At 35.6% G+C, this 144179-nt stretch overlaps 2 protein-coding genes across 2 annotated transcripts; one reads left to right on the top strand and one right to left on the bottom strand.

Moving 5' to 3' along the window:
* Window positions 1-48135: 48135 nt before the first annotated feature.
* On the top strand, window positions 48136-95628 carry LOC126777683 (retinal homeobox protein Rx1-like). The gene is made up of 4 exons (XM_050500819.1): window positions 48136-48547; window positions 64063-64307; window positions 95103-95262; window positions 95459-95628. Exons 1-4 carry the CDS (start codon window positions 48136-48138, stop codon window positions 95626-95628), a joined length of 987 nt encoding a protein of 328 aa, XP_050356776.1.
* Window positions 95629-123001: 27373 nt separating this feature from the next.
* On the bottom strand, window positions 123002-124548 carry LOC126777679 (actin, muscle). The gene has a single exon (XM_050500809.1). The coding sequence runs from the start codon at window positions 124464-124466 to the stop codon at window positions 123336-123338; it is 1131 nt and encodes a 376-aa protein (XP_050356766.1). The 5' UTR covers window positions 124467-124548; the 3' UTR covers window positions 123002-123335.
* Window positions 124549-144179: the final 19631 nt, after the last annotated feature.

The following is a 144179-nucleotide window of genomic DNA, read 5'->3' on the forward strand; positions in this document are numbered from 1 at the left end:
TTTTCATTTAATGTATATATTTAATTTAATATCTTGTCTGCAATGTGTGCTGATTCAAATAAACTTTGTATTCTTTCTTATTGGTTAATACACATTTATTATTATTAATTACAGAGAAAATATAGTAATTATGAAAATACAGTATTATGGTACGGAACCAACGGTTTTACAGCTTTTCGGAGCACTAGCACGAGGGAATATACATATCACTAACATCCAACTTGGATGCTTGACGTTATGTATATTTGATTACTTAGTGCTACTGAGAAATGTTTGTCAAATTAAACTTTTAGCTGTTGCGACCAGAGAATATTTGAACACAGGATTGTCTAGGTCAACAAGCCGTTGTTATTATTATTTTTATCATGACATTTTATTATTATTATATTTAACTTTAAAAGTTTCTCTTCTTTCGAAGGGGTTAAAACCTAAAACGCGGGTTGCAGCCAAGCGTTAAGGAGTGTTGCTTATATTAAAAACGTGGATGATAAAGTGGATGATGATATAAACAAAAAGTAATAAGGATTATGGCTTTCTGAAGTATGTGGAGGACATATGTTGGCATTTGTAACGTGTTCAGAATTTGTGTCAAGGCACGATACCTGTGGATGATAGGACTATTGGGACTATGTGTACTGTTTGTGCTTTACATTGCGTTTTAATTTCTATGGCGAGATCTTGATATTTACTTAACTTTTCAGATATTGTGGTTTGTATGTTATGTGAATTAGGAACGCCTATATCGATAAGATAAACGATTCTATTGATTTTATCGTGAACGGTAATATCTGATCTATTATGATAGATAGTTTTGTCAGTTATTATTGTTCTAACCAAGTAGATTTTGTGATTTCTGTTGTCTAATACACTGTCCGGTTTATATTTGTAATATGGATTCATTTCTGCTATAAGTTTATATTTGTATGCTAAATGTTGGTGTATGATTGCAGCCAGCCAGAATTAAGGTGTGTCTTTAATACGAGATTTAATCGGTGCGAGAATTTTGTAAGCAGTTCTTGTTTTGTCGTAGTTTGTAGTACTTGCCTAGATTGTTTAAAACCAAGGTATTTATATGTGCTTTGTTCATCCATTGGTTCAATTTGTTCACCAGTTTCGAGTGTGTAGCTATTATTAAGGATTTTTCCTTTCGAGATTGACAAATTTTGCACTTGTCGACTCCGAATTTCATATGAATATCTTTTGAAAACTGTTCCGTAATGCTTGCTAACTCCAGCAGCGTGTTTTTGTCAGTGGAGTAAAGTTTTATATCGTCCATGTACATGAGGTGTGATAAGTTATATTGGGTTTTATTACCGTAGTATGAATCCTGTATTGGTTTTATTTTACAAGAGTGAAAGAGGATTTAAGGCCAAGCAAAACCAGAGGGGGCTCAGAGCGTCTCCTTGAAAAATTCCTCGTTGGATACGGATTGGTTCAGTAATTAGAGATTTCATGGACGATTGTTATATTTTTAATTATATTTTGATGATATTTTTAATACAGTTTGCCAGTTTTGCATCGAATTTTGAAGAAATGATATGAGGATTGGGTTTATTTTATACAATTTTAAGACATACAATAACCAGCTATGCGGGACTGAATCAAAGGATTTTTGAGAATCAATAAACATAGTATGGATATCTGTTTTTGATATTACCGCACTATTTAAAATTATTGCATCAAAAGTAAGCTTTGCTCCTTACAGTCTTAGCTATTTTTTCTACACTCCTTTTGCTCTTCGGCTAATATATTATGTTTAGTTAAATGTTTGTATATTTTTTCACTGATGCAAGCTGATAAAATTTTATATATTGTTTGTAAGCAAGTTATTGGTCGGTATTTATCTGGATTTTTCATTGTATCATGTTTATCTTTAGTTATTATTATTATTATTTTATATTATAGGACGAGCATATGGGCTACTTGGTCGTAAGTGGTCACCAACGCCCATATACATTGACATTGTAAGAAATGATAACCATCCCTTACATCGCCAATGCGCCACCAACCTTGGGAATTAAGATTTTATGTCCCATGTGTCTGTAATTACACTAGCTCACTCACTCTTCAAACCGGAACACAACAATACCAAGTACCCAGAGATTAATCATTAATCGATCAATAAACACATTCGCGTGTTTATTGATTCGCGTGTTTATGGCCTAGTGGTAAGAACGCGCGAATCTTAACCGATGATCGTGGGTTCAAACCCGGGCAAGCACCACTGAATTTTCATGTGCTTAATTTGTGTTTATAATTCATCTCGTGCTTAACGGTGAAGGAAAACATCGTGAGGAAACCTGCATGTGTCTAATTTCATTGAAATTCTGCCACATGTGTATTCTACCAACCCGCATTGGAGCAGCGTGGTGGAATAAGCTCCAAACCTTCTCCTCAAAAAGGAGAGGAGGCCTTAGCCCAGCAGTGGGACATTAACAGGCTGTTACTGTAAACACATTCGCACAACACAAAATCAACCTAAAAAAATGTAACATTTTCTTCATGTCATACATGCAAAGATCTAGTTTGAACGTTCGACTATATTTCTCATTTGCACCTCATAAACTTTTTATTTTCTCTGCGTTATACTCCCATGCGAGATTGGCCGATAGAAAATAATATTCGAAATTAACTTCGGAGGAATGTTCATGTAATAAAGGATTCCGGTTTTTGTCGAAACAATCTCACGTTACTAAATGAAGTATTGTGAACTCAAAGGTGACCTTTGACCATTTCCTGAGCTTTTTCGTGTTCCATCTCGCGCTCTCTTATGGGAATGACAATATTGTTGCAGAACCTATAGATAATTACATTATATTTTAATATCAAATTAAATTTTAATTTATATTATTTCATTTAATTTACATTAAAATTAAAAAAAAAAGTTAATACAAATTAGACAAAAATTTTATTTCATATGCATATGTGATTTACCTAGATTTTTTTATATATTTGCATTGGTAGTTTTATGTTCTTGCTATTATTTTTTTTAGTTAGGGAAATCCTGAACGTATCGGTTTGAACCCATTTTATGAGAATTGTGATCATGGTTAATAACTAATATTAATCGTAATGGCGGACGCAAACGAATTACTAGTACTGGTACAAAATCCTTGAAGATGATTTATCAATAATTAAAAACAATGCATCTCCGTATTATGCTAAGGAGCCAGTTCTCGTAGACACGGCTACGGTACATCCTCAATAAGCGCTTAGTTAGCGTTTGCCGTTTGATTCTGCTCCGCTACCGATACAGAGTAGCCGTGCGACAGATGTCAAGAAAATATTGTATCGGAATATACATATACCACTCCTACAGCTTGAAATGTGTAATAATTATTTAAGAATATGACGACGTAAATGTCTATTACCACTGAGATGTATAAAAATAATCTTATAATGGTAAGTACGTATTGAGATGTGAGTAACGTTACAGTATTCATTATTTTTTATAAATTGTGCGAACAATGTTTTATAGATATATATAATATTATAATAAAATGTTCGTTACATTGGCGTGTTTTGAAAAAATACATTTAAGTTTTATAACTTGTAATTCCATGACATGTTTATAACAAACACTCAACTCAAAGCTATTGAACTATCATATTATAAAATATACGAGAATTTAAACGTAAAACTATTACCATTTCGGAATGAAGATCCAACGAAGAAGTTGAGTTTCTATTTAAATTGATAAATTGACAAATATCATACATCTGTAAGATGCAGAATCGGAAACTTGGTGATGTCAACTTTAAATTTACTTATTCTACTTATACAATGCTTATAAAATTCTCTTTAATTTATTTTTAGAATCAAAGGAATCAAATGAATAAACTGACGGTAAGTCACGGGCGTGTAAAATCAGCAGTGCACCGTTTACATAAATTAATTGAACGTTTTGTAAAAATTGAACCGAGATGGTCTAGTGGTTAGAACGCGTGAATCTTAACCAATGATTTTGGGTTCAAACCCGGGCAAGCACCAGTGAATTTTCATGTGCTTAATTTGTGTTTATAATTTATCTCGTGCTTGACGGTAAAGGAAAACATCGTAAGGAAACCTGGATGTGTCTAATTTCATTGAAATTATGCCACATATGTATTCTACCAACCTGCATTGGAGCAGTTTGGTGAAATAAGCTCCAAAACCTTCTCCTCAAAAGAGAGAGCAGGCCATAGCCCAGCATTGGGATTAACAGGCCGTTAATCTCTACTCTACTTTCTTTGTACAAATTACTCACTTATCATTACATTACCAGTAAAAATCAAGTGGTGCTTATTGTTGAAGTAGAATAGCTGGTTGAGTAGTAAAACTTGTGTTTAGTTTATATAAAACATAATTAAAACCATCTACTAATTTTACTTTATACAACGTAGTTACATATTATTTTACAAAGTAATTAATAGGTTTTAAAGTGAACCAAGAAAATAGTACCAGTACTTTATAAAATATTATTTAATTCCTATAAGTACAGGAATATAAGAACTTAATATAAGAATTGACGGCAAACTGTTTTCGCGTTAAGTTGTGACCTCTGCATTTTCATTACACTGTGCCTACTTTCTCATTATTAGCGCAAAGAGTTGTTTTATTCCGACGTCGTCGAGTTAGCTCACAATTTCCCATTTAGTATACTCATCACTTGTTTCATGCCAATATGCACTCTAATCTCAAATGATAAGGCTTAAAACTCTTTAAAGGTTACTGACGGCAAAATCAGCATATCTTGTGAGACGTACGAATTATTATTCAGAACTTTATGACGTAAGAATTAAAGTTGAAGTTCACGTGAGAGATTATGTGTCGGAATGGAGGGTTTTTAAGCGGGCAATCGCTCAGAATTAAGGAAATAAGCGCGCTTAATTGGCAAGCGATTATTCGTAAGCGATTTCGCGAATGCCTCGTCGGAATTAGTTTTGTTTTGAGATTGCGATGTTTGTCGTTTAATTTCGCTTTAATTTACCTGCAATATTGTTTGTTTATGTTATACTACACAAAAGCTGACATAGTCCAATGGTTAAACTTAACTGACAATTGCAGGCACTAACTTTAAAAGCCTTATCGACTGTGAATATGTCTTATTTGAGTTTATTTATTTATTGTCTAAGGCACGCTAATAATTAATCGAATTATTTTGTGCTGTGTGAACAAATCACATACAGGTGTGCACAGCACTGCATATTGCAACGATTAAAAATGACTAAAGTAGAATCAAGAAATTATAATAATGTCTACTTAAGTTCTATACGGCGGCGAAGCAATTATTTATTAGCTTGAAAAACCTACATGTTTCGCCTTGTCAAAGTTAAAAATCTTTATTTAATACGGAAATGTTGCTTATCAACTCTTAAATGATACTACAAAAAGACTTGAAAGTTAGAGGAGACCTTCACTTCGTAGCGGAGAACTAAAAAGGTGTAAAACTGCAGTTTTGGGCTTCATCCCATTCCTTTAAAGTTTGTGCGCGAAGGTAATCAGGCATAGAAATTAAACATACTTTATTAATCTTATTTATATTAATTTTTTATTTTATATATATACGTATCATATGAAACTTCCTTGATGAAATCGGGGTATTACTTCTAGTTTAAACATGATACTGAAGTATTTTAGCCAATGCCTATACATCCTCCGTAGACCGCGGTAAGCTAAACTACCGCAAAAATAAATAATAATTTATTTAATATGAAGTGCTAAACTCACTATCCGATGATTGCACCACATTTATTATAAAAGCTATGTCTCGTTTAGTGTCTAGCAAATAAATCTGCAGATACCGAGGTCCCAGGTTCAAACCCGAAAGATTGTAAGTATTTATATACTTAATTAAAATACCTACATAAAGAGGCCTGTTATCGATAACACAGGATTATGTTGTCTTCCTTAAAAAAACGCATAATTCGAAAAGGAGAGCCTAATGCTCTCCTTCATGGTGAATACTTGTAGTAGAATTTCATTCTACATGTGCAGGTTACCCGATGTTTCCTTCTACCACAGATTACGAGAAATACTGAGTTTCGGTAAAAATCTACGTGTTTATCTTGACTTTTTTTTTCTTTTAAAAAAAAAAAACCACACTAAATCGTTAGGAAATGTTACCTACATTCATGATAGAATGAGATAATGTACCCCTTACAAATGTACCAAAATACACTTTTTACAAAGTTAATGCCGCCTCCTTCAACTAATCTCATGGCAAATAATATATCACTTTCTAGAGGCATTGTAACTCGAATCTTTGCACAATCCTAAACATCACTGAACATCTTAAATTTTTAATTAGTCAACTGAAGTTCTAACGAAATTAAACTTTACTGCCTTAAGATAACGTTCAGGCTGTATTTCAACATCCGAATAAAAATATTGTTAATTTGCGACAAATAAAACTATTGTCGAGAACCGTCAAAGCGTAAGACAACTTTAATGTTTGAAATGTTTCATAGTTATATCACTTTTATTTTAATTGCAATAAGGTTCAGATTCATTCAATAGAATACTTTTTCAACTGTATAAATAATATGGATTTCGGTCATTACTAGGTGTTAAGTTTGACAATTTTTTGTATGTTTGCGCAAATCTTAAGTTTTGTATTGAATTGTTTGAAAACATGTGTCTGGTTCTTGAGAAATAATCCGAAGATTAATACGTTTTGTGTTAGAAATACTGCCGCCTCGAGTAGGTACTTATAGCTAAGCGGATTTTAGACTCTTGTTTACAATTAGATTCTCTTAAATAAGATGTAATCTTATATGTAAAAATGGATCTTGGTTACGAGACGTTTTGTTGTGTTTGTAAACGAGCGTTGTCGTGAAGAAAAAGTGGACTAGAGCAAATTTTCGATATTTTTTATATCTCTAATTTGATATGTAATAGTCGGTGACCCGCAATTTTGGAAATATACCGGACTCGCTAATAATAAATAATTATCGTCTATATCTCTCTCTGTTTCCCTATTTCTCTCTTCATTTCTGGAGATCGAGGTCCTGATTGCATTTTTAGATGATGTATGATTATCGGTTCCTGGTGGTGCATCCTAACGAGAGTACAAAAATCAATATAAAAAAATTCCTGTAAGAGATCTGGTGTGTCTTCCCACTTTGTTTTTATAAATAATATTTGTAGAATATTTAACATATATTTGTATTACAAAAATGTACTGAATCAACTTATACATATATACTTACTGGATCGAGTCGGTTTCGACGGAGATATTAGTGCTGGCCCGATTGGAGTCGAGCGGGATGAACAACTTCTCGTTCTTCGATATTCTTCTTCCTTCTCGTTCTGTCGATATTCCCGTCTTCTTCAACGTCAACTTTCATCCAGCTGATGTAGTACTTAGATGCTACAGGTACCAAAGTTAGCCCCTGACTGAAGTATGTACTAAAATACTTATATAATGTATAATATCTAACCATTTAACTAGCACTATCTATTTCATTTTATACAACAATATTCCAATTATGTGACGTCACAACGGATCGCTCTGATGAAGATAAAGAATACAAAACCAACAGAACAACAGACAATGAAAGCAGAATCAAATGCAGTTTACAACATCGAGAATAAAGTATAGAAGTTCGTTACTCGTCTAATTGCGAGCGAAATGAAATAGAGAGAACAGCGGGAAATGGGAACTTAATGCGATTAACGACACTCGTTCATTGTGCTGTCGTATGGTGTGAGGCACAAGAGGAGGCGGAGCAGGAGCAGGGAGATCCTGGTCAGTGAAGTCGGACAAGATCTGTCCCTGCGAGCAGTCGTGTCGGCGATGCTGCGCAGGGAATTGGCGTGGAGGGTCGTAGCCTCCTTCTGTGAGATCGTCATGGTCCAGAAGGAGACGGCGGAACGGGAACGGTAAAGGGCCGATCTGGCTCGGCGGAGACGACGTCGGCGTTGTCTCGGCCCTCTCACAGCTCCAACGCCCAGGGCTTAAAAGATAGTTCGTAACGCTGGGGCCGTGGATGCGTGAGGTGGGGGCCTCGCGTGTCCTATTTCAGACGGCCCTGAGGAGGACGGCAGCCGGGATGGCCTCGCGCTGCCATACACAATAGCGAGGAGTGCGGGGAGGCGATTACCTTCGCCCCTGAGGAGAGCTTCGCCAAGCCACGAGCGGAGCACAGCACGGGAGAGGCCGCGGATGCGTTATAACAACGTGATCCCACTTCTCCGACCCGTGCCGAGGACAGCCACCGCTGTGGTTTCAGTGGGTTAGAATCCCACATAGCCCAGTTCCTCCCCCTCATGGGAGCTGAGTACTTTTCTGAAGGTTTCCAATGCGTGGAAAAAAAAAGAAAAAAAAGCGTGGTGAAATAAGGTCCAAACCTCACTTCTCCTCAAAAAAGGGATAGGAAGACTTAGCCAAGCAGTGGGACATTCACAGGCTATAATATATAAATGTCGTAAATGCCCCGATTGTCGAACAATCCGCCGCCGCTTATGTCATAAAAGTTAACAGAATAACATAGGATGCTGAATGCATTTTCTTTATTACTTCCTCAAATGCATTGCCTCGACTCATCGGGCTTTAATTTAAAGAGGATGCGAATTCATTTACTTTTTTTATATAGTTTAAAGTGAAAATGTTTCTAAATAGCTAAAAATCTTGCAACAATAATTTAAAAAAATGTAATGAATCTTAAAAATAAAAGATTTCTCTCTTTTCCTAGAACTTAATAAATTTTATATATATTGTTACATTCACAAGAATTATGACCAATATTCAATGATTACGCAATCAAAATGAATGATAATGGATAAGATCATCTCTGGAGGAGACCTTCAAATAAGAAGGGTTCGGGCTATCTAGATCTACGTACGAGATTAAATGAAATAATTAATAACAATAAAATGTTATTATTGATTAAGAGCCGAGATGGCCCAGTGGTAAGAACATGTGAATCTTAACCGATGATCGTGGGTTCAAACCCGGGCAAGCACCACTGAATTTTCATGTGCTTAATTTGTGTTTATAATTCATCTCGTGCTTTACGGTGAAGGAAAACATCGTGAGGAAACCTGCATGTGTCTAATTTCACTGAAATTCTGCCACATGTGTATTCCACCAACCCGCATTGGAGCAGCGTGGTGGAATAAGCTCCAAACCTTCTCTTCAAAAAGAGGAGAGGAGGCCTTTAGCCCAGCAGTAGGACATTCACAGGCTGTTACGTACGTTACATTACGTTATTATTGAATAAATTATTTGAATTGTAACTATTATAATACAACAATAATGGATCAAACTTATCGTTATATATTTTAAATATATCAGACAAAATTTAATGCATGAATTAATAACAAAATTAATAATATGATGAAAATATTTAATGAACTATCAAATATATAGTTATTTATGAACTTACCTACAATACATAAATGTCATTTACATTTATACATATAATTATAATTCAGTTTTTTTAACGTTTTTGCTACTGTCAGATTGATAATAGATGAGCAACATGTAAAGTTAGGTATGCTGCATTTTATCTTAGCAAGGCAGATTGAGCCTATTAAATATCTATGTAAGAAGTATAGCTTTTAACCACGATCTATAATGTGCACTATACATTTTTTTACTGGAACATAATAACGTGTTTCCCGCACATAAGGTAGGGGGAGGGGGGGTATATGGGATTCACCGGCGCTGAAGGCGTCGAAATATCCAATACAAAAAACCAGCGGTACCCATTCCTTCTTGTCGGGGGATGTCACGGGATCGCTTGCGTATACTACCATGCCGTCCCGACGTTTGGTCCGCCTATGCGGCCTCCAAATCCTAGAGGGTTCTCGGGGTATAGAGACCCCCTAGCCCCGGTGACACGGCTGGAGGAGAAGATGCATATAGCGCCGACGTCTTCTCCGCGGCCTTCTTCGGCGAAGCGGGTCACGGATCACTATGCCTAGAATGACACTGGCTCACTAATCATATGTTACTCAATATTATACTAAAATACTAACAAGTATTTTAGTTACTGTTAGGCTATCGAATAATTAGTAGGTTCTGCAGGCCTAATATATACCACATTAGGCCTGCAGAAACCATAGTAACGGGTTAAAACATTAAAAATATATATCAGTGGTGTCATTCACAGTTTATTCGTAATACATTCGAAATAAATGAATTGAATAATCTAAAATAAATAAAGGGAGTCCTTAACGATTTAAGGGTTATTATAATATTAGACTCTTTAGATAATAGCATACATCAAATGATTTAAAACTGTTCTTAAGAGAGAATTTGAATAAGGTATAATTGTTTTAATTTCTATAAAACAATCGAGTTCTTATTATGTTTGTATTTGAAACGAACTGGATTCGTTTGTTTCCTTCCCAAGGTGTGATAATTAAAATTCATTAGTTTTTCATTATTTAAAAATTCATTAGTTTAAGAATCAAATAATATAAAATATAATTGACGTCGATTTGAATTAGAGATTACTATGAAAAATAATAATAAGCGCTCTTCATCAAATGGTTGAAATATGTTAGTTACCAAAACGAATAAGTGATATTTGAAAAGAGATTGATCTAACTGTAGTTGCTTAATTAATATTCGAGAATGTCAGCCAGTCACTCTTATACTATTAAAAAATAAAATTTCGTTCAAAATTCAATAATGTTGCTAGCATTAATAATATCATTACACTTATTCAATAGGCTTACATATGATTCCGCGTAATCTCCTAAATAGCCACCTCGACCTCACGCTGTTATATTCCTTTAATAACCATTTCTATGAGGATTATAACAAATATTCACTATAATTTTTTTACATGAAGAATGTATTAAAGGATTTTAGTCTTTATTACATAATGTAAAGGCCTTTATTGGCTTATATGATAGTGATGTAATGAAGTGTTTGGTTGAATGTAATGGTTTTGTGCATTAATGCCTAATGGTCATAGATTATGAGTGAGACATTTCACGGTTTGATGCGCGTTGAGAATATGGAACGAATTTATATATACATGGTGTTTATATTTGTTCATATATTTATCGTTTTTAAAGTAAAATTTGTTGGATTTTACGTATGTTACGTGACATTTTGTAGTTATTGGTTTAATTTTTTCGACAATAAATCAATTATTTGTCTATCCATCTAATAAATCAATCCACGAGTCGTTCTCTGAATTAACGATTATATATCTAACGTTGTTTCGATAAAATAATTGACAGTATGAAAATTATTTATTATTTACAACTGTTATTACCGCTATGTATGCTTGTCATTGATGTACATATTTGTCGTATGTCACCGTTAATATAATAATAATGTGTATGTATATTGTGAGATTACCTATGAAATAAAAAATAAATATTATTTATTCTAAAACTCAACATTCTGTTTGAAGGATAAACGAGAATTTTCCTAGTAATGACCCTGTCATTACTAGGAAAACGGGATATTTCTCATTTCTTACAGTGCCGATATCTATTGGAGAGGTGATCCATTTGTAAATTTGGTCACCAGATTAGAAGAACATTTGCCTAAATAATAAATTTATGAACTTCTTCTAAAATAAAGTTCGTAATCATTGCGTGTTTTCATTATTATTTGTTAATTGTACTTTCGTCTTTTCATGTTATTAAAAATTACAAAGCTCGATTGGGTTTGTTTACAAAATATCTGATTATTCACAAGCTATAGTTCTATTTGTGACGCTTTGACAAATATTTTATTTGTATTACAAATTACATTATTGCAAATATACCTAAACTTAGACCGAGAGCTTTAATTAATTGTCTTGACACAATTGACGTTTGTTACTTTATACTTGTCTCAACTCTCAGACGTGTTCTAAGCTAACAGTTCCAACAGACGGAGCCAGTGTAAGCATCCAGCGTCCATTTACGCTTCATACGAACCTCGACAGTGTACATAATCAATTTAATCTTCCTAGCATTTATACTGCAGAGACAACTCTATTGGAATTCCAAAAGTTAACTGTCTATTGTCAGCGGCTATTAATTATTATTTATATATATTATATATGCATATTACGACATTTGATAATAGACAAACGGATTTTTAATTCATGGCTTTTTATCTACTTTTAAACAAAATGTAATATATAAACTATCTAAATACTGCTTTAAAAAATCCCTTCATCAGTTATTTCAATACCCATATATCATACCTAGGGTTATGATAAGGTTTTGTTCTACTGCCTGCCAGATCAACTACCGAAGATCAGGCCGGACTGATAAACTAGTTTACTGTATTATATTCTTGTTTCTACCAATACAGACATATTGTTATATATAGAATTCAGAACATGTAAAAATGTTTACAAATGAAAGGATACATTTTTATATTTTTTACCTCCTGTATATACGTATGTTCTCATGCTAAGCGTGTAATTGTCGCCCCTTGTAACGCATTAGCACCTCTGCGGAGCGGATCATCTGCGGACTATTGTTACTATTGGCGGGAGCGGCAAACACACAAAAAATAAGCAGAAAAAAAGTATCTCATTGAATTAATAACCTTATATGTTTAAAAAAATGAGATGAAAAGCCGAAGATCAAAAACAACAATAAGATAATATCCCAATTAATATTTATATAAAAATATCTATAAACTATTTCAGTACATTCGCAGGTTGCGAATGTATGTGTCGTTATTTAAACGACCCTAATTACAGAGGTGCTACGACACACTGGCTTTATGGAGTGGTTCACGCATTTGAGTGCGGAGCATACTTTCTTTATAAAACACGTATTTTTTTATCAATTGTTCCGACGATCTGTTTTACCTTTAATCCGGAACACTGCAATACAGTGTATTGCTGTTTAGGATTCAGTTGACATTGCACATGCATGTACCACCAATAAAATTTATCTCGCATACTTTTGTTTTAGTGATCAATTACTTAACTTTGTCGATCAATAATTTAAAAGAAATCAATCAATCAACCAATCAACAGCCAATCGTTGTCCACTGCTGAACATAGGCCTCTCCCAAGGTGCGCCAAAGCTCCCTGTCCTCCGCCTTCCGCATCCAGTTGGTGCCCGCCACCTTCTTAAGGTCAAAAGAAAATCGTTGATAAATAATAACGACTACTATAGATGATAAAGAAGCGTAAATTTGTGTATAGTTTAATAAATATATGTATTTTTTTAAATTAAAGTGCCTATCTATGTAATCTAATTGGTGGAAAAGAGTAACTACTGAGCTTCTGTCGATTCAACGCCGTAGAATCCACTTTCTGAACCGTTCCATACATTTAATTTATCCTTGTACGATTCAAAGTGCGTATATCTTACTCGAATCAAGCATATTTTGTTTTTGTTTTTGTAACATTTTAGAGACGACCCTTATTTACTCAATAATAACCACCCTTGCGCAAAAATATTATGAAATCCAAATTATAAATTTTATTGATACTTAAAGTATAAATAGATTAACATTATATAATAACTTAATTTTAAGCAAAATTTGTATTGTATTATATTATATTTAAAATAACTTTTAATTCGTTTGTATGTAACAGGATAACTGAGCTGATTTCTTTATACTCGCTAGCTCTAAGACGTCTTACAAGATTATATATATACTAATCTCCCCTCGACGCGCCATATTTACCTCCTAGCTCATAATGTTCACTGCACGTTACATGCACTCGACGCCAGGTGTCGGGTGGGGGGGCTGAATTCGATTCCCGGCTATTGAAAAGTTTCAAGAGGCGAAAAGCTTCGACAAACGACGCTAAGTGAATTTCGTGCTCTCGGAAAAACCAGACACGGACTTGGGAAAACGTTTATTATCAACAACGGGTACTTGTGATGTTATTAAAACAATGAATTCTTTATAAATATGAAGTATCACTATTTCATTTTTAAAGATTGTGTATGCCAAAGCTCTATTTGGCAAACTTTTCATTATCTTCATGATAAGTTTACTCACTACGTTAGTTAAGACTCAAAAACTTGAAATTTTGCATACGGCATCTTTCTGCATATTATTTTACATGAACAATGAAAAAGTAAAACACGAATTCATTTAATCCATGTTGAAAAACGAATTACGTTTATTATATTATAACTAGTGTATAACCAATACATATGTATATAGAGTGTACAGTAACCAGAAAGTCACAGGTAAGTTATTGTGGGTTAATTTTGCAACTGCATTTTGAACGAATTTCACCTCATTGATTGAGCGGAAAAATTGCACTCATTATTATAAAAAAGCGTGTATTTAAAAGATATTTTTATAATTAAACATAATTTTTAAGAACATCTAAAATATGTTTCTGCTTAGTCTAGAGTCGGTCCCTGGAGAGCGGCTTGGTTCCAATTTTTATCAATCCCATTTCATTTCCCCTTACGAAAGTTTTCCTCCAATTTCGCGCTCTCGTCCCGCCTCGCTAGTGATGGACGGTAAACAATGATTATATTTCTATCGATAATTTATTAAAGCAATGTAAACTAATCAAGATTATCAGTTGAACATACGTTTTTTAATATGGATAATTTTTATAGAAGTTGTAGACATATGTACTTAAAACTATTGTAAAATTAACTTGATAACTACGGATATAAAATAATTTATGTAACATAGTTTTGTTGGCCTATTTTAAATTAAGACATAAAAATACAATCAATCAATCAATCAACAGCCAATCGTTGTCCACTGCTGAACATAGGCCTCTCCCAAGGTGCGCCAAAGCTCCCTGTCCTCCGCCTTCCGCATCCAGTTGGTGCCCGCCACCTTCTTAAGGTCGTCGGTCCACCTGGCTGGAGGGCGCCCTACGCTGCGCTTGCCGATTCGCGGTCTCCACTCTAGGACTCGTCTGCTCCAACGGCCATCGGTCCTACGACATACGTGACCAGCCCACTGCCACTTCAGCCTGCTAATTTTGCAAGCTATGTCGGTGACTCCGGTTCTTTTCCGGATAATCTCATTTCTGATCTTATCCTTCAAAGATACTCCGAGCATAGCTCGCTCCATAGCACGCTGAGCGACTTTGAATTTGTGGACTAGTCCCGCAGTTAGTGTCCACGTTTCGGCACCGTATGTCATTGCAGGTAAGACGCATTGGTTGAAGACTTTCGTCTTCAAACATTGCGGTATAGACGACTTGAGGACTTGACGAAGGTTGCCAAATGCTGCCCATCCCAAGCGAATTCTTCGATCGGCTTCCTTCTCGAAGTTGTTCCTACCGACTTGTATTACCTGTCCTAGGTAGGTATATTCACTAACAACTTCGAGAGGTTTCCCCTCGACGTATATCGGTCCCGGCACGACATGCCTATTGAACATGACCTTGGTCTTGTCCAAGTTCATACCGAGACCGACACGCCGGGAAGACTCGCCTAGGCTACGCAGCATTTCGGTGAGTTGTTCCAGCGACTCTGCTATGATGACGATATCGTCGGCAAATCGAAGGTGTGAGATGTACTCGCCGTTTACATTGACTCCATACCTAGTCCAATCCAGCGTTTTGAAAACGTCTTCCAACGCGTTGGTGAACAGTTTCGGGGATATTACATCCCCCTGTCTCACCCCTCTGCGCAGTTGGATCGCCTTCGTCTTACAGTCCTGGATGTGGACAGTCATTGTAGCGGCGTTGTACAGACATCTCAGTACCTCGATATATCTCCAATCGATATGACATCTCTGCAATGAGTCGAGCACTGCCCAGGTTTCGATGGAGTCGAAGGCTTTCTCGTAGTCCACAAATGCCATACACAGCGGCTGATTGTACTCTTCGGTCTTCTGCACAATCTGCCGAACAGTATGGATGTGGTCCACGGTGCTGTAGCCTGATCGAAAGCCGGCTTGCTCTGGGGGCTGGAACTCGTCAAGTCGTCTGGCGAGACGGTTCGTGACGACTCTTGAGAACAGCTTATACACGTGACTCAGGAGGGAGATTGGTCTGTAGTTTTTCAAGAGGGTTTTATCACCTTTCTTGAAAAACAGTACCACCTCACTCCCGCTCCATGTTTCCGGGGTCTTGCCATGTTGGATGACGGAATTAAAGAGGCTTGCTAGCTCTTTCAGGACCGGAGTCCCGCCTGCCTTAAGCAACTCTGTTGTGATTCCGTCATCTCCCGGAGCTTTGTTGTTTTTAAGCTGTTCTAGAGCCGCCCTAATCTCTCCTTGGTCAACGACCGGGAGCTCCTCGGAGTAATGGCGCATAAGAGGGGCGCGCTGGTCATCAATACTGATTCCCACGGGTTTATCCGATCTTGAAGAGAACAACTGCCCATAAAACCTCTCTACTTCTCCGATAATCTCAGGCCTAGAGGTAACGACCCCACCATTTTCAGTTTTAAGTTTTGTCAGACGCGGCCTCCCAAACTTGCGAGCGAACACTTTCGATCCCCGATTTTGCTCAATCGCAGCCTTGATGGCACGGGTATTGGAGCGTCGGAGATCGCGTCGCGTCAGCGTTTTTATTGTTCGGTTTAAGGCCTTATCTGACAAAAACGATGGTAGTTCTCGTCGTTTTCTCATGAGCTCGAGTGTCTCAGCAGAGTTTTGGTGCGTTGTCTCTTCTCTGTGGCGGAAAACACTTGCGGGATGTGTTTTGCAGTATTTTGACCAGCGTGTCGGTTCTCTCATCAATGCTGCTTATGGTTTCCAACGCGGTGAATTGATTTTGAAGTTCCATTTGGAACTTTTCGGAGCCTTGAGCAGCTTGGAGCATGGTAGGTCGGAGAGTAGACCTCATCATTCTCGATCTTTCGGCTTTTAAGTTGATATTTAGAGTGCCTCGAACCAAGCGGTGATCACTTCCGGTATTAAACCTGTTGATCACTGAAACATCTCTAAATATGTGCCTTTTATTCGAGATGATAAAGTCTATCTCGTTCCTTGTCACGTTATCGGGGCTTCGCCAGGTCCACCTCCTCTGAGGCTTCTTTTGAAAGAAAGAATTCATCAAAAAAAGCCCCTGTGCTTCGAGAAAGTTTACCAGCATTTGCCCCCTGTGATTTCTGCAGCCCAAGCCGTAAGGTCCGACTTTCGATTCACCGCTATCTTGTACTCCCACTTTAGCATTAAAGTCTCCCATAACAACATTGTAGTGGGCCTTCGAGGTGTCGTTGAGGGCCTTTGCGATGTCCTCGTACATCGCTTCGACCACATCATCAGAGTATGTCGAAGTTGGCGCATATACCTGTACGACCTTCAGGGAGTACCTGTCGGAAAGTTTTAGGACAAGGTACGCTACCCGGTTCGACACACTACTGATTTCCACAATGCTGCTAATGAGATCCTTTTTGACTAGAAAACCGACACCACCCTGGGAGAGGTTATCACCTCCGCGGAAGTAGAGTAAGTTACCGGACTCTAGAGTTATCGTGTCCTCCCCCTGTCTTCGGACTTCAGATAACCCCAGTATATGCCAGTTTATATGACTTAACTCTACTTCTAATTCGGCGAGGTGATGGTCCAGCCTCATCGAGCGTCCATTATACGTTGCCATTTTCAGTCGTTTTATACGGTAGCCTGCCGTGAACCGGTGATTCTTAGCACCCCCTGCCCTGCCGATACCGCGACCGCTACCTTGGTCGGGCCTAGCGGGCTTGCCGGTAACTGGGGGCCTTTTTTTTGGGCGCATCTGCCATTAATGGAGGGGTTTGCCCATACTCGCCGCGCTGGGCAGGCGTGTTGGCGAGCGCAGTAGGGGGGGTAAGATGTTTATGGGAGGGACGCTGCTGCCCATCCCCCCTTTTCCCCGTCCCTCAGTCGCCTCTTACGACACCCACGGGATGAGATTGGGGGAGTACTATTCTAAGCCGGTACTCCACGGCAAAAAAATACGTACGTTTAAAAATAAATTTTGTGGTCGATGTTTGTACGATATTCGAATTGAATGTTTCTAAATATAAAGCTTCAAACAAAAAAAGTTCTGTTGAACGGTTGTTTTGAAGAAGGTAGCAAGACGCAACTGGATGCGCAAGAGGGAGAAGCGGGAGCTTTGGCGCACCTTCGAAGAGGCCTACCTTCGCCACCTTCTTAAGGTCGTCGGTCCACCTGGCTGGAGGGCGCCCTACGCTGCGCTTGCCGATTCGCGGTCTCCACTCTAGGACTCGTCTGCTCCAACGGCCATCGGTCCTACGACATACGTGACCAGCCCACTGCCACTTCAGCCTGCTAATTTTGTAAGCTATGTCGGTGACTCCGGTTCTTTTCCGGATAATCTGATTTCTGATCTTATCCTTTAAAGATACTCCGAGCATAGCTCGCTCCATAGCACGCTGAGCGACTTTGAATTTGTGGACTAGTCCCGCAGTTAGTTGTGGGTTTGTGGACTAGTCCACGTTTCGGCACCGTATGTCATAGCAGGTAAAACGCATTGGTTGAAGACTTTCGTCTTCAAACATTGCGGTATAGACGACTTGAGAACTTGACGAAGGTTGCCAAATGCTGCCCATCCCAAGCGAATTCTTCGATCGGCTTCCTTCTCGAAGTTGTTCCTACCGACTTGTATTATCTGTCCTAGGTAGGTATATTCACTAACAACTTCGAGGGGTTTCCCCTCGACGTATATCGGTCCCGGCACGACATGCCTATTGAACATGACCTTGGTCTTGTCCAAGTTTATACCGAGACCGACACACCGGGAAGACTCGCCTAGGCTACGCAGCATTTCGGTGAGTTGTTCCAGCGACTCTGCTATGATGACGATATCGTCGGCAAATCGAAGGTGTGAGATGTACTCGCCGTTTACATTGACTCCATACCTAGTCCAATCCAGCGTTTTGAAAACGTCTTCCAACGCGTTGGTGAACAGTTTCGGGGATATTACATCCCCCTGTCTCACCCATCTGCGCAGTTGGATCGCCTTCGTCTTACAGTCCTGGATGTGGACAGTCATTGTAGCGGCGTTGTACAGACATCTCAGTACCTCGATATATCTCCAGTCGATATGACATCTCTGCAATGAGTCGAGCACTGCCCAGGTTTCGATGGAGTCGAAGGCTTTCTCGTAGTCCACAAATACAATTTTTTTTTTTTTTTATATTCTCCGGGAGGGCAAATGACTCTACTCCACCTGTTGGTAAGTGGCAGTAGAGACCAAATGCGACGACGGCCAGTACAGACGGGAAAAACGTTCTGCACTAGCCGCCTTCGCCTTGCCGGCCCGCAAGATGCCTCTTCACGCCTCGTTTGAAGAAACCCGGGTTGTAAGAGGAGGGGAACACGTGAGCTGGTAAGGAATTCCATTTTTTGGAAGTGCGACAAAGAAAGGAGTTGCCAAATTTCTTTGTTCGCGATGGAATTGATGTCACAGTTAGGCGGTGACATCGAGAACCAGCTCGCGTGGACTTAAGAAGGAAGGGGGAAGCAGGAATTAGAGAGAATAATTCCTCAGAGCACTCGCCGTGATACAGTCGATAGAAAGCGCTCAGTGCTGCTATCTCACGACGCATGTGTAAAGGTTCAAGGGTGTTTGTGACCTTTACGTCGCCAATAATGCGTACGGCACGTCGCTGCAACCGGTCCAAGGCCTCAAGTAGGTACTTAGCGGAGCCATCCCAAAGGTGCGAGCAATATTCCACGCAAGACCGTACCTGTTTTGTACAGCAGGCACAGTTGTTGTGGCTGACAATCGAGGCTGACAACCAACGATTCTCCATGCTTGTCGATAGCTTCACCCCAGAGGTGCGTTACGTACGCTAGAAGATCACCTGTGAACCGTTTTGGTCGAAACCCGTATTGACGATCATTAATTAAAGAGTGATCTTCTAGGTAATGGATCAGTTGGTTGTTTAAAATCCGTTCCATCACCTTACAAAGTACTGAGGTGATAGCTATTGGCCGATAATTTGCCGGGTCAGACCGATCCCCTTTTTTGGGAACCGCTTGCACATTAGCTCTTCTCCAAGCCTCCGGCACACTTCCCGAAGAGAGAGAAAGTTGGAACAGGCGCGTTAACACAGGAGACAGCTCCGCTGCGCACTTCTTCAGCACTATGGCTGGTATTCCATCGGGACCGCTAGCTTTCCGTACATCAAGTGATTGCAGCTCCGCACGCACATCACGTTGCCTGATTTTAATGTCAGGCATCGTATGGCCACATGCAGGTATTGTAGGTGGCAGTGCACTACAATCATCGATGACGGAATTGTCGGCAAAGAGTTTAGCCAGGAGATCAGCTTGCTCTTGCGGACTGTGAGCTAGCGATCCGTCCGGATTTCTGAGCGGTGGCAGCGAAGGTTGGCAGAAATTGTTTTGCACAGACTTGGTCAGACGCCAGAAGCTACGGGAGCCCCTAGGATGCGAAACAAGGTCATGACCAATCTGTACAATGCGCTGTGCATCCGCTCTCGTGTATGCCTTTCTACAGGACTTGGAATTTTTATTATAGTTTGCTTTCAGTGAGTCAATGTTAGATGCCCCGCTAATGCAGCCGTTGATCCACTTGCGATATGCCGCCTGCTTAGCTGATACAGCATCGGCACATTCACGAGTGAACCAACGGTTACGCTTACTCCTACTGACGAGATCTGAGCTAGGAATGTAGTATTCCATTCCCAGCATGATCTCGCCAGCAACAGCAGCGGCACTAGCTGTCGGGTCATTCCCACTGAAGCAACGTTCCTTCCAAGGGACCGACGCATAGTAATCGCGCATACCGTCCCAATCCGCCGACTTATAGTGCCAAACGCGACGTTTGCATACCGCTAGTGGCGGCAGCTTGGCCTGTGGCACTCTGGTAGAAATAAGGCTGTGATCCGAAGAGCCAAGAGGAGCGTGAACCACAACCTGATATTCCACCGGGTGAGAAGTCAGCAGAAGGTCCAGTAGAGAAGGTGCTTGCCCATCAATATCTGGGACCCTGGTGGGCTGATCAACCAGTTGGGTCAAGTCATGTGTGAGAGCAAAAGCATGAGCAGTCCTTCCAGCATGGTCAGTTTTGAGGGATTTCAACCAGGATTCGTGGTGAGCATTAAAGTCCCCCAAAAACACCAATTCCGCGTTAGGAAATTGCTCTTGCGCAGCATCTGCCACCCGACTAAGATGGTCAAATAATCGGCTTGTCTCCAAGTCACCATTGTGGGATCTGTAGAGGCACACGTAGACTCGGCTCTGACGAACCAGGTCCACACGTACCACCAACATGGAGAAGGAGGGGTCCTCCAAGCAGCGCAGTCGGTGACAGCAAACATCCGTCCTGACGAACAAGCATACTCCAGCTTTCGCTTTGAAGGATTCTTCAAGCGTGTAGCCGGGATAATTAAGGTAGCTGGTATCGGCAGGACGGAGTATTTGTGTCTCCGTGAGAAACAACATTGCTGGCCGTGCTGTCTCGAGATGGTGGTGGACAGCGTTGAGGTTAGTGTGGAGTCCTCGGATGTTAGAGAACTCGACCTCAAACAGCGAGGGTATGGTGGGGGTGTGCACCGCTGTACGACCGTTATTTCTGTTTTGTTGCGCCATTTGGGAAAAATAGAATGGAAAAGAGACGTGAAGCGAGCGATGTATTGCCACGATAGGGATGGGCAAAGCGTGGAGACGTGTTTCCCCAAGTGGTTGCCAAAAGGGAAAATACACTGACCCGCCGGACGGAAGGGCCCCCGAACCCCCCCGGAAGTGGCCGCCGGGACCCCACCTACCGGTCACCAACCGGCACGACGGTCCACCCCGAGATTATGCGTGGCCTGGTGGGGCAGCCTCACGAGCTGGTTAGGCACGCTCGGGCCCCTGTACTATGCCACGGGCGGCCAGCGGAACAGCCGTTTCTTCGGGTCTCCCTGTCCGGCAGGTCAATACAGTTTCCCCCGGCATTGGTTCAACAGCCGTCTCCAATTGGACCAACACCCATCGCGGCAATACTCGCTCGGGCTCTGGCTGTACGCTGGCTGACCTCGAAACGCGGCTGCAAGCCACTTCACGAGTTTTTCACCATGCGTACGGTGGTAACAAGCCAGGCGGATGTTAGCATCCTACCACCAGATGAGCAGAAGGTCGCTCAGATATCCCTTAGTCGCCTCTTACGACACCCATGGGAAAGAAAGGGGCAGTGAAATGTATTCTTTCTCCGTCACTGCACGGATACACAGCGGCTGATTGTACTCTTCGGTCTTCTGCACAATCTGCCGAATAGTATGGATGTGGTCCACGGTGCTGTAGCCTGATCGAAAGCCAGCTTGCTCTGGGGGCTGGATCTCGTCAAGTCGTCTGGCGAGACGGTTCGTGACGACTCTTGAGAACAACTTATACTCGTAACTCAGGAGGGAGATTGGTCTGTAGTTTTTCCTTTCTTGAAAAACAGTACTACCTCATTCCCGCTCCACGTTTCCGGGGTCTTGCCATGTTGGCAAAACCTCTCTACTTCTCCGACAATCTCAGGTCTAGAGGTAACGACCCCACCATTTTCAGTTTTAAGTTTTGTCAGACGCGGCCTCCCAAACTTGCGAGCGAATACTTTCGATCCCCGATTTTGCTCAATCGCAGCCTTGATGGCACGGGTATTGGAGCGTCGGAGATCGCGTCGCGTCAGCGTTTTTATTGTTCGGTTTAAGGCTTAATCTGACAAAAACGATGCTAGTTCACGTCGTTTTCTCATGAGCTCGAGTGTCTCAGCAGAGAGTTTTGGTGCGTTGTCTCTTCTATGTGGCGGAAAACACTTGCGGGATGTGTTTTGCAGTATTTTGACCAGCGTGTCGGTTTTCTCATCAATGCTGCTTACGGTTTCCAACGCGGTGAATTGATTTTGAAGTTCCATTTGGAACTTTTTGGAGCCTTGAGCAGCTTGGAGCATGGTAGGTCGGAGAGAAGACCTCATCATTCTCGATCTTTCGGCTTTGAAGTCGATATTTAGAGTGCCTCGAACCAAGCGATGACCACTTCCGGTATTAAACCTGTTGATCACTGAAACATCTCTAAATATGTGCCTTTTATTCGAAATGATAAAGTCTATCTCGTTCCTTGTCACGTTATCGGGGCTTCGCCAGGTCCACTTCCTCTGAGGCTTCTTTTGAAAGAAAGAATTCATCAAAAAGAGCCCCTGCGCTTAGAGAAAGTTTACCAGCATTTGCCCCCTGTGATTTCTGCAGCCCAAGCCGTAAGGTCCGATTTTCGATTCACCGCTATCTTGTACTCCCATTTTAGCATTAAAGTTTCCCATAACAACATTGTAGTGGGCCTTCGAGGTGTCGTTGAAGACCTTTACGATGTCCTCGTACATCGCTTCGACCACATCATCAGAGTATGTCGAAGTTGGCGCATATAACTGTACGACCTTCAGGGAGTACCTGTCGAAAAGTTTTAGGACAAGGTACGCTACCCGGTTCGACACACTATTCATTTCCACAATGCTGATAATGAGATCCTTTTTGACTAGAAAATCTACACCACCCTGGGAGAGGTTATCACCTTCGCGGAAGTAGAGTAAGTTACCGGACTCTAGAGTTATCGTGTCCTCCCCCTGTCTTCGGACTTCAGATAACCCCAGTATATGCCAGTTTATATGACTTAACTCTACTTCTAATTCGGTGAGGATCGCCTAGCCGAATTAGGAGTAGAGTCCAGAGGTCCAGCCTCATCGAGCGCCCATTGTACGTTGCCATGTGAAGTCGTTTTATAAGGTAGCCTGCAGATCCGGTGATTATTAGCACCCCCTGCCCTGGCGATACCACGACCGCTACCTTGGTCGGGCCTAGCGTGCTTGCCGGTAACTGGGGGCCTTTTTTTGGGCGCATCTGCCATTAAAGAGGGTTTGCCCATACTCGCCGCGTTGGGCAGGCGTATTGGCGAGCGCAGTAGGGGGGTAAGATGTTTATGGGCGGGACGCTGCTGCCCATCCCCCCTTTTCCCCGTCCCTCTGTCACCTCTTACGACACCCACGGGATGAGGTTGGGGGAGTACTATTCTAAGCCGGTACTCGACGGCGAACTATCTTAGTAATTATAATGATAATATAATGCGACGACTTCTGTTGTAAAACAACATAAAATATTAACAAATATATATTAAAAATATAACAGAAAGTAAATTGAAATCATCGATATCAAAACACAATAGCGGTACATCACTAAAAGTTAAACATGGCAGTATTCCTCGCACGGCGGACGTATCACAATCATTCCCCGTCGACTTGATCCCGCGTCCTTCATCTCGCACACTGACCGAGACCAACTGGGATAACGTCTTGTTATCTACAATGTGTACCGATTGTAATACATATTATATACAGATTGCCATTTTACACTCTACCAAGAATAAATTTAGGCCGAGGTAGCTTTGAGAAAATCCAAATAGGAATCACCCATTCTAATGTTGTACCACCGCTCAATAGCTACGTAAAATACTTATTACCGCCCGCGGATTCGTTTACAATAATAACTCACTTTCGCGTATATATCTTTTTTTTATGGAATAGGTAGGCTATCATATGGGCCAGCTGATGGTAAGTGGTCACTAACACGATTAAACATTGGCATTGTAAGAAATGTTAACCATCGCTCGCCACCAACCTTGGGAACTAAGATGTTATGTCCCTGTAATTACACTGGCTCACTCACCTCAAATCGGAACACAACAATACCAAGTACTGTTGTTTTGCGGTAGAATATCTGATAAGTGAAAGGTACCTACTCAGACGAGCTTGCACAAAGCCCTACCACCAGTAAATTTTACATGTTATTTAGGATATTGTTCCACTTTGATGGGTTTGGTTTGATGGGCAATTACAGACACAAGAGACACACTCATACACACACACATCTTATGTCCAATGATCGGCTTGAAATTGTCATTCAAATTGTTAATACTGCTTACAGTGTCTAGAGTTAGTTGTGATATGAAGCGCATTTACCCATTTACGTACCTATATTAAGTAAAACAAAAGATTACTTTAAAAAACAACCCTTATTAACCAATCCTTAACATTAACCTTATTTAGAATTAGTTTCAACAGATTCTATTAGTGAGAAAGATAAACAATACTCTTCCATTCAATATACTGAAAGCTACGCGACACAGCAAGTAAGCGGCTAATTCATTACCCACTCGAGGCACAAAGCTCACCGCGGACGCCTCCAAACAAACCTAATTGTGTCGACGTTCAATAACCCAGAATAAATCCCTTCCAAAAACCGAACGAACCAATTTCACCACAAAATTCTCAGAACATTTTTTTTCACGAGTTTTTCGTCTACATTTTTCAATGGACGAAGTTTTAATTGTGTTTTTTTCAACGTTCACAACAATGTTGACCACTGAGCGCTTCGGGAACAAATGCCGCCGCAAATCTCAAGTTACGCGCTAAGTGTGATGTACAATGACTCGTGACAATAACGCTCATGAAATGACCATTACGCGGATTACCAGTTTGAAGTAGCGTATTGTTACACGTCTTTGTTGACGTTTGTAGTATTTAAAAGTTTATAGTGTTATTGAATTTATATAAAATATATCTATCCTATTATCAGTATGTTTTTGTAGCATGTGAGTTAGTATAAAGAAAATAATATCTTAGAATAACTTCGTGATGTTATCATTCAAAATTATTTATTATAATTGAAATTTTTTTTTCTATGAAATATACATTTGAGAAAATAATGTTTTTTTTTTTTATTAAATATATATAATTGCGAAGCATTATTGCTGTAATAATCAAATGTAACTCAAGACTATCGTACAATCGGAGTCGTAGACAAAATCGCGGGCCGCTCTGACACACAGTCGTACTCGTAACCGCGATCGTAAACAAAGATTGCGTCAACTTACAATAATCGTAATATGACCATTGTAATCACCGCTCCTTTGTGACACCGAAACGTCTGTTCCAAAGTAATGCAATACTTTCCGAGAAAATTGTACATTTTGTCCAAAAAGTATCCCTGTACGACCATTGTGTGATGCAATTTATTTATTACATATAAGCTGTTTTTTAGGGTTTCACTTGACTGGAATGTATTCTACTATGCTCTGTTTAAAATAGTAAAGCTTAAAATGAGGAATGTGTAGGGCATCTTTTGCTGGTGGAACTTAGTGCAGGTCAATGTGGAAAAGTATCACCTTAGGAAGCTGCTGGAATGGACTAGAGCTGCCCTAGGTACAATCTTCTTATATTCTCCCCATTCGACTAGTTCCACCGAACTAACAATCACGGTATGGGATGCAAGCAGCGGATGCGTGTGAAAAGACCAGCCATCGCCGGGGTTTAGTTGATGAAAATCCCACATTACCTCATAAACGCTCTGAGGTCTAGGTATTTAATCAAACAGTTGAATTAATACGTATATTAATAATATAAGTTAACGATTGCTTTCGGCCCGACTGAGTGATACAATCTCTTATATCATGATTTCCGGAAAATCGACATTCATCATCATCATATCAGCCGAAAAACGTCCACTGCTGCACAAAGGCCTCCCCCAAGGATTTCCACGTTGGCCGATTTTGCGCTGCCCGCATCCAACGGTTTCCCGAGACTCGTTCTAAGTCGTCGGTGCACCTTGTAGGGGGCCTTCCCCACGCTGCGTCTTCCGGTTCGTGGTCGCCACTCGAGAAACTTTCTGCCCCAGCGGCCGTCGGCTCTGCGAGCAATGTGCACCGCCCACTGCCACTTCAATTTAGCAATTCTTCGGGCTATGTCGGTTACTTTGGTTTGCCTGCGGATTTGACCATTTCTGATTCGATCACGCACAGAAACTCCGCGCATAGCTCTCTCCATTGCCTTTTGAGTGACCTTGAGCCTTCTTATGAGGCCCATTGTGAGCGACCACGTCTCTGATCCATAAGTCATCACTGGCAACACACACTGGTCGAAGACTTTCGACTTGAGACACTGCGGTATTTGGGATGAGAAGATAGCTTCCCGGACGCTGCCCAGCCGAATTGAATTCGACGATTGACCTCTTTCTCGAAGTAAAACGTACCTAGTTGGATGGTCTGACCTAGGTAGATATAGTTGTCTACAACTTCGAGTGCAGAATTTCCAACCTTGTCTTGAGTAAGTGCAACATGGATGTTCGACATGATTTTCGTCTTGTCCATGTTCATTTTTAGACCCACTTGTTGGGAAACCCTGCTGTTGATGACCTCAGCAGGGTTTCCCAACAAGTGGGTTTTACTATGCTCGATGGAGCATAGTGCCGAGGTCTTCCAAGGTCTCAGCCATAATTACAATGTCATCGGCAAATCGAAGATGAGTGATGTACTCGCCGTTGATATTGATGCCAAGTCCGTTCCAGTCCAGAAGCTTGAAAACATCTTCCAATGCAGCGGTAAACAGTTTCGGAGATATCACGTCTCCCTGTCTTACACCTCTCTGCAGTTGGATAGGTTTTGACTTCTGATCCTGGAGTCGGATCGACATGATGGCGTTCTCGTACAAGCACTTTAACACTGATATACCGATAATCAATTTGGCACCTTTGAAGAGAATTCAGCACGGCCCAGGTTTCGATCGAATCAAAGGCTTTCTCATAGTCCACAAACGCTAAGCAAAGTGACTGATTATACTCCTCAGTCTTCTGTATAACTTGCCGCAGCGTATGTATGTGGTCTATGGTGCTATAGCCTTTTCGAAATCCGGCTTGTTCGGGTGGCTGGAAGTCGTCAAGCCTTTGCTCGAGACGATTCGTAATGACACTCGAAAACAACTTGTAAGCATGACTCAGCAGTAAGATGTGCCTGTAATTCTTCAGAAAGGTTTTATCACCCTTCTTAAAGAAAAGTACCACCACACTTCTGTGCCATGCCTTTGGCGTTTGACCTTTGGCTATGACGGAGTTAAAAAGTCTCTGAAGAGCCCTGAGGGTCGGTGTACCACCCGCCTTCAGAAGCTCGGCTGTAACACCATCATCACCAGGTGCCTTGTTGTTTTTGAGTTGTTCGAGAGCCATTCTAATCTCGAAAAGACTGACGTCCTGAAAATCTTCATTGTAGTGTCGGGTTAGTCTTGCTCTGGGATCTGCAGCATGACTACTGACAGGTGATTGAGCTGTCGTGTACAGCTGACCGTAGAACTTCTCAACCTCTTCCAACAGCTCAGATCTTGACGTGACTATTCTGCCATCCTCAGTTTTCAGCCTTGTCAGTTGACTCTTTTTGATTTGGGCAGAGGCAAATCGACATTGTATTAAATTAATTTAAATTTATTTTTAAAAAGTAACAGCCTGTTAATGTCCCAGTGCTAGGCTAAGGCCTTCTCTTTCTTTTGAGGAGAAGGTTTGGAGCTTATTCCACCACACTGCTCCAATGCTGGTTGGTAGAATACACATGTGGCATAATTTCATTGAAATTAGACACGTGCAGGTTTCATCACGATGTTTTCCGTCACCGATAAGCACGAGATGAATTATAAACACAAATTAAGCACATGAAATTTCAGTGGTGCTTGCCCGCGTTTGAATCCACGTCATTACATCGTGTGAGATTCACGCGTTCTAACCACTAGGGCATCTCGGCTTTAAATTTATATTTATTTTATTTTATAGCACTTGTCACAGTCAGCTGGTTATTTACTTTAAAAATAATAAACAAAAAATTTCAACGCCTTCAAATATAAAAACAATACTGAACTAGATTTTTGAACTATTTTCAAGTATTTAGTTCATTTTTGCTTCGTTTGTTTGGACGGGGAATCTAATTATTTTTGAGCTTGACTTTCATCGCATTGCTGGTACTTAGACTGTACCCCAGAAAATATTCATTAATCTCATTTTAACGACATTAGTGACACAAAATATCTCCATTAAAAACCAAATGAGAGTATTCAAGCGAGGCGACCCTCGCACCAATTAAAAATAGAAAAATTCAATTTTATTTCAAGGCGCCATATTGGGTCACCGCCTCGTGCAAATGCCGCGCTTTTTAGGGACCAACAGCATTATTAATTATTACGAACAATCTATTTTGAACTCTATATAAATGAGATAAGATTCACAGCGAGTGAAAAGATAAAATTGTCGTAATGTCAATGTAATTCTTTTTGTTGATTTTGTTTTTTATTGTGTTACAACGTTTATCAATCGCTAACGACCCAGCGGGGAGCGTGGGAAAGAGACGAAATCTAGTTAGAAAGAGAGAGGAATAAATAATATGTTGTGTTGCGTTCGTGATGTGGTTTCTATTGTTGCTTTTTCTCATTGTTCCAAATTTTCTGTAAGCTTTTGTGTACGAAATCTATGCATGTATGAATAATTATAACAAAGTATTAGGCAACTTATTTCATACTCACTATATTACTTTTAAATATTAATAATGTTGCTTTTAAAATATCACCGAATTAAATGAACATTTTTGACATTTTTTTATTAACACTAAAGCAGTACACGATTACGGGTGTAGTGTCCAGTTATATATTATTTTCATGACGACATGTCTTATTAGTCAGGTTAGTTAGTAAAACATTATCAAAATCGGTTTAACCTATCGACGTTGATAATGCACACATGTAAACAGGAAACATGCAGAATTTTTTATAGCACACCTTTCGGAAACAAAGTTTTAAAAAATATATTTTAAATGTACGTGAGGGTAAAAAATAACAAGCAAATTACAATCCCCGTATCTAATTCTGATATCACAACTGCAGTTTGTCCAAACATGTCATTAGTTGAGCGAGCAACGCCGCGGGATACCGCGGTACTGTTACGAATAATTCCTTTGTACGTCTAGGTATCCCTGAGATATTAACTAAAACCTTTAAACTTTTGTAGGCGATATAACATAGAGTATTTATAAATAAGGCATATTCTGTCTATAGATATAAATGGAATTATTACTCGTTAATGTTATTACAGTGTACGTAAAACTAATTATATATGATTATTTACAAATATGACAGATAAAAAGTCTAATTACTGAGCTTCTTGTTCGTTTTTATGGAAAGTACCTAGTAAGTCATCGTAAGAAATTATTAACAACCCGGATCGGTATCAATTAATTATATAATAGAATTTTAATTTTTTATTTTGTGTACAGAACCATGAGAATTGTTTTCAGTTCGTATTTGTTGGGAACAGCGGGTGATTCAAATAGAGCTCTGATACAGTTAGTGTAATCGAATCCTGATAACCAACACACAATTACAAAGAACTGAACTATTGGGGGTTGAGAGTTACTTTAACATTACTCGAATTAAAAATGTATTTACACATAAAGATACATATAAAGATTAAGCACAACTGCGAAATATTAAAGTCTGGATTTAAATGTAAAGCATTTTTACTTGCCTTTTCCCACAGCTGGACAAAGGTCTTCTTTCTGCTTCGAGTTTGAAGTCTTAATTTCATCAGTTCATCACTTGCAGGCTATCACACGATGTTTTGCTTCACGGCTAAACACGAGATTAAGTATAAATATAACTTTCAAGCATTAAACATACAGCGGATTTGAAAATTCGGCAACATTGTGTTATTAGTTCTTTTCAGAGTTACAAAAAGTCACGGTAGCATGCGAAAGCGGTCCCGTGGCGCTCTACGTTAAGACGGAAAGGGCACCGTTGGTATTCCGATGTTCGGGGCGCACTCGGCACCTTGGACACCGGCGAGCCACACATACCCCCCCCCCACACACTGTTCCCGTGGGGGAAACGCGTGACGCGTTTTTCCAGCGTTAAAAAAAGGCTATAAAATGTATTAGTGTATGACAATTTTTTTTAGTTAAAATCGGTAGGTAGACTTACAAATGAGCCAACTGATGATTAGTGGTCATCATAGACATGGCACTGTATGAAATATTAACCTTCGCGTGCATCCAATGCGCCGCTAGCCTTGGTAACTAAGATTTCATGTATCTTATGCCTGTATAAATATTAATATTTGGCGGTAAAATAAACCACCCAGTAAAGCCTTCTGCAAGCATTCTGTAATGTCTTGAGCCACCCGAGAGATGTCTATAATTTTATCTCATTAACTTGTCGAAATCCTTTGAAGTGTTCCGGAAAATTAATAATATTTGTTAATTATTATTAATTTTCGACTCAGTCGAACGACTCATTCAAAATCTAAATATACTTTATATAGTAGGCTCTGTTATACGTGCTATTTAATATTCATAGCCAAAGGATTGGTAGTAGTAGTACATTAATGTACTGAGAATAACTGGAAACAAACTCAGTAGTTACGCAAACGAAATATATAGTCAATTATATACAAATAGTTTCCGCGCAGCTTCGCCCGCGTGTAAGGAGGGAGAGGCAGGTGCTGAGTAAAGTATGTCCTTTTCTACCCCTGACAACATGAATACAAAACGGCATGATGATAAGTTGAGTAGTACTAGATGTAAAGCCGTAACAATTAAACAAACTTTCTCTCTCTTTCGCAATTATAATATTTAATTATTTAGACATTTAAGGGATGTCACTGGTTATACAGATTCGCAGAGCATTGAAAAAACTATCTGTTTCACGCTATCACGTGTACAAATTTAGGATCAAATGTATTCAAATTTATGGTGATAGTTTCTGTGGTTTGGTTCAATCAATAAAAATCACACACATTTTATGGGTTTTACACGGGATTCACGATAAACAAGTTTTATATTCGTTCAATATAAAGAATTAAAGTTACGCTAAAATAATCACAATATTTTTGATAAATTAACAGTTTGTTTATGTAGTTTTATATTTAGTATCGCTTTCCTTTTGTGACTCTTGTAATTTATAATATTATCTAGTTATTTTAAGTAGTATCGTTCTAATTAGAAGTACATAAGAAAATTAAGAAACGCTTAGAATTTCCATATCGTATAGATGAAAGTGACCGCTATATTTAATTAAATAATCATAGATTTAAAAAAATTTAATGTCATGCTAAAATGCAGAGGGCTGAAGACCCTCCTTGTTATCGATACAACAGATATTGTAAAATTAAGCTCTCGCTGGATGCTAATACCGTTTTCTTTCGTTCCCACACTTCCGGTCACTCAGACATATTATTTGCGAACTTATCACCTATATGCTATTGGGTTCCGCCGATCTTGTGATAGATCTACTAAGCTCAATTTGTATTGAAAGTTGACATTCTGTAAGGGTTGCTACTGTCAAAAAACTAAAAAAGACTTATTGAAATATTTGTAGCTCACAGTCTAAATTTAGCTTGTTAGATATATAAACAAAACGTACACCATAAATTCGTATTTATTTCTCTATATTTAACGCAATATGACTTGGTGGTATTCCACAGAATCTCACAAATGGAGAGAAGCCTTTTGGCCAGACATCAGCTGTATAGCCACCAGGAAAGGAAGTTATGTCCTTCGCATGCAATTGCACTGTCTATTTTATCCTGCAAACCGGAACACAACAACGCAGTGTGTAGGTACATGTAGGTACATGTATGGAGTTCCAGTAAGATCTGTTCCGCGATCTGGCGATGTTTTTCTGTGATGATATAAATGATTTTTGCAATATTAGAGCCTCGAGAGACTTCTACAATAATGATGTAAGTAATAAATTATTAAATAAGTCATATTATAGAATGAATGAACAAGAATGGCTCAATAGAATTAAATTATAATTTTATCCCGGGCCGCTCCACAGTTTTCCCAGCCGGAGTCAGCGCTAAGTGATGTAAAATGACAAAAATTGCTCGCCGAATCACTGCCGTTTTTTAATAATTGTTTTACGCTTTAACAAATGAGTTTGAAATTGGATCGGGCTCGGAGCGCTTACAAAAATGGATGCTTAATAGAATTAGAGCGAACGGGACAGACTTATAAGTTGGAGGGAGACGGAGTCAGCTAGTTGCTGGAGATGTTAGCCTCGATTGTGATTAAGAAATTCGTTTTGTTATTTGTAGCTGATTCGTTTTACATCGTGCCCGGAGGCTGGCAGCACGTTTGTGTTTCGGGGAATTTAAAAAGGGTATATAGGTATGGGATAGTATTGTGTTACTAGCGTGCCCCTTCGTGCGATAAATATTACGAAATATATTAGCACATTTACGGAAGAGAAATAGAAGTATGGGTTAAATTTTGGACATGTCTACTGGGTGAAGTTAAATACTAAGGAATTCGTAATACGCCTTTGCATTAGAAAACTAACGTCTCCATTGCCATTGAGCCATCGCGGCTCAATGCATGGCTTAAATATAATAAATGGTTAGAATACCTGAATCTTAACCAAAGATGGGCTCAACCCCAACCAGTTCCACGGAGTTTTCATGTGCTTAATTTCCTCATAAGAAATCACTTTTGCTTCACCAGATTTAAACCAATTGTAAAATATCGATCGACGAAGAGAGAGTTTAAAAATATAAATTATTACAACGCAACTCCGGAGAGACATGCTAGTTAAGGACTTTGCTAAGTAAAAACAAAGACGTTTAACGCGATCGCCCGATGGTACCATCTCGAGGCGACGGTAATCTCCCCGGACGGTCATTACGCGCCTAATAGCATTCATTGTTTTATATTGCGACTCGACGAGCCAGCGCTTTGCGTTATAATGGCCATCGGCACGTTTACTTCATTTATTTAAATACATTTTATTATCAGATAATTCAAGGATCGCTCTTATATTTTTACATTTCTTATTAAAACATTTATCTAGATTATCCTGAATAATGATTTTTAAAAGTATTATATTAATATAGTAGTTACTATATTCATGAAACGATTCGTTTTGCCTACGGGTAGTTGAATTCAAAGCGTACCAATCCCAAAAACTATAAAGCTTACTTTGCTTTATAGTTTTTAAAGTTAAGTATCATAAAAATTAATAGAATGTAATGCTCCTCAGTCTTATTTCGAAAACGACAGGTTACTTGTTTGTTATAACGATTTGTTAAATATACGTTCCGTATGTCGAATATATCTAGAAAAAGATTTATATTTTTCATCTAGTTAAGCGTAATTTAGGATCGTGTCTTATAGTAAATAATAAGCAATACTAACCTTTGATGTCTCGTGTCTTTAGATGAATCTACATAAAGCCGGAAATCAAAATGATCTCGGTAAAGTTTTGTAAAACTTATTTAATTAAACATTAAAACGATTTCAAAATAGGGAGCAATTATACAGCAACATTTACATTTAACTATCGTTAATGTTTAATTAATAATATTAGTTGAAAAAAATAATATACTAAAGTAAAAAAAAAATATTAAACACCTTTTATCACCGTGATAATGAGAATACTTGAGTGTTACGATACTTTGTTGTATTATAAAAAAGGTTTTAATAACTCAAGTGAGCATACAACAGATTATAAATAACGGATTACATCTCATTCAACCCATTTAGCGTTTCATTCATCTCATTCCGTTACGAACTACAATAGTTGTGAACGATAAAGGGTTGTTGTTTGTCAAATGTTTGTTAGACACTATTGTCAGATTCATTTGATTCATTCGTTCTTTGTTGTAGGCGTTAAGGCTTAAACTTTAGTATGAATTAAATTTAGGTAGTAGTTTAGTAAATAAAGTTTTTGACATTTGGAGTCCAATATCCGAGTAAGTAACTTATTATTATTTACTCCTAATATCATCATTTGCTGCTATAAACAGTGCGATAAAGGTTTTTGCATATTTTTGTAGGTTGAAACCTTGATAATTCTATTGGAATATTGGTTTCCCTCCATACGGGAAATTGAGGATTTTCAATTGATAGATGCGCTTAACAAAACGCTTAGTTGACTTCCTACACCAACGGGTTAAGTTTTGGGGGGGTTTCTATTTCTTGTATTTGTACCTCCATACACGTGGTGTCCGTGCGTTTGGTATATCTTATCTTGTATTTATAATATATTAAAGTTATTTTAATGTGCCTACTTGTTAATCACCAGCATCACAATCTACGTCTCAGGATTTAAAAAATCTGACATTTTACGATCGTGTTCTGCGGTGAGAATCGAGAGAATTCCTTAATTATTTACATAAAATCTCAAGTAATTTTATACATATTATACAAGTCAAACTACAATCGGCTTATATATATAATTTGGAGTCCAATATGACATTTGTATAGTAGTAGTGGTTTATTTTGTAGAGTCAAATGTATTTAGTAAAATGTAATGTTTTAGAATATTAGATATATAAGTATCTTATATAAAACGTAAATAATAAACTTCAGACTAAATAATAATTTAAAGATTAATGCAATAATTTAAAGTGGAAGAAGAACTTAAAATCGTTAAAAGCTTTAAAAATATTTTCTTGAGGAATCAAGTGTAGCATAAACTGCATGACGCAATGTTTTAAATAATATAATTTAGGTTTTTTTTTTTAAATAATAGCCCCCAATAAAGTCATCAAATGTTTAAAGACGGTAGTTTATACGTAAATATATCGGTGGCTATTCTAAAAGCACTCTAAATGCCATTCGAAACTTTTTCACTCGAAATATACTAAAAATTAACATCACTAATAAGCCCGTATTACGAAGCGTCCAAAATTAAAGGAAATCGAAACTTACAATACATGCCCTCGGAGTATATTCTATATTAACATTTAAATAAAAGCAGTAAAGAGTATTTTTCTATAAATATATTTGTGAAACGAAAGTTCAACTTGTACTGGTGGTTGTTTTTTCAAATCTATTTCTGTGTAGGCAGGTATTAATTTGAGTGCGTGTTATTATGATCCCCGTGATGGATTGGATGAGTAAGCGAATATTTGTTTTTGAACTATTAAATGTTGGACCAAATGTTTGACGAAATGTAAAGCGATTACATTGGCGCCAATTTATTGTGTTTTTTAAATCTATATCATAAAAAATATATAGAATAATATAATCAAATCTCCTCTTGATTGATGTCAATGATCACATATAAAAACTCGGTATTTGCGCTTAAAATATTATAATGCACAAGTGCGTGCAGGTGCTATCCGAGGCATGGAACATAATTACCCAAATTTCTAGAATCGAGATAATTTCGCGCAATAACTTTTACTATTAGTGAACCTTGGTCCTCTAATTCTGCAGCCATATAATAATATACTAAGTCAACGAGGCGGTTAAGTGTGCTTAACCATATATCATGAACTCAATAATTTTTAGGCTATTTAAAGAGTTTACTATTTTCTATTGAAATGACCGAGATGGTTATCTAATAGGTCGTTATTTTTATTCAGATGTGTATCGATTTGTATCATAAGTTGTCAGCAATTTGCGGCTTCGTAATAACACATTTACGAAGCGGTTTTACTATGAAGTGACTGCACGAGCCATTTTTTCACTTTCTTTTGATTATTATCAGCAAAATTGCATTATTTTGCTGATTCATTCCGAATATTTAGTGCATATTAGAAATCATTATAGAATATTGTTATTTATAGTATTTTCTTTTATTTATTACTGTAACACAATGTAAGTTTGCTTTTCGGAGCGGCTGTCTATGCTTATGTATATCGCCTTAGTTATAAGCATTTACTCTCTTTCTGTCATCATTGATTGGCCACTCGAAAGAAGAAGACACAATATTGTTTAACAAATCACTCCCATAAGCAACACATATTGCATGAGACATTCCGAGTAAGTAACTTATTATTATTTACTCCTAATATCATCATTTGCTGCTATAAACAGTGCGATAAAGGTTTTTGCATATTTTTGTAGGTCGAAACCTTGATAATTCTATTGGAATATTGGTTTCCCTTCATACGGGAAATTGAGGATTTTCAATTGATAGATGCGCTTAACAAAACGCTTAGTTGACTTCCTACACCCACGGGTTAAGTTTTGGGGGGGTTTCTATTTATACACTTGACAACAAGGCTTATTTTTTCATGTTTTTACCCTAAAATAAAACCAAAATAGAATTTTTTCAAGCACTTTCCGTATCATTTATAAGATTAGCCAAACGTAAAACTACCATGAGCACTGATAACACATAAATAACTCTGTTAAATAGTGACCAAATCGAATCTCCATTTATTTGGTTAATACGAACTTCAGCATAACTAGTAGAAATATGTTACATCGTTAGTAAGTAACTTCGTCCGCTAGCGGCGTCAATCTGCATCCAAGTATCGCGGGTAGTTTCTCAAGGGAAGCCCAAAACGAGTTACTGTTGCATGGCGCTGCGTATTGCCGCGGTCAGCGGTTGCTGCCCACTCGTTCCGTCTTGTGATTGCTTGCTGTCCGTATAGTATATGACGAAGTATAAGATGACGCTGATATTTTTAATATTAACAGTGCTACTCAACACATATTCTAACACCAAACAGCAATACTGAGCATTGTTTTGTTATGATCTGAAGGGTAAGAGTAAGAGGGAATCTTTACCATGTTTGGTGACATTAACAATATTGGGGATGGTTAATATTTTTCACAGGGCCAATGTCTATTAGACATTACAGCCGAGTAGACGTTACCTCTACATGTTAATATGTTTACGAGCTGATGAACTGATGGTGAACGAGCTGATGGTATTTAGTTAAATTAATTCAAAATACTGAAGCATGCAGAGAGCGTAATCGGCTCCTAATATTATACAGGGAAGTAAAAAAAAAAACATATTTAAACTCGTATTAAAAACTCCTTGACTTCAGACCTATGTTACAATGACCGTTTGTTTAAAAAACACTATTATCTGATATGCTTTACGCATCACCTATCGTATAAAGGTGATGCGTAAATGACAATGTATAGGTGAAATACGTAACATTCATGGATTAAAAAAATTACACACACAATTTTATGATGTTATAATATAATATTATATTATAATTTTTTAATTGAGTGACACTTATTAATTCATTTCCAAGTATTAGACAAAATGACTCTTACATTGCATTATCAAATATTATACAGTTAATAAAAGCTTCATCTAAACGTTTCATGTATCCAATATCAATGTCCGCAAGTCCGCAGCGTCGAGCAACAGTGCTGTAACTCGATTCCGTCGAGATGACCTCTGAATAGCGCGCTTCCACACCGGAGACGAATACCTTGGTAATTGACCCTTTGTTTATTACTTACAATGCACTTATAATTGCGTCTCTTGATAGTGCCTCGGAATACAAAACTAGTGACGTGCCCTTACTTCGTTGTTTTAATTAATTTCAATTGTCCTCAAATAAAACCACTTTGATGTAATGATGTAACAGCCTGTGAATGTCCCACTGCTGGGCTAAAGGCCTCCTCTCCTCTTTTTGAGGAGAAGGTTTGGAGCTTATTCCACCACGCTGCTCCAATGCGGGTTGGTGGAATACACATGTGGCAGAATTTCAGTGAAATTAGACACATGCAGGTTTCCTCACGATGTTTTCCTTCACCGTAAAGCACGAGATGAATTATAATCACAAATTAAGCACATGAAAATTCAGTGGTGCTTGCCCGGGTTTGAACCCACGATCATCGGTTAAGATTCACATGTTCTTACCACTGGGCCATCTCGGCTTATTATATTATTATTATAATAAAACCACTTTATATCTATTTAATAACTTTATCGGCTATGCTGAGCAAGCTTCATTATTTACTAGTGGTAGGGCTTTGTGCAAGCTTGTCTGGGTAGGTACCACCCACTTATCAGATATTCTACCGCGAAACAGCAGTAGTTCGTATGTTGTGTTCCGGTTTGAAGGGTGAGTGAGTCAGTGTAATTACAGGTTACATAACATCTTAGTTCCCAAGGTTGGTGGCGCATTGGCGATGTGGGTGAGGGTTAACATTTCTTATAATGCCAATGTCTATGGGCGTTGATGACCACTTACCATCAGGTGGCGCATATGCTCGTCCGCCTTCTTATACTATAAAAACAAGAAAGTTAGTTCTATTCCAAGACAATCGGCTTCTATATACCATTTTATTAAAATAAATCTATCCGATTTATCGTACAACAAACATATCGATCGCTCAGCTCAACAATCTGTCTATACCTATAAAATTATATATCATAAAGCGTCAATATCGCAATGGTTTATGGGCTACCTAGTGATGTAAAAGTCGCAGGTTCGACCCCTATTGTCGTCTGACTCTTAATACCAGATGTGCGTTTATTTGGAGGGGTAAATAGGAATATGAATAATTCCTTAAAAATGGGCATTGCTATTCTTATATACAAAAAATATATAGTATTCTATTTAACTACAATATTTGAGCCAAAACGTTCGTCATTTCCTACGACTCTAACTACTAAGAACGAATTTGACGCAAACCCTATCTAAAATAATTTTTCATCATCTACCCGAAGCCGGGACGAATACCTAGTAAGTATATGCATACATTATACGGGTTCTGCTAGTATAATGTTTCGTGTTTTTCCCTAAATAAATTTTAATTTTTAAACTCAGAAATATTTCTATGATAGGTTTCTGTGTAAGACGTGTTTTAAGCACAAACAATATAATAAGCAAGACGCTGTGAAACTGTGCAGTTTCGAAGCGTCCGGACAAAATTCTAGTTTATTAATTTCCTTTTATATTTACCCTCTCTTTATACGCTTCATGATAATATTTTTCCAAGCAATTACTCAAACTCTTTGAGGCGGTAATCATCGTTTAATGGGCCCGCAACAATCACGGCGGGGCGGGGGGTGGGGGAATGAGCTGGTGAGGGGAGGACATTTGAACCTTCACGCAGAAAGGATAATTCTGCGATCAAAGCCTGACAAGCACAGGTGGTGTAGGGTGAGCATGGAGCAGAGATGAGGTTGTTGTGTTTTTATATTTGACATTCATAACCTGTAAAATTAAATAATCGAAGTTTCCGTGTTGGAACTCGGGCAAGCCCCACCCAGTTCATTATGTTCTTAATTTGTGCCTATAATTCCTATCATGCTCGGCAGTGAAGGCAACCGTATAAATATCTGCCACATGCTCTTCCTATATGCCTTGGGAATTAATCGATCCCCTCCAGTTTCACTTTTTTTTTGTAAATAGTTTGGCAAAGGGGCAAATTACGTGTTCACCAGCGCTTATAGTCCCTGGCACTATAGTTAATATACTATTATATTTATCCCATAATGCACCACCAAACTTGGAAACTAAGATGTTACATCCTCGTGTCTTTAGTTACATTGCTATTGTAGAAACAATTATAAGAAAATCCTTGCTAAATTTCTTTCACCGTATCATTTCATGACAGGGGCATGTATTTTGCAATACCATGGATTAGTTTTTGTACTATCAATAAGTGAGTATTACATAGAGATTTTAATTCGAAATTGAATAGCTTATATTACGTATATATATTATGTACTTGTAATAATATTTAAAGGAACAATAAGACATTCTATCCACTATGTATCTGTCCGTGTAACCTCATCTGCGTGGTGTCACCAGCGCGCCCCCGCGGAGTGCTATATTAATGGCCGGACCGCTCTATTAATTAACTCAACGGTTTGTCTCTGTAAACCGCTTATTTAACCCTCTTTTACATCGTACCATTCTTCTTATCTCTTATATAAACGTTTGTGCTCACTTCGTACCTACTGTTAGCTTATTGCTTCTTGAAAAAGTGGTAACAGTAATTATTTTAAGCTGCTTAGTTGTATATATTTTGTATTTCAAGACACTAGGTGGCCAGACGATAAGGCTGTCTCGAGGTCCTGCTTTTCGTCAAGAAATTCTTTGTTAATATAATATTTTTTAGTTAATAGAAGTTGATTTTCCTCCAGCCTTGTTGGATTACTCTCCCATCGATCTATGAGAGTAGGATAGTGGAGAGTGCACCAGTGCTTGTGCCATATATCTCCTGTATTGTCGGTTCAAATTAAATATCAAGTAAATCTTATTTATGTACATATCTAATTTATCTATATAACTCGAAATACATATACATAGATTGTTAAATTACACAATATTCTTATTAATATAATTTTAAAGTTATTGTTATACAGTCACTCCTTAAACGAAGCACAAGTGTTATGCATGAGAAAAAAATAATCATAAATCCAAAATTTTTATTTAACTAGATCCTTATAACCAGTTTTTGGATAAAAATTAACGATATCGTAACTAACTTATATTATTTTTGTACTGTCTTATAAAAAATGTATGTATATGCTATTTTTCACCTGTTCTCTTTTTCACTGAAAACCAGCGTTGGTCATTTTGATTTTTAATGGCTTGAAGCCAAAAAAAACATTTTGTAATCAACTTTTGTACATTGTTTGCACAGACATCTTTTTCTTTCATACAAAAGTTTAATCTTAGTTTTGGATTAAATATTATTTTTATACTGTTTTTTTTTAAATTACTTTACTCTGATGCTTTGTTTTATTTCTTTTTTTTATTATTTGGTTTATTATCAACCCATTATGTTGTTTGTTACTATACATCTGTTTATCTATCTAGCGATTAGTATGTGGCACATTGCTAAAATAAATTAACTAAATAATTTTATTGAGGCGGCAGATTCACATATTTATGGTTTCTAAATATTTGGCGCATCCAATCATATCAGTATAGGCAGACACTATGTATCGCACGCCACGCAAAGACGGAGAAGTCACGAAATAACACTTTTGTAAAAGTAAATTTAGTTTGAACAAAGTCGAAGTCATTTAATGAGTTTAAGTACAATGATTAAAATATTGTGTGCGTCAATTTCGCATTAAGTAAATAAATTAACACGATTAAACTGAATTGCAACACTAATTGATCCGTAGTGAGGTGCAAACTTTTCGTTCTGTCCCGGGATTAGCCAGGACCACACGGTGGGGTGGGGCGAGGGGGCTTGAAACCAATCAATGTCGGTTAATTGGCGCTTTAATGCTGCCTCATTCAACAATTACAGTGCTGTCAGCTAAAAGGTAAGTAGGGTTGAGAACAATGCCGATAAAATTATATCGATATCAAATAAAAATGTGAGCTAACAGTACGCAAATGCTTCACTGCTCTAGAAAGGCGTTCGATGGCCTGTGACGAAGACCGCTAAGAGCTTCTTCCACCACACCGCTTCTTCGCCATCAACCGTGATATGACTTATGAAAACTCAGTGGTGCTCGCCCAGATTTATCATATCATGTCATATATGAAAATTTAATTTAACGAAATTATCCACTCAATCTTACGTTTTTTCGCGTTGTGCAATGAATATAATATATTTTTAAAAATAATAGAGAGGCAGAATCGACGCCTTTACCAGCTTTACGGAAGTAATTACATAACTTTGTATCAACCCGATCCAGGAATTTCGCCTAGGACTTTAGGATCTTAACAGTCTTATTTATAAGCCACTAGACCAACGAAGTAGTCACTGCTAATTAATCAGAGCACCGACATAAAACATTTTCTGCATAAACGTTCTGTTGGAGACGTATATTTAGATTTAAACGATAATATTATAATTTTCAAAAAATAAATTTCTTATAGTACATGACTTTTGGCTCGGTTTGTCCATCTGCCGCGGGTTGACTGCTGCAGTGCTATTCTGTAAGAACTCACTTCATTGTCAACCTGTGAAATGTTGACAACAAATGTTATGGTAATATACTTTTTTGATGCGTTTATTATTGAAATGTTATAATTATTACGGTCAATGTCGCATATCACTTTCTGCCGTTCCAAGTTTGTTCTTATAGAATGGCCCTACTGCATATAAGATTTAAAGCATCACTTTATTACATTTCATCGTCAGATTTTTATTATACTCACGTCACTAAAATCAAAATGTTATATGGTGGTTGTAGATTAGTCCCCCTTCCCCACTTATTGGAATCAATCTGGAACGCAAACTCGTTTAATTTAACGTTCAATTCTCTATTAGCGACTCATTATTTTAACTTAAAGGGTAATGTTTGATGATTAAACACCGCGCACATTATTTTTCGTAACGGCATCGCGTTTTGTGTGTGGCGTGTAGTGCCTTTTAAATACTAAAATAATCTGTTGATTGCATTTATTGTCGTTTTAGTAACTAATATCGTGAAGATTTGATAATTGAAAATAGAAACAGTCTTTATTTATATCATAATGATAAATAATCAACTTTACGAAACTAATATAAGAAAATACACGTATGTGATATTTACTGACAGTTACAATAGTCCTCATTATACGGAAGGTATTTATTACTGGATGGAATTGGAAAATATAAATCTGGTCAGTTGACTTCTATTCAATGCCCTGCATGTTGCATGGCGAGAAATACTCGCAGTAACAGCCTGTGAGTGTCCCACTACTGCGCTAATTTGTGGAAAAGGTTTGGAACTGATTCCACTACGCGGCTCCAATGTCAATAGATTGGTGGATACACATGTGGCAGAATTTCAGTGAAATTAGAGACATGCGGGTAGTGATTTATAATGAAGCATCGGAATTTTCAGTTAAGATTCGTGTGTTCCAACCACTGGGCCATCTCGGCTGTTGTATCTTTCATGTCTTTTATTTGATAACAGTGTTACAGTTGAGTGAACGAGTGTAGTCTAAAGTTTCAACACATTCGAATATATAGTTAGTACACAATAGAAAAAAAAAATCATGCATTCATTATATTTATGTTGTATAGATTATTCTTTGCATTTTGTTTTTACCCATCAATTATTAAACCGAAAGCTGATAAAGAAACAATTTCACAATAATAATTATTAAATTAATAAAATTAGTTAGGTATGTATTGTATTTTGATGTTAAAGGTTCTTAAGGTATGGGATATGTATGTTCCATTTCAGTATAAGGTTTCTGATAGCAATCGTCATTATACTGCAACATATTTGTATTTTTCACCGTCTACTTTCAATTGTTTTTTGAACCTGTAAACGCTAAAAGATAGTATTCTAAGTCCTCATACTAATAACCTGCGCTGAGCTTTAGATATAACGTTAGGTGATATAATTAGAGAACATATTTGTGGCGAATCGTGATCAAATATTATGGCGCCTGTTATGGCGGCAATTCGCTTTGCGTAGCGTGTTCGTGTATTTGCATTGATTGCATCTATACGACGATGTGTTTAAGGCCTGTTCGCTTTATAACACAAATATTGAAAAAAAAAACGCTTATTAATCGCGTTTTTCTCCAAGTGTCAGTTGCACATCAAATAAATCAAGTTAGGCAAATATTTGTGTTGACCGTTCGGACTTTGCTGTAACGACATTTTAGATTTGTTCCATGTGTGGGTAGTGTATTTATAGGAGCCACTGTGTACTTCGTGCAAGCCTATTTGAGTAGGTACCCACTCATCTCTGAGTAAGCCACTGCAACTTCAGATCCAAGGGACATAACATCTTACTTCCCGCGGTTGATGGTGTATTGTTGATGAATAAAATATTTAATATTTCTGACAGCACCAATGTATTTGGACAGTGGTTACCACCTACCTTAAAAAAAAATAGTGTTATCGGTATCTGACAGCTTTGTTACTTAAGGTAAGATGAGTTTATAGACATTTATTTGATAAAAAAAATGTGCAAAATGGTTAAATGTAACAACAATGATAGTTATTGAAATAATGAAAAAATATTCCCTTAGTATTGTATTTCTTATTGTTCCGATGTAATTTAAAAAATAACTTGCGGTATATAGCTTTAGAAAAACATAACAATGTTAATAATAACAAATTCAGAGGGTAGTTTGCTTATTTATTTCTATTAATTGTAATTATTGTTTTCGAAACGAAGAGGAAACGCTAGACTTGAAAGGACACTTAGAGGCTGTTCCTTTTTAATTTTTTTCTAACAAAACAAGTTTATAAACTTGATATAATTTTTTTTTAAATCACTGCAATCTTCATTGGCACAAACAATTACATTAATGAAAAAAAAAACTTACTCGGTTCGTCATAAAATTAAGCGACCACAGTTCAATTGAATATAATTACCAAGTGAAGGTTCGCGTGAACCAATCGAATGGAAAGCCGGCTGCGAGCGCTAGTTAATTATTTACATACAATCAGGTAATGAAATATGATTGAAATCTGTATGAAGTTTTAAAATAACAAATAGTACCGGATAGCTTAAAATAATACTAATAATTATACAAATATATTTAACAGAAACTGAGGATATGAGGTTCCTATAGAGATGAATCTGAACGAATTATGGCTATGGCGGTCAATGTCAAAGACAAGTTACGTACGAGTTGACGCGATTATGCGCATGCGCATACCGTGGTGCACGATATATTCCCTTACATTATATATTCTCATAATTCAAAAGCGACACGTTCGAAGAGGTCAGTCGACTAGTGTCTTCTGAGGCACGGCGGTGTATTGTCAAATATCTTGACAGGAAAACACAATTATATATTTTTTTGTATATTGCACATTTATAAATAAAACCACTAATTATAATGCAGATCATGGCTTTATACCTATTTTCTTTGTCATTAGAAATACTTGTATTTGTGTAGATATTTATAATATAAGTAAACATTATGATGCAATCTACATTCTCTCAGTCGTTCAAGTGCTAATTGCTACGATTTGTACACTGTAACATAACCTAAGTTTATTTGACACATGTATGTTAACTAGCAAAATTAAAAGTACTTTCTTTTTAAGTAAAATTATTATGTAATTTGTAATTCGATAACGAATAAAACTTTATGATATGGATGATAAAAGTATAACAGTAACAGCCTGTAAATGTCCCACTGCTGGGCTAAGGCCTGCTCTCCCTCTTTGAGGAAAAGGCTTGGAGCTTATTCCACCACGCTGCTCCAATGCGGGTTGGTGGGATACACATGTGTCAGGTTTCCTCACGATGTTTTCCTTCACTGAAAAGCACGACATGAATTATAAACAGAAATTAAGCACATGAAAATTCAGAGGTCCTTGCCCGGGTTTGAACCCACGTTCATCGGTTAAGATTCACGCGTTCTTACCACTGGGTCACTGTTTTATACTTTTATCTTATAAAGTCGAGATAACAGTATAGCGGTTCTGTATCTTTTTGTTATCATTTTGAAAAATTATGCAAATATATAAATATTTGTCTTGTTGGTCCATCCCGGGATTGAACGCAAGAACTCGAGATCTGATCCATATAAACTTACCACTAAACCAACGAGGCTTCACAAGGCGAATTTAACTAGTCAACATCAATAAATACCTGTTTATTTACGTGACAATAATTATAAAAATGTTTAACTATAAAAAAATATATTTAATTTAAACGTAATTAATTAATTATATTTTTTCTATATATAATATAATTAATTTAATTTATTTTTCATTACGTTATATATATATTTGTTTGTCTTGCGTTATTCCATTGTTTTCAGGCGTCCATTAAACAAGCATGGCGCATCGTTTCATTACCCTGATTGATGCTGAATATTAACGATTTCGTTGCAGTGTGTAATTACTTTTAAAATAAACGTAATTAAATTTCGAACGGATTTCGATCAATCGCAATAATATATTATAATAAATATTATTTCTCAGCCTTTCAAATGTTGTATAGAAATACATAAACATTTTTGGATATTTTATTTTATCGCCAAACAGCAAATCTGCTGTACGGCCAACTAGTACGGTGAGTGACCAGCGGTTACAGTGACAAGGCATGTTACATCTAAGTCCCGTGGTGATATGAAATGGCTCATGTTTCTTGCAATGCCATTATCTGATGATGAAGGTGACCATTTGTCATCAGGTCTGATTACACCTCTGCCTTACTAAAAATAATAATATCGTTGCTTGCTTTTCGTTAATATTACTTAAAAAACTAACATGGTATAAATATCACAAGAAGGCCTCCTTTCCTTTTGAAGGGCAATTAATAAGTTTCGGAGTTTATTCCGCTATTCCAATGCGGATTGGTGCATATTTGTCAAAATTTCATCCAACACATACCTATTTAGATTTTTTTCGCGATGTTTTCGTATACATTAATTATAAACATTAATTAAACACATGAAAACACAGTGGTTTTCGCCTAGATTTGAACCTGTAACTTTCTGTTAAGATGCAAGTGTTCTTAGCTTATTGGGCCACCTCCGCTAGGTACACATTATATAATCATTTATATTGATTCAAAAAATACTAAAAAGCTTCTATTTATCTTAAAAAAAAAAACTTTCAATCAAATAATTTGTGATAACTACTTAGTAATATAAAATTTAAGAATCAATTATTGAACGAAATCATTATTTTTAAACTATAATACGCAGGTCAGTCCTTATTCTTAAATAACTTATTAAAATTATTCAAACTCGTACGAACGAATTCAAAAGAAGTCGACAGAAGGATAGAACCTCAGATAACAAGGTGCTAATGGCGCTAACTTTAAAAAAGCCGGTCAAAAGCTAATGTAGTTTTGTCTAAGCTACTCGTTATTCCCCAAGTTAACCCTCTAACGCGACGCCACCCGAACAAAAGAAACGCGCCACAAAAGACCCGCGAAGAAAAAAAAACCGTCCGCTGATTGGTCGATACGAAGTGACGTCACATGTGCCCCGCCCCCTAGCAACCGTCGCTACACTGAGATGAGAGCGAGCAAGACGTGCATCTGTAGAAACGAGACGGATGCAATATTGACGGTGAAACTTCCAATATTATAATGACGTTATTACTTTATTACCGATCATTAAATTTAGACTATGCCGCATTGATTTAGGGTACATTTTACGGAGGCGACGAAAGGTTTGTAAAAGATATATTGAAGCGGTCAGTCGTAAAAGCTGTTATTGTTGGGTTACCGGTTTACCGATTTGGTTAAATTCGTGTGTTAACAGACAGATGCCCGACTGTTTGCTCGCTCTGGCTCGAGCGATTGTACTCTGTCCACCAATTGAACGAGTAATTGCCTTGGACTGATTAATTTGAATTGTACTCGTATCACATCGATCACCTTTGAAGTGCGCGATTGTTAAGGTTTTAAAACTTTAAACGCATTGTGCAATTGTTATTCAATAGTACAATTAAAATATCAACTTTTAAATTATAAAGATTCCTTAATATTTATTTTACTAATTAAATAGCCTATTGTTAATTGATCGATACAATTAATGAAATACCTTTTATATTTTTTTATTGAATGTAAATAAATAATAAAAAATCAGAATACAAAAACTTTATTAAATTCAAAAATAGCAAAGAAAATAGTAACAAGTCACTTGCTTCTAAGAATACGATCAGCTAACACTTCGCACAATCGACCCAATCAGAGGTGAAAAACACTATTGAACGCCTCAATACCGTAAGGAACTCCCGAGGGGAAAATGCTAATAGTGCCTCGCGCCTTGCCAAACAAAATCACTTCGCGACCCGAAAATTCGCACTTTCAATGGGCAATTTCACCCCCACCCCAAGCTCCGCCCCTTTCGCAACCCCGACTCGGCACCGGACCGGAGCAGTCAGTCACGCTCGTCCGCTTGAGCAAGATGGACGTATCTGATGATCGATATTACGGCTCCCAAACGCCGGACCGTTCCGAGACTAACAGCCCGCGATCACAAATGAGTAGCCCAAATTCGACATCATCGATCAACGTCACGGACCAGTCTATAACTATGTCGCAGCATCAACAGAACCTTGAGACCTTAAATCGTATGGGGATGTTCTTCCACGCGCAACAGATGCATCTAAATCAGAGCTTCGACGCTGTGAAGACGAGGTTAGGCTTGACCCAAGTGCCCAATGTTAACCAGGGTCCTCGACACACGATAGATGCGATACTGGGACTAAACGGAAGTAGGCAGGCGAGAGTTCAGAGTGAGTTTGAGCAGAGAAGAGAGGAGAGGGAGCGCGAGTGTGATGCTGTGCCTGTGTCGCCCGGCGCCGTGGAAAGCGCGGGTGAGTTTAAATCTATCAATGTCCTAATTACGATTGAACGTGTAAAACTTGCAAAATGAAACTTTGTTGGTGTAAAAAACTCTTTACTCCAACTCGTTGCATTCTTAAATAGGTGCGACTGTTTAAAGCTTTTGTTCTATTTACTCATATACATATTTATAAACGATCCCAAATTAAAAAAATATTTATATTTTAAACTAATTTAAAACCTATTTGTCTTCGTAGCGCTTGACGTAGACTTCGGGACGCTTATTTTTCGGAAGGGTTAGTTTACCGCCCGTCGGAATTGAAATTATATTTATGATTTAAAACGTGCTCATTTGCAAACTATACCTCTAGATACGCTAAAATACATTTCATATGATATAATAGATATATAATAATTTATATAAATATAAAAAAAATACTGTTAAGAATAGACTGAAGTAACGACAGTTTAAATTTTGAAACCATATTGTCTAATGTCTGAGTAATATATTTGCGTAGTAAATAGAGATGGCAAGCTTTAATTACGATTAATAACTTACTTTAAAATAAATAGTTGTCTGTCATTATTATTTAATGAATTTATTTAAACGTATTTTAGTAAATTCAAATCGCAAACTTAAAACGTAAACGGGCGAAAATATTCGCTTTGATTAATTTAAAATTTAGTGTATGGTATATTATATATGTTTTACTTTGATTATTTATGTATATGACGGATTTAATATAAGTACATAAATACATAAAATCTAATCTCCTCTTGTATTTTTACTTACTTACTTCCAAATATAAAAGTTCTACTTGGTTTTTGTTGGTTTGAAAATTATTAAGTCACTTTTTCGTAGCAATAATTAATTGAAATCACAATTATTGCTTATAGTTAATTGATTTTAATACAAGTAGTTGTAATGAGATAAATTTCTGCTTTAGAGGTCGGAAATTTAGGTACACATAAATTTTCATAAGCCATTGAACTCGAAATTAAATCGCTAGTTTCTGAAACGAAAAAGACATCATAAGTAATGTAAATAAATTAATATAACTTTTGATAGACTCAACAAGTTTTGTTAAAAATAAAGACTAAACGTTTAATTGAAATACTCCTCATAATAAATCAATTATTTGCATTTGTAATTTTTAGGCGTTTAGATTATTCCAAACAAACAGACAGACAGACAAATATAAAAAAAATGTTTTGGTTTTGGTATCTTGCAAATATCCATATTAACTTAAAAAGAGGCAGTAATTTTGAATTCACAAACAGATACTTAATGAGAGTAAATATATAGACGATGGTTTAAGTGCGGCGGTGGCTTGTTACCCACCGCGACGCTTATCACCCGGTAGGTGTCTACGTGTCCTTTGACCATTATGAACTTATATTGAACCTCTCATGTTTAGCTCATTTGGCTAGGTAGGTAAAATATTTTTTCTTTTTTATTTGTAATAGGTAGGCCGACGGACCAATGAACCACCACATAGTAAAGGTTCACCACCGCTAATAGAATGTGGCGCTGTAAGAAATTTTTACCATTCCTTACATCACCATGCCGCCTTGGAACCTAAAAAGTTAGAAATAACTTCTTAGGTTCCAATTAAGAGAAATCTTATACCTGTACTTATACTGGCTGACTCACCCTCTAAACTGAAACAAAACAATACTAAGTAATATTATTTAGCCGTAAAATAAGTGATGAGCGGGTGGTACCTACTCAGCGAGCTTGCACAAAGCGCTATCACCAAGTAAACATATTTATGTATTATACTACTAATACCTACTTTGAACTGCTGCGTTTTGATCATCCGTCAGGTAGTTTGCCGTTTTTAAGCCTACGGGATACAACATTTTAGAACCCACTAGTTCCGCTTGGTACATTCTCCAGAATGCCGTCCAATCACGAAAACTTATTCTAATCGTATTATAGCTTGTGTAAATTCAAAATATCAAACTAGCAAATTTTATTGTCTTCCAAATATTTATTTGTCTTAAATATTTTGTTTCTTTAGCGCTTGTTCCTTTATTGCAATTAAACGATTATTTAGTAATTATGTATGTAATATATACAAAGTTATTATAAACCTTATATAACAAGGGTATCAGTAGGTATGAGACGCGTCAAGCGGGAATGGAAATAATATCTATAGGGACGGTCCACGGACTAGGCCGGCCTGCTACTCAGGTCTAGGGTTGCCAAGACATTGATTCTTAGACAAATCAACAAAATTTGTGCAGGCATACAACACATGTTAGTTTTTATTTAAATATATTGGTGACATTTTCGACTCAGATTTTTCCTGCTCGGTACTGTATATACCTAATGAACAATTATAGTAATCAAAAACCACTTGCATACATTGTAAAACTGATTCAAAACCGTCCTCTCAGTTAGGCTACGCATAACCTGTAATATATAATAGATATAGTTCACAAAAAAATTATATATTATGTTATTATTAATATTATCATCATATATAGAGTCATTGATAGTAAAATAAAATATTAATATCAAAAATCACACAAAGTAATAAATGAATTGTAAGAAATTAATAATTTTAAAACGAGCCTTTATATATAAAATCATCAACATTGACGGTTCCTTCATCTGGAGCCAATCCTGCGCGTAGAATTAGGTCATGCTTACCATAAAAATGCATTATCATCGAGCCCGTACCAACATACAAAATTTCAACTCCGTAGTGTAAGAGGAAGTGGTTCTAATTCAATTTGCAAGATTTAATCTTGAACTGAAAAACATTGCTAGTAAGTTAAATGAAAGCTGGAAAAATGTTACAGTGCTTGCTTATTAATCATCTTAATATTGTTTATCATCGCTATTTGTAGACATGCAAATTTAAGTATAAGTAGGGCGGAAGGAAAGGCTTCATGATTTCAATATTGTTTCTATTAAAATATATATAAATAGTATGTAAATAATGTAATTGAAAGGAACATAACATCTTAGCTTCCGAGGTTTCAGTATTGTCAGTGTCAATATCAGTTAGTAGTGGTGACCACTTAACATCAGGTCATACATTTATCAGCGTGCCTGCTCATTTAAAAATTAAAAAAAAAACCACCAGCCTATTTTGACGTATAGTTTTATAATAAATTTAAATAAGTCGTAGGTAGGTAAATTATTGCATTCTATCAAATTAGATAAACAGTGCAAAACTTAAATATCGATATTGCAATCAGTTTATAAAAAATTGTTAAAAATAAAAAACATATTAAATGATAATAACGTTGAACGATTAAACATTTCCGTCTCTAAATAATGTTTTAATTTCATATTCGCGTAACGCAGTTACCTCAAATTACTCAATAAAATTCATTAGTGTTTCACAAAGCTGTCACTTGTCTGCCTTTCAGTTGGTCGGTCGGGCTGTTCTGTCGATTGTAAGAACACAGAGCAGAGATCTTAATAAAAGTGGCATATCAGACAACTCGAAACTTGAAAGTATAAAAGTTACATATTTAGAAAATATTATTAGAAAATATTTTTGTAATATATATATAAACTAATTTTCATTAGTGACTTTATTATTTCCTTGAAATTTATATGAATATAGAAATATGAAATATTAGTTGATTATAACAAGATTATAGAGGTATAAGTATATAGTAAACACAGTAATGTAGCGCTTAACGATTCAAATGTTTTATTCTTGTAAAAGTCTATTAGCAAATGTTTTCATATAAGTGTGTATGTAATTATAGTTACAATACTAAGAGTTATGAAGATAAGGATCTTTCCATTACGTAACTCCACGGCAATTCTTGATAAATAATAAAAAATATCTGAATATTTTTTTTAATTTATGAGCTTAATGGTAACCGACTAATAAGTTTGAATGCAGATAAATACTGCATAATAGCAACAGCCTTTAAATTTCCCACTACTGGGATAAGGATTTTTTGAGAAGAAGGCTTGGACGCTGTTTCAACGCAGGATGGTGGAATACACATGTGGGAGAATTTCAGTAAAATTAGACAATTGAAGGTTTCCTCACGATGTCCTTCGCCGTCAAGCAAGAGATGAATTATAAACACAAATTAAGCATATGAAAATTCAGGGGTGCTTACCCGAGTTTAAATCCATTATCATCGGTTAACTTTCACGCGTTTTAACCACAACGCCATCTCTGCTTACCACTTCCCACTTCGATCCTATTTCGCACTCTTTGGTAGTAAGTTGCAAGATTATCAAAACTAGAAGCAACTGACAGACGCATCCGGTTGTCCGTCGAATATATTTGAATGTTTCTAATTTACTATTAACGTAATGGTAATCGCAGTACAAAAAGTTTGGCAATCTTGCGGTTACTCCAATGTTTTTATCGTTAATAAATGCTAATTGTCTAGTTAGATAAGTCCTAAACTTGTTGTTTCATATAACGAGTTGTCTGATTAACATTTATATGTAATTTAAGGAAATTTAATAATGAAAACCAAAACTTTATTAAATATATAAATAAGTATCGTCTATATATTACAAAATCAAAATATTCTTCATTCTGGTAGAATATTAATATTTTCACAATTTCACTCCTAATACAAACGGTTTTGAATAGTATAATTAAGCTCGAATTGTAGATTCTACCGGTGAACCGGCAAGAAACTCAATAATCATAATCTTGTATTGAATAAAATGTATTATTTATTGAAGTATTAATAAAAACTTAATTACTAAAATTTAAAAATATGGCAAAACTTAATATATTCATCATCATCATCATCTCAGCCGAAAGACTGGCCGAAACACTTACTGGTGGTAGGGCTTTGTGCAAGCTCGTCTGGGTAGGTACCACCCACTCATCAGATATTCTACCGCAAAACAGCAATACTTGATATTGTTGTGTTCCGGTTTGAAGGGTGAGTGAGCCAGTGTAATTACAGGCACAAGGGGCATAAAATCTTAGTTCCCAAGGTTGGTGGCGCATTGGCTATAAGCGATGGTTGACATTTCTTACAATGCCAATGTCTAAGGGCGTTTGGTGACCACTTACCATCAGGTGGCCCATATACTCGTCCACCTTCCTATTCTATATAAAAAAAAAAGACGTCCACTGCTGGACAAAGGCCTCCCCCAAGGATTTCCATTTTGGCCAGTCTTGCGCTGCCCGCATCCAACGCTTCCCGCGACTCTTCTTGTGAATATGAAAACATTCACTGAATTTTATTTGGGCATATTACATATACATTACATTTCTAAAGCCTGATGTAGCTCGTACCAAGTGTCACAATAAAGCAGTTTAACTTGAGCACTTAACTATCAATACGAATGATTACAACTTCCTAGATATTAAACACTAGTTCTTTAACATGTTGCTTGGCAAGTAAAGCAAGGTTTACGCTTGTCTTATCTATCAATTACTGTCTAATCTAAATATACCGGTTAGCTGGTCGCGAGACCACTTATCAATATATATTGAAATGAATGCAGGCATGTCTGTTTGAGATTAATAGACTTCAACACCGTTTTACTGATTACTTTCATAAGTAATTCAAATGCATTGTATGTATTTTTTGTTGTAATTTTGATACTAAATGGCGTTTCGGCACATCAACTTCTATACCGTTTAAGCGGCGCTATGATAATTGGTATACATTTAAACACAGAGAATATCTTGGGGCAAATTGTGTCGGATAGTTGCTGACCAACAAATTTAAAAAGGCTTTGCAGTGCATGCCGGGCAGTGGCCAGTATTACTTAATGCTATTTATATAATATAGAAGTATATATACACTTATATATAACTACTATATTAATCGATTGGATTTTACCTGTAGAGCATTTGTCTGTATGTGTGTTTAACGTAAACAGGTATGTCTTTATTTGTGGTTAATTTTTCGCATCATTTACTACGATAGAGAAGTCTAAAGATATTTTCGTATCGAAGTGCGATAATGTCGAGAGAAATCGGTTAATACGATGTATAAGATGTTCTTAATCCTTGTATTAATATAGAATTGGTTAAAGTACTTACTATGAATTTTTAATTTTAGTTTTTATAGTATTTCTATTTATATTCTTTTAGTAACTTATAAAAATAGTAATAAAAGAAACTGTTTTTTAATTCCTTAAAACAATCAGCGGAAACTTTTTATTATTATTTAACTTAACCATGATTAATCAGTCTATTTTTAATTTAATTTTCGTACTATTTGTAATTAAATTTTTAACTATGTAAATTACGTCAGTTCATGTTGTAAATTAACTTTAAAATACCCACCTAATAAAATTATTAACACTTCCTAACTACCTAAAACATAGTACTTAAGATAAAATAATAGATAAATATATAACATATACATTTCATATTTAATAAATTTTAAAAATTTTGGATTAAGCAACATTAGGTATCGATATACATGAACAAGAACAAGATATACATGTTTAAAATAATTACATAAGCTTTACATTTACCTATTTTAACTTTAATATTTTTACTTTTTAGTAATTTAACCTGATTTCTAGGATTATTTATAAATATGACCTGAATGTAAGGCCAACTTGTAAGGTCGCAGATTCTGACACAACCTACAAATCTGGAAGTCGACAATGATTACACTTCTCTGCCTCGGATAGTATGTAAGGTTATGGGTCCAGCGATTTAAATTCTTTGCAGGCGCATCGGGGGTAATCTCATTGCATAAGAGTAAGGGAAAAGAGAGTGCATTTGCGTTTGCCTGCCCTGTAATATGTCCTTTAGAAAAAACTTCTTTGCGACTTCATTTATGTCTTAAGCGTAATTAATTAGAAAGTGTCACCTGATTGAGTATAACAGTATAACTAAACCGAAGCGATAAAGAAAACCGTTGTTTACATACAAACATTTAATTATATAAAAGTTACGTATCACTAAAATGTATTATACGTATTCGTTGAAGGTCAACGTTTCGTATAATTTCTGTGAAATTATTAATTAGCATTATCGCCTATCGTTGTTAGAGATCTAAAAATGGTCCCGAGCGTTTGTGAAATTCTTATAAAAGTAAATATACAAGTGACATTATAAACACTGACGTGACCACCGATAGGGTTGCGTAACTAGTATTTTATATTTGGAGATATAGAAATAGAACAGACGGACAGACAGCTTGAAAGACATTTTTCTTATGATAATAAATATGTATTCAGATGTTTGTGAATATATAGCATGTATTAAATCTACTGCCTCGTTGGTTCAGTGGCTACGTGTAAGGCCGCAGACCTGGAAGTCCTGGATTCAAATCCCAGGTCGGGCTAATAAAAGTGTTATTAATGAGATTTTGTGTCGAAAATTGTCAGTAGCAGTCCGGAAGTTGGTTTTACACTCCCGTGCCTCGGAAAGCATGTAAAGCCGTTGGTCCTGCGCCTGAAATCTATCCGGTCGTTTCGGATTGCCATCTAATCGGGTTATGAGAGTTAAGGAATAGAGAGTGCACCTGTGTTTGCGCACACACTCGTGCACTATTATATGTCCTGCGCAATTGGCTAATCGCTCTTGAGATTGGCTTCTGTGACCGAAATCGTTCTGGAAGATTATAATTAAATCTTTTATTCAGTCTTTCAATCAGTTGTGCATATATAATTTGCTAAATTAAATATAAAAAAGTAACAATTGCTACGCGCTTGCTACAGAAGACGTCTTAAATAGAGCGAAATGAAAAAAAAAGAACAAAAAAGCCGAGTCGGGACAAACGTTAAGGAGAAAAATAATCTAAAGATTAAATTAATAGTCAAAATCGAAATATATTTTATTCAAAAAGTCTCATAGCCCCTTTTCAATTGTCAGGTCACATGATTAAAGAGAATGAAATTACTTGTCCTGTATGGAAATCAACAAATTTTATACACGCTTTTATCATCTATACACTACTGTATTGTGTAATATTTTATTACATATTTAATTTACATTAAGCTATGAATGCAGTAAAAATTAAAAATATCTGCAGGCTTCTATTATAGAAACGAATACCTTGCCCCAAGCATATTAAGGTAGCGGAGTTTAAGATAGACAACTAAATTAATATGGATCTAAGGTAATTTTTTATAATCACATGTCGTTATGAGACAGTAATAATATTATCATTATAAAATTTTCGGAGTCACTTACGTCATTTATCAAATTGTTGACCTTTTTCAGGAAGCTACGGTTCCTATTGACGTTATAATATAGGATCACGCCAACAACTTATAATCTGAAAACATACAACAATAATAATAGCATATCATTAGAAAAATAAGAAAAATGTTTTAATGTACATCTATTTTTATAATTATAAGTTATTATGTTTTATGTTAATTTTTCGCAGTTTGAATACTTAAAATGTTTAATGTACATTTTATATGTACACACATAGTACACAAAGTATAAGAAATTAAATGATCATTATAAAACTCTTGATTAGCCAATTATATAAATGTTTGTGTAATAGCTCATCTTATACACCGTTCACACAAGTCTTTTTTTAACGAACAGCGAAAACTATTTGAAACTTCTAAAATAGATCTTTAATAAAATAAAATCTCTAAAACTTTGCCGTCTTTCAACTTTTATTGAATCAAGTTTTTTGTTGTAAACGATTCGACCTCTGTGAAGTGATTTGCAAATCGTTAGCAAAAAGTTCGACGTCCAATTATTCTGTATGTCACATAACACAAATTATTTTGGTATTTCGGTCGCTATAAGGAGATATAATCAAGCAAGGTCGTGGATAAAATGTAGTTATAATAATAAATGTTGAACTCGCGTTCCCTTCCAAGTATTTAAGGCTTTGCGTGCGATAAAAACTAACTGAGCTTGTTAAATATTACAACAGTTTGACCGAATTAGTATTAATTAGCGCTTTCCTTTGGTATTTATTTTGAAATTATCCTAGAAAAATTAGTTGAAATTAGCTGACGTTAGCTGGCGTTACTATAGATATAAAACAAAGTTTTAATTAAACAACGATAATAGAATGCGAATGATGGTTATATTAAAATATTGGTTAATAGGTAAACGCTATCATAGAATATTTTTATAATAAACCCTGTAAGAGCTCAGCGTATCAGCGCAAGAAATGAACGAAGGAATGTAGTACATAATGTTACATTTTATAACATTTATCAGTATAAAAAAATCAGTTTTAGACATTAAGCTAAAAGTAAAAAATAATAAGTGTTCCTCTTCTTTTTATGATAAGGTTTAAAACTTTTAGCATCACGATGCTAAAAGTTATGCCATGGTATTTGATAATATATAGCATTGTCACTGAAACACACCGACGTGTGTATATTTTTCAAATAAAATATAAAAGATTTTACCTGTTCCCCTGCTGGGTGAAGGTCTGATCAAATATAGGACGCTTTATCTGTTTATATTTCGTAAATAAATGAATACATATGTAGCAATCACACAATACTACGACATTCATAGCCATACGTTTAAGTATAGCACAGAGCCATTACCGTCGGGATGAGCGGTGGTCGGCGTGATAATCGAATCGCAACGTAATCGCGCCCGAATCGATTGTGGACCGCAAATCGAGTACTAATGAAGCTTTAGATTATTCCGATGTGAGCGCAAAATGGCGGTGCTGGTGCAATTATGGGCTACGGTTCGTGCTATTTGTTTGTTGTTGTTTTAAACAAATGTTGTCGTTGTATGAATTGATCTCGATTATTTTATTTCGGACTAGTTGATTAAGGACTATAATAAATAAATATTGTGATCATCAAATAAACAAAAACTACTCGACCGATTTTGATGAAACTGCTTAAAAGCTTATTAGATTTAAAAACTACTACGTATTTTATCACGTTGCGATGACGAAAGCGGAGATTAACTGTAAAACCACTATGTAAATCCATATATATTAAATGAAAAGAGGACGTCGCTATAAACTTAAATAGATGCAGGTGAAACCGGGAGCTTAAGCTGGTATTATATAAATATTAACTGATCTTCCCGACTTCGTATGGGTAAAATCATAATTATATACAAACATACGTCTCGAAAGAGATAAATTTTAAGTCAATCGGACTTATAGTTTTCGTGATCTCGTGATGAGTCAAGTCATTCAGTGGCATCGCTTATATATAGATTTAATATAATATAAACATGTAGGACTAACGCCATTCTAATTGTAATTACTCAAAGAGTCAGCGTGGGCGCCATATTAATTGTATTTACGAGTTATGAGTCTTAATTTTCATACTTGTCTCAAGTCGTGCCAATAAAAAGAAATTAAATAACGAACCCATTTGTAAAATCATTAATGCCGAAGAGCTTTAATATGTAGCAACACGGCAAATCTGACACATGATTAGGGTTACCAGAGAAAAAAAACAAGAGCCCATTATGGCGGTGATGCCGCGAGTGTTACCAGATTATCGATAATTATTACAAAAAGGAGACGAGAGATCGTATCGCGATAAGTGTAAAACATCTTAATGCGTTGCCCATAATGTTTTTATTTGTTTTCTATCGCTGTCGTAATCTTGAGTAATCTAATATACCTATCCCACTCCAACTAGAGATGTTCGCTTACGAGTGAGGGAGTTATGTATATTTGTATTTTGACGTTTGATTGCTCAATCTGAAACGCTTCAACTATGTCACTGAGATTTCGTTTTGCCTAATCTCTGTTACAAGTGACATGCGATGTCAATTTCTTTTTATTGAATTAAAATGTTTATTTAATCCTGTTTTGAGTGAGATAATTCGATCAACTTGTTGAATTGTATTAATATTTTAACATTGATAAACAATTTGGAACGTACGTTAATTACTTTTCGTACTGTAGAATTAGACTTATGTATATTATAATAACACAAATTAAACTTGACTGGAATATATAGTTTCAGGTTTTTAAAATCATTATTATTATTATTATAAGTAACTAAGGTTTGGTTTATGTATTTTTTAATTTATGTATAATAACATCCAGTTGATAAATTTTTGATAATTAATAAGCAAATAATAAATAAATAAGCAAACTTCGATATTGAATCAAGATTTTGCCTTTGATAACATCCTTGTGACAGGAAAACTGTATATGTTCGATGATATACTTACATAACGATTAAAAAACAATAATTAAAAAAATAACAACAAATTAACACATACACAAAAACACCATACGTAAGTATGCACACTAAAACATTAAACTAATTTTACTTTAATTTATCGCTTAGTTTTTAATATATCTATTTTGGCTTTATTTACGAATAATATGATATTTAATGTAATAATTTTAGATACAAGCTGTGGGGTTACCTAATAAATAAATGAATACTGCCACATGAGGATTATCTACCGTCCACTGTTCAAACCGCGGCAGCAGTGTGGTGTATAAGCTACAAATGAGTACAAGTGAGACATTGATATTTATGTCATCGTCGTATAAATGCAATAAGGTTGCGATTTAGTTCCATAGTGCTAATTCCTTAATCGCACAAATTACTTTGAGATGCATACAAAAACAAAATTAACAATTTGAGAAAACGTAACGATATTATCGTTAAAGTTCACCATAATTTTACGAGAGTTAACAAATTGATTGTATTAAATTTTTTAAACAATTATTTGTCAAGTAAAACCAACATTCACAACGACTGGTAAAATTGTAATGAAATGGGAAACCGCTGTTGGAACGCTATCGCATCATGCAAACAGTTACGAGTTGTGTAAATAATTGATGTCCGCCTGCAGTCGTAACCAGCGGCCGCGGTGTTTGTGTTACGAGTGCTGCAGTTATGGCGCCAAAACACTAGTCATAACAGATAACTAACAAAAATATTACCGTTTAAATACAGGTGTATTCCAGCCTAATCGTGTTATTATTTTATACTTATTACTAGCGTATAACAGTATTACCGGGGACCTTTTTTACATACAAAATTTTTCGTATTTCAATTATTATGCGTTATATTAATTAACATTATTTCGGACTGAAATAAATTGCACCTTTAAATTGATTATACGTCATCCTATTTAGCAAACTATGTGAAACTTCCATGAACAATCCACTTGCAAGCAGGGGTATAATTAATTAATCAAATCTTAAATTAAGTCAAATACTTATACCAAAAATTATATCATATATAATTTATATTTAAAGTTCATATACTTACTAAAAAAACTACGTAAATGAACGTCTGTGTTAAAAATGAAAGTTAAATTCTTTATTCAAAATTATACTAATTTTTTTATTTGAAATAAACACCTAAACTGAGAAAAGCCGGTGAAAAAAACTTAGCGGGATTTTTACAATTGTTATTCACAGTGAAATTATTTATATTTCTGTTAGAAACGGCCTGGAGGCGATCGTTTAATTCCCAAGTTGTGTTAAGTCTTGTTAGATTTATAATATCCTGTAACACACAAGCGTTACAACAACAACATTAGTGCAAAAGGTATTATATAATTAGAAGTTCATAAAAGATAATAAATGTGGGAATAAAACATTGGGATCGTCGCCTGGTTATTTCTATATTTACTATGTATATTATGTTTTTTTTTTCGTTTATATATCATAATTATTATTTATAATTTACTAAATTGCTTGTTTACTGCCATTCATGAATTAGTTTTAAGTTGAAACTTGATTGGTGTGTGAACGAGTTAATTGTTGTATGATGTATGTGGCGTGGACTGTATGTTATAATAAAAAAAATAATGTAATTATTAAATTTGACAAATAAAAACTTGACTTTCTTTCTCTTTGTTATATTTTGTAACTTATTTTTTATTCTGAAACTTGATAAAATTTTAATACCGTTTTATATCCAATCAAAGTATTATATATACGAATAACAATTACTCATACAATATTATATCAGATTGCAACATCGAGTATGAAGTACAAATAGTCTAAATTTGAATATAATTGCATTATCGTTGAAGATACATTAGCATCTAGATTAACATACGCAAACAATTGCGCTGTTTGATTTATTGTACGCCCTTAATTGCAGACTCGCCGACAACAGCTGAACACTATAATCAAATAATTCTTGCTAAGACTTTTATTACTCGTACTTAATAATAGTTTATTTCTCTTGACCATTTCTCTTATAACCTTTCGGTTTTAATATGAATTCATATTAATTTTTATCCTTAGGATAACATCAATTTTAGGTTCTTTGGTTTATTTTTTATGATCTTAAAACAAAACAGTTCTAAGTACAAAGTCTGAGATAATTATTTTTTAGACGTTATAATCGCAGTCATAATAACATGCTTATCATATACTTATATCAGTACAGTACAGTAACAGTCTGTTAATGTCCCACTGCTGGGCTAAGGCCTCCTCTCCCTTTTGAGGAGAAGGTTTAGAGCTTATTCCACCACGCTGCTCCAATGCGGGTTGGTATAATACACATGTGGCATAATTTCAATGAAATTAGACACATGCAGGTTTCCTCACGATGTTTTCCTTCACCGTCAAGCACGAGATGAACTATAATCACAAATTAAGCACATGAAAATTCAGTGGTGCTTGCCCGGGTTTGAACCCACGTTCGACAGTTAAGATTCACGCGTTCTAACCACTAGGCTATCTCGGCTTTTATATCATACCATCTTATATCATATCCATACATATACAAGTACATATCTGATTAAAAAATTATATGTATTAATATTATAAAAAGGAAATAATTGTTTTTTTTTAACTCTGAAACGACTGAATCAGTTTTTTATAATTCATTCACTATTACTTCACCCAGAAGTAACATAGGCTATATTTTAGTTTAGTACTAATAAGATATCAAGCTGATATTTGTAAAGCAAGCCAGAAGAATAAGCGCTACCGAGCTGCTTTATCCGCATGTGCGTGTTTTTATACTCATACAGTCACAAACTGAATTCAACGCGGGTGAAGCCGCGCACAACTAGTACTTTATTTAAATAATCTCTTAAAAGTAAAGTTGACTCAAGGTGTCACTAGATTAAATTAAAGGTAGAACATCCACCGGGAACCTGCTAGAAAATAACAAGTAAAAGTTTAAAAACTAAAATCTGACTACTTAAAAAGCGCGCTCTGAAAAGTATAACGTGATTTTATAAGTTTTATCCAATAATCGAGTTAATTCAAGCAAAGCAGCGAGCAAGAGCTAGTATATTTGAAATGTGCTAATAAAACCCTTTCATTGGATCCCTAAGACGGCTCTTTTATTTTGTAATTCAAAACTTTTGTCCTCTGAAGACGTCATTATGAATTTCGAGTGACTTCACATAGCCTATAACCAGCGAAAGCTTCTAACGATACTTCATTCTCGTATTATGTTAAGTAGTTTAAAAGTTATGCGGGAACAGACGAACGTACATACCGATTGAAATATGCCCTCCGTAGCCGGCTAGACATCAAGTAACATCATTAACGTCACAGCTACAATTCACATCGACCCGTTATACCTAATCTTTGTTAGTAGTCAAATTGTCCAACAGCTTATTTGTGTCAACAACGTGCTAAGCGACAAAGTGGAATCACTCTTTTAACTTTTATATATATCATTAAATATGTTTTTTTTTTGATTTTAGTATATTTTATGTATTGAATAATATGCTATTAGTTATATAGGACACCTTTGCATGTAATTTAATTTTTGTAGTTTGGTGTTATTCAATGCACATAACATCTATGTGCCTTATATATATAATCTGATAATTTTTAACCGCTTTAAATATTCATTATATGGGTACGTTACCTGTTTCATACATATAATACATGCTTGCCTGCAGCTTGCCAGATTCAATTTGACGTTACAGCTCCGTCCGTTAGGGTCGTGACGTGGCGTTACACAGCCTTAAACCTTCATTAATATACGAATTATTAAATGCAAAAACATTTTCTAATTCCAGATATAACTTTGTCCAATTGCACAAACTAAAAAAAGGCAGTCATAAGGGCCGCAACTAGAAATGAAAACTTGAAACTGTTCATTATATTTCTCCAATTTCCACATCTACTCTCCAAGTAATAATTCTATCCCTTTTTATTATAAGCTTTCATCAAAAAACAAATTTTGTCGCAAACTCGGTACGAAATATAAATATAGCTTCATTTAAATAAATAATAGTTAAAATACACTTATATTATTTGTATATACTGTTAGTATTTAGATAAATTTCAATCATTATTATCCGCATTAATTCGATAATACTTAAATTATTTGTACTTTCAACGATTTTAATATATATTTTAACATTAGCATGTCGGTGAAGCCACTAGTCTTTCCCCTACAATAAGCCAGCGCCTAAAGAAGGTTTTACTTAAAAAAAACTTTATCTACAAATGTTTAAAAATAATTAACAGAAGTAACAATGTATTCCTAGTTCTTCTGTTGTTTTATAATGTATTTAAGCATTTAACGCCATCGTGAATATCTGCTTAGCACAAAGATCGACTGGCAGAGAATACCAAGACGCTGTTAAGACAGACACATGTACAATACAATAAATAACTAAAAAATACACATAAAGAAAACAATTAATTTAAAAAAATAGCATAAGAAAGTCCATTGTTCATAAATGTCAATATATATTCGTCTTTCCAGGTGAAGGTTCATGCAATAGCAATGATGGTTTCCAAGCACCGGTAGATGATAAATCAGCCAGTGACGATGACGCGCCTCGTCCAGGTTCCGCAGCGGATAAAAAGAAACATCGCAGGAACCGTACAACGTTTACCACCTACCAGCTGCACGAGCTGGAGCGAGCTTTCGAAAAGAGCCACTACCCAGACGTGTACTCACGGGAGGAACTCGCGATGAAAGTCAACTTGCCTGAAGTCAGAGTTCAGGTAAGTTTTTTAATTATCGATAAAATTTACAGACAAAATATTATGAACTTGTGAGAAAACTGTAAGTATTCCAATTCAGCAGAAATTCTGAACTCAGATTTGCCGTTTCATTTAATAATTGTTAATTGTTACTACTACTTATATATATTAACAATGACTATTGAAATTCAGTGTTAACAAACTAAGCGTAGTACAATATATATTAATTTCGAATATCCTTCAAACCATTCAACATACAAAAAGCGGAACTAAATAATATCGCCCTTTATTAAGTGAAATGTGAAGTTCGCAAATAGAATTGCCTGGAAGGGTAAGGGCCTATAATGAACCCAAGGGGCTTATGTCACTCAATCCCCTGTACGAAAGACGAACATATGTCAAACCAACACCAACATTACGAGAACTGCGGGACCCCCTATAACAGAAACTGCCAAGACAGCCAAAACGTGATCGAAGAGATCATTTTACTCTGGTCGTGACCTAATTGCTTCCTTGGGACATCGCCAAAAATGAAAAAGTTCAAGCCAATTTAGTGTTTATCCCATTGGCGAAAAGATTAATTAAAACGCATTTTGTGGTTGCGACTTTTGTCAAATGGTGCGGTTGTAGCTAATCTGGTAGTTAATAAAGGGTTACGAATGTTTTTGATGGGAAAACGTGTCATTTTGCAACGCTATTGGAAAGATTAACAGGCAACGGTACGAGACGGCTGTTGTCAGTATTGTTGCACTGTCTGCCGAAACTTGCTTTGTACACTTATGGGTTTCTTACAAATTAAATGATAAACGTTTTTTTTATGTTTTCATTTCGTTTTAAATTCCAATTGTAGACGAGACCGTTATAATGTACGTCCATATTTTTACTAAATTTGATAGAATCAATTTGCTTTTTGTTTAATTATCTTTTTTTTTTAATTTGAAATATTTAAAGAACTACCTGAATACTACCCGTTTTGACTTCGTACGGGTGAGATTTTATACCGTGCTATTTTTTAATCAATGAGATATATAAATTCGCCAACCGATCAAATCTTCCCTACAATGCTGGGACTGAAGCATCATACAACATGTCCTGTGTATGTTTTCATTCGTTTATAGTATATATCTCGTAAAATGTCTGTAGTAACTGGACCCAACTATAATGTTAGCACGTGAAAGACAATATTTATCAACATAAATCGCATAAAATTAATATGTTATTAATTTTGATAAGTCTTTAATTTGATGACAATTAAACTAAACTACACGTCGTCATTTAAAAATGGTTACAGTGAGTTATCTATAAAAGATATGCTTGATATGATTGTGAACTTCTTTTAGGACCTTTCAATAGGTTAATACAGCTATGCATAATTTTTGTGCGTCTTGAAATATTTACTTAGCGTGCATTTCAAGATGCACGACTTTTTTTCCTTTTTTAGGTATTAGCTTGCACTATAAGAAATACAAACCACTACTCACGTCGACATTACGTCGTCTAGCGCCTTCGATCACTAATAAAAACAGTGATCGAAGTCTAGCGCGGAAAATAAGATGTTATATTCCTTGTACTCTAATATGACACTAAAATGACAGCCTTTAAATGTTCCACTGCTGCTGCACCAATGCGGGTCGGTGGATATACGTATGTACATAAAACAGATTATCAGTGAACAAACCAGTGAATAATAGAACAGATTTCGGCAAATTTAATTTTAGAAAAGTGCATGTATTTCACGGCAAATTATACTGTTTATCCGCAATTCATCAATTTCTTGACCCGCTGATAGTTTCAATTACCACCCCTTGCGTTCTCGTGGCGGTCATCGCTCTGAACTGGCGCCAAATTACCCGTTCCCGTTAATGTCTTAATTACAACGAAAAAGATGTTTTTGCTCGGTTTTTAAGCGAGGGTAGTATTAACAATTACCTCGGTGATTACTTCAGCCCTTCACTTAACGTTCTATTTATATAAATGATTCGTTTGTTTACTCCTCTGGTTTATTTCAGTCAAAGAAAATGAGATTATTATATGAATAATGAACAAATGCCGAAAATTTTCCATATATTGTAATGCGTATATTAACTTCAACCAGCATTGTTTATAAAAGGATAACAATTGAATTAATAGTAATTATATATTTTAAAATTATTAAATTTTTAATTAATGGTAGCAATTCAATAAGAGTTTATAAGAAAACCGAGATAGCAGACAAATCAAGCTGTAAGTAGTTATAATAACAACGATTACGCTTTTACAAGCACTTTACGATGCTATATTAAACTGTAAACTAACCCCGTTTCTGAATGCAGACGCTAGCGGGAATAACTGATAAGAAACTCAATATTTACTAAATAACACAGTCATGATAATTAAATACAATTATATCGCCGACCTGAGAATCAACAAATACTAACTCCACGCTTCGCAATCTTGTGTTGATTTTTACTTATTTATTTATCAATTGGCGTTGTAAATCTGACGTAGATTGACGGTGCAATAAACAATCTCTGTTAAAGTGATAGCGCTTTAAAGCTAAGTATTCGCTAGACGGTGCTATAGAAATCAGTATAGTAGCGTTGATACGCAAGCAAGCGCGGGTTTAAGCAAATTACCGGTCGCGTCCGACGTCGCCCGTCCTTAACTACTCCAACTACATCCAACTATATTTTGATATTGATGCCTTCGAATATTCTAGCGAGTACTACGTATGTATACATAGTGAGTACTATGTACGTATACACAGTACTCTACTACACAGTACTCTAGTTTTTGTATTTTGAAATATATGGTAAGATAAGTAATACCAGCGATATTTTTTTTTCTCATAAATAATAATAATATAAATGCGAAAGTAAATCTGTTTGTCTATTACAAACACATATATATATAATGTATACGACTCATAATCCAAAAGACTTAAAAATATCTTTCGATTCAGCTTGAGGTATTTCAAAAAGCAGATATTTCTATAATTTAATTACCGTTGGTAGAGCTTTGTGCAAGCTCGTCTGGGTACCACCCTTTCATCAAATATTCTACCACAAAACAGCAGTACTTGGTATTGTTGTGTTGCGGTTTGGGTGAGTGAGTCAGTGTAATATCAGACACAAGTGACATAACATCTTAGTTCCCAAGGTTGGTGGCGCATTGGTGATGTAAGTTAACATTTCTTACAAAGCCAATGTCTATGGGCGTTGGTGACCACTTACCATCAGGTGGCCCATATGCTCATCCACCTTACTATTCTAAAAAAAATTCATTGAATTATTAATAACATTACATTATTACAAATGTACGTTGTAAAACATTTCAATCACATCGTCCCGCTGTTTTTCCGTTACTACCCCGCATAATACAAGCTATTAAGCACTTATACTTATCTTATCTTTATCTATATCTATTGTGACAATAGAACTAAGCTGAATGGAGTCACTCACACGTATTGTATTGTTAACTGCAGATCCGTGACCTCTTGAATTGAACAATTGAATGTAAAGCTAACGTGAATGAATGAACGACGTATTCGTTTATTTGTATAATTATAAGTTAATATGTCATTAATTTATAGAAATCATCATTAAGACGTCAGAAATATTCCATGTTGTAACGCTTGTTAACTTAAAAATAGTTTTGTACTCATAATTTAATTTAATTATTCATTTTTTCTTTATATTCAAATTTGTATTTTCAAAATAAACAAAAAAAATTGAGTTTCGCCCGTTTTACTGTCTGGGTATTGTCTATTACTGGGTGGTAGTCGTTTTCTAGTTTAAAGGGTGAGTGAGCCAGTGTTATTACAGGCACATTTTTCTTCAGGTGATTATTTCCAAAACAGTAGTAGAACTAACATTTAATAAGGAATTTAACATTGCCTTAAGACCGTTTGGTATGTCTAACTTCATTAGATTGAAGTCAAATATATAAATAGATCTCAGCTAATAAAATTAATTAAAATATCTTTTACAGTTTGTCTTTTTAGTTTGTTACATACGAGTCGTATTGTATTTTCAGAGCGTATTAAAGTACAATGGATTCGCGATAGTAATCGCATTCGCTACATTTAACGCACTATTGAATTAGGGTTACCATAATATGTGTTTATGTTTCGTATTTCGTATTCGTATGTGTGTATGTTTGTCGTTGCTACATTTTTCACAAGTATCTAAGTAAGATAGAAATATTTTTGTAAATAAAATCTATTTTTATATAATGAGAAAAATATTTCGGGTTATGTATGTATATATGTATATAACGTTTTCGTATGTAGCCTTGAGGTGAAGCCTTTAGATTATTAGATTATTAATGAAATCCCAAAAATGTCAAGATTTGTTTTATTTAAGGTATTCATTATAATAATAATATTTTGAAGATATTTTAAATTCTATATTTTTAAATGGTACCAGTTAAATATTTAATAAAAAAAAACATTAACAGATTCTATATTTTGAACAGATGAGTGTTTGATATTAAATCTCTTTAATTATAAAAATTTAAAAATTATATTTTGAGTTTCCTCATGAAACATCGATACAAAGAAAATCATATCAATAGTGCTGTCATCACAAATATGTTTCTTGATTATGTTTACTCATGTTTATTTAATGGTATTATATTTATGACGCTGTAAAGCTAATATAATTATGCTTAAAAACAACTCAACGTGAGAGCACCCTACATTTCAACTGTAATAAAACGTCACTGTCCCCAAAGTTGCAAACACTTGCTCCCCCTACACCTCAATTGCTTGTCACTTATCATTCGCACGCTCGACTTGCGACAGAAATGCGCTAATAAACGTTTTTGTACGAAACACCCTGTATAAAACTTGACGACATTGGATATATAACCTTATTCGATTGCATTACGGTTCTTGTTTGTGTGTATTTGTTTTTTTTTCATCGTAGGGTTGAAATAAAATACGTTTTATAATGTTTGTTTGGCGTGAACGCATTGTTTCGGACGGTTTCGCGCGTTAAGAATGTTTTTCTTTGGTATCGTTTTCAATGGGCATTTTTAGTGTAATTATGGGGTCGATCGGTATCAAGAGTAATGGGTCGTTATTAGCATTGTTATCGGTTGGGATTATTACAAATAAATGATATGCAATCATGTATATACTCATTTTAAATGACTTTTATTTTTTTTTTGTCTCAGTCTCACATACGTGTTGCCCATGCCTTTATTGTATCTTCCTATCGGTTTATAGTTTGGTAGTTTTTTGTGTCTGCTTGTTTTCGTTTCTTGACAGAATCACAATAAAAAAAAATTGAAATTGTTTTGTGTCAGTTGTCTTACTTTATTAAGTATGAAGTCACTTCATTGATTTAAATATTGAATTTGATATAACGTGTTACTTTTCTATAAATGTATTTTAAAAACAATTACTTATGTATATACTATATACATAAGTATAACACTTCATGGTAGGGTTTTGTGCAAGCTTATAGGCAGGAACGGGTGGTACTTCTCACTTATTCTACCGCCAAACAACATACTTAATATTCTTGTGTTCCGTTTATATGCTAAGTGAGCAAGTGTAATTACAGACGAAAGCTTCATATCTAAGAATGATTTTTGAATGATTGGTTTATATTTGTTATACCAGTGTATAAGGGCGAAGGGCGCGGCGAATCATCAGGCTGGTAATAAATAAATTAATCGATAAATAATATACAAATTACACTTCCATATTTTAATTCAGACTTGTTGAATTAAAAAAGCACATAGGTAGTACATAAACCTATTGATTTAATATTATTTTGTACATGTTTCGTCAATGTAAACTAAAACATACAGCATACCTTTATTCTCAGTAGGATGGAAACAACAAACTGCAGAGTAACGAGTTAACAGAGTGCGCGGACTCGATTAGCGCGCGACGTGTTAGCGCGCCATTAATTTCTATTATAACTTAAGTCCTATGAGCTTGATCTAGATCTAGAACTACTGGATATGTACAAAATGCTCTTTTATATTCTGGCAGCTAAATACCTGCTAAGAAAATTTAAAAAAAAAAATAGTGGCATTCACATGGTTTTTGATGTGCAATGAGTCGTATGCCTGTGTATGTGTATGCCCTCTATTGTGTATAGCGCGTACCTATGATATATACATCATTGCTAAAAACATTACAATAATAAGAAATTTTATGTTATTCCAATAAACTTCTTCAATTATGAATTATTTCAATAACCATCTGTCCGAAGACACAATTTAAAAAAACCTTAATTTACTGGTGGTAGGGCTTTGTGCAAGCTCGTCTGGGTAGGCACCACCCACTCATCAGATATTCTACCGCAAAACAGCAGTACTTGGTATTGTTGTGTTCCGGCTTAAAGGGTGAGTGAGCCAGTGTAATTACAGGCACAAGGGACATAACATCATAGTACCCAAGGTTGGTGGCGCATTGGCGATGCAAGCGATGGTTAACATTTCTTATAATGCCAATGTCTATGGGCGTTGGTGACCACTTACCATCAGGTGGCCCATATGCTCGTCCGCCTTCCTATTCTATAAAAAAAATGTATAATTTACCAAACAAACAATGCAGGTATATAAAAATGTACTCCAACTGCCAGAAATATTATCACAGGCATGTTTAATGTAAATTATCTTTGTCAGTCTACTACGAGACTGCATTATCCAGCATAGTAAGATCTTCGTTTGGGCATGAACCGGTATAATTCAGTTAAGAGCGCCGAGTTGCGCGTCACCCGCTCTGTATATATGGGCACACATGATTATATTATATTGTAAATACACACACACACACAGACCCACCACATACTAAACACAATAACACACACGTTCGTGCTAAATTAGTAAATACTATATGTTATGTCGAGAAAAGATTAAGACATCTGTATTATTTAATTAATCATTGTTTTTATTTATTGATTTTTATATATTGATGAGGGGAGGAGGCCTTTAGCCCAGCAGTGGGACATTCAAAGGCTGTTTCGGTTTCGGTTCGGTTTATTTATTCAGAAGCAACAATATTTATAACGTACAAAACACATGAAATAATTAAATGAAGTGAAATGCTCTTCTAATTTTAAAAGAACATTCCGACATGAAAAAATAATAGCTCACTACAGTTATAGCCAGAAGAAATTACAGTCAATACAATGAGCTAAGTTTAAATAAAAACAGTTTAAGTTAAAATAATAAATAGACAATTTGTTAATGTTAGATAGGGTGGTTATTACTTCGAATGATAAATAATATTGATAATATATTTAATACAGACAAATAGAAAGAAAATATAATATTAATATATTTTAATGCACAAAGAAAATAAAGTTGCATTCAAACAAATGGAATACAGCAACAGATAGTTATAGACTGACAAAGGCGGCGTTATCAATAAAAAGCAAAAGATTTCTTCATATTCTAACAGTAACAGTAACAGTCTGTGAATGTCTCCCTGCTGGGCTAAGGCCTGCTCTCCTTTTTTATTGAGGAGAAGGTTTGGAGCTTATTCCACCACGCTGCTACAATGCGGGTTGGTGGAATACACATGTGCAGAATTTCAGTAAAATTTGACACATGCAGGTTTCCTCACAATGTTTGCCTTCACCGTCAAGCTCGAGATGAAATATGTTTTTTTTTTTATATTCGCCGGGAGGGCAAATGACTCTACTCCACCTGATGGTAAATGGTAGTAGAGTCCAAACGCGACGACGGCCAGTACAGACGGGAAAAACGTTCTGCACTAGCCGCCTTCGCCTTGCCGGCCCGCAAGATGCCTCTTCACGCCTCGTTTGAAGGAACCCGGGTTGTAAGAGGAGGGGAACACGTGAGCTGGTAAGGAATTCCATTTTTTGGAAGTGCGACAAAGAAAGGAGTTGCCAAATTTCTTTGTTCGCGATGGAATTGATGTCACAGTTAGGCGGTGACATCGAGAACCAGCTCGCGTGGACTTAAGAAGGAAGGGGGAAGCAGGAATTAGAGAGAATAATTCCTCAGAGCACTCGCCGTGATACAGTCGATAGAAAGCGCTCAGTGCTGCTATCTCACGACGCAATTGTAAAGGTTCAAGGGTGTTTGTGACCTTTACGTCGCCAATAATGCGTACGGCACGTCGCTGCAACCGGTCCAAGGCCTCAAGTAGGTACTTAGCGGAGCCATCCCAAAGGTGCGAGCAATATTCCACGCAAGACCGTACCTGTGTTTTGTACAGCAGGCACAGTTGTTGTGGCGTGAAAAAGCGCCGCACCTTGTTCAGAACTCCGAGTTTCCGTGAAGCTGTTTTTATAACAGCCTCGATGTAATCCCTTGGACTAAGGTCGCAGCGAACGTCAATCCCCAGCATGGCGATTTTGCTTTGCATCACCAGCGGAGTACCACAGAGGGAGGGAAGAGGGGAAAATGTTGACTTTTTCGCCGTGAGAGCGCATACCTGTGTTTTCTTGGCATTAAACTCAACAAGATTATCAGAGCCCCATTTGGCGATGAGATCTAACGTCCTATCGAGTTCAATGACAAGATTCTCCCGCCTCTCCTCAGTTTCCGCCCGCCCAGCCACTGCGCGTCCGTGGTATCCACCATGCACTGTACTATCATCTGCATAGCAATGTATGTTCCCAAGGGAGAGCATATCATTGATATGCAAAAGAAAGAGTGTGGGAGATAGCACAGATCCCTGGGGGACCCCAGCATTCACTACATAGAATTGTGAAGCGCAACCATCTACTAAAACACGAAGGCTACGCTTGTGTAGGAAGCTGGCAATCCAGGTGCATAGCTGAGCAGGCAGACCATATGCCGGTAGCTTGGAGAGAAGACTTCTGTGCCAGACCCTGTCGAAAGCCTTGGAGATATCGAGGCTGACAGCCAACGATTCTCCATGCTTGTCGATAGCTTCACCCCAGAGGTGTGTTACGTACGCTAGAAGATCACCTGTGGACCGTTTTGGTCGAAACCCGTACTGACGATCATTAATCAGACAGTGATCTTCTAGGTAATGGATCAGTTGGTTGTTTAAAATCCGTTCCATCACCTTACAAAGTACTGAGGTGATAGCTATTGGCCGATAATTTGCCGGGTCAGACCGATCCCCTTTTTTGGGAACCGCTTGCACATTAGCTCTTCTCCAAGCCTCCGGCACACTTACCGAAGAGAGAGAAAGTTGGAACAGGCGCGTTAACACAGGAGACAGCTCCGCTGTGCACTTCTTCAGCACTATGGCTGGTATTCCATCGGGACCGCTAGTATAAACACAAATTAAGCATATGAATATTCAGTGGTGCTTGCCCCGGTTTGAACTCACGGTTAAGATTCACATGTTCTAACCACTTGGCCATCTCGGCTTTATTCAGATAACCAGCCAATATTGATTAAAAATGCTGCTTTTTTATACAACGGCAAAACGAATCTTATTAGTCAGTTACATGTTGCAGAATTTTATCCGGCACTTGCAGGTTTCTTCACGATGTTATTCTTCGCCGCCAAACAACACATAAGTTATAAGCACTAAGAATTTATAATAATAATAATTTATACTAGATATCTAAAGTGCATAAGTTCATTGCTGATAAAATATTATTGACATTTTCAAAACTGTGGTGAGTATAGTATTGTTTTTATACTTATAATATAAAGAATAAAAAAATAGTGGGTCTAACTACAAACATCAATTTAGGTAAAAAGCCTCAGATAAACATGTGACAGAATGATCAACAAACAAATTGAACCTAGGACCCTTTCTTACGGATCAAAAGCTTAAGCATAAATAACCCTCTTCATTACCCTCATAAACAGGCGAAAAAAGACGTATCACACCCCATAACATTTCACCCTAAGGAAGTAAAATGATATACACCCTACGCATTAGACAAAACCCTGCAAAGAAATTTGACTTTAACCTGCGTCAACATAAGAACTAATACTGTACACATTATTTATTGCAACGTTCGTGGTTACGAATATGTAACCATGGGCGGAATGTAAAATTGGTTCACGGTATTGTGATCTTTATATGTACACAATTAAGGGCGCAAATTTCGTTTCGTTTTATTTGAGAAATGAGTGTTGCGGTTGTACCGTATCAAATCGCCTCCACGCTGGATGTCTCACGAGTCTTACTCGCTTATTTCCGTGACGACACTTGAATGATAAATAAAATTACCCTAAAATTGATTTATATTTCTTAGTAAATATCTATTTTAAGACATATTTTTGGTTCCTCGTTGATCTAGTCGCTATCTTATAAGCATGCAGTTCCCGTAGTCGTCACTTCAAATCCCGGGTCGGCAAAGTGGTCGGTTCTGCACATTAGATTTCTCTGGTGGTCTCACATTGCCATCACAATGAAAAGAAAAAGAGAGGACTTCGTAACTTTTAATTTCGTCTTTTAATAGAAATTTAAATCATTTAATCACGTTACATTTTTTTGAAACCAGAAACGTATGATGAACAAAAACAAAAGATGTGAAATATAATTTATGATCGCCTAAGATATATGTAAAAATAAATATACGTCGATAATTTTAATCACAGAACTGTCTATTCTATATAAAATATTTTAACGTCTTAACCCGATTACAAAAACGTTAATACCGTGCATTATGGCACTAATCAATGGCGGATCACATCAATAGACCGAATCATAACTTGCATTGTTAAATAATAATTTGATTAAAATTTGACGGCTCCTTCCTGTTTAAAAAACCTTTAAAAAATAAAACAGGAAACTGCCTAATATAAGGGTAATTCAATTACTCTATATAAAATAACCAACCATTACCTTTGATATTTGAAAAGAGCCTTTTTAAATGGAATCGTTCCAGTATCCAGGGTCTGCGTTCCTTGGTCGGCGCAACAAAGAGTATGTCTGAATTACCTCGAATATTAATTGTAGGTTCCGTACGTATCATGTCGGTGTAGATTACGGACGCCGGCGGAACTCCAAACTTGATATTTCCGTTTTGTAAGTTTTTATTACTGGACTGTTATGGGAATTTCGCGAATTTCGCTTCTACTAAATAAACAAGAATGTACGCTTTTATATTCATGGAAAATATGTGTAGGCCCATACTTGAACGGTCTCTATAGGGCTATTCTGTAAGAACAAACTGGAAATTCACAGAAGAAATGTGTCGCGAGATGTCAGTGATATGCGACATTGACCATAATAATCATAGCATTACAAGAATACATACATAAAAATTGTAAATCACCATTAGTCGGTTTTTAACATTTCACGGGTGAGTAATGAAGCCAATTCTTACAGAAATACACTGCTGGGCGTAGTCTTGACGAAACGAGAACTTATTTTTTTTTAACAACTTAAGCCAACAATTTAGAACTAGGCTCACCCTTCGGTATCTCTTCAACAACAGTGCTGATCTGATTATCACAAACAAATAATACTATTATTTTCATAAAATCTTAGATAGATGATCTATCTAATATTTAGATAAAATATTTATATGTAAATTTATATGTAAAGCCGAGATGGCCTAGTGGTAAGAACGCGTGAATCTTAACCGATGATCGTGGGTTCAAACCCGGGCAAGCACCACTGAATTTTCATGTGCTTAATTTGTGTTTATAATTCATCTCGTGCTTAACGGTGAAGGAAAACATCGTGAGGAAACCTGCATGTGTCTAATTTCATTGAAATTCTGCCACATGTGTATTCTACCAACCCGCATTGGAGCAGCGTGGTGGAATAAGCTCCAAACCTTCTCCTCAAAAGGGAGAGGAGGTCTTAGCCCAGCAGTGGGACATTAACAGGCTGTTACTGTACTGTACATGTAAATTTCATCGCATTATTTCTGCGTCGATTAAGGAAGGTTAACATTCGCATTTGTGTAGATGATTACAAACATAAACTAATATGGCAAGCTGAAATAGGCATGTGAAATCCAAAAACAACGCGGGTGAAGTTGAGATACTGACACAGCCGAAACACATTAGAGCAGCGTGATGAACAAAACTCCAAGTTTTCTTCAGAAGCCTCGCGACTGGTTGCTCGTGCACTTATCTATTTACTATTTGTAATCAACTTGTAAGATTTGTTCACTCGCAATTGCAATAGTTTTCAGTATTCGTTCTTAGAATTCCTTCATTCTAGTAAAGTATACATCCGTCTAGAAAATATCTATCTATATGTGTTGAATTGTTTACGTAAATGTAGTGCGTTTATATATATGTTTATATATATTTAAATTTTAAAGTATCCTAATTTAGCGCCAATATTGCCATTTTGTTGTATAACAATGGCGGCCTGCGCATGCGCACAAACAGATTATCCGTCTAATTTGACAACTATTCAACTGAATTCAACGCACCGGCCAATTCAATCCCTACCTACTATTGAATTCGGTGTTGAGTGTCGGCGCTTTATAAAGATTAAGAAACTATTATCCGAAAACATTTCAATATTATAAAAAGTGCTTTATTTTCTTCCTCTTAAGGTCCGCAGTTTAGTTTCTGTGAAAAATTAAATTTGCCTAAAAATTTAAAACAATTTTTAACGATTTATTTCTTAGTTAAATTTCACCTTTATGTCTAGTGACAAAAGATTCAAAATTAGTTTTGTAAATCTTACATTAAACATAGAATTAAGGAAAAATTCAAGATCAAGGACCAGTTTATTAAGACACATTTGTTGTTCCATTTGTAACTTTATGTCAATTAAAATAAGATATATTTAGCGTATTATTTTGAATGGTATTCTAGTGTTATTCGACACTGTTAGTGAGCTCCTGGTTTCTTACTATCGGGTATCGGATTCCTACTATTATTTATAAGTCGGATTATAATGCTTACGTCGGAAGGACGATACAGCCGGCTCCTTTATACTAACTATCCGTATTTTGATCTATTTGCGGATTTAATTTCACTTTCGTTATAAAAGTATCTTTACGTCTACATTTCGGACAAAATGCTTAGAACGTTTTCAAGAATGGAAGACGATCAACTGGCCACCATTTGATCGTCACCACCACTTAAACAATTTCTATAAATATATTTCAATATCTATTCAGAATTTCTACAAGTATATTTCATCTGAATTCAGCTTGCATTATACGAGGGATCCTTTTTTTTATCGCTGGAGAAACGCGTTATGCCTTTCCCCCACGGGAATAGTTGGGCTCGCCGTTGTCCAAAGCGCCAAGTGCGCTGAACATCGGAATACCCACTAAAAAACCAGCGGTACCCTTTCCGTCTTAACGAGGAGCGCCACGGGATCGCTTTCGCATGCTGCCGTGAATTATACGAGGGACCCAACTCTACCAACAAATTGTCACTTTATTGCATCGAACCGTTTAACCATTTTCCTTTTCTACTAACACAACTATAGTTACGGTATGGTCGAAGTCGAGTCGGAATAGAATCGGGATCGTATCGTTACCGTTATAAATTAGTTGAATTTTTCTCCTGTTTCATACAGTTTGCCTCGTCGGTTGACGTTTATAGTATCAAAATAAACAGCCGATAACCGTCCTTGACAAATGGGGTATCTGGTTTTAGATAATGACACCGATAATCATTACTGATAACATCGCGTTCAAAATTGAAAATTAAGATCTCGTACAGTTCAGTAACAGCCTGTTAATGTCTCACTGCTGGGCTAAGGCCTCCTCTTCCGATTAAGGAGAAGGATCGGAGCTTATTCCACCACGCTGCTCCAATGCGGGTTGGTAGAATACACATATGGCAGAATTTCAATGAAATTAGACATGCAGGTTTCCTCACGATATTTTCCTTCACCGTCAAGTACGAGATGAATTATAAACACAAATTAAGTACATGAAAATTCTGCGGAGCTTGCCCAAGTTTGAACCCACGATCATCGGTTAAGAATCACGCGTTCTAACCACTAGGTTCACCGTCTCGTGCTGTTTTACTTAAAAGATTTTGATAGAAGTCCTCTGAAATTCGTCGGATGAACTATATAGGAAATTAAAAATTATAATCACATAGAGAACAGAACTAGCAACAATTTATATTCTTAACTGATATGGGCGACAGTATTTTTCATTAGAAAAAAAAATTAGTTAAAACATTATACACATATTTCGATTAATTACTTTCCCTGATTAAAATGAATTATAATATTAATCACGGAAACAACAATACTATTAATACAATAGTTATACAAACGAAAACCGTTACATATATATAGAACAACATTACGTTCCTATTATTGTTTTTGTTTATCAAAAATAAAATAGCGAAATGTAGTTTCAATTAAGTTACATTACATAAAGTATAATAATCTGTACGTCTATATCAGAAGTAATTTCTCCGTTTGTCCCGCGTAAGTAATAGTTAAACTCCAAACTCATTATGATGTAACCGAATACTGTTGCGTGGATTGGTGGTTGCGACGCGGCCAATTAGAGACGGACACGTGACCGACATAAGGTCGACACGAGACCGACACGTGGGTCGGCGACTTTTGCATTTTCACATGTTTATTTATTGTTTGCGAACTTACATTTGTAATGTTCCTATTTAGGAATTGTATAAGTGTATTTTTATAATGTTTTATTTTAAAAATAAAATCAGTTCATCCTTGATAGGTTACTAGTAGATGGAGTATCATATCGTATCATAGTATCATCGAAGCTGTTATATAATTTTTGCCTATATTTTTTTTTTGTATTGTATATTGTTGTTTCATCTACTAGTCTTGACAGCATCACCGGTTGAGGACCAAAAACGACCACATCTGAGGGAATAGTGACATTCTAAAGGTAATCTGAGAACTTAGGACGTTGGTAGTATGGAGCCTGTAATTACATTGGCTCACTACCCGCTAAACAAGAACACAGCTAATACACTGCAGAGTGTTTTAATGATCATGGAGTACTGGTGCCAGGTAGTAAACTAATAAGTGGTTGGTAAATTATATCTATTTAATAAAACAAACAGCCTTAGCCGGTAGGTGTTTCCATATAATTTTGCCCAGCAGTTTCGTATACCTATTACATAGATGGGTAGTAACAAAAAATATGAAAATTCATCAGCTAAAATCAAACAGGGTATGTAAGCTTACATGGAAGTTCTTTCTGTAATTGAAAACTTGTATATAACGTAGTTAATTTTACTTAAACAGTAGTACAGTGTAAATGTTACAATATCAACTTAACTTAGTGTGTTTGTATCGAATGTTTCATTACCTTAAAACGTTTACCTTGAAAATGTGAACTAAAAATATGAAACTGGTGGTTTGTATAAAGCACAACAAAACGAGTGCTGTTTGTGGTGAACGAGTAATTAATTTGTCTGCGAGTTTATTTGATTGCTTTCAGAGTTCCCTGCTGAAAATATATTGAATAAAAACGGTTTATGGTTTATTAAGCACACATTATATTGAGGACACGAGAAATATTTTAATTATATTATATTATACCTAACTGAGTGGATGTTGTTCTAGTAGCTGGCTTACAAGGCTTCAAATCCCGAGGAACTGGGTTCATTGGAATTCCCAAATGGAATAAAAGTCAGGGTTTTTATGTGAATAAATTCCCAGTAGGGGTTTACAGTTTGGAAGTTGGGCGTGTAAATACTCCTGTGCCTCCGAAGAGACTTAAAGCCGTTGGTCCTTGTTTTGAACTGTCTCCGGCCACGACAGATTGCCTTTCCATTATGAGGATAGGAAATGCCTATCATCCGTTGAGAATAGCCGCGGTGAACGAAACCGGTCATCAGCGAAGCAATATAATATATAATATATGCTTACTGTTATATACTGTACATAAATTGTTTTATATATAAAATACTGTTACGTATACGTTATAGATAAATGAAACTCCTTTTCGCGGCAGAAACATTTTGAAACGTTATATATAGAAACAGCTGAAGTTTATTCTTGTCGTGCCCAAAAAGATTCAGTGTCAAAAATTCTGGTTATGTATATGAATCAACGGAGTATAATGTCCTCCAGACCGATTTCAGCCACGGTGGCCAATCTCAAGAGAAATTAGCCAACCACGCAGGAGATATATGCACTCTCTATTCCCTAACTCTCATAACCTGATGGGACGGCAAGCCGACACGACCGGAAAGAGTTCAGGCGCAGGACCAACGGCTATAAGTGCTTTCCAAGGCACAGGAGCGAACACACTTCCAACTTCCAGACTCCGGACTGCTACTGAGAATTTTCTGTTAGAAAAATCCAATTACTTTTTATTGGCCCGACCTGGGAACTGAACCCAGTACCTCCGGGTCTGCGGCCGTATATCAAGCCACTAGACCAACGAGGCAGTCAACGAAGTATATCATTCTTATAAATGAGGTTGTTTGTTTGTCGAAGTTCTTATTGAATTACGTGTTCCATTCTACGCAAACTTATATCAACAGATGCAATAAGATAATTTAAAAAATGCGCGCAGCGCCGCACACGTGATAGAAATAAAACTAGTTAAAATATATAGCTCTATCTCTCTCTCTCTCTCTCTCTTTCTGTCATATCTTTGCTCTCTGATGTAACGAAATGGGCGTAAATGTGAAGCGTTCTTAAAACTTAATCGAATCGCCGTAAAAAAATCTTCTTCACTTCAATAAGACGTAAATGAAAAGTAGTTAAGTTGTTCCTTTGTAAAACTAAGATTTTTCTTCCGTTCCATCGCAGTCTGGTAACGAAACGCGGAGCCGCGGTAATGATCGTAATTACGCAATTAACAGATGATTCGTTGGCGTAATTAATTCAGCGCTGCGGAGCGCTTTAATTAGTTCCTTTATTTATTTTAAACTAATTGTTTGTTTTGACGAGCTTCGAACTGACAAATGGATTTTTGGTCCGACGTAAAGTTTTATTAAGCGTGTTATTGAATTTCATTGCACATTTTAATCACTTTTGTTCCTTTTTAAAACTTTTAAATATATATAATAGCATTGTTCTCCTGTATATATATTTGTCTATATATATGTGTCATAGTGAAGAGGGGGTATTTTTATTAAACTACCCGTTGATTTGTAGCTGAACATTTTCTATATTATTCAACTGATTGCCATGATTTTAGATGTATACGGTCGTATTGAATCACGGTGAATATGTTATATAGTGTTGGATAATAGCTCGCCAAGCATGCTGGAAATTAGCTATTAAACATAGATTAAAAATATATTTTTTAGTACAAAAGTATAAAATATTTATACCGAACCCTTTAATACGTAATTCGTCTTACAAGCTCGATGTTAGCTAACGACTCCTACATGTAATTTGTTTCCGATGCTGATTGCTTGCGACCGAAGCTAACTGCTACCAACGGGTTGTACAATTCAATAACTTTGTCGATTAAGCTTTAACGAGAATTGAAAAAAAAAAACATTCGATAAATTTATTACAAAGTAATGAAAGAAATGTTTATAGATAAAATATATGTATTTAGTTAGTTAAATAGCATTTGCAATCACATTTTGCTTGAACTGATATATTTTTTTAAATGTAGCGATGACAAACACATCGCTTTTGAGTCTATTTGAACATACATCACCCGAAAACAAAATTGATGAATATTCATTACAGGATTTGTATTGATTTCCAATAAGATAATTGGCTAACATTTTTACTTGTATGCACCCAAAAGCCATTTACATACATATAATGTCCTCCAGGCCGATTTCGGCCACGGCGACCAATCTCAAGAGAGATTAAGTAACAACGCAGGAGATATTAAAGTGCACAAGTGTGTGCGCAAACACAGGTGCACTCTCTATTCCCTTACTCTCATAATCCGATGGGACGGCCATCCGACACAACCGGAAAGAGTTCAGGCGCAGGATCAACGGCTTTACGTGCTTTCCGAGGCACGGGAGTGTTCCACTTCCAACCTCACAGGCTCCTGGCTGCTTCTTAGAATTCTCTGACAGAAAAACCCAATAACTTTTTGTTGGCCCGACCTGGGAATTGAACCCAGGACCTCCGGATCTGCGGCCTTACATCAAGCTACTAGATCAACGAGGCAGTCACTTACATATATATATACATGAAATAAAAGGTTACTATTCAAAGAACCATTCGGTATGCTTGCGTTTAGAAATATTATCATAAATCTCGTTTACAATTTCTCATTGTAATATGTCTGTCATCTTCACACATTTATCCTAATATTAGCTATTTACTATGATCCGTAAGCTGTAAGCCAATGGTAGCCCATGAATTACGCCTTGTAGACAATTCTATTCAATTTTAGTAAAACGAATTGTGTCTTGAATATAGTGATCGGACATTGTACGTCATCGGCACATATAAATATAATCATAAGTTTGAATAATAGCTAATTAGACATACATATGTCAAAAAAAAAATTAACCTAACGTATAAATTAATAATTAAATTATTTCATCCACAAAATTTTCAGCCATAAAAATCAATGTAATAAAAGTGTCTATGCAGACTCTTGAGCTAACAAACTTACAATTAGCATACAAAGTGGGCGAGTGGGCCCCCGCAAATAAAGCCGCGTGCACAAGTTAATAGTGCTCCTATTACCTCGCGATCACGGGCCGCAAACAAAAATACACAATAGGGCTGCCACTATAACTTTGATTATTTTCAAATGGATTGCTATATAAACAAATGAACCGCTCACATCTCGGTTAACGAGTCACGCCTCTTTGTGTCAAAATCGTTACATAATAAAAATATTCTTTGGTGGTAGAATATCGGGTACCACTTGTACCTACATCAAGCAAGCTACTTCAACTGGCAAAGCTCACAAGTTTGACATCGCTAATGTAGAGGTGGTGACCTCTTTCCCCTCGGGGGGTGTTAGGTTAGAAGAAAACATATAATAGAACCTCATTTGCTGCATTGCTTTCTTATATAAACGTGGCTCTTCAATTTTACCTTGAAATTTTACTTTTTTTTAAAAGTTTTAATCGACTTAGTCATGCTGCATAGGCAGAAACAAGTAATTATATAACCTTTAGAGTCCATTTAAGGACAAATAAATGTAAGGTGTAATGGAAATTGTATCATATTATAAATATGTATAGTTTATCACTTATATATGAGACTTTATTGATACTTTCAGATTATTTTATTTACATAATATGAGACTCAATTAATTATAGTTTTTATATAAATACTAAATTAAATAAGAATATATGGATTTTATTATGCGAACATGTTCGTATGAATGAAATATACATGTGGTAACCCTATGCAGTTCATAACGAGGGGGTGACGCAATGTTTGCGCGCGCTCTTATTGAATTTGTACAAAGATATTGCCGTTTAATTGCAGGGGACGCTCGACCTCTTGCTCTATGCGTTCCTGGTAGATGCTACATTTTATGACTTCTATTATATATTTTCTTCTATTATAGAACCATCCGAGGGGAAAGAGGTTACCGCCACCTCTACCTTAGCGATGACAATTTTGTGACCTTTTCCAGTTTAAGTACCTAGACGTAGGTACAAATGTTACCCTATATTCTACCACCAAAGAATATTTTGTGGTGAATGAGCCAGTCTAGTACAGCTACGAAAATGCCTCATGATTGTGGAGATGAAATAAAAGTAAATTAAAAGGTCTGTAAATGTTCCACTGCTTGGCTAATATATTAAAAGCTTATATTAAGAACATATAAATTCATGGGTGCTACCCGGCTTTGAACCTGCAAATATCGGTTAAGATTAACCTGTTCTAACCGCTCTGGCATCTCGACAAGTGAATTTAGGGAGATAGTAAACAAACTTTATATAATATGATTTGCTCATGTAGCAGGGCAAACCTTATTTACGGCGATAATATTTTACTTACTAAAGAAGACATTAAATTCTGCCTAAATATTATTATTATACTACTGCCGTACCGTAACCGTAACAGCCTGTGAATGTCCCACTGCTGGGCTAAAGGCCTCCTCTCCTCTTTTTGAGGAGAAGGTTTGGAGCTTATTCCACCACGCTGCTCCAATGCGGGTTGGTAGATACTACTGATTTGAGTAAATAAACTCTAATAATATTTACCTACTCTAATTGAAGCTCTACTCTCACGTTAAGTTTAACCTTCTCTAACCATTTTGGACATTTAAGTCCTTTTAATTTTAAGAATTCTATTAAAGATTTTAAAATACTTTTTCTCCGCTTGCTAGTTATGTACACAAACCACAGAAAGTTCCAATCCTTAAAACAGAGGAATAAGAATTACTTTCCTTCAACTATAAACGTACTTAAGCTTTTATTGAATTTCATAAAAGTAAATGATGTAACGATAGAAGAAATCAAGAGATGAGGATTTAATTTCATTGTAATATAATTTCTATTATTATTAAGTTAAAGTTCAAAATCACCTGGCAATGTGACGAGGGTGTTTTGATAGTTTGTGTAAAATGTATCCTTATTCGTTTGTAATAGAGTCAATTATTGTTTGTCGGGTCTCGTGTTAAGGGGACATCACGCTATTTGTCAGGACTTAATTTAGTTGTGGATTAACTCAGTTTGAGCGATTGATGTTTTTGTTCCCACTTTTGAAGCGAGTTCCAATACGATTGTAACGACGTATTGGTTGCCTCGGGATAAATATGTAATATAGTTTTTATTTGCAATCTCATAGCCTTATTTTAATCTTTGTTCCTTAAATAAATTTAAAACATGAATTCCGACACTCGAATCAAACTTTTGTAATTTATATAGACATTTAAAACTATTATTTAAATTTTATATTATTGTCTTTTATATTTAGGAGTTGAGTTACCTCGATTCAAATTAGAATAATGGTTGATACTTGTCCTGATAACGGTTTTCATATAGAAGATTGTATAATATTAAGGTTTAGTAGACTTTAGCATTTCTCCCGCTTAATGTATCTAGTACTAATGTTGGTTGTGTTCCTAAATATTTATGATTTATCTATTAATATTGCACAGCACACACATGTTTGTTATGATGGCGAGTTTACATGGGTTTCTGACGGTGGGTGGGTAGTTAAGTGACCACTTACCATCAAAGTATGTTTTCCATAAGTGTGTATATTACTAGTATCATTCATTATTATTGCACGAATAATTTAGTGCTATTCAATGAAAAGGAAATATATCAATACTCCGGTCATCATATAATATTGAGTCCAGTATTTAAATTTAACTTATAAAGAAAGAGAAACATATAATTATATTGTTGTTATTATAAGGAAATTATTACAAACGTTCATTATATAATTGACATCAAAAACAAATCCCAAAATTAATGGGCCCAGTTACAAGGAATCACATGCAGGCTCCGTGCTGCCATCAAAGACACGCATCCCTCCCCTTAAGACGTAACGAACGTTATTATTAATTTTACCTCACGCTTCCCCGAGCGAAATAAAACTCTCACTCCAAACAATAAAGATCAATTTGCTACACATACAGGTTAGTAGATAGGCCCCTTTGTTACCGCACAAAGCGAGTTATTGGCTAACTTTTGGTCCACAGGCTGCATCTAAGATGGCGAGGGTTTTCTCTCTCGTTTCCTCGTATGCTTTTTACGTATCGGCGTCCCGTTTTGTTTCTTAAAAGAAGTCAGTGTTTGTGTTGGGCGTTAGAGGGGGTTTGTAAAGTAAATAAAGAGGTATTGAAGGCGATCGATGGAGGCGAGACTACAGTTACGGGTTTCGGAGTATCGCGAAAACGAAGTTTTTTTTCGTAAAAGAGATTCCGTTTTTAACTTCAAATAGCAATTTGCAACAAAACTTAGAAATCGCTTTTCGTGAAACGATTTATTTACTTAGGTATTCAATTACAAAATAAATACGAATAAAACTAATTTAATTTAAGAAAAAATATAAGTATAAAAATAACGAATGAGCTCTATAATATTTGGTATGGAAAAAGTAATGTTCGCATAACAAATAATAATTGTTTTTTTTTTAATTTTAAGTAATCTTTATTCTACTACCGTTTATGTCTATATGTACCTATTGTTTGATTTAAAAATAATAGAAAACACTTTGCTAGCATCTACATTTAAAATTATATTTAAGTTATTGTCTTTTTATTATAAAATGAGAAGGCGGACGGGCAAATAGGCCACCTGATGGTAAGTGGTCACCACTGCCCATAGATAATGACGGTGTAAGAAAAGTTCACTATCGTTTACGTCACCAATGCGCCACCAACCTTGGGAACTAAGATGTTATGTCCCTTGTGCCTGTAATTACACTGGCTCACTCACCCTTCAAACCGGAACACAACAATACTAAGTATTGCTGTTTGACGGTAGAATATCTGGTAAGTAAGTGGTACCTAACCTGACGGGCTTGCACAAAGCCCTACCACAAAGAAAGTGGATAATACATTATACAAACAGACACTCGATTACTTCATGCCTATTGGTCATTCATTGCATCATTGCTCCGCCTACTCGATACTGAGTCTAAATTATTTCTCAACTCATGACTAGACCCGCAAATGACTGAATAGCACTTTGAATTAACATTAAGGTTGATAATTTTTAAATCTGTTTATTTTTATCCGATTACACTGCAGACTTGTGTTATAATTTTAGCAAGATATGTGTGTTAGTTTGTTCATGTTATAGGATTTATGACGTCATAATAAATCTAAAATGGCAGATATAAATGAGAACCAAAAATAAAAAAAATATTGTTGTATCAAATTAATGGCTTTAATTCATAAATTATTTATGTATAACTTATAACTATAATTTTTAAACAAACATTGCAGAATTGCTATCTAATAAATTTGTATATGCCGTTACAGCCCATATCTACAGTATTTGGAATTCCAATTCAAAACTACACACGTTGTTACACAATAAAAAACTTTCATGTCCCGTCTCTTTTTGTTTCCCGTGCAAGTTATTATTTTCTTTTTATCTGTTCCTCCCGTCAAGCGGTTATCGATTGTGTCGAGTGCCTAACATTCACAGTACGAAATGCTCCTTGAAAAAAACTGACAACGGTCAACGTGGCGCGTCTCTTTTTGGTTAGTCGCATCGGTATCTTTTTTGAACATTGACATTGACTGTACAATATATATATATATAACAATTGAACGCAATAATTGATGTTATGAAAACTTTGGTAACTCATTTTTATACGTAGTACAATAACATATAAAGTATAATACGGTATAATAAAATAATTGTCAGAAGAAAAGTATTAAAATAATAAAATGATAAAATAATAATAATTTTTGATTGACATTTTCATAATATCTGTGATATTGCCTATTATATATAGATATATATATATAGATATATATATATAGATAATATGTATATGACTGCCTCGTTGGTCTAGTGGCTTGATATAAGGCCGCAGAACCGGAGGTCCTGGGTTCAATTCCCAGGTCGGGCCAATGAAAGTTATTGGGTTTTTCTGTCAGAAAATTCTCAGTAGCAGCCCGGAGTCTGGAAGTTGGAAGTGTGAACACTCCCGTGCCTCGGAAAGCACGTAAAGCCGTTGATCCTGCGCCTGAACTCTTTCCGGTCGTGTCGGATTGCCGTCCCATCGGATTATGAGAGTTAAGGTAAAGAGAGTGCACCTGTGTATGCGCACACACTTGTGCACTATAATATCTCCTGCGTAGTTGGCTAATCTCTCTTGAGATTGGCCGCCGTGGCCGAAATCGGTCTGGAGGACATTATTAATATCTGTGATGAAATAAAAATTATCAAATATAACAGCAATACCAATGTCAATGGGTGGTTGTCCCCAATCTTTTTTTTATAGAATAGGTAGGTGGACGAGCATATAGGCCATCTTATGGTAAGTGTCACCAATACCCATAGACATTGGAATTGTGAGAAATGTTAACCATCGCTTACATCGCCAATATGCTACCAACCTTGGGAACTAAAATGTTATATCCCTTGTGCCTGTAATTACACTGGCTCACTCACCCTTCAAACAAACGGAACGCAACAATACTGCTAATACAAGTACTGTTGTTTTGAGATAGAATATCTGATGAATGGGTGGTACCTACCTAGACGAGCTTGCACTTTGTGCCCTTGTGTCCCTACCACCAGTAAACCATCTACAACTACTCACCATCAGGCCCATTTGCCTGTACACTTACATTCGATATAAACAAAATTAAAATTCAATACATGTATATTATATTACATATTATGTACATATTTTATATCATACATAATTTTATTAAAATTGGACTTTTTGGTATTTTTTGCTTATTTTCACAAATAACGACAGGCACGCGAAGGCTATCTTTCCTCTTTAAAAGAAGTGTTAGAGGTGTTTGTGTGTGTAAAACTCACAATTTCAAGCACAAGATGAAGTATTATTAACTCCAAATGAAGCACACAAACATTCAGTGCTGCTTGCCAGGGTTAGAAGTCGCATCTCGGTTAAAATTTACGTGTCCTTGATATTTCATTTAGCTAAGTCTAAGTGATCTAGGTGATCTATACTAATATTATAAAGAGGTAATAGTTATTTGTTTGTAATAGCTTTGCAACTACTGAACCGAATATGATGTAATAATTCTTACATCATTAGACAGCTACGTATATAGCAATAAAATAGCTAACCTAGCCCCCGAACCCCTCACACGCGCTCGGAAAGGAGTAGGTTATATAATTGTACACTAAAAATCGAAGTATTATTCATGGACATCATTTAATACAACAGACTGTAAAAAACTGTCAAAAAAGCATATAATTTTTAACTAACGCTGGTGAAACCACGGAGCTGGTCCATACTACCATTGAACAGATTTTCCTAAAATTTGTAAGTATAAAGCAAGCTTGAGCCACAAAGAAGGCCATAGGATCTTTTTATACCTAACACCTGCTCACCCAAGACGCGGGCGAAACCGCAGGCGAAAACTATTATTATGAGTATATAAAAGTAGAAGCAATAAGTACAATTCATATCAGTTATTAATAACAAACTTTCTCACAAATACAATCGTCTACGGTTCTTTCAGGGCCTCGAGAAATATTCATAAAATAAAAAAGCAGATTGCATATAAAACAGAAATTCATAAAACATAAAATTGCGCGAAGATCACACAAATAACGCGACACGTCTGCTCCGCCGCGAGTTTATTTGACGAATGCTCCTCGCATTATTAAATCGGAAGTAAGATTAGTGGTGGGGGAGGTGCCACCGACACTTCCGCACCGAATGCGTACTGCTTATCGAATGATATGGATTGGGATCAATTTACTTTCTGGGATAACGTTAATATGATACTAAATACCTAATTTATAAAGTCGAACTCCTTGGTCCGTGTTGTGAGTAAAATTTCAAAATATGTTTTCGACGTATCGTATCTATATGTAACGGTTAATAAACATATATAAGTTAGTAAACACACAAAGTGACTTACCCGCTTTTCTCCACATCATAAACATTTACATTGTTAGAACTAAAGGTCATTCAAGTAGTTTATTTTGCTTTGCTATTTTATATTACTACTTTTATTAAATAAATAAATAAATATATATATATATATATATATATATATATATATATATATATATTAAATAATGCCTGGAACACTTTCGTTAATCTGTGCTTGTTGTTGTTGTGCTGTGCTGTGCTAATCGTGCTTAATTTGTGCTTATAAATTTATGTCGTTTTCGGTAGTGAAAGAAAACATAGTGGACTAAATTGTATGTGCTGGATAAAATTCTACCACGTGTATAACCACGCTGTACTAATACACCCGTAGGAGCCATTTACCATTGAATAGGCTGGTGGAAAAAGTTTCGAACTTTATCCTTAAGAGAAAAGACGGTTTTTGTCCAGCTATGGGAACATTTCTCGCTGTTACTTAAGTCTACGTATATTATATATATATATATATATATATATATATATATATATATATATATATATATTACTTATGTCTGGAGCCCTGATACAATATTATTATCTCACTTTCGAGTATTTGGTATATTTTTCAAAAAAATTGATTTATGTTTTTTAATAACAACAATACCTATTTTGTTCATCTTTTATTAAGTGTTAAGTATAAACTTAACATTTCAAGTTTCATTTTACAAATAAATTTAGCAGCGATAGTGACTGTAGTATGAATTATGTAAATTATTATGCTTAAAATGACGCAATAAATGTTTTAATTAGGTTCCCCTTAAAATAAATATAAACTGAGCCCTTTTTAGTACGCCCCCATATTACAAACATCCTCCAAATTTCAAGTATCTATAATATCTTATACTTCTAGCTTTGAGTTAATAGTCTTCGGTCAGGACGTTGCTTTTGAATTAAATATTCTCGTTCTTTCAATCAATTATTTGAAAGAACTTATTTCACTCATTAAAGAAACTAATTTAATATTTGACATGAACTATTTACTTTGTATTAATGACAAATATGTTATTTAACTCGGTAAAATATTTATATAAAAATATGTCTACAGCTCGTACAAGCTCGCACTCGACACGCACGGCTCGCGGGACTAATTAGAGGCAGAATTCTTAACACGAACTCTGTAATTTTTAATTTTCGTTCGTAATGGTCATAAAAGGCACTAAAATAAGTGATAAGACTTGCCTCAAATTAATTTATAATGTAAAGGTCAGTATTTAAGAAGTTAGTAATTAAAGATCATGTTTTGTGTGTTTACAAATATATAAAGCTTTAAAGTAACAAATAATAACATTTAAATTAAATGTGACTATTTTTTAAAACACACACAAATAAAACTACTACAAAGCATCAATTATTTTGTTCATTCGGTTGATAAAACGAAAAATAATTCCCCCAAAAAACAATGAGTCCTAAAAGGCCCCAAACAGGCTCGTTTGTAAAATTCGATTTGCGGATATTACGTTAACATTATTGCAACGAAACAACACATGTTACTAGCAAAGTCAATTTGTCACTCGATTAACATTAAAAGACCTCGTACAAGCGTTGAATAACTCAATTACTTCCAATCCAATATAACAAACTGGGATTCGGTGCTCTCGAGAGACTATTCGATATTTAAATTAACCGCGGGCGACCAATCACGGCGCTGCGCTCCGAACACAAATCTGACATCTGTCATATTTGAGCGCCATTGTTAGTGTTTTGACGTTTCGTTTTTTTTCGTGTGACAGTTGGCGCGGGCGTATTCGGTTATTTTGTTTTATTGTTACGCTTTATTCAATCGGACGTTAGGATGAGTGTATGGATGCCCGCTGCGTGCTAAATACTCTTATTTGTTATTTTTATTTCAATATCGTTCTATGAATAGTTAGTTAGAGCGTTTAACCCAACATGGGTTAAAATAACCTATTCGATTTTACTGCCAAATATTATCGCTACTAAACGTCGAAGATGATTTTATCGCAAATTATGTCAATATTTAAATATTATACAAATCCTTAATGCTATCGTGTTAAGGCGTTAGTGACAGGAAACTAATAATTCTGACTCAAGACACGCAGTAATTCCTAGTCGCTCATATTTTTTTATGAGCGACCGGAACTGCTGTCAGTTGTATTTACGTAGACTTAAGTAACAGCGAGAAATGTTCCCATAGCTGGACAAAAACCGCCTTTTCTCTTAAGGATAAAGTTCGCAACTTTTTCCACCAGCCTATTCAATGGTAAATGGCTCCTACGGGTGTATTAGTACAGCGTGGTTATACACGTGGTAGAATTTTATCCAGCACATACAATTTAGTCCACTATGTTTTCTTTCACTACCGAAAACGACATAAATTTATAAGCACAAATTAAGCACGATTAGCACAGCAGAGCACAACAACAACAAGCACAGATTAACGAAAGTGTTCCAGGCATTATTTAATAATCATAGTTATAATTTTGCACGTTCAAATAATTATATTAGTTATCTTGTCAGTATTGTTCCACATTCTAAATTGTGTATCGAGCTTTTCTGCCACATAGCCACTCAGTAAACCAGCACCTGGCGTGCCAAAATTATCGATACATTATATTTCCGACCGTTCAAGTCAAAATATGGCATTTTTTAATATGTACTCTTTATCTAACATAGAATTAGTTCATGTGTGTAATTGCAATTCTAAAATGACTTGGCTTAGTCACTGAATTAACTAGTTGAGAAGGTAATCTAAGAGACTATATCTATTTTGAATAAGGGGATAAAAAATTCTAAGAATGACTCATAGAATGACTTTGACAAATGACTTTTAATTACAATTTTTATGGCAATATGACCACTTACCACCAATTGTCCCAGAAGTACGCATTTCATAAAAGGTCAGTTAATAAATAAGCCGATTATAGTTTTATTGTTCAAACATAATTATTATGAGGTCTCTCATAACCTGTCTCCCTTATTGCGTGATCGCTGCACACTTATTAATTCCTAACAAACGGGAACCAGTCGTTTCATGCTCGCGAGTGTAATTTTACTTTTATTAATTACCAAAACAGGGCTATTTGCCGTTCGTTTGTTGAGTTATAATTAGATTTCCGAACCGCCCGCCACATTGCTTTTATACTCTAGATGTGCGACTGTGACAACCCTGTTATTGCTTCGAATGTTTTGATTTCCTTTGTTATTAATTTTTATGAAATGAGAATTATAAATGCGGGCCAAGCATTTCATTTTAATTTGTAGACATTATATTTGACATATATATAAAATATTGTTTTGTTTATTCTTATGTTACCAGTACTATACATATACTATTATTGACAACAAATATTTTAAAAGCGTCGTTTTAACTAGATATTTGAAGAAGTTATTAAGCTGTAATGTTATCCTAAGAGTACACCATGTATTTGACTTATATAAAGATATAAATTTGCTTGCAAGCCAAGACAAACATACTTGCACTACATATTACCTTAAACATTGAAATAAATACCGGCAAAGACAAAACTCGTTATCTACTTTTAGTAAGTAATTTTACCAACGGTTGAAGTCTTTGCTCCCATTTCAAAGACCAGCTTAACTTGAGGTATTTAGCCTTCACCAGATATTTTTTCAAACCTATCCGGTGGTAAACTATCTGTTAAATTAGTTACAAAAGCAATAAGTCTTTTGCTATTTACAAGTTTTCAAATTGCTACGCGAATGAATTCTGATAACATATACGGTATTAATGTAACTGTCTGGCTAGCTAATGGGTACAAATCCCCAGGATTCAAACGTTCGGGCCAGTAAATAGTTGTTTGATTTTTATGTTAAAAAATACTCAAGGTCAGTCTGAAGTTTTAAAGTTTGGCAGTGTTTATACTCCCATGTCTCAGTGCAGCACTTGAACTCTCCTGTCATGTCGAATTGCCGTTCTATCAAATTATGAGAGTGCACCTGCGTACAATACAAACCAGAGCAATATAATATCACATGCATAGATGAGATTAGTTGGATGGCCGCCATAACCGAAATCGGTCAGCAAGACATTATCGTCATTGAAATTGTTCTATACGTTTGAGGTCTACAATGTTACAGACATACCTCCCGTATTTCAACGGAGGTAAAACTTATGTAAATAACTTAAAATACATATTTTTTGAGTTTATTAATTCTTAAAGAACGGTCTGCGTAGCGCTGACTAGAGGCAGGCACACCGCCCGATACCATCCGTCAAAAGCCCCTAAACTCATTAAATAGTTAGCACTTTTGATGTTATCCTTAACTATCAATAACAGCACGCATTTTCATCATTTGTATACAGTTCTCGATTATGATTTTTCTTCAGAATAAATACGTTGTATGTATTCTTTATTAGCAAGTAAATAAATCAGTCGGTTAGATTTCTCTAAACAAATAATATATATGTATGTCAGTAACAGCTTGTTATATTCCCATTGCTATACGGATGTCTTTTCTCCTCTCGAGAAAAAGTTTTAGAGCGTTCCACCATACCATTCCACTGCGTTGATATATAAAGAAAAGGCTTTTGCCCACCAGACATTTACTGGCTGCTACTTTACTTTACTAACCACAGGAATTACTACTGACCGTAAAGGCATGGTCTTTGAAATTCTTTATTACAGTAAATAAACAAATGTCGTTGTAGGCTCCCAAAATCTTAAAAACATTTTTTCATATCATTTACACTCAACTGTCATATCTATGGCGTGATCCGCGAGACCGATTTCGGTCCAATGTTAAACAAATTTAATACGTTTGACAGGAAAGCCATCAAAGCTCGCATGTCGCTAACCTGTCTCAGAACTGAAATCGAACCGGTCACGCGACTGCCGTACTTTTACCGCTCTTCTACCCCCAAAAATATATCATTTCACACTACAAGTTGACGCCGCGTTTATGTCGTGCGTCTCACGAGATCACAACAAATATTAACTGTATTTTAAATTGTATAAAGTTTAATTTGCCGTGAATGATTCCTAGGAGGTGGAAGACCTGATGGCACATTCATATGATTGAGTTCGCGTTTCATGCTTCACAGTATTCAAAGTTAGTTTTGTTATGTCTGGCCTCAAACAGTTTAGTGACGTGTTTTCTAGCTGATTTATCGTTCAAGCGTTGCTTTTTCGGTTTTATTGCTTGAAACGCGAAGTTTGATACTATAATGGTATTATGGATAGCACATCAATTATGTGGAAGTTGGTGGAACTCGGCTTGGCTCGTTAGGTCTGTTGTTTAGCAATTGTAGGGTGTCGCTGATCAAAAGTTTAACAGTTACGGACGATTTATGGTTGTATGGAAACTGTTGCTAGCTTTAATAATACCATTCTTGTTTGTTTTAATTAAATTTACTAATTTAACATAGCATTTGATGTTTCCATAATTCGTTTATTCGTCTTAAAAATGTCATTCTGACCAATTTTTCGTCACAACAACCAATTTTGAACACTAAACTTGTCTTGTCATGTATTATTGATATGACATTTGTGCGGAAAAGATGCTGAGGAGACTTTAAGGCAAACTTTACTTATAGTATTTTTTTTTTATTCCAGGTGTGGTTTCAAAACCGCCGTGCAAAATGGCGGAGGCAAGAGAAAATGGAGGCAGCAAGACTCGGCCTTTCAGAGTATGGTGCTCCAGTACCTAGGCTATCTGGTCTTGGCCTTCCAGTCGACCCGTGGCTGGCACCACCGCTACTCACCGCTTTACCAGGTAATTGACAATTTAAAATTTAATCTAAATATAATAAACCATGGAATAAAATGTCTGTATTTCGTCAAATTATTATAAAAGTGGCGGCAACACAACTAACGCAACACGTTATACATTACAACAGTAATTCATCTATTGCCCATTTTAGAATAATACAATTAAAAATATTTTCTAACACATGTCTTCCCTATTTCAGGTTTCTTAAGTCACCCTCCATCTGGGTACCCAAGTTACCTGACTCCCCCCGCGCCGGCTGCCCCTGCACCTGCCCCGGCACCTGACCCACGGTCCTCATCCATTGCAGCCTTACGTCTCAAGGCCAAGGAACACGTGGAAAGTATAAGCAAGGGTCTCCAGATGGTTTAGTTAGTTCCACTTTAACACATTGCAGTTTTATGAGCTATAAATTTATATAAGTAGTTGGATATCTATGATATTCCGGGCGAAAGTCCAATGAATAGAAAAAATAAATCTTAACCAACTTGTTCAAATCTAGCAGGAATTGCTGAACATATTAATATGTTGAACATATTAATGCACAATCCACGCTATTTGTGATAAAGGCAAACATTATAGTGGAAGCTGAAAATAGGAGGGATAAGGAATTTTAAAATTTGCAGTTATTTCAACGTGTCGCGTTGAAATAACTGCAACTGCCTATAAATTTTCCACTGCTAGGCACAGATCTCCTCTCTTCTCGAAGAAAAGGCTGGTCAGTCGATAAAGAATGGCATACAATGATGGAAGAATTTTATCAGACACATGCAGGTGTTGTCCTTCACCGAGCACGGATGAATATTAAGCACAAATTTAGCAAATGAAACAAATACAAATTTCTTGTCTGACTTAAGTTATTGCTTAAAAGAAATTGTTTCTTGAAGCTCAACATTTTCGTGAAATGACTTACTTATAATTCTGCTTTGTTTTCAAAGTCACCATGTAACGATCGAGGTCTAAATCGAGCTTCGAGTCTTAAATAATAATTTCATTATAAATTTTGTGAAGAATATTGGGCAGTTCATAGCAAATGCCGAGGAGATAAAATTGAAATACGCTCTATAACTCTGCAATGTGCTCTATGTATCATAATTATATATTTAAGTTTGAGATTTTTGACTGACATTCCATAGTAAATGAGAGTATTTCGTTTCAAATAACCTCCGGATCTTAAATATGAATATATATATAGGATAATGAAAACACTAAGTATATGTATTTTTATGTTCGAAGGATGTTTGGATCTAGCTTAAGTAGATGATAAAGCAATAACTGTAAATATTATTATAAGTTATTTATAATTATATAACGTCTTTATGTTAAATATTATAACGATTCCAGTTAGACGCCAGACAGAATCTATTTTTATTTTATTCTTTTTGTCGTTTTGCTGTTGATCCTTGTCTTAGATAAATGTAATAACGTTATATACTTCAGAGAGTCTGAAGAGACGAATTAACGTCATCAGTAATTTATAATGCTTACTAACATAACTTGACAGGACAAACAATTGCTATCTCTATCTTACGCCTGCGAGATATAGGAAACAAAACATTGTCAAATTAGTGATTATAAATTAACATTTTAATTTTCTTTTATAATTTTTACTATAAAATTATAAATACAATATTATTAAAACCATCATAATATTGTAAATTTAATTATATTATAATTTTTAATTTGTCAGTTTATATACCTTTTAAATATATTAAAATAGCATATTAAGCTTGTCACTCTTCGTTTGTAATTGATGTTTGTACCACATAGTGTTGTCAAATCATATAATAAGTTTGTATATAGAGATTGTACATAATATAATTTCGTAATTTATTACAAAATCGCCATATTACTATGAATGAAACTTTATTACTATGTAAAAACAATATATGTTTTTTAATTTCTTAAAAATATAAATAAACTTTGGAAATACAAATAATAACTTTGCATTACATTCGTTTTAATTGTATAATAATTTACTTTTGCTTCAAAGGTTTTGTTGATATTTAAGTAAATAGTTTTAATTAAATGAAGTGATTCATTCAAAAGAAGATTAAGTAGCAATTGTTTTGTGTGTAAATTAGTCGTTTCCATATATAAAGCCAACCCTCCTCGAAAAGATAATTCTTGGAGCTTGATTCACCAAGCTGCTTCACAATGCATATAATTAATTCTAAGACATAAATGACAGATGACAACAAAGTTGCGCTTGCCCGAATTTGTATCTACTACTTTTGAGTATGTGCGTGTAATGTAACAGCTATGAAACAAAAAGTACATCAGTGAGTACTGTAATGTAATGTATATTTATTTGTTACATTACATACAAAAGCTTTTGACGAATACTCATCCTGCGTTTATGTACCCTAATGTATAATTTCAAATCTAGTTTATTTGATTTTGTATTTTATGGTTATGTCGCAAGCACCGCACGTCATGTGACAGGGTTGACGCTATTATATACCAATAATTGTATATAATATTACCAAACAAACATAGAGTACAACTTGCGAAATCAATGCAACATCTAAAAACGCTTGCACACAAGTCATTAAATAATGTGAAAAAAACGCGTTAAACTCATTACATATGACGGTAGCGAAATATTTTTGCCTTAGAAACGTTTCACACGAATGTTGCATAAAACAGTAACAGTCTGTGAATGTCCCACTGCTGGGCTAAGGCCACCTCTCCCTTTTTGAGGAGAAGGTTTGGAGCTTATTCCACCACGCTGCTCCAATGCGAGTTGGTGGAATACACTTGTGGCAGAATTTCAGTGAAATTCGACACATGCAGATTTGTGTGTTCACCTCACGATGTTTTCCTTCACCGTCAAGCACGAGATGAATTATGGTAACAAATTTAGCACATGATAATTCAGTGGTGCTTGCCCGGGTTTGAAAAAAATATATAAAATTCACGCGTTCCTACCACTGGGCCATCTCAGCTTTCAGGTTGCATAAAACGTTGCTCCTAAATTTCGACCTTGAATTTTTGCTCTAGAATGTTCACTTCAAAAATAAATTTCTTATATATTTTTAATTAAAATGTAATAAATATAGCTGTAGTAAATAGTAACATATGAATGTAAATAGAAATCAATGTGTAGCTTAGCGTAAGATATATATATATATGTACGAGTATACACATAATACGTAACGAGAGATAAATAAATGTGTTCTTTTATAAAGTTATTTTTATTTATTCATAGCCGTATATGTTCCATGTGTATGTATGTACCTATTAAGGTGGAAATTATTCATCCGCACTGCTCTAGAATCGAATTACATATAAAATATAAACAAAATGAAAATACATTTTATTCAAATAGCATTTTACGAGCACTTCTGAATCGTAATTTTACAGGATTATACTTTTTTTTCACGCAGTGGAAACCTCCAGAAAGGTACCCAGCACCCATGCGGGGGGGGGACTGGGATATGTGGGATTCTTACCCATTAAAACCACTGCGATGGCCGTCCTCGGCACGGATCGGAGAGGCTGCGGGATCGTGTTGATATAACGCATCCGCGGCCTCTCCCGTGCTTTGCTCCGCTCGTGGCTCGGCGGAGCTCTCCTCAGGGGACTACAGGATTATACTAATGTAAGCTGACCAAACCCGAATGTAGATTGTACCGAGAAGAACGGCGAGAAACAGTAGTTACTCCTTTCTATCAATGAATTTACAAATATATTTGAATTAAATACAATTTCGTAAATATCCTGAATGATAATCATCGAATACTAACTCGGCACTTTTGTAATGTATTCAGTTGGTACGAGTACGAGCATTAATATAAAATAGTTCTTGATGGACTCGCTCACCCCGACATCAGCCTCACGGTTGTACACGGCGGCCTTTTATCCGACACCAGCAGGCTTACTCACGTTTTCCGAAGTACATAGAACATATTATTTATTTTAACTTACAAAAGTAATCGCATATCCTTAGAATTAAACTATTTGTAACTAAACTCTTTTTTTGTTGATCTATTTGATTGTACACATATGTTATATACATAAGCTGCTAGGACGGAAACAGGACAGGGAGACAAATTATATTAAAATAATCAAAGTTAATATTAACATGAGAGAGATGATGAACAGTAGCTATATTAATTGTCACTTGCATATATTTAAGTATTTAATATAAATATCTCAAGATATTAATTAATTAAATGACAAAGCTAAAAGTATTTGAGGAATTTATTGTAGATTATACAATAGATTCACTAACGAGGTTGGTATATAATGAGTTCAAGCGTAACGAACATACAAATTGCTTTCACATTATCATATAAGTAAGGTACTATTATTTATTTCTAGTCTTAATTACCCTAAAATCGACCAAAGTACATAAAAGATTTTTATTTAATGTCTTATCTTGATTTATGGCTTACATTATTGCTAGTAATGTACATAATATACAATTATCAGTATAACCCACTCGGATTAGATCGGAAGCACGAGAGAGATTGAACGGTTCTTTTTGAGATTACTCCAATATTTAGATTGAATCACTACATATTATAAAACAAAGTCCGCGTCTGTCTGTCTGAACGCGATAAACTCCCTACCTACGGATTTTCATACGGTTTAAGGGATGGACGGGGTGATTCACGAGGTTTAGGTGTATAATCAATTCAAATTTTGTATCAATTGGTTAAAATATGACGACGATTGTTAAATTTGTAGGAAAAAATTATAACGGCTGGGGGCTTTGCTGGCGTGCGCCACGTAAACCAAGCGAGTTATATGTCTTACGATATAAATGTTTAATGTAGACCCTTCTAGCCAAGCAAACCCAGGAGGGGTAGTTAGTATCTTACATATTAATAATATTCCATGAAACATGAAATATAAATGATGGAATATTATTTATTTCGGTAAGTAAAATAACTTGTATGTTGTAATCCGATAAATTTTAATTGTATTTATTTCACCTAATCTAACCGGTTTATAAATTTTTTTTTTTTTTTTTTAATTTAATTTAATTTTATTTTTTTAAATTACGGTTATCGAATCGGCATTCATTGTTTCGACATTTATTATCTGTTCTGTTTGAGAGATGGCAGCACTACGTTGTTAGGTGGTCCTTTTGATCGTTGAGCAGGCGCCGGTCGCTTACGGACGCCTGTCAGTTTTAATCGATTACATACATATATTCTTTTTTATTATATACAATATTATACTAACGGAAGGTTACTCATATTATCTACTTTGTAAAACTTTTTGAGAAGTTCGGGTTACCAAACCTCTTTGTATCAAAACCGTGCCACGTGCAACATAAGTCATATATAGTTATTTCTACATATTTAAACACTCCTGATATTTACTTAGTATATTACATTACAAAGTAATACAATATTGTTCGGTGGACTCAACCGAGGAATTGTTGCTGATTTGGAGGCTCTGCTGTTTTCTGGAGAAGAGGCTGCTTGTCCAGTGGCCTGCTGATGCTGCTGGTGCTTTTTGCTACTTCGCGCTGCTTTTATTTATTTGCTCACTCGTTGTAACACTGCGTACAGGGTTTGCACTATCCTGCTTATCTATTTAAATCTATCACTTAATTTTAACCGATACCAACTCACCTACAACTAACTTGTAATATTTTATTGTATTAATGTTACCTTAATACTGTCAACGGCCCACCCTGATTTTTATGTTGTAAAAATTTTAAATAAAATTTTATAATCTTTATGACGTGTTTAATTAATGAAGCGGTCTTGATGGAACGAACTCCTTACACACGTGCACCCCGTGACAATGTAGCTTTAATATTTATATTCAGAGATTCATGCTGTATATATATAATAATATATATAATATCGATAATAACGAGCCGATAGTCTTATTTATTTAATAAGCAGTCTAACGATATACAAATTACACAATAATCAGCCTCACATACACATCATACACATGTAAACAATTTCTGATATGTATATCAATTATAAGTGTACATAACATTAACAGCAATAGAAATTAAAGGAATACATTAAGTAGATCTATTTTATTACCCACTATTTTGAAAAATTACGATTTTAAAAGCTTTCTAAACATTTGAACGATAAATTTAGATTACAATCTACATATGTAAATCTTATAATAAAATACATTCTGAACATACGGTAAAATTAATCTGATATAATATCGATTTGACGATTTTACATTAACATTTGAAATATAATAACTAAATAAAACAAATGTGTACCACGAAACAGCAATACTTAATATTATTGTGTTCCGGTGTTAAGGGTGAGTGAGCCAGTGTAACTACAAAAACAGGATAGATCTTACTCAATGTATATGAGCGGAGGTGACCAATTACCACCAAGTGGCCTTTATGTCTGTCCGCCTATTATAATATAAGTATATTATAAAAAATACTAATAATATTTTATCTGAAATAAAAACTATCAAAAAGTTAACAAAATGTTCGTTTCAAATAAAAACTTAATAATGTTAAATACGAATGAAATAGAGATGAGACAAGATTGAAGCTAAACTGACCCCAACGCAAATAGAATCAATAATTTACTAACTGCTGGGGTTGTAGGCAAAAAGAATAATCACAATTGGTTTATAAGGTATACCAGAAAATACATACAAATACTTTTTTAAAGTCAGTTAGTAATTAATGTCATCTCTGTCCCAACGGCGTCTCCCATTAAGGTAGGGACGCATCAGTCACCGCTATCGCCCGTCATCTCACTTCGGCATTGTTTACTATTTCAAAGTTATTATTTACGTTTGTGATAGTTCAGTGTTCCGCACACTATTTATATTATTAAAAAAATAGTATAATCAAATAGGGATTTAGAAGTACTATGTAAAGCTACCACCGGTTCAAAGTATAGTTTTTTACGAGAAACGGAAATAAACTCAGTAGTCACTCATTTTCTCAAATTAAATGCATAGTCAACAAAACATAGATATATTTTCAATTCATATCCAGAAATAAAACCTACGAAGCGACTACGAACTATAGGCTTTTCCTCACTAATATTATAAACGCAAAAGTGATTTTGTTTGTTACGCTTTCGCATCTTAAGAACTCGACCATTATGAAATTTTTCATTCGCGTTGCCGCGGTACATTAAAGGACAAAACGTATCTAACACCTCCACCCCTCAAACGAAGCCGCGGACGAAAACTAGTCTAGCTGGTCTATATATTCCTATATAATAAACCTTGTATTTTTTTATAAACATAACGTTTGCAAAATCTTATTATGGAAATGAATATCCAACGATAAGGAATCCCCCGGGTAGGAGTATTGACTTTGTGGAGCCGGAAACTTAGTGTTATAAGTTTATCTTCACTCCTCGTGCTCATACAATAATTAGCTAATCGTGATGGCTTCGTACGGATAGATAAGAAAAATAAATTTTGCCTAAGATTTACGTAAAATCGGTTCTTAGCAAGCGTCTAGTAACTGACAAATTTCAAGTCAACCGAACGGATAGTTTAGGAGATCTCGTGATGAGTGGTATTTCGCTTTTATATATCTATACTTCATTGTCAATATACATAATATACTTTTAAGCATATTGTGACTAAACTATAACTATCGTATTTTGTAAAATTCATCCCGAATAGAGTCTTAATAAATATTATAATCATAATAATTTACTGACGGACGCATTCTGCCGATATGCGAAATTTAATATAAATGTGTAACGTGACGCTGTAATAACAATAGATGTAAATAAAAACGTACATTCAATAATTAAAATTAAACATTATATATCTACATTACAAATGTTAAAGTAACTCTGTTTGTGTCTGTCTATCTGTTACGCTTTCAAAAGCTACTGAACCGTTTTTGACGGAATTTGGTATGAAACTTGAGACCCAAAGGATAAAGACTTTTTAAATCAAACACCTGATCCATCGAACACGCTAATGAAGACGCGGGCAAAAACTAGTTATCTACATAATTTGGTTTTGAGTAAGGTAAGGCACGAAATGATATTTAGCATAAGATACAATTTAGTAAACACAAAACGTATTTATAAACTCTCAAATAATTATTAAAAACGAATGCGGAACCCAAGAAATATTAATAAATGAAACAAATTAGGTTCATTAAGTGTGGAATATTTTAAAAGTGATTTGCATAGAGCGCTTAGTTTAACTAAATCAACGAATTATTGCGCGCTCAGCGAGTGTAACGGCTGTGCGCCGGGAGACAGCTTCGGCGATCGTGACAAACGAAGGCAAACGTAAGGTTACACTCGGCTTTTCCCGTCTACAGATAAACAATCGACACTTGGTTATTATTGCGTTTGTAATAAATATGTCAGTGAGACAATTACACGCTTAGTAGTGCTTATGAGTGGTAGATGTTGAGTGTTGGTGCATACCACCAGTCACAGCAATGTACATCCTTAGTTGGGTGCGATATTTGCAAAATTATCTCCAGAAACTTTTTGTTTATAATGTTAACAGTAGGACTTTTACAGGCTGTTAAAAATAATATATTATATTTTTGAAATAATATGAAATCAAGTGGAGCTCCTACAGTATACTACTGGGCGTCCAATAATACGTAAACATCTCTCAACACGGCAAGCGCGCATTAGCGCCGCTGTCGACAAATTGACGCACGCATTTTGTATTAATACTGTTAAATAATAAATAATAAAAATGCAGATATTATAAAAGCTTTAACCTAATAATATTAAATAACGTATTGTTCACCAATGCGCATCAGTTGTCACTGACTCTCATCTCCTGAAGAAAGCTCCGTCGGTCCCTAAAAGCAGAGCACGGCTGACGGCGCGGGAGAGGGCGACGAATGCATATGAAATGGTCCCGCAGCCTCGGTTCGTGTCAAAGAGGAGGAGTTTAGTAGATACCTAAGCATCTCACATAGCCAGGTTTTTTCTCAAGGTCCGGGGGTATATTTTGAAGATTTCCCTGCGAAAAGAGGCTACAGATCAGGTCAGGCAAATCGGTTTTAAGTTTTACTACTAAGACATTCCTAGTGCGAAGCTTCGGAAAGCACGTCAGGTCGGATAGCCGGACAGAAGTCAAGCCAAGTACATTATTATTACACAACCGATAATACACAAAAACAAAGTATCATATCCGATAAGTAAACGCACCAGTAAGGCTTTTTAATGTAAAGCTTGGGTAAAATGCAAATAAATTAGTCATTGACGTCGTTCATTCTTCGTCATGTTCTTCAACTTCGTTTTGATCATAACTATTTCTAAGTTCCAGTAGCTTCTGAACAATGTTAGCTATATTTAAAAAAAAGCACAAAATTTAGAAAATAGTAGTCAGAAGACTTCTGTTTGGTTTTTTAAACTTATCCTGAAAAACTTCTTAATATATATTCAAGCAGTTAGCGCCATCTTGTGTCTAATAGATGTAAGCTGTTATTCGTACAATACAATTAATTATTATAAAATATAAGTGCTGTAAAAGTTACCGTATAAATTACTTACAAATCATGATTAAATACTTATTAATACTTTTAGTTTTAATGATTCAAGTATTGAAGATTTTATTTTATGTAAATAATCTATCATTTTGTTTTAAATAAAAAAAATGCATATAATTAAAAAAAACATTCAACAAGTTAATTTGTATTTAATAAGTTCAGCTACTACCCGCTGCAGCGCTGTCGGAGCTAACAATTTTTAATTACGTTCGTAGCCTCGAGCGGGGCTCACGCCAGGGCGGGACGACGCGGGGAGGCGACGGCGACAATTTGCAATTCAAAGCCGCTGAAAAAACCCTAAAACACCCGACACACAGCCCTTTGGCACTCGCTTACGAACTAAGAGATACGAGGATGCGACTTCTTCACATTTCACTTTTACATAAGGTATACACACGTACATTGAATATCTTCATATATCCGACCTTGTGTGTCATTGGATTATTTATAGGATAAATAGATAAAAAGTTTTGGTTAAAACTTAATTTTAAAACAATTACTCCAGACCATATTTACGCACTTTGGGGTTGCTGACAATAAAATCAATAGATGTAGGTGGATACTCAATTTCGTTCAGTTACGAGAATCATATATAAGTATGACTTTTTTTTATTAATCCTACTTAGACACGAGCACCTTGGTTTTTTTTTATAGAATAGGAAGGCGAAGGAGCATATGGGCCACCTGATGGTAAGTGGTCACCAACGCCCATAGACATTGGCATTGTAAGAAATGTTCACTATCGCTTACGTCACCAATGCGCCACCAACCTTGGAAACTAAGATGTTATGTCCCTTGTGCCTGTAATTACACTGGCTCACTCACCCTTCAAACCGGAACACAACAATACCAAGTACTGTTGTTTTGCGGTAGAATATCTGATGAGTGGGTGGTACCCACCTAGACGTGCTTGCACGAAGCTCTACCACCAGTGTGGTAACTTAAAACACTATACACTGTTCATATATAGGCGTTGACAAGTTTTTATCTACGTTGATCATGACGAAATTGAGGGTGACTTGGTTTTAATGCAATAATCTTTTATTTTCGCTCACATTTGTATACTGATAAATACAAAACTGAACTGAAAGTCGTCTCCTGCGGTCCCGTGTCCCGCTCCGAGCTCTCTCGGAGGTGAATTTCGTTAGCTTTCATTTGTTTTGCCGTAATTGCTGCAGATATGAGGCCTGATCGCCGCCCGCCGACTTATTGGATTGCTTTATTGGCTCCTGAGCACTCGCTAACCGCCTTGTCTAACTTTTCTTTGACAACGATTCATTAACTGAAGAGCTTATTGTGACTTAGACTAATTTCGTGTGTTACCGCTTCATTACATACATTATAATTACAATATATTATCTTAAAATGATTTATACGTATATTGTAACAGCCCGTGAATATCACAAAACTGGACAATGAGTCGATGGTCTGAAGCTTTACCTCAATCCCGCTGCGTGACACGTGGGTTTGTAGATATTTATGTAAGTATAGAAATTGTAGTTAACAGTGAGCTGTAAATTCTATAACTTACTTATTATTATTTTGTATCTATACAATATACTTAATTATTTATTTTATTTTTTATTTGGCAAACAAACAATCATTTAATTTATAATTTATAAAAATGTATATAACATCTGATTTAATTTTTTAATTATGAAAATAATTACCATGAAATCAAAGTTAAAATAATTAAATATTTCTGTTATAATTTTTAACATGACTGTGATAGACCAAAATTAATCATTAATATCAATATTATTTATTTGTCTATCAATTAAAAACCAAGAATAAAAATTACATTTACAAAATACTTCAGTTATTTTGTATTAAAATAAAAATATTTAACAACGCCATCTATTTATTATTCATTGTATAAAGTAATAGTATTCTTTGGTTCATATCAATGTAGCATACAGAGCCATCTAGCGTGGAATAGAATATATAATATGGTATGCTAATCAGTATATAGATGTCGTTAAATTACAAATGTCTGTGCATTCATCCTCTTTTTGTATGTAAGAAAGTAATAGCGTTAAAATGTCCCACTGCTGGACTAAGGCTAAGGGCTCTAATTTTGAGAAGAAGCTTATTCCACCACGTGGCAGTCAACACGTGGTGGAAAAAAATCGTGAGGAAACTTGTATGTATCTTATTTCACTAAAATTCTGCCATATGTGTATCCACCATCCCGCATTGGAGCGTGGGCGAATAAGATCCAAACCTTTTATTCAAAGAAAGACCTTAGCCCATCAGAGGGACATTAACATAGTGTTACTTTAAATCAGATAGGTTCAGTGTTCAGTAGGTATTACATATTGGTATTATTATACATGTAGGTATTATATATTATTAATAACATTCTTTTATATTTGTAGTTGTAAAAATAAATAATTATATTTCTAAAATATATAATTTAAAGTATGTTTATGACATAAAGAGTTCGTTTATGCCTTTAAATAAATCTTATTTATATTTCGTGCATTATTGATCGAAGTATTTTATTAATTACAACACGTTTCAAATGCATTTTTCATCAAAGAATGCTCAGTAATGTCGTACACAATGTATCACGGAATTTCAGATATTTATTTATATATTTAGAGCATCGACAGGAAGTTATCTTAAATCTGTGTCTATACAGTTATTATAAAGAGAAAATATTTTATTTTCTGTATGTTTTCTTGTTATGGGTAAACTCAAAAACTAATTTTAAATCTTTCACCTAAATAAGGCTACATTATCAGCGAGTAATATAGACTGTATTTTATTTAAAAAAAAATAGACATCTCCGAATTGCAATAATTTAAAGCAAGGCAATTTTTTTTTATAAAAGCCATTATTTGGCGTGCGCTACGAAAACTATTGATGATACCTGAAGCAAAGTATTTCATTTTTATAGTAATCATATCCACAAAAAATCAGTGAGACCATAATGATGTCTAATTATTAAAATTATTTAGCCCATAAAGGTAATTACCATGAAAATTGACGTATTTAGAACATAGAAATATATATAATATAAAACATGTATCTATATATGTTTGTAAAGCGTTTCTATATAAATAAGATCGTAAGACGTTTGTCGTCGTTACAAAAATATTTATTTTAAATATTATGAATATTATTATCTATCACGTATATAGATTTTTACAATTGAAAATAATTTGTTTTAGATTTATAAATTAACTCACAAGAATAAAACACTTTATTTATTTTCCAGTATTATTACAGAACTCTATTAAAATCAAAATAGTTACACTTTTCCACCAATTAACAATCCAACAAAGATAATTTAACACACTTAAATTATTATTTATGATACATAAAACAACGAAAGCTATCTCCGAGTAATACAGTACGCTTAAAACCAATGAATTCAGATCGATCGGTCGATTCGCCTATAACAGAAATAAAATTTAATTATAAGTCAGTATTGCAACTTGTCAACAGATGTATTGTAACGCGTTTAATCGTTCGTAAGGTTGAGACGCTGAAACGGTCCGCTGAGTGAAATGTATTCAACATGAAGGTTCTATGTATTACACTTCACGTTACGTAGCCGATATATGTTTATAGATTTAAATTAACTCGGTGGTAGGGCTGTGTGTAAACATATATAATACAAAGCAATACTTAGGATGGTTGTGCTGCGGTTTAAAGGTTAAATGAGCCAGTATAACTTTTAGCAACAGTGTTACATACCATCAGTCGGCCCATTAGCCATATAATATATTATTTACAATATAAAGAACAAAGATACTCCAGTTTACAAATTGAAGATTCAAATCATCGCTTCCCAGAGAACAGGTTTTCAAATCCAGCTATTGCCATTTCACTATCTTTATGTGTATGCATCGTAATATTAAAGTAGTTTTGTCGTATCGTGGTCGTGTCATGTTCGTGTCGTGAGATGTCGTTGTAAGCAAATTCGCGACCCCGAAGGACAATTTAATAAAGAAAGCTGAGCTGTTACTGCACACCGCAGCGCCGCTACACCGCACGCTGTCCACCCTAATAAAGTTTGTAAAAATATCTGCAGACACAATGTTAAGGGGAGGACACTCGGTACGTTGTAAACATATATTAACTCGGCGGTGTACGGGCCACCTATCGATCAAGCGATTTGAAAAAGTATCCCACTGCTGGACAAACGCTTTGCCTCTTCTTGAAGTTTGAAAGAAAGTTTGGAGCGTATTCCACCGTGCGCGGGTCGTATGTACACATTTGTCTGATCATCCGACATGATATGCAGATCCTCTCACTATTTTTTGTAACCGCCGAACACTAAACGAATTAGAAATACAAATAAAGCATAAGATAATTCTATGAAGTTTCCTCAAATTTGAACACGCTGTATATTCGCTAACAGTATTCTTCACTTTGGCATTTAAATAAGAATATTCAACCATTACAACATAAATGGCAAGATTTTTCTAATAATAATAAAAAAAAATGTTGTATAGTTTTAATTTTGCAATTTTATAGTCTTGCCCTTAAGGCAGGGGTGCGGTCTCATAGAGTTTTATTTGCACGTCGCCTTAACCCGCGCTCCAATATTAAATTCTGCAACCTACCCCCCCCTACGTCCCCGCACCTCGCACCCCCCCTAGCCCGCTACCTCTCCTCCTACAACACGTACACGATTACATTATGTACCTACTTATATTAACTTGAGCAGTTTATTTCAATAAGAATTACATCAAAAATTTAATAAATAAATGGTATTAATAAAATCCAGCAGATATTTTGACAATACAATTAAGATAATATTATTGTTCTTTTCCGGTTCTTCTCGGTAGAATCTACATTCAGAACCGGTAGCTTTAAGTTGAATGTCATAAATACATAATTGGAATTTCGTAATCGATATTTGTTTTAATTGACAAATAATTAAATTCTTACAATTAATTCTAAGAAAAATATTTTTGTTTACTGTGAAGTATGGAAAAACTAGTTCGACGTATTATCAAGCCGATCTAGTTTCGGTACGCGAAGCGTTTGGACGCGAGCCAGAGCGTTTTTAAATATTTTCAACAGCACCACTGCGTGTAACGTCTATCTTACTAATAGAAAGAAAGTTTTGAGAATTAGCGTGATTTTCGTATCGGGCTTACTTTCGTTAGTACATTCTGTGCAAACTAAAAGTATTAAATAAAATGATAAAAATCAATACAACGGATGTCCTGTGAAATTCAATACAGCGTATTTACGCTGATGGCGATACCTTGTCTTCTAAATTCGTAATGATAGAAAAAGAGAAGTCAGTGTGAAAGTAAACTACGTTATACAATGTTTATTAGTAAGATAACAAAGATGTAAGTTACATAATATATTGATATTTTTTTCTATATCCATACGCCAAGTCTATAGAATATTTTAATCTTTTCTTTGTTGCGGATTTTTTGAGTTAAAGAAACTTTTACTTAAACACTGAAACTTTTTTTTATAGCTAACATTGGGAGACCATTCGATTCTTAGAGAGTAAATTATTATAACCTCCAATTAACGATTTAAAAAAAAACAAAACAATGTATAACAAATAATATTAAAAAATATGAAATGAAGATGGATTATGAAAAGTGCGACCTCGACTTCGCTCCAGTACAGTTATAAAATGAAAACTTTAATTTTTCCATATTCTCAAAAAACTTGAGCTGATTTGGTTTCAAATTTAATTGCATAATTTGACCCACAGACAGGTGAAGTAAAATAAAACCGTATAATAAATTTAAAAATTTCTCAATCGAAAATAATCGAAAGTTTCCAAAACGATTACATCTTATAAGATGATTATTAAGACTTATCAGATGATCTTCCTTGTTCCTTGTTGCTGAAGTTTAGTATTTTGTACGCATTTTCTCTTTAGTTAATTTGAATATGTTGATTTTCGTTTTTATCAAACCGGAACGCAACAATACCAAGTACTGCTGTTTTGCGGTAGAGTATCTGATGAGTGGGTGGTACCTACCCAGACGAGCTTGCACAAAGCCCTACCTCCAGTAAAATCGTTTAAGTTTTCCTCCCAACGTCTAGTTAACAGTCAGAAGCTAAGGGAAGAATGTCTTTTGTATATTTTTTTAAATAACCTTATAAATATAAAACTATAAATTTAAATCAAATATGTATTTTATTTTTCTTATTATTCCAAATGATTTTTTTTGAATATATTATTATCTTTTAACTTTTCATTTTGTACAATCAATTCTAAAATCTGAATATTATATAATAAAAATAAAAGGAAACAAAATAACATACGAATATAAGAAGATATCTGTATAATATAAACAGATGGGAGACGTTTTTAGCGGATGTATGCGACCCTAAAATTAACGATAATCGAGTAGACGGACAGACAAAGACGAGACTGATCACATGAACATTATCAACACGTACAGACTACTAAAAATACCATTATTTATATACTTTCAACCGCGTAAAATGCGTATTTGTTTTAGCCTATGTTAATATTAACCTTCTACTAACCCTAAGAACGATAACGACACCATCACAATAGATTTATTTCCGAATTAATGTTTTTATATTAACTCTAGATATGTTTATAATTCATCTCTTGCTTTGTTGTGAACGTAAACACTGTGAAGAAGCCTGCACGTGTCGGATAGTTTATCACTTATGTATGGGCACCAACCCGGATTGGAGTGCTTCAAAACCTCCGTCTGGCCATAACCTAACCCAACAGTCCCTCTGCTACTGCTATTCGCGGCCGTTATTATATCGTTCATACTACAAATAAACTAATTTGACAGAACTAAAGGACTTGCTCTCCTCAAAAAAGAAAGATGGTCTTAGGTCAGCAGTAGGAAATTGTTACTTTAGGCTTAGTGCAAGCTCGTCTGGGTACCACCCATTCATTAGATATTCTACCACCAGATAGCAAATCTCAGTGGTGTTTTTTTTTTTTTTTATAGAAAAGGAAGGCGGACGAGCATATGGGCCACCTGATGGTAAGTGGTCACCAACGCTCTTAGACATTGGCATTGTAAGAAATGTCAACCATCGCTTACATATCCAATGCGCCACCAACCTTGGGAACTAAGATTTTATGTCCCTTGTGCCTGTAATTACACTGGCTCACTCACCCTTCAAACCGGAACACAACAATATCAAGTATTGCTGTTTTGCGGTAGAATATCTGATGAGTGGGTGGTACCTACCCAGACGAGCTTGCACAAAGCCCTACCACCAGTAAGTGTTGTGTTCCGATTAGAAGAGTGAGTAACCCGGTAAAGCTTATGGTACAAAAAACATAGCCTCTTAGTTCCCAAGGTTATTGGCTCATTGGAGATGTAATATTTCTATATGTATGGTTAATATTTCTTACGGCGCCAATGTTATGGGCTGTGGTGACAACTCACCATAAAGTGGTTCATTTGCCCGTCCATCTACGTATATTATATAAAAGACTGTTACTTTCCTTTTTTTACAAAAGAATGGGCACCAAACTCTAGAGGGGCAATGGAACAAACAATAATAGGTTTTCAATTGTCAAGTTAACAAATCCAACAAACGGATAAAAGTAAACGTTTATTTAATCCGCTGACAACAGACAGACTGTCAGCGTTTCAATTACACAATGTTTTGTTTTCGAAAAAAAGAAATCCGAACAAAAAATATCAAGCAACACAAATTGAACTTTATTTCTTTTGGCTTAAGAGTCAAATATAATTATAATATCGCTAAGCCAACTTACAAGGGTAATGTCATATTTTTAGGGTCCTTAAACTAATAGGTAGTCGACTCATCTGCGTTTTAAATTGCAATAAAATTGTATAAATTTTATAAGGATATATTTGAAAACAATCTTAAGGATCAATTAATATTTATTTAATTAACAAATAATAAACGAAACATCTGTATTATAGAGTTGAGTATTGATTGATTTAAAGCGGTAGAAACATATATGACAGAACTTCATTCGATACGAGCAAGGTTCCTTGGGATTTTTGTCTACATCGTTGAACACGCTATAAATTAAGAACGTGAAAATTCAGTGGTGGTTACCCGGATTTGAACCTGCTATTATTGGTCATGAGCGACGCATATATCTTTTTATAAATTTGTCTTAATTGACATAGATTTTATTTCAATAATTTGAGAATCTATTTTTAACTGTCTTTAAACAAAAAAAAAATGTTTAAAATGTAACGATTTGGAAATAACATAAACTCTCGGAACTCGGGATTCGAACCAAACATATCCATATAAGCTAGCCACTAGACCAACAGGGCAGGTTAAAATTTTTTCGTCACGGTTTTACCATAAATTATTCTAAGAAACAGTCGCTATATTTCAAAAGCCGACTTAAACAGCTTACAACGAGGAAGCAAATCTTAATACCGAGTAACTCATTCTTCTGTAGTATTTATTTGGACAATCGTTTATAATTAGTCTTTGGAAATATTTTAAGTAGTCGCCACATTCAATACTTATGTAATACGGGTAGCTTTAAGTGATTATTTTAGTCCTTATCTATTATAACTTAGGATATGTAGTTGGGCGAAATTGAAAGGTTATTTAACCAAATTTTTTGTGAATAGCTATTCGAAATTTAAATAAAGTTCTATGGAGCTATAGCTCACCTAAAGTGTGTGAATGTGATATGCAACATTGACCAGAATAATTATAACATTTGTAGGATACACGCGTCATAATTGCGTCTCACCGTAAGTCAAAGTGAATTGATACAAAATACCGCTCATTTTATGTTTTGGTACAAATATTTATGATTTTTATATATTATATTTTTTATTAAGGATCTTTAACTAAGTCTAGTTCTTAAAGTGTTGTTTTTTTAAACGACCACATGGGCAGCTATTTATTATTATTAATCATGAAGAAATTGATAAATACACTAATTTCTAATTCTATGTATAATGGTTATGTGAATATTGATGATCTTATTTTGTTACCTTCATGAAATAAAAGCATGAGGAATATCAACCAGCCGAGAAGAACCGTTAAGAAACTTAGTAGTTACTCTTTCATTAATAAAATAATGTACATATAATAATAATAATCACATGCAGTTCTATATATGTATTCTGTATGTGTATAAAAGATCGGATGCCTGCGATAGGCAGAGCATGAATGGACGAGGCCAGAGTACCCAAACGCTTCCTGGAAGGCCGGCCGGAGGGTTGCAGAAGTAGAGGTCACTTACCACTGGGCCATCTCGGCTTATTTATTAATATTAATTGAAAAACGCTTACCAACTGGAGCACGTACACAAACGTTATGACCAAAAAAAACCATAAAACATTTACTTTTTGTATATTACACCAAATTGAAGGCAACATCAGTATGTATTATTTTTAAAGTTAAAATATTAAATAGTATTTGGTTCATAAGCTTTGCTAAAATGATAATTGTAAAGATAAGTACAAGACGTGATTTCGATTAATTTTTTTTTTTGATATTTTACATTTTATTAAAATATATCTATGTCGGGACACTTGTGAAAAGTTTCATTATGTCCGAATTTATTTTGTCTTAAATGAATATACAATGGTTAGTAGTTACTTAAGTGTGTATAGCAGCGAGCAACTTGCAGTTCAATTTTAGATATTAAGTCAGGTGAGTCTACAGCCATTCAATATTTTATTAATTAACATTAATCAAAGGATTTTTTGGCAGTTTGATAATTAAATGCGAAAGAGACTCAACCTGTCCTCGTACATAATGTGTTTTCTTCTTGGTACAGAATTCATAATGTAAACAAGTCTAGTTGTAAATTTTCTTTGTTTATTTTTTTCAATTCTTTCAATATCGTTTTGATAGTAAGAATTTTACATATTGCACAACAGTGTTCTATATTGCTGCGTACCAAAGCTTTGTATAAAATTTCTTAAGCACGTACTGAAATCCTATTGTATTACGATGAAAAAAGTTGAGTATGTTAGCAAGTATGTTATTTATAAGTATATAGTGTTGACGGGGCGGTTGGCGTGGTTGGTAGATACATGCCTTTCACGCCGAAGGTTGTGGGTTCGGTTCCCACCCATTACAGGCATTTGTGTACATGAAAATGTCTGTTTGTCCTAAAGCTGGGTGTATTTATCTATATAAGTATGTATTTACAAAAGAAAAAGTAGTATATGTAGTATATTAGTTGTCTGGTTTCCATAGTACAAGCTCTGCTTAATTTGGGATCAGATGGCCGTGTGTGAATAATGTTCCAGGATAAGAAAAATATATTATAACTGTGTAACATTATTAATAAATTAAGCTGTTTATAAAGTGAAACGGAATAACGCATAGTACGTGTTATAGCGCATACTAAATTGTTTGGGCCTAGCACCGACTTCGAATGATATTTATAGTTTATATAAAACGTTTTATAAAGTATAATTTTGTTTAAATGAACACTATTCACTGATCCAAATAAACATATCAATATAATCTAGTAAGTAGGGGTGATCAGAGGTAGTTAAAGATAGGTACAGGTAGGTGGAGGTAGGTAGATAGCCGATGTTACTCTCAAACGAGCGTGCTCGATCGGAATTTATAATTAAATGTTAATATTCACGAAATCGTAATCGACACAAATTTGAAATACATTTGTCGCACGTGTAGCGTTAACATTCCTCGCAGTGTATCCGAACATCGAATGCGAACACAATATCAGCGCTCCATTGTGTAAAAATGACAATCCGTATTGAAATCGGATATCAGCGGAGGTTATTAAGGGCGAAATTAATAAAAAGCTCAAAGCGCCCTCCGGTTGAGCGCCTTCGAAAGAGCAACAGCGCTATCGGGGGATAAACGTCCTTATCGATTGCGCGACAATTAAATTCATCTATGCTTTGACTGGCATTCCTACAATGCTCTCTTTTATAAATCGCCCCTCTCGCCTCCCCCTCCTCCCTCCCGGCAGGTTAATAACGATGATTAATATAGTTTAGAGTCGTTAGGTCTAAATAAAGCAGCAACTTGTCTAATATCGTTGGCGCAAATAGTCGCGGTCGGAGTAGGGAGGCGCTCCGAGCGAAATACGTTCATTTAACATTATATATTGTTTTTAATTTTAATAAACAATTAAAACTCATACTATTAAGTTATTGTGAATTTAAAATAAGAGAACTAAGTTACGTGTCTTTACCTGGAGCGTTTATGTGTAGCTACGATTACAACACTCTTGTCTTCTCTCTTCAACAATATATCTTCAATATAAGTATATGTGGAGATGTAGATTTTACAATTATACGATCTTGAAGTAGGCACCGGTAACGTATCTCGCTGACCTAGTGGCTAGCTTGTGAAACTGCAGACCTCAAGGCCTTTTTTTATAACGCCGGGTCAGGTCAATAAAATGTTTTTGGGTTTTTCTATCAAGAAGTTCTCGGGGACAAAACGAAATTGGAAGTGTTAATACTCTAGTGCCTCGGAAAGCACTTAAAACGGTCTATCCTGCACCTGGACTCTTTCCCGTCGTGTCAGATTTGGCTGTCAGGAAATAGAGTACACATATAATTGTGTTTACGCACACACACACACCCGTAGCGTACTACCGGTGTGTGAGTTATATACATAACGGTATATTATTTTTTTATTATTATTAAATTATGTTGGCAACATGCTAAACATGTGATGACATGGTAAGTGATCACTGCCGCCCAAAGACATTAGGTCTGAGAAATGTGAAACATTCCTTAAATCAACAATGCACCAATGCAGTCATGCAGACTTCGACGACACGGGTTCCTCAATGGTTCACGGGAATCCCTAGATGGGCCAATAACAGATACTGAGTTTTTCTGTCGAGAAGTTCCCAACAGCAGCCAGATCATACGCAGTAACACACTTCCTTGTTATGAAACTAGAACAGGAAGACCTTATTATAGAAAAAAAAAACAAATACATTATATTTAAATAATTAAAGTTAGAAGCAACAGAATTAATAAATATACTTACAAAAAACTTATAACATCTAACATCCGACTTTGCAAAGTCAATAAATCCGTCATGGGGTACTGGGTATTCGTTTCTATATTAAGATTCCACGTATATTTTTAACTTTTCGTATTAATAAATTCAAATTTCATGTCAAAATTAAAAAAAGAAAACATATTACTCAACACAAAGTTATCTAAATGACGAAAAAACGTGGAATTAGTTTTATATGATTCCCAAGGGTACACATAAATTTAATTGTATTTTATTGAAACTAATGAAAAGAGTGAAAAAGGGTAACTACTGAGTTTCTTATCGGTTCTAAGAATTATATTCCAAACCGGTGGTATCTTTATATTCAATTCAATACTTTAACATGATTCAAAAGCCCTTATGAAAGTACTTGAGAAAAGAATTATTTGATTTGATTTGAAAAATAAAAACAAAAAAAGTAGATATCGCCAATACGATACGACGCGACGCGGCACATCACTACCAGTTCACTTTACAGGCAATATTCAGTTTTGCAGTATCTCATTATTTCTCGCTCCGAAGACGCGAGTGACTCGACACGCCGCAAACCTTTGCGACTCGGCTCTATTACTTGTATGAAACATTCGCTTTAGTTTTAATGAACTAGTATGTCAAAATTACGTAATAAAAATTCCTAACTATAATGTAATATTTCATTAATAATTGTATTTTATTAAACTATGTAATTGATTAATATCGTCGTGTTACTTATAGCTACTTCATAGTGTCCGACGCGGTCAACTGCAACCTGCTTACAATAACTATTTTAACGTAAAAATGTCAAGTATTGTATGTTTTCCCCCCTCGGGGGGCGAGTATCACCGTCCACGGGACGGTGGTCAAGGTGCAGGCCCAGACGAAGTATCTGGGCTTGATCATGGACGGGCGATGGAGCTTCAGACGGCACTTCCGGGACCGAGACCGGGATCACTATGTCGGCGCCTCTATGTTGGCGTAGTGAGATCGATGGCACTGTACGGTGCCCCGATATGGGTCGATGCGCTCACTGCTCACAACTGGGCCCTCCTGCGGAGGCCGCAGAGGGTCATAGCGGTAAGAGCGATAAGAGGGTATCGTACGGTGTCTTGGACAGCGTCGACACTCCTCGCGGGTGATCCGCCCTGGGAACTCCAGGCGGAGGTGCTCGCAGAGGTGTACCGCTTCCGGGCCGAGGCGAGAGACCGCGGTGACCGTCCAGGGTCGGCGGATGTCGGGCGGATCAGGGCTCTAGCCCAGCAAGCCCTGATAGCCCGATGGGAGGAAGATCTGAGGTCCCCCATAGCGGGCCTGGCGACAGTGGAGGCGGTACGTCCCCACTTAAATCGCTGGGTCAAAAGAAAACGAGGCACGCTCTCGTTTAGGTTAACGCAGGTACTTACCGGGCACGGCTGCTTCGGTAAGTACCTGCACAAGATAGCACGGCGGGAAATGTCACCTTCCTGCCACGAGTGTGATGCGCCAACCGACACGGCGCAGCACACCCTGACGGAGTGTGCCACGTGGGGGCCCCAGAGGCTTTCTCTGGCGGCAGTTGTCGGCGGAGACCTCTCCTTGCCGAGCATCATCAACGCGATGCTCGGAAGCGATGAGTGTTGGTCGGAAATGGTCTCCTTCTGTGAAAATGTAATGTCGCAGAAGGAGGCCGCGGAGCGGGAGCGGTCTTCCCGCTCTCGCTCCGCTGCTTGCCGCTGCAAACCTGCTCCGCCGAAGAAGACTGGGGAGAAGAATGAGGCGCTATGCGCACCTTCTCCCTCCGCCGCAATAGGCGTCGCTGGGACTAGGGGGTTCTCAGTACCCTGGTAATCCCCATAGAGAATGGAGGCCTGCATACGCAGGCCACCCGTCAGAGCGTCGCGGTAGCATGCGTAAGCGATCCCGTGGCGCTCTTCGTTTTGACGGAAAGGGTACCGCTGGTTTTTTAGTGGGTATTCGGCGGACATCGGCGAGCCTCACATGGGGTATGTGTTCCCGTGGGGGAAACGCGTAATGCGTTTTTCCAGCGTAAAAAAAAAGTATTGTATGTTTTGTGTTTGTGTATTTTAATTATATAAACACATACATAGCAAAGATAGCCTAGTGGTAAGAACGCTTCTGAATCTTAACCGATGATCGTAGGTTCAAACCCGTTCAAGCACCACTGAATTTTCATGTGCTTAATTTGTGATTATAATTCATCTCGTGTTTGACAGTGAAGGGAAAAATTTTGAGGAAACCTGCATGTGTCTAATTTCACTGAAATTCCGTTACATGTGTATTCCACCAACCCGCATTGGAGCAGCGTGGTGGAATAAGCTCCAAACCTTCTCCTTAAAAAAGGGAGAGGAGACCTTTAGCCCAGCAGAGGGACATTCACAGGCTGTTACTGTTACTATTAAACACAGACAAAAAAATAATAAAAAAATATTCTTACAACGCAATTACTATTTGATCAAAAAAATACATATCGCTGTTTTCTTATTGTAAGTTAAATAACAACCACCGCGAAATATTATGCAGTTCTACTCACGATGTTTTGAATTTTGAATAAAAATTAATAACATGAAAACTCGATGAACCCACAACTCGGATAAGATTCACATGTTCTAACCACTGGGCCATCGCGCTCAATATATTGCTACAACGTTTAAACAAAATTTTGAACCCGAGATCGTTATGTTTACAATGTAAGTGTAAATATGGAAATTCTTAGGATATTTAATACACGAAACATCGGCGGCAATGTATCTCGGGATGTCAAAGGTGATCAAAGCCTTTATGTTTGTTCAATATGTCGGGAAATGTCCGTAGTTATCCTTCCTGAAACTATTCGACCCTTTCCCTGGTATGATTGCAGTTAGGGACGTTCCAAAAAGTATAAACTAATGTTTCATTTAATAATCATGAATTTAATATAAATATTTTAATATTATTTTTTAAAATTATAGTGCAGCATCACTTTTTTCATGTACATTTGTGTTTTTAATTTATCTCGCGCTCGGAAAATGATCTCTCACGTGGACTATTCGAACGTAACTCACGCATCCTGCAAATCTGAACACAGCAACAAAGTGTTAATGTTTGATGATAAGTAACAAATTTGTTATTTTATACAAATGAGCATAAAAGTTGAACAATTTTTTGTAATAGATAGTCTTGTAGCGTTATATATGCATACACTATTTTTTCTTTTTTAAATACATACTTATATAGATAATTACACCCAGACTCAGGACAAATAGACATGTTCATGCAGACAAATATCTATCCTGGGTGGGAATAGAACCCACAATTTTCGGCGTGAAAGGCAAGCATTCACCAACCACGCCAACCGGCTCGTCAATACATGTCACATACATGTCGGGAGGTGATTTGGAGACTCATTATCCGATTGTTCGGCCATGGTAAAGGTACAAAATAACACTCTTGGCGCTTGATATAATAGTCCGTTTAATTACCAACGTAAACAGATTGCAAATTAACTTTACGGAACTAATCGGATCGGTGAGCTATGATCGAACGCGGTGAGTCCGATGCCACGTGGTGTTTTTCTACGCTCGCTCTGCCTTTACTATCCTGACTTCCGTTGATCCTCCAGTTCGAATTCTCCAACGATCTATTTTTCTGTTTTTTAACTGTCACTCTAATTATCCAACATCACCATTGCAACGACCGCACCCAAGCAGCTATGAACTGCTTGACGCTTCCGATAGACAGCGTCATAGTACTGACGCTGCGACATATATGTTATACAAAAAATAAGAACTTATTTATTCGTTTCATTTAATCAGTAAGCGCATATAAATAGAAAATGAATGTATGTATAAATAAGCATGTTTTTCATGACATTCGCATGACCATCGTGAGAACATGGATATGAGGATATAACATCTTCAATTATTACATAAAATATGTTACATATCAACTTCATCCACTCATGTTTTCAATTTTCAAATGAATACATGAGTGACAAGCCATAATTTAAATACGAAATATGTATGATAAAAGTTAATATCCAATTTGAAAGGACAAAGCGTTCAGTAAAAGCCAGAACGCTGAATAGAGACAGATCTAAAGGTTGTTGAAGACTTAATTACTTTTCTACTTTTGTTTCGTCCCACCCCCATTGATTTGAATAGTGCACGCCCGCGACGAGCTTGTAATGAATGTTGTTATTGAAAGTGGAAACCGTTTTGATACTCATTAACCGACTGCGGTGCTTCCGAGGATGATACATTTTTTTATTTGTAACCTTATATCTTACAAAAAGTAACAAAACTTTACATTATTTTTACCAGACCATAGGATACTTATGTTTGAAAGTATTATCATCTGTTACAGCATAGCTTCTAAGCTACTGATCATAATTCGATAAATGAAGTATCGTTAGAAGTGTGTTGATTATTGTATTGTCGCTATGTGGCGTCAATGCAAATTCTATATGGCGCCCTCATGGTATAAGGTACTAAATAAAAAAATTCAAAATTAGGTATCAAATGGCAGAGCTAATTTGAAATTTATATATATTGTTAGCTCTTGCGCGCTGCTTTCCTTGTATTAAGTCGATATTTGATATAACTTACTTTTCAGAGCGTGAATTTTACGCAGTCTGGCTTTTGTTCTTAAATATGTATGTCTTGTAATTTATTAAGTAAGACAAAAATAAATGGGTGCACGAGACACGTTACCTGAGGACCACTCTCTCGTCTAACTTCCAAGAATAATAATCAAAGCAAACATCAATGAAACCATACAATAATCTTCTTCACTTTTTGTATGTCCTCTATGCGTTTTTTAACTATTTATCCGATTATGATAAAACTATCGTGAGGAGTTCTGCGTATGTCAGCGAAGGTTCTGACCCAAAAAGACAAGATTTTTTGGTATGTTTCTCCAACAATATAAATGACTTATGCTATTATTGTAACCGAAGCCAGGACCGGTAACTAGTACAGTATAACGGTAAGTATACGTTTACGAAAACAATTTTCGTGCGCTGTGTTGGCCCCAGCTGAAATAAAACGATACGCTAATAACAACTACAGAGGCAATCCGAGGAATATTTTTAACTCTGGACTTTTATAGTAGTGAGTAACTTGCCAGCGAGTCTCATCGCTCAGCTGATTCAACTAAACAATACTCAAAGTACACGATGCTCTCTTGTAGTATTTTGTATATGATACATAACGTTGAATATATTTTACAATGAAATTTAATCTCGCAAATTATTGAATTAAGAATATCGCCACAAAAATAGAATCAACGATGAAAAAGTATAATCCTATCAAACTGAAATATACTTTACTCACACATGTTTTGCACACTTTTTAATTGTCATTTTACAAATTAAATTATATTTAAAGTTACGTACGGTTCTAATAATTGTAGATGTAGTAATAAAATCAATTATGGCTATGAATGAACGAACGCTGAAGAAACTTAAGACGCTACGCATACGTGGTGTTTATCTGAAAATATGTTCTACTTCGAAGCTATTTTTAACACTTCACAGAAATTAAAGAGCTTAGAGGATTCGAAAAATTAAATATCTTTTAAAAAAAGTGTCAACAATAAACAGCAGAACAGACTAATAAAGAAACGCGACAGAAAGTCTATTAAGCTTTTATAATTTATTGGCTGTAGAGAAAACACGGAAATAAAACCAAAATAAGTTGATCTTGTTTCAACTGTCGAATATAAAAAATAACAATGTGAGTCAAAACGATTAATTTAATGTATAAAAACTTTTCTAAGCACTTATTCGCATTTTCGTATGAGTATTTGTGAAGCATTGTCAGGCGTGTGTACGTCATATTGATGTCACATTACAGTTCTAGCCGAGAGCCGTCCGGGAGACCGAGTATTAATAGACGGGCGCATGGTGCCTCATGAGCTCAACGCGCTATATTTACGGAAATAGTTTACCCAAGCGAATACCCAATCTAATACCGCAGCATTGGGCTCAGGTTCCTATAGCAACGGGCGCCTCCCGACTTCGTTAAAATTAGAAAATGGTTTGAACGCGGGAGCTGTCTTGACTATTTATGGTAGTGCATGCGGCGGCTAATTCTGAACGTGTGGGGTTGCCTCTGCGTCTAATTATGGACAGCCACTAGCGGACTCGAGTCTCGTGAATGTGCTTCTGAAGGAATGCCAAACTTTGACGAGCCCGTGTCGAACGGTTGTCGTCTATGCTGTACTATATTATGACTGACCCACTTTCGAACAGATGCATTCTCTAGCTGGCATCATTTAGACAATTTGTTATATGTATAATATATCGTAAGACAGATCAATAGATATCATCAATTACTATTATATTACAGGCAAAGGAACCAGGTTTAAGGGAGTTCTAATTAAAAACCAAAGTCAACGACTGTATAAAAAGAAATGATGTAATTAAAATAAATAAATTAACCGTTTATTTATTAATTACATTTTGGCGTGAGATCCACAACGATCCCAAGTATAATAAAAATAAAAAAGAAAATTAAATTTATATAAATTTTACAATAAATTACATTACGATAGATGGCGTTATATTAGATGTTCAGTTCTGTCAGGTATCACTACGTACAACGTACAAAATGCTTGCGTTCCGAACTCAATACAAGAGCACCAGCACACACAGCACTCGCTCACGCAGCGGCGGCGACGCTAGCGCCGCTAGCCCGCGACGGCGGCGCGAGGGTTAACGAGATGCTTAGAAGCACTTGCGGTGGACGATACCGGGGCCGGACTCGTCGTATTCCTCCTTGGAGATCCACATCTGCTGGAAGGTGGACAGGGAAGCCAGGATGGATCCACCGATCCATACGGAGTACTTCCTTTCGGGGGGAGCGATGATCTTGATCTTGATGGTTGAGGGTGCGAGGGCGGTGATTTCCTTCTGCATCCTGTCGGCGATACCGGGGTACATGGTGGTACCACCAGACATGACAGTGTTGGCGTACAGGTCCTTACGGATGTCAACATCGCACTTCATGATGGAGTTGTACACGGTCTCGTGGATACCGCAAGATTCCATACCCAAGAAGGAAGGCTGGAAGAGGGCTTCAGGGCAACGGAACCTTTCGTTTCCGATGGTGATGACCTGACCGTCGGGAAGTTCGTAGGACTTCTCCAGAGAGGTGGAGGCGGCAGCGGTGGCCATTTCCTGTTCGAAGTCCAGGGCGACATAGCAGAGCTTTTCCTTGATGTCACGCACAATTTCCCTCTCAGCGGTGGTGGTGAATGAGTAACCCCTCTCGGTGAGGATCTTCATGAGGTAGTCGGTCAAGTCACGGCCAGCCAAGTCCAGACGGAGGATGGCGTGGGGAAGGGCGTAACCTTCGTAGATGGGGACGGTGTGGGAGACACCATCACCAGAGTCCAAGACGATACCGGTGGTACGACCGGAAGCGTACAGGGAGAGCACAGCCTGGATGGCGACGTACATGGCCGGGGAGTTGAAGGTCTCAAACATGATCTGGGTCATCTTTTCCCTGTTGGCCTTAGGGTTGAGGGGTGCCTCAGTGAGCAGGACTGGGTGCTCCTCGGGGGCGACGCGCAGCTCGTTGTAGAAGGTGTGGTGCCAGATCTTCTCCATGTCATCCCAGTTGGTGATGATGCCGTGCTCGATGGGGTACTTCAGGGTGAGGATACCTCTCTTGCTCTGGGCCTCGTCACCGACGTAGGAGTCTTTCTGGCCCATACCGACCATCACACCCTGGTGACGGGGGCGACCCACGATGGATGGGAAGACGGCACGGGGCGCGTCATCACCGGCGAAACCGGCTTTGCACATACCGGAGCCATTGTCGACTACAAGCGCAGCAACATCGTCGTCGCACATTTTGAAGTTTGTGTTTGTGTGTTGGGACGCGCTGGAAGTTGACTCTACGGCAGCGAGACTGCGAGTGCGGTGGAGAGCGGGTCGGGATGCTTATATAGCGGCCGTCGCGGCGCGCGTCGCGCTCCATACAAGGCGCGCGCGCCTCTCGCCCGCACCCGGCCGCGGGTCGCTCCCACTTCACTATGATAACACTAAATCTTCAATCTTTCCACCCCTTACATTCTAAGCTTTCATTTTGCCTTGTTTCAGGTTTCGAAGGCTTCAAAGCGAGTGGGCTATAATCTAAAACGGGCGCATCGAGCGTAGATCGCGCCTGAACCATTTCAGGCGATACCCACCCGCGCACCTGCACCGATTTTTTCTCATATTTTTAATTAAATTTCTTATAAAAATATCAATTAAAATTTGATTCTACTTTACAAAAATAAAAATATATACATAAATATTAATAGCTTAAAGTCCCTTAAGAGATAAATAGACTAATTATATATATATATATATATATATTTATATATATGATATAACGATACATAATTTCTCATTAGTTATTTACTACTTCTCGTAATAAAAGTATATCATAAAAATCAGTAACATTACATGATAAAACTTTGACCTACTTTAAAAGCTGAAGCTGTAAATATATTATTTTAGTTTAATAATAATTAAATAGAGTTATTTACGAAGTTAAAAATACAAACATGAGTTGTATTCTTAAAGTAATATGAATTGATCGCTAACGATTTCATGTTTCAATTAATTTTATTTGTTCGTTCACTTATTATAGTCAGGACAGGTTTATGTGTTATAATAAGTAAAATAAGTAAAACGGCATGGTCGGATAACCTCTCCGTACATCTGGGATCTGGGTGAGTAGCTCCCATTCATCAATTCATCTATAACCAACCACCAAAGCTATGTTTCCGTATGAAAGATGAGTTAAAAAATACGACCTGGATCACATTAGTAAATTATGAGCTTATTACTAAGCTTAACGTTGTAAGCTTTCACATGTTTATTATAACAACCCCTAGTTAGTTACAATAAAATGACATGTAACTCTTTTTAAATATAGAATCCAAACTTTTGAATTCAATCGTATTTTGATCGTATATTAAATTAATCGAGAAGCTCCGAATTATTAAGCTTAGATGATTTTTTTTAATAAACTAATGACTACTATATTCAAGGATGCTCTTATAAGCACATTTGAGACGTCATTTTAAGTTTTATTTAAACCTAACAACAGTTCAAAATGTAGATTCTACTATAGAGAACCGGCATAAAACTCAGTAGTTACTCGTTTCCGTCAATTAAAGAATATACGTGGAATAATAACACAACATTTATGTAGGTGTCCTTTACGAAAATCGACAAATATTCAAGATCTTTTGTAAGTTGTAAAATCGTGTACAGAATAAAATAACCTTAATTATTTATATTTTTAACTCAGTACAGTACAGTAACAGCCTGTGAATGTCCCACTGCTGGGCTAAGGCCTCCTCTCCCTTTTTGAGGAGAAGGTATGGAGCTTATTCCACCACGCTGCTCCAATGCGGGTTGGTGGAATACACATGTGGCAGAATTTCAGTGAAATTAGACACATGCAGGTTTCCTCGCGATGTTTTCCTTCACTGTATAGCACGAGATGAATTATAATCACAAATTAAGCACATGAAAATTCAGTGGTGCTTGAACGGGTTTGAACCCACGATCATCGGTTAAGATTCACGCGTTCTTACCACTGGGCCATCTCGGCTCTATTTTAACTATGTTAATATAAAATAACACATATTTTACTATAGAATCGAATACACGGAGTATTAGATTCCCTTCAAATTATTTACGCAGAGTTATCCAGGAAGGATCTTTGTGAAGTCGAAAACTAAGTGCTACAAGTTTATTTTTACTTCTCGTATATATATATGTGCACTGTTTGTAACTGTTTCTATTAAAATCATCGATTTTGTTATGGAAATATATTAAATTGTTGTAAATATATTGTGACGTTACCGTAAATATTCCTTCTTTACCAAAACATCGCGAAGGAAGATTTAAGATTACAAATAGGCAGAACAGCTCGTTTTTAAAGTACAAAACCATTTTCATAACAAGATACTACGAAAAGTACTATACAAACAATACTAATTGAGCAATATATACGTAAGTTAGCCTAACATTATAAGCGCTTTGAATCCACATTCATCATTCGCACTGCGAAACTATGGAATGCTTTGCCTGAGTCCGTATTTCCTGATAGGTACAATGTTGGTGTTTTCAAATCCAGAGTAAACAGGTTTCTTATAGGCAAGCGTGCTACATCTTAGACCGTGTCGATGCTTAACATCAGGCAAGTCAAAGGTCAAACACTTGCCTATTATTAGGAAAAAAAAACATATATATACAGCTGTGTTCCATGTTATATACTAAAAAAAAGTTTTTAGTAACGTTTATAAGTAAAGACTTATAAACGTTACTTAGCAGCTTAGCACTAATCTCTTTCTATCATTATTGACTTGACATTCGAAAGAAGAACACAGCATTGTGTAACTAATCATCCGCTAAATAATGTTGATAAGTAAGATAGTAAGTATTTTAAAAATATTACGAATCAATTTTAATTGTTACGACAAATTTTAGATAGATGCAGAACTTAAGTACAACGTATCAAGGAAAGTGTTATTGCCATTGTGGCATCTCGCTTAAAAATGTCTAAGAAATGATAAACGCAATATTTGAGATCCGTTCTTATACGATGAACTTTTAATTTTATTGCCTTTATTAAATATTGAAGCATTACACTTAGTTATATAAAAAAATAATATCACCGGTTTGGAACGACAATTACCAGACCTCAAAAAAAAACACCGAATGAAGCTAGCGTGTTTTTGTCAAACAAAATTGTTAACTAATTGTTAAATAGCCAGGATGTGATCGTGTTCTTCCTAAAATGTTCTATAGTAAATTATATTCAACAATAAATTCAATATGTGCTCAACTCAGCGTATTTTTAATAATGTTATGCCGAAATGGCCTAGCAGATAGAACACATTACTTTGCGGGCTCAAATCCAAGCAGCCCTTAGTTTTTATGTTCGGCAGTGACGTGGGTAAAACTTCATCTGTCGTAAATCTTGCTACATTTGTACTGTATGTACTGTTGTGAAATATTGTTTTTCATTGATAGGATTCTTTCTAAGAGGGGCAACACCCCTGGTGTTTGTATTATTTAATTTATTAAATGGAGCCTGTATCGATAATTATGTCTGGGTCTTATACATACATTTTTTTAAAATATCTTAATAGGATATAACAATGTTTATAGGCAAACGAGTAGACGATTTACCTGTGTGTAAGAAGTCACCGGGGAGCTACTGATGCGGTGCTGACCTTGAAGGAACTCGTACACTCGACGCTTGAAAGCTCCCATAATAAAGCGCTCCTGAAAAACCTCGCGAGAAAGATATTGCAAAATCTGCAACTGTGATGTGTCAAATAGGTGTACCATTCAGCTTCCGAGTAAGCTTAATAACCCAACATTGATTTCCAATATAATTGAATTAATATAACATGTTCGTGAAAATTGCATAAGCAATTAAAGCGAAAATACATTCAAATAATGTTAAAATATTTGTACAAACACAAAGTTATGCTATTATAAATATAACTAATTATATATTTAAATTTACGTAACATTAAATTTTATGTAAAATTAATAAAATCATCAAACATCCATTGATAAAAAATAATCGCATACACACCATATCACCAAGAAACTCCATCCATAACTTTCTTGTTACACTTTTGGACCAATACGCTTTCCATTGCTGTGAATGTTTTGTTATTTTATTTGTCATAGTGCTTTGAAACTAGCAATGAATGTTAAGTTTTATTATAGTCTAATGTGTATTGGAAATTAAAAGTGCATTCGTGAGTGCATTGGCCTAAGCTATTTGTAGTGACAGATGTAGCGTGCGATATGTTTATTTGGTAATTCTCGATGACTTTAAAGTGGAGTTCACATTTACAGAATCAGCTGAAGATTACGACAGAGGTAAATAACTTGTAGAATAATTGGGTTTACGAAGGCAATCCGATACGACAGGAAAGAATTTATGCTCAATAGCCAAAGCCATAAATGCTTTTTGAGTTTTGGCACTCCTGTAAAGTAGGAAAACTACCAACTTTCTCAGGGCTGCTACTGAAAATTTTTCGACGGAAAATCTCGCTAAGATTTTATCTGTCCCAGTGATTGAACCCAGGACCTTGTATGGCCTTAGTAGCTAAGCCGTAGAAAGGCCATTCAATCGACTGCGAACCACAAAAATAAACCATAAAAATATAGGTTTTGTTCTTACTGATATTGTATATCATAAATATATGATATGAGCTTTTGTTCTTAATTCAAAATATATGGAGTATGAGATTGGGATACTTATTGTAAGTGTTCATTTGTCAGCATTGTCTTGTGTGTGCCTGAAATGACGTATCAAAATGAAAGTGATGGAGCTAATCGTATCAAATTTATAAAAAAATTCTGGGAATTGAACATAGGATTTCAAGCCTGCGGCCTTATATCTAGTCACTAGACCAATGAGGCAGTAGTAATATACCTGGACAATAATATATAACTAGATAATAATAAAACCTTTTTGAACGACAAATTAATATGTAATCGAAAATTTTCACGAATGAAATAATTGGCACAGTATTTTATCATCTTATTTGATAACATTTTGGCAAGAAAGTACGTCTTATTAGTCAGCGTATGCATGCCTCGTCGATGAATGAAACCCATATTTGGTGATATGACTCACGAACTATTCTTTTCGTATGTGGGTAATGGACATAAATCGTGCGTGCAACCTTGGCGACTGCTGTGGCGAGTGCCAATAGAACAGCTGAAACGTATTACACAATACTAATAATAATATGCATATTTATACATTATTTAATAATATAAATTGTCGTAGGTCTTGTTTTCCATCTCAATAGACAACACATACTCTTCAGTTAACGGATCACGAAACGCCAATACACGTTTCGGTGTTTTCTTGGCTATGGTGTGAGTGAGCCAGTAAGATATATGACAATTTCGATTCCAGAATTTTTTTTATGAAATACTTAGGTGGATTAGCAAATAGGCCATCTAATGGTAAGTGGTCACTAATACCCATAGACATTGGCATTAAAAAATATTAACCATTCCTTAAATCGCAAATATGACACCAACCTTGGACACGGGATGCGAATGTTATGTCCCGGAACACAACAATACTAAGTATTGCTGTTTGGCGATAGAATATCTGATGAAAAGTTGGTCTTGCTCAAAGTGCTACCACCAAGATATAAGATGGACTAATGACTTTGTAAATTCTGGCTTCTAATCTCTACAAAGCCTATATGTCTATAGCCAAAGAGTTTTTTTTTTATAGAATAGGAAGGTGGACGAACATATAGGCCACCTGATGGTAAGTGGTCACCAACGCCCATAGACATTGGCATTGTAAGAAATGTTAACCATCGCTTACATCACCAATGCGCCACCAACCTTGGGAACTAAGATGTTATGTCTCTTGTGCCTGTAATTACACTGGCTCACTCACCCTTCAAACCGGAACACAACAATACCAAGTACTGCTGTTTTGCGGTAGAATATCTGATAAGTGGGTCTCACTGTAACTGCTGCGTTTCTGCCCCTCTGAAATAATATAAATAATTAATACTATAACGTTGTATGGCTGTGTTCCATTGTGTAAGTGCTTATTTACCAGTCTGCCTGTCATTAAAAATATTAAAAAAAAACATTTAAAAAAAATTAACGCAAAACCCTGTTTGGTATTTTAAATGCCATTAAATAATTTTGCAACATTGGTTCCATATTTGATTATTTGTGACGTCATAATTGTATTACCAGCTTTTAATATTTACTAGAAAGAAAATCTTATAATTTTATTGATAGGGATAAAAAAAATATCTGTATTTTTTATATTTATTTTATTATATTATTTTTTAAGTTTAAAAGTAAACTACTTTCAGTTCAGTCTTAACAAACTTTTTCATTATTAAATTCCACTTACATAAAACTTTCAAATATTATATTAAAATATTTTTTTCAATTTCGGTGGATATATATAAAAAAAAGAATTTATTTTAAGTCTACTTTAAAATTAATTATCAAAATATGCAGATAAGTGATAATTGTTTTAATCAGGTAATTTGATATAGTTAAATTTAAAAATATGAGGGTAGTTAACCTCATATTCATATCAACAAAATCTTCGAATCATTTAACATACTGTTTTTTTATTGTTATCGAATGGCAGTCATATTGAGTCCCATTATTTGTAATGGCTGGAATTTCAGCGCACGTTGAAATAAGCAACTTGATTTATCTGAACTATCTTTCTTTACAGTTCTTCACACTATCGTCTTCCATCAGTCCAAGTGCCGAGGTATACCAAGCGTTCACAAATGCGAGTAAATAAACGAATAAAAAATTATTCCTAATACATAATATTAAATGTTCTAAGTTTTCGAAAAGACTTCTTGATCTGATATATAAATGTTTTATTTACTTATGTAGGCACTAATATAGTAGTGTGCAGCTCTGAGGCATTTTATATAAATAGATCGCAAGTTCACTGCCGGCTGACGCAGCTCGCTTAGCCACGAAACTAGCAGGGATGGAGATATTGGGATCGCTATGTCGGTCAGTATTTGCTTTGTGTTTGGGTATACCCGGTAGTATTGGTACTGTGAGATTTTAAAATAAAACCACCGAGTATGTACTGCTGGTCAGATAGTGTAATTGGTCTCTCACATTATAAATTAACAAAAACTTATTTAGTACTTACAAAAAAATATTGTTATAGCGCGATGTAAAGTACATCTAACGCCATCTATTGATGAAAATATAAAATAAATAATATTTGGCATAATGTCTTTTGTTCTCGAACATTTTGCAAACATATAATTTTTAACTGTCATTTATTAACTCAAACTGTTTTGATTAAAGAATTAAAGCCGACTGTGAGGATAGCCAAGTTAATAGAAAACATGGATCGTAGCAGAATACAGCGAATTAAAATCGTAGCCAGCATCACATGGTTCTTACGTACTTATCTTATATTTATAAGTCATTTCGAGTATAAATATTAGAATTAATCTTCCTTATTCTGAAGTGAAATGAAGAATCTCAAGTGTTTAAAAAATATGTCACAGACACATATCCACTTACAGCTGTTAAGTAAGCCCGTAGAGGCAAGAATTAAAAAAATCTAATGAAGAGTAGAACAGAAGAGGGCTTTGCTTAGCAGGGCCTTTACTAGTACAAATAAGACATAATTAGAAGAAAATTTAATGTAAATGATTTTTAATATGGTTTGTATAAACCATTCTATATAAAATAAATTGGCATGAGAATCTGTGAAATCAGATAGTAATAGTCACCATTGATATATTTCGCACACAATTCTACTAATTAGACAAAAAAAACTGTAAATATTCCACTGCTTAGCATCCTCTCTCATCCAAAAGATGGTTTGGCGCTTTAATAAGCTTATAATTAAAATTTATTATACGCAAAAATATAATATTATTTCTATTAAGTGGACCATTAATATGAAAGATTCATCATTCTTACTACAAGTAAATTTTATTATAATATTATTAATTTAAATCAAAACGCTTTGTTCCTGGCCGCACTAGACCGTCGCATGATCCCTGAATTACAGCGCACACTGTACGGAGTACGGACACACCGCAAATACACTGACGCAGCGTTTATGTAAACTTCGCCAGAAGCCCAAAACTTAAAGGTTTTTTTTTTTATTCGCGACAAAGAAAGGAGTTGCCAAATTTCTTTGTTCGCGATGGAATTGATGTCACAGTTAGGAAATTTATTTTCTAATAAACTTTAATGTACATCATATTTTGAGATAAATCTTCAGCCAAATTTATTGCATTACAATTATAATATTATACATAAATTCGAGAGAGAACCGAGTGGTTAGATCGCGTAAATCTTAACCCATGATCGCGGGTTCAAACCCAAGCAAGCACCACTGAATTTTCATTCAAACTTGTGTTTAGAATCTTGTGCGTGGGGAAGGACAGCAGCATCAGAAAACGTGCATGTGTTTGATTTCAATGAAATCCTGCTATATGTGTATCCACCAACCCGCATTTCATCAGCGTCGTGGAATAATCTTCAAACCTTCTTCTCTGAGGGAGAAAAAGCCTTAGCCCAGCAATGGGACATGAACTATTACTTTAATTTTTTACTGTATACTATAAGAAACGCTAACTCATAAAGAAAACTAGCTTGAATAATTACGGCCTCATCCTTAATATTGTTTAGCGGATTTTCAGTTAAGCACTGCTTTATCTCTTTCTGGTTATCATTGATTTGACATTTAAAATAATAAGACAGCATTGTATAACTCTTCACCACTTTTACAAGATCTATAGGTAAGGTCGTTAGTTAATAATAATTGTAAAACAATGAGCAAATGGCCCAATGGTCAAAACTCAAACATAATCATTATTCAGATAAAAATATGCATATTTATTATTTTTTTTTACTTTTATTTCCATTCCATTTATTGTAGACGTCGTTAAAATCAATATTGTCAATTGTTATGGCAATTTGTCGCCAATTGTCAATACTTAACAAAAAAAAAAATTGACAAACAAATGAGTAAAAGTTACTGATATTTTTTTTTGTGTGTGTATATATAGGTAAGCTAAGTGTAAAACGAAACGAAACTAAATATAAATTGAAAAGTCACACACGTGAGAAACTTAAGCAATAAATGACCAGCTTATTGCTAATTGAAGTGTACAATTTTTATCATCAATTGATCTTCCGATCTCGTTGAGCCGCGAAATTAATATGACTGCTATAATACGTGGACTAATTGGCGTAAATCGACACAAGAGTAATCCTCCCTCGTATCTGATCTTTGGACGCGTGTCGAATGTTTCCGCGGGTAATGGACCCACATTCATACAATCGCATGGCAATTACTTACGAGTGTTGTTTTATATAGAGTCGATTTTTGCATGATATTATTTTATATAAAGGATATTTTGAAACAGGACCTATGCATTTTTATTGAGTTAGTTTTATCTGTGCAATATGAACTCGCTACAGTGCGTGGGGAAGTAACGAATTGATATATTTTTTTATTCCCACAACTCTTATTTTATTATAGAGGAATTATACATTGGTCAAATTATTGGTCGGTAGTAAAAGCCGAGATGGCCTAGTGATAAGAACGCGTGAATATTAACCGATGATCGTGGGTTCAAACCCGGGCAAGCACCACTGAATTTTCATGTGCTTAATTTGTGATTATAATTCATCTCGTGCTTGACAGTGAAGGAAAACATCGTGAGGAAACCTGCATGTGTCTAATTTCACTGAAATTCTGCCACATGTGTATTCCACCAACCCGCATTGGAGTAGCGTGGTGGAATAAGCTCCAAACCTTCTCCTCAAAAAGAGGAGTGGAGGCCTTTAGCCCAGCAGTGGGACATTCACAGGCTGTTACGGTATACATTGGTCACATATTACTGATAATGGTGATACACAGGGTTGGCTTTGTGCTGGCACGTCTGTGTGGTACCACTTACATACAAATTGCTTTATACTGAAACATCTTTGATCTCATGATTAGTGTCGCACTGAGTGTGCCTGTCCTTCTCATTATGAGGTCAATCGGTTGGTTGTAGTCACACCTCGCATAGACTGTCTCATTGGTCTAGTGGCTTGATGTAAAGCCGCAGACCCGGAGATCTTGGATTCAATTCCCAGTTCGGGCCAATAAAAAGTTTATTGGGTTTTTCTGTCAGAAAATTTTCAGTAGCACCTTTGTTTGCGCACACACTTGTGCACTATAATATCTCCTGCGTAGTTGGCTAATCTCGCTTGAGATTGACCGCCGTGGCCGAAAACCGTCTGGAAGACAATATTATTATTATTAGTCACACCATGTCTTTAAATTTTATTGTCTTGATCAAAGCATCAGTGAATAATGAAAATATCTGTGATTTTTATTTCGTTGATTATAAATATTTCTGTTGAAGAAATAGTTATGCTTTTGGATACCCGCTGTTGGATATTGGTCCTGCACTTATCTGGTTTAGATTCAGTGTCCGTCAGCTTCCCTTGGCTAATATTGTGCTACGACATCAACATTTAATTTCATTGACTTTTGAATCGTCATTTTACAAGCTATTTACGAGTAAAGCTATTTTAGCTAAGCCACCGTTTTCAAATGTAGACTACCGTGACGAACTGACAAGAGTTTTTACCAATTAAAGAATGTTAAGTGGCTGGGAATCATAAATTATAATCAAAGACATAGGGTTCAAGCCCGAACAAGCATAACTGAGTTTTCTTGTGCTAATAATTGTAGTAATTTCCGTCTATAACATCTCGATCATGATGGTGAAGGAAAACACCGTGAGGATACTTAAACTTGATGAACTTGGAAGTAGGCCATGCAAGCAAATGTGGGTAGGTACCACCCACCGCCATATTTCTTACAGCGCAAATGTCTAGGGATGATGATGGCCACTTAGTATCAGAAAAGCTTGCATATATTGTCTGTTTATCGTTACACAGATGAAATTCACCAAGAAAGTTAACTAAATACTTTTAAGCCAACTAAAATGGTCGAAAACCACAAATTAGATAACGTAGTATAAAATATGAATAAACACAAAGTAACAAGTAATGAAGATATTTTGTAATGATTATAAATCAATTAGAAATCAAATTGATGCAATAAAAGGCGCGCAGCCTCCCGGGACCCGTGCGAGGTACAATTAAGCTGGCAAATTAAATCAGTCGAGATTCGAGACAAAGATTATACTCCTGAACAGACGTGGCTGACCAAATGAAATATAATAGTCCGCATTAGAACGCAATAGGTAATTTTTTTTAAAGGAAACTTTGGGCGCGGTACCAGTAAAATTTTAGGGTTCAAAGCAACGTTTATTGTGTAGCGTTTGTGTGAATAACTTCTAACTTAGAACTAAGTTGCATGCTTATATTTTTATTATCATTAATGTCTTAGCATAAAAGTTTGTACATCCATAACAAAAATATACAAATTTGTTATTTATTTATATTATATAAATCACCCTTTTACGTCAATTTTTGACTTGTCCATTACTGGCACATTTACTTAATTAATATTTGCAAGTTTTTATTACGTTAGATAGGATGACGTAGGACTAGAAAAGTCCTTTTAATATACATTTTGACGAATGTATACATTTTCTCATATTAAAATAATATGGACATAAAAATAATCATGCAAAGCACTCGTGTTATTCTGTGAAATCTAACTTCGTTATTTATACTATTTGGATACATATATTTTATAAATGTTATAATTATTTCTTCATAGTAGAACAGTTTTTTCATGATAGTAAATATACATACATAGGCAGAAAATGTTGTATTCACAGGCACTTCTGGTGACATAGTCTATAGCATTCAGGCGGTGTGTGCCGGTCGACGCGGGCGCGTCACGTGACCGACGCGTGCGCGCCGCAATCATAGTACTAATTGACAACCTGCCGCTTAGTATACACTGAAGTCTCTATTAAGTATAGCGCTTTATAATAAAATATTCAGTGAAAGCTGTTGTATAAAAGAAATAACTTTTTAATTGCTTATAATAATAATCATGTATTTGCATAAAACATAGTTTTACAGATGTTATGATTTCTTTATAAGTATCCAATACATTTCGCCCGCGATAGGCACGCAAATATATTTGTTAACAAGTAATTAATATTAAATACAGATCACACCAATTGTACATTAAAATAATTATATTCATATATGTATAAAATGATGAAAATAAAAATTGGTTTAAAATTAACAATAATTAATTAAATTCAATGATTTACTTAAGTTTATACATTTAAGTGCATAGTTACATAATAAATAATAAAATATACATTTACTTTATTTGCAGTAGCAGTAGTAGTAGTAACAGCCTGTGAATGTCCCACTGCTGGGCTAAAGGCCTCCTCTCCTCTTTTTGAGGAGAAGGTACTAATTGACAAGGTACTTTATTTAGAATACATTTATTATAATTTGGTAAATACACTTTTTGTTCAAAACATCAGCTAGATGCTCGATGCTATATTTATTGTGGTATAATAATTGTACAATTATATGATATATCCCTAAAAGTGAAGTGCTTAGCGACAAAATTCTCGTAGATTTTTGCCTTATAATTTACTTAAGGCCATTGATTGCATTATTATTGGAAAAATATGCACGCCTCTGTGTCTCCAGTATAATTAAAATATATTTTTGTTAAATTATATACATATAAATTTAAATAATAAAATGTACAAAGTTATAAGGATTCTTTAAAGTATTTTTCTTTCTCATTTCTATTGTACAGATGATTATATATCTTAGAATTAGATAAACTAAAAAATATTTTAATTAAAAACTACTAAATTCGGTGCTCTCTATTAATGCACTCACTTGTAAAAAACGCGTCTAATACATAGAATGATCCGCTCGGCTGTATACTTAATTTGTCCTTTATTGTATTTCTGTTCCAGTCCTAGTACGAGCGTGATAATATCGTTCGTGGTTCGTTTGCCCCATTAATTGGCCATTGTTGGCCATTTTGGTCATTGTTGGCCGTTTCTGGCTATTGTTGACGATTGTTGCTCTTTTGGGACTCGCCACGTGGCTTCAGTAATCAGTCGACAGATTGATTTTATTAGCTTTGCTCCGTGATGCCGACGAATTCGTTAATTTTCTGAAGATCTGCGATGGAAGAAATTGTGTAAAACATTTTACATGTTTAATAATTTTATTATAATATATATATTAACTCGTAATTGATTTGAAATGTAAATAATGTTGATTCTATAAAAGATGCGCATTCTTCACAATAAACGAATACGCCCGAACTAATAAGCATCCCTAGTTTATAAAACGCTCGTTGGTCGCTTATTACGTCATCGCTGCCACCGACCAATAGCCGTTCAGATTAAAGGCAAATTGGTTAAACTAGCTTTGATGAGAAACTTCAACTAGCAAAATGATAATCATATTTAAAGATTATTTGGAAATAATTGTTAGGAATAAGCAAAATACGAAGTGAATTCTTACAAAATAGCACTAAGGAATGTATGAATTGAATGACATAAAAATAAGTATGTAACTTTTATTCAAAAAATAGATGACTGCTGTTTATAATGTTTATGGTATTATTTTTCGTCTTGGTGACTATCATTCATCTTAGAGTAATAATACCATAAAATAATACCAAAACATTTACACCAAAACATATTCAGTTGGCAATCAATAAAGATAAGTAGCTGAAAAAGTCATTTTCATCCATGACGAGTGAATGGAACCTTCTCTAAAATCCAAGCTGTAGTGCCCAAGAAGATCGTAAGGAAGGCCAAGACTAACTGCGTAGTAATCATGATCTTGATGTTACACGGTTGCTGTCATCTCATTAAACATTAGCTAGTTCTCTTTGTGATTGTATTATTTATTATTATAAAACAAAAATATCCTTTTTCTAATCATAAAATGAGCAAATAAAATCGTGCGAAATAAATTCAGTGTCGTCTAACCCCTCCGTGATAATGTTTACCAAAACTAACAATTCCACCAATTTCGTATGCGTGCGTCGTCCTTAGTTATTATTGTAAACAAACCAACGCGTTGTGTACGTAGCCACGTGGGAACATATGGGTATTGGGAACAGCTTACTATTAATTCAATTCAACGATATAAGGTCATGCGATTCTTAATCAAAAGTTGCGAGTTGATTTTTCCATCAATACTTAATTTTTCCATTAATACTTTACTGGTGGTAGGGCTTTGTGCAAGCTCGTCTGGGTAGGTACCACCCACTCATCAGATATTCTACCGCAAAACAGCAATACTTGATATTGTTGTGTTCCGGTTTGAAGGGTGAGTGAGCCAGTGTAATTACAGGCACAAGGGACATAAAATCTTAGTTCCCAAGGTTGGTGGCGCATTGGCTATAAGCGATGGTTGACATTTCTTAGAATGCCAATGTCTAAGGGCGTTTGGTGACCACTTACCATCAGGTGGCCCATATGCTCGTCCACCTTCCTATTCTATAAATAAAAAAGAAATGAAACGCTCAGAAACATCCTGTAAATGTCTCCCACCGATGGATAAAAGCCTTTTCTTTTCTTGAGAAGTTATAGAGCTTATTCTATCACGCTATTCTAATACAGAATGATGGACAAATATGTGGCAGATATATTTCAAGTTCACTTACGATAATTTCCTTTCGTTTAAAATTCGCATGTCCATCTTAATACTCCAAAGAACCTACACCTAATCGAGCAATTCTTACAAATAATACGTTTTTAAATGACACCTGCATTTATTTTAATACTTTAGAAAGCAAGCGAGAAAATAGGTTAATCGATGGTAGTGATCACTTGCGGCCTTGGAGACTGTCAATGTTAACCATGGGTTTTAAAATTCTTGTGAGCTTCGTTGTGCCCTTAATTATACTGACTTACTAACTTTTCAAAACATAACACAATGATACAAAGTAATATGATTGATGATATGATTTGTATGATTGAAGATCGGTTGGTTTCCCACCTGACGGACCTATACAATCTCCTATTCTGTAAGGTACCACTATCTAAATTTTAGTAATTAAAAATAATATATTTAAAACTGTAGGAACGATTTACCACGCCAGCTGCGTGGGCGTCGACTCACTGACACACTGATCGCGATATATTTGTCCGCTAAATATAATCCTGTAACTAACTCAACGGTTAATGCAGGGTAACTTATATTAAATATTGTAAAAAGAATTTTAATTAAAAAAACGACTACACTTTGTATTCATTACAATGAGATAAAAAAGTTACGCGAGAATGTTTTGGCACTAAAACAAAAGTATTAATTATAATGGTAATAAAATAGTTTAATGAAACATTCAAGTAAAATTTATTTTTAATATATATTTAGCATCCAGAAGTTGAATTGATTTTACATAACCCTCGATCTGGTCTTTTTAAAAATAGGACACTAGGTCATATAAATTCATGTAAATAAGTCACTCAATTACTCTTAAAAATCCAAATAACACAACTGAACACATTCAACAATTCACAAGTCGCGCCAATAATAAATAAATTACTTTACCTTTCTGTACCTTAACAAGATGGCGGCTTAAAATTAGCGCGCGCCTTTTTTTTTAATAACGCTGTTATATGGATCAAGGAATCTCCTAATTAGATATATTTATATATATCATCCTATTTTTTTCTTATTTATAGATGTACACATCTATCTATCAGAGTTATGTCCAAGAGGAAGCCAAGATAAAGAATCTCCACAAGGCAAAAAGAACACCCTCTAAACACATGAGGGACAGGGATTACATTACGAGGTGGTCATCCTCATCAAATGTGTAAGCTACAATTACACGGTAACGTATCCCATGCAGTGATTACATGTCACGAAAATACTTATTATATATTATCACCGATGACAGCGAAGACGCTTTCGGAACACTGCTGAAGAGGCCACAAACGGCGACTACCAAGAAAATAATGTACTGAAACCTAAACAATGCGATACATAATAGATATTACCCGATTATGGTCAGACTGGCTGAATACAATCCAGCCAAGGAATCCAGAATCCTAAAAAGACCAATAACAGCCTTTCAAGAAAGTGATTGTGATGTGTGATTGTGTGAGTAGACCCTGGTAATAGAAACATGCTGACAAATTATTATAACGTAAATTCGAAATGTAGCAAAAATCAACGTTGACAGGAGTTTGACTATAAATTGACTTTCTACACAACAATACACGTTACAATATAAAATAAGTAAAAAAATATGCTAAACAAGTATATAAATTACTAAATCTATTCGCTTGCTTTTGTATTTTCTGTATTCCATTATCAGATGTTCTACCGCAAAACAGCAGTACTTGGTATTGTTGTGTTCCGGTTTAAAGGTTGAGTGAGCCAGTGTAATTACAGGCACAAGGGACATAACATCTTAGTTTACAAGGTTGGTGGCGGATTGGCGATGTGAACGATGTTTAACATTACTTACAATGCTCATGTCTATGAGGGTTGGTGACCACTTACAATCAGGTGGCCCATATGCTCGTCCGCCTACCTATTTAATAAAAATAAAAAAGTCGGCAGAATATATGATGAGTAACTGGTACCAGCCTAAAGTTTACACAAAGCTTACCACCAAACAATATATTATATTAATTTATTAAAACGTGATAAATATAAACAGAACACAAAAATACCGATTGTCCTCTGACGTATTTTTATGAGACATTCAAGTTATAATTTTTCATATTTAAATGTAATAAATTTATTTCAGTTTTTGATATCGAATCAACTGCAACAAACTGCATCGTCGACCTATTGTGAAAACTTTACACAATAAATGCAGTTGACAAGTTCTAATAACGTGGTCGCTTCACGTTAATAATATTGTTAAATGTTGATTAAAATTGCTTGTATTCTACGCCTTCTTATATATCAATTTAACACAATATATATAAAATGCAATCAAGCTATAGGAATCTTAACCGATGAAGGAGACTAGCACCACTGAATTTTCATGTACTTAATTTGTGTTAGTATCTCGTGGTTGGTGGTGAAGAAGAACATCGTGAGTTAACCTGCATCTGATGGAAACTCTGCCCAGCGTTTTATAATACGCAAAGTAACATAATAAAGTTTGTGAATAGTCTGAGAAAATACGTTATTTTCTCTTAAGGGAAGGTCTACCCCATCAATCTGCTTCTCTGGCTGAAAAGTCAGCGACAATAAAATAGTACTTAGTATACGTCGCAGTGGTCAATCTCACGGTGTAAATGAGAAAAACTAAACTATGGTCGGTGGTGACCACTTACTATCAGGTGACCCATTTGCCAGCCTTACAATCCATTTATAATAACTGTATATGAATAACTAAAATGGAAACGTAAAAAATACACAAAATTTGTATGTGTGTGCGGTGAGATATAGTAGCACAGTATGGATGGCTTAATTTTTTTATTATGTGAAGCGTATTCTATAAATACACAGCTCCATTCATAATATTCAATAGTATGTATTTGACTCCACGTAGCTTTTAAGATAAATTCAGAAAATGTTACTCATGATAAATATTTCGAATCTTATGAAATTGTATTTATTTAAAATCTTTACGTCAAAAAAAATGAATATTAAATTACGATTTATTAATTTCACAACATTGTTTTTCAGTAAAGTAAAAGTTTTGAAAATTTCATCAGAAAACCCAGTACATATAAATAGTTAGCTCAAAAATTTTATTTCACAAGCATTACATAAACACTGTCAGATAAAAATAGGTTTAATTTTAAGCGGCTATTAATCTATTTTTACGTTTTTCGTTCGAGCATTGCCCCTTTTAAGGGTATCGTCGTATTACGCGTACCGACGTAACGCGTAGGCGACCGACGATGTAAACACGGACGCGGTCCATGCTCGCGTGCTTAGCCCGCACGTGCCGAAGCATTTAGCTAGAGGGAGACAGGTGATGACATTAATTCATTCTCTCGTACCTGAAACAAGGACGGAGCGATTGCAGCGCGACACCATTTCAGGCGAAACTCGTAGCAATGCAATTTTTCAACTGTCTTATGTCATTGAACACGTACAAATAAATATAAACCGTATATACAGATGGTACGGTTTGTTTTTGATTGTTTGACTTATGTTTAGTTATTTCTGGATTTACACAGCGTGGAACAAATTTCATTTCAACCGCTAAAAGTTTAAAGTGCAATTTAAATATTGTGGGCGCAGCGGGGGCCGACTGTATTCACAATTTTCCGCTCCCAACTTTAGGCAGAGTACGCGGCTCAATCTCAACACAGAGAGACACGCAAATAAACCATTGCAGTAAATTGAAATGGAACGCTGACACGGTGCCGCATTCCTGGTTCAGTTGGAAAACGCCCAAAGTCCTATGAGATACAATTTATAATAACTGGGCAGGTAGAATACAAGAATTGACTAATTAACTTTATGTATTTGAAACTCTGTTACGTCGAGCACAAGGTGTAGATTCACATAGCAGGTTGTGTTTATAAGATATTAATAGAATGTTGCAGAATGCGCACGGGGACTGACTTATTTGGTGAGAGCGCTGTTATGGTTCGCGGTGTGGTAACGTGCAGACTAAAACTAAGAATTAGGACTAGAAAAGTCATTAACTGCCGCATTACTGCTGAGCAAGTCGTTCAAGGAGAATGTTTGGAGTTTATTCCCTCATGCTGCTTCTTTGCGGCTTGGTGTTGTATCCAATCTGGCATTTTCAGCCGACACATGATGGTTTCCTTACGAAGTTTTCTTTCAACGATGAGGACGATATGAATTATAAAAATCAAGCACGTGAAAATTCAATGATGTTTGCCCGGACTTAAGCCCGGACATAATCTTCATTTAAAATTCGCCTGTTCAAGTCACTTGGCCAACTCAATTGTAATTAAATTAAATGAAGCAAATAAGTTATTATATTCTGATAATTTATATATATCTTCAAAATTGAAGATAGACCAATGGAGGGTGGACTTAAATTTGGCATTTTAATTCAATTTCCTCATCAAACACTACCGCCCATAACAATTGGTACCGTTAGAAATATTAACTATTCAACAATGCGCCACCAATTATGGGAACTAAGATGCTATGTCAGTTGTGCCTAAAGTTTCACTGGCTCATTCGCCCTTCCAACCAGAACGCAACAATACTGAGTATTGCTATTTGACAGTGTTGAATATATGATGCAGGTAGTACCTACCCAGACGGGCTTGCAAAATAAAATAGTTACGATAAAAAAAAACAAAGAACAGGCGTTCGTTATTTGTATAATATCTGAGTCTAGTCAAAACAAAGAAAACTCAAAAACAGACTAGGTACGATAAAAGAAGAAGACGTAAATGATTGGTGTATGATTATGGTTAATTGGTAGATTAGTCACCTGATGGTAATTGGTCACCACTACCGACCCATTATTACCAGTAAGTAACATTGTATTGTAATCCGACTTACAAATAATTGAAGTTTCAAAGTTTTAAATCGATACGACAATTATTATGTATGTAAGCAAAAACAAAAGATTGGTCCAGAAATTGTGACGTACACTGTAAACACAAAGAACAAGCATAAACTTGTAACTTCTATTGTAATTACACAGTTAGTAATTCTTTTTCAAATCATCATTTAACAATATAAATCCATTAAGCTGTTATGAAACTAAACAGTTATTATTCTAGGAACTATATTACAAAGTACGAGCAAAAAATGAACCAGCCCTCCTGTCACCAGTCGAGCATTAAGACGAGGATAAGGTATATTAATTAAATATTATGTAATTTTTATATAATTACCCTGCCTGAAAATCAACAAATACTATCCCCATGCTTTTTAAACATATATATTTAGATTTTAATACTTTTTGCGTTAAGCGTTACCTTTTTTACAAAATCAGTACAGTAACGTTTAAACGTCAACAAAAGTGATAAATTCTCTGACACACACACATAAAATCCAAACTTAATCAAGGGGAAACAGCAAAGCTCAGTTTTATATTAAAAAAATATTAGCATGCAACCACACCGCGAGCCCTGGATGTCGTCCACTCTAAAT

This window comes from Nymphalis io, chromosome 23 (genome assembly GCF_905147045.1).
Source record: "Nymphalis io chromosome 23, ilAglIoxx1.1, whole genome shotgun sequence".
Lineage (NCBI taxonomy): Eukaryota > Metazoa > Arthropoda > Insecta > Lepidoptera > Nymphalidae > Nymphalis > Nymphalis io.

Bases quoted from the DNA above. Each gene is read 5' to 3' on its own strand.
- LOC126777683 (XM_050500819.1), top strand. From the start codon at position 48,136: ATGGACGTATCTGATGATCGATATTACGGCTCCCAAACGCCGGACCGT. The intron at 48,548-64,062 runs GTGAGTTTAAAT...TCGTCTTTCCAG, and splicing joins CGGCGCCGTGGAAAGCGCGG to GTGAAGGTTCATGCAATAGC. The intron at 95,263-95,458 runs GTAATTGACAAT...TCCCTATTTCAG, and splicing joins GCTACTCACCGCTTTACCAG to GTTTCTTAAGTCACCCTCCA.
- LOC126777679 (XM_050500809.1), bottom strand. From the start codon at position 124,466: ATGTGCGACGACGATGTTGCTGCGCTTGTAGTCGACAATGGCTCCGGT.